Source organism: Ovis canadensis, chromosome 14 (genome assembly GCF_042477335.2).
Source record: "Ovis canadensis isolate MfBH-ARS-UI-01 breed Bighorn chromosome 14, ARS-UI_OviCan_v2, whole genome shotgun sequence".
Lineage (NCBI taxonomy): Eukaryota > Metazoa > Chordata > Mammalia > Artiodactyla > Bovidae > Ovis > Ovis canadensis.
In genome coordinates, this window is record NC_091258.1 from 64,063,844 (window position 1) to 64,201,776 (window position 137,933).

Here is a 137,933-nt window from a genome sequence, read left to right on the forward strand (position 1 = left end):
GAGGCACAAACACCAGGAGGGCGGCGGAGGCGGGGAAGCTGAGGCTTAGGAATCCCTGAAGAAGGAAGGGAGAGAGCGAAGCTCTGGTCAGCGCGAAGGGGAAACTGTAACACCAATTGCATGGAAGGAGAAAAAGGGGAAATCAAGGCTCTAGACTTACTTTGTTAGAGAAGAATAAAGGCAGAAAGAAAGAAGGGAAGAAAAACCTAGGGACCCTTGAGGGAAGGGAGAGGAAGAAATGTCGGAGGAAAAGCACGAATAGGAAGTCTGAGCGAGCAAGGAAGATATGAAGGATAAGGGAGGAAATGGAAGTTGGAAGGAGAAACCGGAAAATCCAGGAGGGGCATTTGTTTTGTTTTCCTATCGTGAATATTTAATCAGCGGCTGCAGTATGCCAAGTCAAAGTTAATCTTTGTAGGGATAGAGAAGGAACAGGAAAAGTGTGTGCCCTCCTGGATTTTAATTTCTGAGAATATAAAAGTTATCAGGTTCAGGGCTTCCCTGGTGGCTCATCCAGGGGTTAAGAATCCGCCTGCCAGTGCAGTAGGCACACGTTGCATTCCTGATCTGAGAATGTCCCACATGCATCGGGGCAGGTAGGCCAGAGGACAATAACAACTGAGCCTGTGCTCTGACTCAAGAGAAGCTACCACAAAGAGACGCCTGTGTACTGCAAATAGAGAGTAGCCCCTGCTCCCTACGACTAGAGAAAGCCCACATATAGCAAGGCCAAGTGCAGCCAAAAATAAATATTTTAAGAAAAGATCTGTAGACAGCCAGTGGCAGTAGTTGTAAAGAAAATGAAGCAGAGCAACAGAGGACATGGACTGATCTTGGATGGCAGGGAGGGTCTCTCTCTGAGGTCGCTGAGGAATGACAGGAAGGAGCCAGGAAGGAAACTGCTGTGGGAGTGGGGAAGGTACCCACATGGATCCTCATTTTTCCCCAAACCCCTTTCAACTCAGGCTCTGGTCCAGGAGACTTTCAAAGTAAACCAAGTCCAGGACAGTGACATTCCTGCCTTCATTATCAATGCTTTCAGAGCCAGGAGAGAGGAGATGGCAATGGGAATCTCCCAGGCCCCTTCTCTCCCTGCCATGATACCCCTTGGCTTCCTCTGGCCCAGGCCAGAGGTCTGAATTCCTACCTTTTGGGAAATCTCGCATACTGAAGAGTCACTAAGGTCTCAGGCCAGGCCAGCTAGCTCTGGCAGTTCCATTTGAAGAAACAAGATGTGTAGATGGGTAGATGACCTGAAAGACAGCCAGGGTGAGAACCTGAAGCTGGTGACCCTATAGTGTCTGTACTGTATTCCACTTTCTTCTAGGGTGCTCTTTTTCCAGGCTGATGGCCCAGAAGCTCAGGAAGGCTGGAATCCCCATATGTTTGAGGAGCTCTGGACTACTCACATCCCCTTATGGATGGCTCTCAGGGCCTTGGAAGCAAGTTGCCGCCCACCCAGCCCTGCAGTTGCCAGAGCTACTCTACTCCCCAAGGACAGGAGGGGACCTGCAAGAGATTCAGTTGTTCTAATTGCTTCCCCTCCCCACATTGCTAAATGTCCACCAACAGATGAATGGATAAAGAAGATGTGGTATATATACACAGTGGAATACTACTCAGCCATAAAAGATGAACTAATGTAAATTTGCAGCAATATGTATGGAATTAGAGTTTATCATAGTAAGTCAACTAAGAGGAAGACAAATGCCATATGATATACATAGAATCTAAAACATGACACAACAGAAGATATCCATGGAGCAAACAGGCTCACAGATACAGAGAACAGACCTGTGGTTGCCAAGCAGGTGGGGTGGGGGAGTGAAAGATTGGGAGCCTGGAATTAGCAGATAAAAACTATTATATATAGGATGGATAAGCAACAAGGACCTACTGTATCGCACAGGGAATTCCATTCAATAGCCTGTGATAAACCATAATGGAAAAGAATATGAGGGGACTTCCCTGGTGGTCCAGTGGTTAAGATCTGCCTTCCAATGCAGGGGATGCAGGTTCAATCTCTGGTCAGGGAGTTAAGATCCCACACACCTTGGGGCATCTAAGCCCATGCACCACAACTATAGAGTCTGTACACTGCAAATGAAAGATCCTGCATGCTGCAACTAAAACCGAACATAGCCAAATATACAATAATAAAATGTTAAGAATATTAAAGCATATATATGTATATCTGAATCACTTTGCTGTACAGAAAAAATTAACATTGTAAATCAACTTCAAAAAAGTTGTCTAAGTTATTTTTATTAGGATCTCAAGTGCTTCCTTTTTAAAACAATTTATTTTGGCTGTGCAGCATGCAGGAACTTAGTTTCCAACGTAGGGATAGAACTAATACCTCATGCATTGGAAGCATTGAGCCTTAACCACTAGACCACTAGGGAAGTCCCTATGCTCCGTGCTTTCCGTGCATTTTCCGACATAATCCTATCAATAACTCTAGAAAGGAGGAACTAATGTTCTCACTCTAGAGAGAAAGTGAGGTTCAGAGAAATTAAATAACATGTCTCATCATTAGGAAGAGACCCAACCAGAATTCTAACCCAGGAGTTCACTCCAAGATCTACACTCTTAGCTCGCACTCAGGTGGGACATCCAAAGCATCATACCAAATGGATGAATGCATTGCACGCATGCTAAGTCACTTCAGTTGTGTCTGACTCTGCCACCCTATGGAGAAGGCTCTCAATGGCCTAGTTTGAGCCCGTCCCATCTCTGAACCAATCCCTGTGGCCAGGATGATGTGGTTCTTTGATCCTGGGTCAGGAATCAATCAGTCCTGGGAACCATATGGTTCTCTGAGGGAAAGTTCAAATTCTGCCTTGGGGATGGGCACTGGGCAGGTGAAAACAAGACTCTGTCCGCCTCCCAGCCTGGAGATACATGCATGTATAAGGAGAAAGAAAAGGGAAGAAAGAGAGCCAGTTAATGCAACAAAGGAACAGTGGTTGAGGTGTAGAGCGTAGAGGGAACCGTGGCTGTGGATTCAGGGTAGAAGGGATGTTGGATGAACCCTAGGTGGTGGTTGTTTAGTCACTAAGTAGTATCAGACTCTTGTGATCCTATGGACTGTAGTCCACCAGGCTCTTCTGTCATTTCCCAGGCAAGATACTGGAGTGGGTTGCCATGCACCTCCTCCAGGGGATCGTCCTGAACCAGGACTCAGACCAACGTCTCTTACATCTCCTGCATCGGCAGGTGAGTTCTTTACCACTAGTGCCATCTGGAAAGTCCAGATGAATGCATTATTGCCTTCAGGGTGAAATCATCAGGGGCAGGAACCAGATAACCTGGAAGGCCTGGAAGCTAGACTCAGCCTTTGGGGTTCCATGCTCTTGGGCAGATTCTCACTCTTGCAGAGGCCTCCTTTCCCCACTTGAAAACGGAAGGGTCCAGCTTGACTTATCTTTCTGCTTATACCTTCAGCTTGGAATTCCCAGTTTATCTGGATTGACTAGGTCCCTTCACTTCAGATGATGCAGGAGTAAGCTAGGGCCTGCGTCAGTTTTTCTGGAGGTGGTGGCACAGGACTAGGGCATCTGAGACAGGATCAGCTTAGAGAGAATACTATTTTATGCTGGGATCCCTGCATAAGCAATGGCCTGGAGGCCACTGTAAATCTGGGCTTTCAGACCTAGCTGGAGCTGAGAGTGGGTGTTGGGGCTTCCTTAAATCCCGTGAGGAGGGGTATGCAAAGTCAGAGGCCCTTCAGGGTCAAATATACGTGTCAGATGTATGTTGGGGCCACCCCATATGCCAGCTGCAGAGGGACTTCTGTGCCAGGCCAGCGTGAGAGTTGCCACGTGCCGACTGTGTGCCTTCTTGCGAGGCATGCAGTCACGTGTGCTGGGGGCTGCACGTGAGTGCTTTAGTGTCTCCTCCCCATCACGAGCATTGGGGGTGGTGGTGAGTCACGGACTCAGCCTTCAGCGCCAACTGTCATGTTCCTTCCCCCCAAATTTCACCCCCCACCCAGCCGTGCACCACCCACCCCCACTCCTGCTTCTCTGCCATCCCCCTGCCCTGCTCAGCTCTCTCCAGGAGGGAGGGAGTCTCCCACTTCTGTGGGCTCTGCCCTCCAGCTCCCTGCCCTTTCCCACTGCCTCTATGCTTGGGTGGGTGACTCTCCTCCCCACCTACTCAGGTCCCCGGGATTGCTCTGCTTCATGGAGAATTCCCCTACTGACCACCCATCCCTGCATCTCCATGGGAGCTATTTCTGTTTCTCGGGGCTACTCCCTCATTCCTACAGGCCCGCCCTGCCTGCCTCAGCGGGTCCTTTGGGTCCTCATTCTGCCTCTCTGGATTTTCTGGCCTCTCTGGGCCCCCCTCCAGGTCCACGGCCAGCTCCCCCTTTCCCTGGCCCTCCTCCCAGTCTCCGTGATGTCCACCCTTGTTCCAGTCTCTGTGGGCCTCTTCTCTGGTCACCCCAGACCGCTCCCCATGTCTTCTGTGCCCGAGGGCCTCAGTCCACCAGCTTCCCTCTGTCCCCCTCTTCATGAGGGGCTCTCTGGGTCCACCAGCTGCCCTCGCCTCCAAGGTCCTTAGCTTGTCTCTGTGGTCTGCTCCCTTGTCTCGACGGCCCTTTCTTTGCGCTGGGCTTCTTCCTGTCCTTGTCCTTGTGGGCTTTGTGGACCCTGGTCCACCTCTGTGGCTCTTGATGGCTGTCTTGCCATTTCTCTGCATTTTTCTTCATCTCCGTAGCCCTCTCCCCCAGCTGCACGGCCTTCTCCCCAGGTCTCCCTGCCTCTCAGTCTCTGTCTCCTGTGGGCGCCTGTGCCCAAGGGCTGCCCGGGCAGGGCGGTGGCATGGTGTGGTGGAGGAGGTGGCCCGAGGGGTGGGCCCTCTGTCCAATGCAGCGCCTTGCCCTCATCAGCATTCTCCTCGCGGGGGCCCCCCAGCCGGACCAACGGGCTCCCCCTCCCCCGGCTCCCCTCCCTCCGATCTCTCCCTCTCTCTGTCTTCCTCTCTCTCTATCTCCGCCTGCCTCCCTCCCTTCCTCCTGCCCGCTCTCCTCCCTGTCTCCCTCCCTCGCTCCTCTCTCCCCCCGCCCCCCTGCGCTCCAGGACCCAGCGCGGGCGGCAGGCGGGCAGGCAGGCGGCGGCCTCAGAGGGGAGAAGAAGTGGCGGCGGCGGCGGCGGCGGCGGGGAGGGAGGCCCAGCTGGGAGCCCGGAGCCGGCGGCTGCTTCTCGCAAGGGACCAGGAGTCCGTGGCCAGGCCCTCCCGCCGAGGCCCTGCGCTGGGCGCCCCGGGACACCCCACCCTCCTCCGCCTTCCCCTTCCACCTGCTCCTCTCCATCCTCCCCTCCCTCCTCCTCTCCCTCTTCATCTCTCCACCTCTCCGGCCCGGCTCATCGGCGGCGGCTCTTCTCGGGGTCTCCCAGCACCCCCTCCTCCCCCAGCTCCGCCACTCGTCCGCCTCTCCCTGCCCCCAGCATGCATTCCCGGCGCGGGCTGAGGGCTTGAGGACTCCAGGCCCCAGCCTCCTCATCAAGGGCCGGCCCGGGATCCAGGGGGGAGGGGGGAAGGGGTGGCCCCCTCCCCCCCCAGCCAGCCCTCCCCTCCCCCACCTCTCCTGATGGCCGGCTTCCTTGTCGCCACCCAGTCCTCGCCCCCCGTGGCCCCCCCAGGCCGGCCCGGCTAGGGGAGGGGGCGGGGGCCCTTGCCTGGGCCGGCTTCCCCCTCCCCCGGCTCTGCCTGTGCCCCCTCCCTTGCGTTTTCACCTTCCTCCCTCCTCCCCCTCTTCTCTCTCCCCTTCCCTCCTCCATTTTCTCCTTTCCCCTTCCTCCCTTCCCCGGCCCGCCCTCTTCTCTTCCACCTGTCCTTCCTCCCTGCCCCCCGGGGAGCCCCCTGTTTGGGATTAGTTGGGGGCCACCGCCGGAGCGGGGGAGGGGGCCCTGTGGACTGCCCTCTCCCCCCGCCCCAGCCACACCGCCCAGCGCCGGAGCATCTCCCCCTTGTCGATCCGATCCTCGGGCCTCGAGGGAGCCCAGCCCTCCGTCCCACCAGGATCCGTGAGTGTCTGCAGGGTGCGGGTTGGGCCTGGGCCTGGAAGGCTGGGCTCACTGCCGGCTGGTGGGGGGCCCACATCCCCCTGATCGCCCGGACCGGCAGACACCCACCCCCACCAAGGGCCTGCCCTGCACCCTACATCTCCCCACCTCCTTTCCCCTCAGCCTTTCCTCACCCCTTCTCATTACCCAGCTCAGCCGTGGCCCCCAGCCCCAGCTGCTGGGCTCCTGAGGGGCTGATTTGGCTCTAACTTGGGGCCTCACTCCGCCTCCAGGACTCCTGGCTGGTCTCCGCCCCTGCTAGCTCCAGCCTGGGTCCGCGGTGGCCGGCTGTGCTCTCTCACTCTGTTCCAGTCTCTCTCCTTTCCCCTGAGCCTCATCCTTGCCACCTACCGTGGGCCCCTTCCCAGCCGGTCTCTGTCTCCTGGAAGTGTCTTTTCTCCGTTTTTGAATCTCCCATTTCATGTGTCTGTTGGACCTCTGTCTGACTCTGTCCAACTTCTTTCTCTTTGCGGTGAGCCCAGCCCTTTCTTGGTGTGTCCCTATGGATCTCCCGGTCTCCCTCCCCTCCCGCCGTCTCTCAAAACTCTCCTGTCTCCTCTCTGTCTGGGAGGATCCTCTGCCTGGTCTCACCCTCTCCCCACTGCCCTCTGTCCACTGTTCACTTTGCCTGGGCCTCTGCTCACCTGTCTGCCTCTCTGTCCCTCTCTGGGCTTGGAGGCCGTCTTCCTTCTCCTACTTCTGCTTTCTTCCCCCAGATCCACTCCTCATCCTGTCTCTTCCATCCCTCACTCCTTAGCCACTGCCCTGCTTTGTCTTTTCCGTGGTGATCTTCTGGGCCCCCTATTCTGTCTTCCCCTTCTGCATCCCCCTGCCTGGCTTCTGGTTCCCATTCCTCCCCTTGCCTTGGGGCTTACAGTCTCTAGGGTTGACCTGCTTCCAAGATGCTGCTCTGTGCAGATGGATGGATGGATGGATGCTTCTGTGTGTGGGTGCTTGTCCCCTGCCTGTGCCCCTCCAGGCCATTCACTCTTCTTTCCCTCCATCAGTTTCCCTCCTTGACTCTCCTTTCTCCTCTCTCCATGTTGGGGAGTCTGTCTCTCAATCTTGTGTCTCTCTCCCGCTTGGTCTTCCCTGCTCTCTAGAGAAACTGTGTGGCTCATAGACCTTTTCTGTCCATCTCTCTCTTTCCGACTAGCCCTCCTTGTCAAAGTTTGGCGATTTCTCTCCTCCCCTCCGTTCCTGTATCTGTTCATCTTTTCTCCCTATCCCTCACCCCATTTTCCCTCTCTCCTTTGCGATATTTCTCACTTGCCCACTTGTCTGTCTTCCTCTCCTGGCAGGGCCCATTCCGCTCACTCAGCTGCTGTGTTTCCATCTTTATCTGGCTCTGCTTAAGTCTCTGGGCCTCATTCCCTGCCCTCCTCTCTGCGCTCTCCCTCTTGTCTTTGTCCCTTTTGGTGTCTCACTTCTAGGTAATGTCTGTGTGTCCTTCTCGCTCATTGAGCCCCACTTACTTCCCTTTGGTTTGTCTGTCTTTCTGTCTGTGCCTTCCTGTGCCTCTGTGTCCATCTGGTGCCCCAGCCCAGTCCCTGGACTGTCTCTTTCACCTCGCACCGGTGTCTGCCACCTGCGGGTCCCCGCCCTTCTGGCCCCTGTCTCTTTCTTGGTCTCTATGTTTCTAGTCTCCTCCCTGATTTGTCCCCAGAAGCCCCTGGAGCTCAGGATGACCCCTCACTCGCACCGCTCTCCTAGCCCCGCCCTGCACACCCCTGTCCCTGTGAGTTCTCCTTCTGGGTTTGCCCTGCCTCCTTTCGTCCTGCACCCTTGATAGGCCTTCACCTTCAATGCAGATTACAGTCCAGAGGCCCCAGGCAGTCCAGCAGGCCCTCCTACCCCCAGCCTGTCTTTCCCAGAGGTCCTGGGAGAGAGGGACCTGTTCAAGGTCACCTGGGAGGTGGCGGCAGAGCAGTGACCCCGGGAGTCTCTGGCGGCCCTGGCCTAGGTTTTTCTGGCTACAAGGGATGATGTGAAGTGTTGCCATGTGCTTCTGCCTCCTCCATCGGTGGGTCTCATTCTGCCATCTCCCCAGCCTAAGCCCTCCTCCCATGGGAATGAGTGGGGTGTGGCGAGTCCCCCAGGTTCACATCACCCCACTCCAGGCCTCTTAGGAACCCTTTCCCATGGAAACTCAAGTGTCCCTTCCCATGGGGCCCGGCCCTTGACCAGGGGGAGCCATGCAATTGGCCACACTCATCCCTGCCCAGTGATCCCCCTGCAGAGGGCAAGGGCACTGGGAGCAATTGTGGGAAGCAGAGGCTCACTGGCTCCCACTAGTCTTCAGCTCCCTAGAGCGGGGAGGGGGGCCATAGTTTGGCACCCAATTCAGCAGATAGTGCCCCCCCCAGCTTTATTCACTGCTTCCATCCAGCTTACTGATGGCGTCTCAGTAAATTTGTGTCTTCTCTCCCTTCTGTCTTCGTGTTCTATGTTGTGTCCCTCCTGTGCCTTTTTGTGTGTGTGTCACACTGCTTGGCATGTGGAATCTTTAGTTCCCCTACCAGGGATTGAACCTGCGCCCCTTACACTGGGAGCCTGGAGTCCTAATCACTGGACCACCAGGGAAGTCCCCTCCTGTGTCTTGATTTCCCTCTCTTCTACCCGCCCACTCTCTTCCTCTCCCTGCCCTGCCCTTTCTCTCTGTCTCCACGTCTCCCTGTCTTCTGGCTTCTCCTTCTTTCTCTTTCCTAGTCCTGTCCTCTTCTCCCTACAACTCTCCTTCTCTGTTTCTCCCCATTGCGAGAGAAATGTTTCTCTCCATTGTTTCTCCCAATTCTCTTGTCTTCGCATCACCTCTCTGTTCCCTCATATTTTGGCCCATTTTCCCTCTTTCCTTTCCTGAGTTTCTTCATATCTCTGCCACCCCCAGCCTCTCTCTTTCTGTGTCCATTTTTGTCTTTCTCTCTCATTACTCTTTTTTTTTTTATCCTTTTTTCTTTTTTAGCCCCTTAGGTGCCTTGGATCTTCCCATCTGTCTCCATCTGTGTGTCTCCATGTGTCTTTCTCTTCCCAAGTTTCTTAACTCCCAGATACTTTCCCCTCCAGACCCCGGATGTCCAGGCCCCTCTCCCCGTGGGATTGTGGGAACCAGGGACGTCAGGAAGGTGGCAAGTGAGGCCTGGGATGGGGTTGCCTAGCAACCACTGCATCCTCTCCAGCCGGTTTCTGTTGCCTAGTAACGGCTGCCTGCCCAGAGACAGGGGCGGAACTGGGTGGGGGGTGGCACTTCCTGGTTTCCTATTGGGGTGGAGATAGTCCCTGGAATCTGCTCTTACCTGAGATCCTCTTCATATCTCCCTCCTGCTTGGGTAGCTGTGAACATCCTCCATCAGTGCTTCTCCCCCTCGATGCCTGGGTGCTGTGAGCCTCGCCCCCCACCACTGCTAGTCTTCCTGAGGCTTGGCGCCCCCAGTGATGGCTTCAGCACTGTCAGCTCTAATGAGGGCAGGGCCCTTCAGAGCTCAGCAACTGCGTCCCAGGCTCTGTGGTCACCCCCCCATCCGGCAGTCCACAGAGGGGCTCAGAAGCCCCCATTTTGGCAATCTCCCCGTGGGCGGGGGGGTCTCCCTGCAGGTGGCGAGTGGGGGCCGCGGCAGCTGCGTCCCCATGAGGAGGGGAGGAAGATGCCGGCTGAGCTGCTGCTGCTGCTGATTGTCGCCTTCGCCAGCCCCAGCCGCCAGGTGCTCTCATCACTGCGCATGGGTGAGGCCCTGAAGCCCCCCTCCACCCTGCCTCCCCACAGACCCTCCCACTGGGCCCTGGGGTCTTCTCCGACCATGCCGGTCCCTCAGGAACCCCGGGATCTGGGCCGCAGTCTGGCAGCCCCTGCCCAGCTCCTTCCTCCCCCTGAGCCTAGGAGTCGGCATCCCAGGTCTCTCCAAGCTCAGATTCAGGAATCTGGACCCCTTCACCCCACCTCCAGCCCTGCCTCAGAGCCAAGGAGTCCAGGAGCCCAGCCCCTCCTCCCTCAGGACCCAGGAGTTTGGTCCCCAACTCCTGTGTTCCCTCAGCTGCCATTCTGGACGACCAAACTGTGTGTGGCCGCGGCGAACGTCTGGCCCTGGCCCTGGCCCGGGAGCAGATCAACGGGATCATCGAGGTCCCAGCCAAGGCCCGCGTGGAAGTGGACATCTTTGAGCTGCAGCGGGACAGCCAGTACGAGACCACGGACACCAGTGAGCAGGGCCGGGGGTGGGGGTGGGGGTGAGGCAGGCCGGGCTGCTGCCTCCATCCCTCCCTCAGCCTGCCCTATTCTGGGTGCTGCCCTGGAGGACCCGAGGGCCTCATTTGAAAGACAAGCTTCATGACTGGCTAGGGATGCTAAGCCCCCAGAGCTAAGTAACGAGGGGCCCAGACAGTGGGGCTGGGGGCCTCCGGGCAAGGACAGCAAAGGTGTTCTGGAGAAGACTAACCTGAAGCTGAGCTCTGAAACATGAGCAGGATCTAGAAGGAGAGGCATTGTTCAAGATCCAGCCTGTGAAACACAACCAGCCCTCTAGTAGGGGTGCATGAGTCTATTGAATACTCACAGACTGAGCGAATGTCCCTTGAACAGACGTGCTGGGGACACAGACTTGTGGGAGATGCAGCCGGCCTTCAAACGAATTTTAGATTTCTTCCTTGCAGACCTTATCAGAACCTTTGTTTTGTTCACGTTTGTTTCAGATCTTTGAGAGGCCAGATGGGGTCCAGTGACTCCTGGACTTTTTTGGCTGGAGTAGCACAGAACACAAATTGAGAGACTGGATTGGAGGGTGTGGAGGCAGATGGTGTTCCAGGCATCCGCCTGTAGTCTGGAGCTGGGGCAGAGGGGACGACTGAGCATTTGGAGCCAAGGAACATGTTGTGGGGTTGCACTCAGCCTGACCACCTGGGCTCAGGACCTGTTTGCAGGGATCGTGAGAGACTAGAGTATAGCTGGATGATGGGAGGTGAGGCTGGGCAGGTTGACAGGTCAGCGTGAGGAGGCTGAAAGATGCCATCTTCACTTGCAGGCAGTGGGGAGTCATTGATGGGTTTGGAGCAGGGAGCTGGTGAAAGTAGAACCTAGAGGCTAGATTTGGGTGGCTGATGAAGCTGGTGAGTGCCTGAGTTGACAGCCCTGAGATAGGACAGGGAAGGAGGAGTTGAAGAGAGGGGGGAAGATGTGAGAAGACCTGAGGACAAAAAAGAGACAGGACTTGGTGACTTGACCATTAGGAGAGAGATCAAAGCTGAGGATCATTTCCAGGGATGTGGTGAATGGTGACCCTGCCCCCCTCACCAACACGGAAGGCATGCTGGGAGTACATTTGGAGGAAAACGAGATGTTTAGTTACAACGCTCTTTGTTGGGTGGCAGAAACCCAACTCAGGCTGACTTAAGAAAAACAATTTATCAGGTCATGTCACTAAAGGCCCTGATGCTGGCAAAGATTAAAGGCAAAAGGAGAAGGGGGCAGCAGAGGATGAGATGGTCAGATAGCATCACTGACTCAATGGACATGAATCTGAGCAAACCTCCGGGAGATAGTGGAGGACAAGGGAGCCTGGCGTGGTGCAGTCCATGGGGTTGCAGAGTCAGATACGACTTGGTGACTGAACAACAGCAAAATAACCTAAAGATTAATTTGGGGCTTGCTTGGATCCAGGTACTTGAATGATATCCCTGGACTGTTTCTGGCATGGCTTAATACAGATACTCAAGTGATGTTCCAGGGAGCTCTGTGTCTTCATCTCTGGGCCCTACTTTCCTCTCAGTTGGTTTTGTTTTCGGGAGTGCCCTCCCTAGCTGGTGTCAGGATGGCCGCAACTGGTCAAAACTTTACATCTCTCCAGTTTAGCAAAGCCAGGGATAATTTTAGCAGGGGACCTGGGGAAGGCTCTCAATGGCCTAGTTTGAGCCCGTCCCCATCTCTGAACCGATCCCTGTGGCCAGGACGACGTGGTTCTTTGATCCTGGGTCAGGAATCAATCAGTTCTGGGAACCATGTGGTTCCCCAAGGGAAAGTTCAAGTTCTGCCATGGGGATGGGCACGGGGCAGGTGAAAACAAGACTCTGCCTGCCTCCCAGCCTAGAGACGCACACGTATATAAGGAGAAAGAAAAGGGAAGAAAGAGAGCCAGTAAACGCAACAGAGGAACGGTGTTTGGGGTGTAGAGCGTAGAGGGAACCGTGGCTGTCGCCCCCATGCGCTGCAGCCCACCAGCGTCCTCTGTCCATGGGATCCTCCAGGCAAGAACACTAGAGCAGGTTACCATTTCCTCCTCCAGGGGATCTTCCCCACCCGGGGATGGAATACAGACGTGGCTCCTGTGTCACCTGCGTTGCAGGTGGATTCTTTTACCACTGAGTCGCCTGGGGAGCCCCGTACCCTAGGTTTTATGTGGTTAAAAAGGTTGAGAAAGCCAAACGCTGAGAAACCAGATACTGGATTTGCAGCCAGAAGGAGGTCCTTGGTGTCTCCTCTTCCCCTCTTTGTTTCTCTCTTGCTCTGGCCTGGCCCTCTGTCGCCATGTCTCCGTGTCTCCCTCTGTCTCGTGGCCCCTCTGTTTTTTTCCCCTGCAATGGGCCAGGTCAGGGATCGGGCCTCTGGGTGCCTGGCACGGGGAGGAGGATCAGGCAGCCCTATGTGGAGTGTGGGGTTCTCTCCTGGGCCAGGAAAGGGTCCCCAGGGGTGGGAACAGAGACGAGGAAGCAAGCACCTGAATCTGCGATCTCCTCCTGCCCCTCACAGTGTGTCAGATCCTGCCCAAGGGGGTTGTGTCTGTCCTGGGACCCTCCTCCAGCCCCGCGTCTGCCTCCACCGTGAGCCATATCTGTGGAGAGAAGGAGGTGAGAGGCGAGCCTGGGGTGGGGGGTGGGTCCCTGAAGGCTGAGGGCCGGGGAGGGGGAGCAGGATGGAAGCACAAGCTCTTCTCTCTTTAGATCCCCCACATCAAGGTGGGTCCCGAGGAGACTCCCCGCCTTCAGTACCTCCGCTTCGCGTCCGTCAGCTTGTACCCCAGTAACGAGGATGTCAGCCTGGCCGTCTCCCGGATCCTCAAGTCCTTCAACTACCCCTCGGCCAGCCTCATCTGTGCCAAGGCCGAGTGTGAGGGAGAATGGTTTCTTTATTTCATTTTCACTTATGTGATTTTGTTGGCCACGCCTTGAGCCTTGAGGGATCTTAGTTCCCCGACCAGGGGTCAAACCTGGGCCCTTGGCGGTGAGAATGCAGAGCCCTAGCCGCTGGACTGCCAGGGAATACCCACGAGGGAGGAGGATGGGAGGCTTTGTTTTCTGTTTCCCCAAACTCCTCTTCCCAAGAGGTCTAGTCTCTCACAGTCATTGGTGCCCCCTGGTTGTAAGGTCTGGGGGAGTCAGACACAGTCTCTCCTTGTCCTTGCATCCCTTTCCCTTTAGGAACCCGGATCTCTGGTTCCATAGAGCTTCTCACTTCCCCACTCCCAAAGAGACCATCTAATGCGCAGATAATCACTTAGGCATGGCTCAGAGCAGGGCCCCTGTAGGTCCCAGCGTTTCCTCGGTGAGCAGTGCTAGGCTCCGTCCCTGACTTCCTGGAGCTCCAGGGCCACTGAGCCGCACGGTGGTCAAGCGGTTGTGATTCAGAGTGATGCGAGCTCTCAGGAGTTGAGCGGGCGGTGATCCTACTCTGGTCTGAGAGCCTCAGAGTCCTCCTCCCAGAGAAAGTGACCTCTGTGCTGGACCTGAAGGGTGGGGATGAGTTGAGGTGGGAAAGGAGGAAAGGCATGGGTTCTGAGTAGAAAGCAAAGCAGAGGCAAGGCCCAGAGAGGCTCAAAGATGCCTCCTGTGCGGAAGTAATGAAGCAGGACCTGGAGGTGGGGCTCTGTCACTCCGGGCCTGTGTTTTATCCTGAAGATGATGTGCTAAATCGCTGTCATGTCTGACTCTTTTGTGACCCCATGGACTGTAGCCCTCCAGGCTCCTCTGTCCATGGGATTTCCCAGGCAAGAATACTGGAGTGGGTTGCCATTTCCTCCTCCGGGGGATCATCCCCACCCAGGGATGGAACACAGACGTGTCTCCTGCATTGCAGGTGGATTCTTCACCCATTGAGACATCAGGGAAGCCCAGTGATGGAGGGTGGGGAAAGGACCCATGCCAGGCAGGGGAGTATGTCGCAGGAAGGGCGCTCTGGGCCCTTTGGCTGCCTAGAGAGCAGACTTGGAGAGGGACAGGAGATGTGGCAGGGAGACCCCCCAGAGGTGGGGAGGGATGGTCTTGGTTAGGCCTCAGGTGGTGGCAGGGGCCGGAGGGGCCAGAATGGATCTGAGGAGCATCGTGAGGGAAGGCCAGAGGGGTCATGGACGGTGACCAGGGCCTGCCCGAGGAGGAAGGGACAGTCAGTTCTGGGGCACACGGTGGGTTTGAGGTGTCCTTGAGACAGTCAAGTGCGGATGTCTAGGGGGCTGGTGGGCCTGTGGGTGTGCAGCTGGAGAGAGGACCGCGCTCAGTCACCTCCAGGAAGTCCTCTTTCGTAAGGTATTTCCTGCATACTTGCCATGGTCCAGACATTCTTCTTGGTCTTATGGATCAGGCTGTGCATGAGCCAGGCCAGGGGTCCCCGCCCTTGTCAGAGCTAATGAGAGGAGCCAGGAGGTGAACATAGAGAAGACGTAGTCCAGTCAGCAGTGTTGAGTCCTGTGGACAGGAACTTCCCTGGCGGTCCAGTGGCTAAGACTCGAGTTTCCAATACAGCGTCTGTGGGTTCAATCCCTGATTGGGGAACTGGGACCCCATGTTGCACAGCAGAGCCAAAAAAAAAGTGTGTGTGTGTGTGTGTGTGTGTGTGTGTATAAAGTCTTGTGGATAAATAGAGGAAGATGACAGGAACTGGGAGAGCTGGGGCAGGGAGTGGTATTTGAAATGGGCTGGTGGGCTTGGGCCTTGTTGAGGAGGTGACATTTGAGTAGAGATCTGAAGGTGGTGAGGGAGGGAGCTGAGTGGGGATCTGGAGAAGAGCATTCCAGGCAGAGGGGACAGCAAGCAAGGAGGCCACCGGGTGTGTGTGTGTGTGTGAACGAGGAGGCCAGCATGGCTGAGAGTGAGTGAGAGGAGCTGAGGTCAGGGAGATGAGGCACGTGGGCAGATGGAGTGGGGCCTTGGAGGCGGTGAGGACTTTGGCCTTCACTCTGAACACATGAGAAGGCGTCGGAGGGTTTGGAACAGATGGGGACACACCTGCTCACAGCAGTTCTGGCTGCTGCCCGGGGAACAGGCTCTCCCGGGGGTGCGGAGCGGGTGCGGCCTTTGTAACAGGCAGGAGATGGCAGCGGCCTGGGCCAGGGCGGTGATGGTGGCTCGGCGCCACGGGGTATGCTTTGAAACTCGAGCCTGGGTGGATTGGGCGCTGATGTGAGACGGAGAGGAAGCCAGGCTGCCATCAAACGTTTTGGCCTGAGCGCCTGGCCGGCTGGAGTTTGTGTGCTGACCCCGAGAGACTGGCGGTTTGGCGAGAAGAGCAGATTGCGGCTCCGCACCTGCGAAGTGTGCATGCCTGCAACGCAGCCCCTTGGGGGCAGAAAGGTGGCAGGAGACGGGCATGTGGAGGTCAGGGGAGGTCCTGGCCCAGCGCCCCAAGAGAGCCAGCTGCGCTCTGGACTGCTGCCCTGCATCCTCTCCCTAGCTATCCCGTGCCAGGGAGGAGGGAGCAGCCGCTCCCATCTGGGCGCATGGAGGGGCTCTAACCCAGGGCCTCTTCCCTCCCTCAGGCCTCCTGCGATTGGAGGAGCTGGTGCGTGGCTTCCTCATCTCCAAGGAGACGCTGTCTGTGAGGATGCTGGATGACAGCCGGGACCCCACGCCGCTGCTCAAGGAGATCCGTGACGACAAAGTGTCCACCATCATCATCGACGCCAACGCATCCATCTCCCACCTCATTCTCCGTAAGGTGGGTCCCTCCCGGCCCCGTCTCTGATTCCCTGCAGGGTCAGGAGCAGAAACGTGGGGTGACAGAGGAAGTCAGCTGAGGTCCTCAGCGGTCGCGCGGTGGTCTGGATCCCCGCTTCCCACGTGCAAACACCAACCAGGAAGTTCTGTCTCTTCCTGCTTGCACCCCTGGTTGGATCCTGGACAGTTGCCTCCCCTTTTTGAGAGTACTTCCTACCTCAATGGATTGCCACTAGGGTTAATGAGGGAATGGTGGGGAGGCACCCGGATGGCCCCTGGCCCAGGGCAGATGTTGGCATACTGGCAGTGCCCTGTGGTGTTTACTGAGTGCTCGTCCTGCTCTGTGTTGGGGTGTTTGCATGTCTTCTTTAATTTGGCTCTTGGGAATTAGCTGGTGGTCCAGTGGTTAAGGTTCCACACTTCCACCGTAGGGAACATGGGTTCGATCTCTGGTTGGAGAATTAGTAATCCACAAGCTGCACAGCTCAGCAAAAAAAAAAAAAAATTATATAGGTTTCCTAGGTGGCACTAGTGGTAAAGAACCCCCCCTGGCAATGCAGGAGGTGTAAGAAAGGCGGGTTTAATCCCTGGGTCAGGAAGATCCCCTGGAGGAGGGCATGGCAACCCAGTCCAGTATTCTTGCCTGGAGAACCCCATGAACAGAGGAGCCTGATGGGCTACAGTTCATGGGGTTACAAGGAGATGAACATGACTGAAGGGACTTAGCATAGCACAACATATGTATATATATCTGGCTCTCATCCCACCCTGCAGGGCAAGTATGATACCATTTTGTGAATGAAGAAGCAGGGGTTCAGGGGCAGAGATGGGCTGGCTCAAGGCCACCCGGGATGGGCCAGCCCCAGGACCTTCCCCGCCCACCCCAGGGCCCTCCAAGTTCCACCCACCAGTGAGCCACATTCCTTAATCATTCATTGTTCCCTGCTCTTAATTTTCCTTATAATCTAATCTGTATTATTTATTTTTCTCCAGCTTTTAAAAAATTAAAACCATATGTCATTGTTGAGTGTAGCTTCTAGGAAAGAAGTGTGACGGAATCCATGGGGCTCTTGAGGCAGGCGTCTGAGAGAAAAGATTTTGGGTTCTCAAGGCAGGCAGGGCAGGCCTGGGCCGGGGTCCCAGCCCCTCCTGTGTGAGCCGGGTGACCAGTAATCACCTTCCTCTCCGGCCCGCACTTTCCTGTCCTGGAAGGGGCTGTAACCACGCGCTAACAGCTCCTGCCATGCAGGAAATGCAGGCTGGTGCCATTTTCTGTTTTAATGATCAGAGCGGGACAGAACTGGGCACTGCTGGCTTGAGATGTCTTCTAACTTTGTTCTGCTTGAAGACTGTGAGAAAGGGGGCTCACAACGTGACTCTTGAGAGTTACTTATTTATTTTTTATTTTCTAAATTTTTTTCTTTTTTGGCCATGCTGTGAGGCAGGTGGGCTCTTAGATTTGCCCCTGCAGTGGAAGCGCAGAGTCCTGACCACTGGACCTCTAGGGAATTCCCCCAAATCTTGAGATTTAAATGGGCATCCTTTCATGGCAAAGTGCTTCTAAAGATGGCAAGGCGTAGTTTTTCTGACCTGTGACCAGGCTGAGCCCTACGCATTAGCAGCCCCAAACTTGGCTTTGGGGCAACCTTGGGGTTAAAGTTAAGGTTACCTACCCCGCCTCTACCCTTTTCCCGTCTCTCTCTGTCCCTGGGTGTCTCTTACTGTTTCCCACGGGGTGTCTCTCAGCTTCTTCCCATTGCTGCCCCCTCTGTTCTCCAGGCCTCAGAGCTGGGAATGACCTCAGCATTTTACAAGTACATCCTCACCACCATGGTGCGTATCCCCTGCAGCCCCCACCCGCCTCTGTCCCAGGCGGGCCCGCCCCAGCCTCACGCCCTCTTCTTGGCCCCAGGACTTCCCCATCCTGCACTTGGATGGGGTCGTGGAGGACTCCTCCAACATCCTGGGCTTCTCCATGTTCAACACCTCGCACCCCTTCTATCCTGAGTTCGTGCGCAGCCTCAACATGTCCTGGAGGGAGAACTGTGAAGCCAGCACCTACCCCGGCCCTGCGGTGAGCTCGCGCCTTCCTCTCTGCACACAGACACTTATGGGGCCCCTTCAGGCTTCGGCCGATCATGCTCAGAACCCCCAGTACCCCTCTTGCTTTCTGAGTTCATCTAGGAGGCCTCACGGTGCAGCCCTGGGGTTCAGTCTGACACATTTCTTCCTCTCCACCTGCTCCAGCCACACCTCCAGGTGCCCCAGCACACGCACACCCCAAGGCCTTTGCACTTGCTCTTCCTGCTGCTCTGCATGCACATCCCCAGGGAGCTAGCGATTCACTCCCTCATCACCAAGTTCCTGCTCAAACCCTCCCCTATTTTAAAAATGGCCAACTACCGGCTATTTGCAATGCGAGAGACCCGGTTCCATCTCTGGGTCGGGAAGATCCCCTGGAGAAGGAAATGGCAACCCACTCCAGTATTCTTGCCTGGAGAATCCCATGGACAGAAGAGCCTGGAGGGCTACAGTCCACGGGGTCACAGAGAGTCAGACACGACTGAGTGACTAACACACACCCACTGTTTAGCCTCCTTCCTTGCTGGGTTTTTCTCCATAGCACCTGTCTTTGCTTATCTAACCACCCCGTGGCTTGCTGTATGTTGTGCTTAGATGTATTTATAGGGATTTAGGTTGTAAGTTCCATGAGGGCAGGGGTTTCTGTCTGTTTTGTTAATTATTGTATCCCCACACCTAAAACCAGGCTCATGGTAGATGTCCGAATGTGCTGAATAAATGCAGACACACAAAGGATGCATACTTAACGTGTATTTGTTCGCAGACATCTAGTCAGACACCAGGGTGCCGAGAAGACACACCTCTGTGCACAGAAACTCACACAGACCCCAAGCCACGCGTTCAGACGTGTGCATGCAGGGCCCTCACACACATACACGGACGGTTGCGCATCTGTTTGCACCCTGCACCTACCGACACCACACGGCTACTCAGACCATCACACCCAGCCCGCTGAGACACGTTCTCCCAGATTCTCCCAGACACATCCCCTAAGCTCACGGACACAGCCCAGTGGCCTCTGCATGTCGAGCCCTCACTGAGTGCCAGGCGCTGTTTTGAGCTCTTTGCATGCGTTCTCTCCCTGGAACCCCACATAAGCACTCGTTACCTTTACTTTTACCAGGGAGGAAGTGGAGATTTGGGGAGGGGTGTGGACTCAGCTCTCTGCAGGAAATGTTAATAGCAGAGCCAGGCCTCTAGCTCGGAGTCGCCTGCCACCCGGCCCCAGGCTCATGACGGTTATGCCCTCCTGTTTTCCTGCACGTGATGCCCCTCCCCCCACCTATACACAGATATGCACGTTTGTCCAGCCCCGCCCACATAAGTGTGTCCCTGGACACACTCAGACAGGGGCTGTGGCTGTCTCCCTTCCCCTCCTCCATGACCCCGTGTCAGCCACACAAACGCATGGATTCCTATGCCCACGAACCTCCCCGCTGTGGGGGTGACAACTGGCCGTCCAGGCAAACCCTCTTGGATGTGCCCTTCCCAAGACACATGCCACACAGGACAAGCCACCCTGACAACGGCTTGGGCAGCCTGCTTGACCTTCCCCCTGCTATCTCTGACCCCTGAGAAATCCCTCCTCGCTCCTGACTTCATGATTTTACATGCCTGGAGAGAGCAATGTCTGAGGGCTTGGGGATAAACACCATGGAGCTTCGCGCCTCCCTTGGCTGAACTCCGTCTTTCCCATCCCTCCGTTCCCCAGCTATCGGCTGCCCTGATGTTTGACGCCGTGCATGTGGTGGTGAGCGCCGTCCGGGAGCTGAACCGCAGCCAGGAGATCGGCGTGAAGCCGCTGGCCTGTACGTCGGCCAACATTTGGCCCCACGGGACCAGCCTTATGAACTACCTGCGCATGGTGAGCCCGGAGCGGGGTGGGCCGCGGGGGCGGCAGCCTGCCTCGGACACGGGGGGCACTCACTGTGTCCCCCCCTCCCCCGCACCCCGCTCCCTGCGCCTCCAACCCATTTCCCCGCCTCCTTGCTCCCTCTGGCCCCGCCTTCCTCCGTCTATGCTGTTCTCCTCCTGGATCTCGCCCTCTCTCTCTGTCCCGCCTCCTCTCCGTTCACCTGTGGTCCTTCCTGGTCCCTCTCCCTCTCTCTCTGTCGTCTCCTCCCTCTGGGCCCCTGCCACCCCTCCCTCTGCCCTCCTCCCGCCCTGCTAGGTAGAGTATGACGGGCTGACCGGGCGGGTCGAGTTCAACAGCAAAGGGCAGAGGACCAACTACACGCTGCGCATCTTAGAGAAGTCTCGGCACGGCCACCGGGAGGTGAGCTTCCCCAGGGCAATGCAGGGGGGCCTTGATGGGGTGGGGGGCGAGGGTAGGGCAGGGCCTGAGGGCTGAGGCATCCTCAGGAGGGGGGTGCCCGTGCTGACAGCGCCCTCTCTGCCTCAGATCGGGGTGTGGTACTCTAACCGGACACTGGCCATGAACGCCACCACCCTGGACATCAACCTGTCGCAGACACTGGCCAACAAGACGCTGGTGGTTACGACCATCCTGGTGAGTGGCCCTCGTCGGGGTGGGCCGTGGATACAGCGGCCTCTGCTGAGCGGTACCCCCACCCGGTCCTAGTGAGGAGGCGGGATGCATTGCCAGGGCTGGCCCAGCACCCAGAACAGGGGAAGTGTCACCCGGGCACCCGACAACCTCTGATTGTGGACAAGATGTCACCCGCCTAATTGCTACTGGAGCCTCAGCAGGCACAGACTCTGACCTTAGAGCCAGGTCCAGCCCCAGGAGCTGCCAGCCTGCCAATGCCTGGCAGAGACGGGAACTGCTGTCAGCACGAGCATTCCACTGGCACCAGAGGCAGGGCCTCGCATGGTGCCCGGCCCAGGGTGGGTCCCCGTGAATCACCATCGCGGGAGAGGTCATTTTGCCACATTTGCCTTCTGAGCATATTGACACACACCGGCTTACTTGATATTCATCCTGAAGAGGCTCAGAGAGGTGAAGCAACTTGGCCAGGTCACACAGCAAGTGTAAGGCATGGCCAAGACGGATGCCACGTCTCTGAATCTCCCCAGCCTGGGTCTTAAGCACTGTGCTCTGAAGGTCCAGTCCTCCCCTTCCTGAGCCCTGGCACGATCATGGTCCTGTAGCCCCTGGGGTGCTAGTCCTACGTTTTGCCAGGTCAGAGACCAGGGAGCCTTTGTGTGTCAGTGAGGGTTTCTGAACCTGCTTTCACATCAGGCACCGTGCTAGGCCCTGGAAGGTGTCACTCTTTAAACCTCTCAGCTGCTCGGTGAGGTCTGTCCTGTCTTTCTCCTTTTGACAGTCAGGAAACAGTTTACAGGCTGGGTCCTGGCTGGAGCTGAGGGACATACTTGGAATCCCTGCCCTGTCCCCTGAACCCTCTGCCTTGTGCCAGGAGGTCAGGGAGGGGAGATGCTCAGGACCTGGGGAGCAAGAGGGTGCCCCGAGCCGCTGGGCTTCGGAGCAGCCGGGTCCCTGGCCGGGTGGTATCTGTTGTCTGGGGAGAGCCCCCCAATCACTGTGAGCTGGGCCGGCCGATAGCTATGGACGCTGAGTTTGGGAGGATTACACGGGTTCCACAGGATGGCAGAGGCCCCTAAAGCAGTGCGTCACATGCTGAGCCATTCCCTTGGTCCCTGGGGAACTCCTGACCTAGTGTGGGCCTTGCGTCCCTCTGGAGAAGGGCCAGCGAGCCTGCTGGGGAGGGACAGATGGCCTGCAGACGGGAAACCAGACGCTTCCTAACAGCCTCACCGAGGGGCCCTGAGGGCCAGGCCAGGCTGACTGGGAGAAGGAGCACCTCCTTGCAAACGTGGAAGCAGAGTGCACTCCAGAGGCTGCCTGGGGTTCTGGGTGGGGAGCAAGGGCAGACGTCAGGGCGGGGATGTCAGGAGAGCACAGCCATGACCTGGGGGGCTTCTGGCCTCTTCCCACACTTGTCTCCCCTTTTCCCCAGGGCCCCTGAGCCCGTGTTGCCCTCTCCCTAACCTTCATTTTTCTTGTGATGGAGTCATTCGTTCGCTCATTCATTCTACAAATATTTACTGAAGCTGCACCAGATGTGATACAAATCCCGGAGGCACTGGGATGAGTCACAGGTGGTCTCATGGTCTCTCTGTCCTCGAGTGGCCCCGGGGAGGGGATCCCAGTCTGATGAAGGAGGCGGACCTGGACACAATCATTCCCAACCAGGGTGCTAAGGGGGCCCCACAGAAAGGAGGGGCTGCCTGAACTTTCAAAAGCCTGAGGAAGGAAGGCTTCACAGAGGAGGTGGCATTAGATGGGGCTTTAGAAGCTGTGTAGGAGTTGGGTGCACAGAGGCTGGGGCCTGGCCTCCCAGGCAGCAGGAACTCCCAGGAGGAGGGGCCTCAGGAAGTGTTTGCCAGGTTGGATGTGGAGGCAGCAGCCTCAGTGTGCCCCTTCATTCACGAACTTTCTCAGACTCATGTTTCTGGGCAGGGCCTGTGCCGGGCACTTGGCAACACAGATGTGAGTCAGCCTGGGTGCCGGCAGGAGGGGCACGAAGTTGTCAGGACATGTCTTATTTCCCGCTCTGGTCCCCAGGGCTTGGGATGGTGCCCGGCACCCAGTGAACATGGAGGAGTGGTGAACGCTGACAGGTGGGGAGGGGCCTCTGAAGAGCTTAGTCATGCTCATTCTGTACCTTGGAGGGGTTGCCGTGGTGGCTCAGCGGTCAAGAATCCGCCTGTAATGCAGGAGATGCAGGTTTGATCCCTGGGTTGGGAAGATCCCCTCGAGGGCACAGTAACCCACTCCAGGATTCTTGCTTGGAGAATCCCATGGACAGAGGAGCCTGGCAGGCTATAGAGTCCAATGTGCCTGAAGTGGCTGGCATGGACCTTGGAGATTGTTAAATCGAAAGGGACAGGGCCAGATCTGGATGTTTGGAAAAGCTGGGCCTGAGGGAGACTGCAGGAGAGAGATGCTCCAGGTCAGATGGGAGGATGAGGCTTGAGCTGGGCTGGGGCTGTGGAGATGGAGGGACCTGATGTGGGGTACTGATGGGCTGGGCTGAGGGAAGGAGCAGGAGGAGGTCCTCGATGGGGGTGGAGGCTGGGGTTATCCCCAGGGTGGTGCCCACATGTCTGAAGCTGAGAGATCAGGCTGGTGCCAAGACTGAAGGAGGTCCCACAGGGAAGCTGGGGGTGTGGGACAGGTCCCAGGGGATGATGCCGTGCTGGGCCATCCCAGAGAGTTTCCTCCTTTCCTGGCATTCCCTTCATTAAGGCATGACATCTTATCTTGCTGTTTGGTTTTCTGGGGTCAGACAGGCCTCACTTGCATTCCTGACTTCACCTGGACCTCAGTGTCCGACTCTCTTGGTTCCATACCTTCATCTGTAAATGGGTCTAATAGTCCCACCTTGAAAGGCTGTGGGAGGATTGCGTGAGATCAGAGGACCCCCTGGCAGAGTGTCCTGCTGGCAAAACGTGCTGAGCATGTGGGAATCCCTTTTCTCTCCTGACCTGGTATCCTCAATAAGAATAGCAACTGAGACTTCCCTGGCGGTTCAGTGGTTATGACTCCAAACTTCATTGCAAGAGGCATGGGTTCAGTCCCTAGTGAGGGAACTAAGATCCCAGCTCAAACAAGCCACCTGGCATGGCTCCCCCCCAAAAAAGAGTAGCAGTCATCATGCCTAGAGTCTTGAGCTGTGTACTGAGTCCTTTGCTGGTGTTACTCTGTGTTCATGGCAGTCCTGAGGCTGGTACCATCGTGACTCCCAGTTTTCAGACAAAAATAAGGCACAGGAGGGTTAGGGGACATGAGTGGCCCAACTGGAAGATGGCAGGGCCCACGTGTCTCCACCTTGAACCGTAACACGTCGATTTCTGCTTCTTTCCAAGCCTTCACTTCTGTTCTAGACCTGGCCCAGCTGTCTCTACACTTGGTGACCAGGGTGGGTCTCTTCTCTCTGTTCTCAGCTTCCTCCTGTAAAATGAGGGAATTAAAATATTCATGACAGAGTGAAGGGTGGTGGACTACATCAAGGTTCTTTAAACTGAGCTCCAGGAAGTCATGGGTATGGAGTTGGGTCCTGGCTTCAGGAAAGGGTCGAGGCAAGCAGCTTGTGAAGAATTTTCCAGAACCCATCCTACTTTAACATTTTTGGTTTTAGTTTCAAGGGATTTTTTTCCCCTAGCAGTGTAACATGCGTACAGAAACTGTCACAAATCATGGGTGTACTGATCGGTGAATTTTCAATAACTGAGCACGTTGTGGGGCCAGCCTTCCACATGCCCCGTCAGGTCTCTAACTGCTGCCACGGCCTCAACTTTTATCATCACAGAGTAGATTTGCCTGCTTCGAACTTCACATAAATGGCATCATATTCTATATTCTCTCTTGTGCATACGTTTGTGAGATCCACCAACTTTGCTGCAGATGGCTTAGTCTTGTTGTGGTTCAGTCGCAAAGTCATGTCCGACTCATTGCGACCCCATGGACTGTAGCCCGCCAGGCTCCTCTGTCCATGGGATTCTCCAGGCCAGAGTACTGGAGTGGGTTGCCATTTTCTTCTCCAGGGGATCTTCCTGGACCGGGGAACAATGTCTCCTGCTTGGCAGGCAGATTCTTTACCGCTGAACCACCAGGGAAGCCTTTAGTGTTGTTACATGTTGTGTTACGTGGACAAACCTCGGTTTAGTTACCCCCCGAATTGATGGGTGTTGGAGCTGTTCCTAGTTCTTTTGCTGCTGTGGATACTCTGCCTCATGCCTTTTGGTGAACGGATGGGGATTCCTGTCGAGTGTATAGGCAGGAGAAGAGTTGTTGGGGTTTGTAGCTTCTGCAGATACTAACAAAGCATTTTCCTAAGCCATGGTACCCATCTCCATTCCCACCCGTGGTGTATGAAGGAGGATTCCAGTCGCTACTCACTTCTGCCGGTGCTGAGTGCAGAAAGCCGCGGACCCTATTGTGATTTTCATGTACATTTCCTTAATGGTCAGGGAAGTTGACCACTTTTCATTTATTGCCTATTTGGAATCTCCTTTTGGGAGGTCCCTGCTCAAAGCTTTCTGTATATTCAGAAATTTGAGATACCTGACCTTTTTATTGATTTGTAATGTATTTGTGTATTCTGGATATAAGTTCTTTGTCGGAAGATGCATTGCAGAGACCTTCTCCCACTTTATGACTTTCCTTTTCACTCTCGGAGGTTTGTTTTTTCTTTTTTTCAGCCGCACTTGTGTGGCTTTTGGAATCTTAGTTCCCTGACCAGAGATCAAACCCGGGCCCTTGGCAGTGAAAGCGTGGAGTCCTAACCACTCAACCACCAGGGAATTCTCCTCAGTGGTATCTTTTGAGGAAAAGATTTTTTAATTTTCCTAAAGTCCATTTTATCCATTTTCCCCCCTTTCTGCTTAATGCTTTTAGAGTTTAAGAATTCTTGGGACTTCCCTGGTGGTCCAGTGATTAAGACCCTGCATTTCCACTGTAGAGGGTGTGGGTTTGATCCCTGGTTGGGGAACTAAGATCCAACATGTGGTAAGGCATGGGCAAAAAAAAAGACTTCTCTGCCTACCCCGAGATCATAAAGCTCTTTTCCTGTATGTTTCTTTGTGATAATTTTGTCTTTTACATTTAGATCTACAGTCCACCTAGAATTGATCTTTATGTATCATGTGAAGAGGAGTGATCAGAATACTTTTTTTCCATATGGATGTTTTATAGAAAGGCATCATTTATCAAAATGTTCATTCTTTCTCTTTTTGCTACAGTCTTACCCTTGTCATAAATCATGCATGCTTGCATGCTAAGTTGCTTCAGTTGCATCTGACTCTGTGTGACCCTATGGACTGTAACCCGCCAGGCTCCTCTGTCCGTGAGATTCTCCAGGCAAGAATAGGGGAGTGGGTTGCCATGCCCTCCTCCAGGGCATCTTCCTGACCCGGGGATTGAACCCACAACTCTTATGTCTCCTGCACTGGCAGGCAGGTTACCACTAGCGCCACCTAAATCAAGTATACATTTACCTGTGGATGTACAAATTCTTCATTCTATTGTCTGTTTGTCTGTCTTTGCTCTACTACCACATTGCCTTAAAACACCACAGCTTTAAGTTGTATTAAAGCTATGGTAAATCCTTCAGTCCTCATATTCTACTTTAGGATTGCTTTGGTTCTTTTGATCTTTTGCATTTCCATATACATTTACATATCATCTATAAGATGTTTTAAATATTTTAAAATTAAAAATGTTAAACGGGGGGTGGGACAGAAGTTAATTAAATAGAATTAAATAGCATTCAATTTAATTCTCCATTAAATTGAATTCAAGGCTTGCAGGGTGGGTAAGGAGTGAAAAAAAATCTGTCTCTTTCCCTCTCCAGTCCCCATTTTCCCCCCATCCTCCCAGAAATATCTGAGCATATACAAGCACATCCCCACTCTTGCCTTCACAGAGAATGGCATATTGTACACGTTGTTCTGTAGCTTGTTTTTTTTCCTCTTAATATATCTTATAGAACTTGTTATTTCAGTAGTTGCCTGGGATTCTTTGATGACATCAATAATCTTTTTAACCTGTTCCAAATTAGGCTGTCTCGGTCTTTGTTCCCGCTGCAAGAAACGCTGCCACGACTCCCCTGGACCTGCATTTTTGTGTGCATGTGCCTAGCCACTCGGATGAATTCTTAGAATCGGACTTAGCAACAGCCCACTGTCTGCAATGCTGGGTTTTCTGCAGGTTCTTTTTTGAAGGAGTCTGAAAGCCTTGGATTAGAGGCTCCTTCAGGCCCCCAGCTCTGATGGTCTGGGACTGCAGCTTGAACGCTGGATCACTGTTTTCTGACCCTGAGTTCTGTTCCCAGTCCTCAGCCCTTATTTTTGGCTCTGTCAGTTCCCACCCTGATCCTGAGGCTTTGAACCCAAATCTACAGCCCAGATGCCCCAGTCTTGAATTGGGAGAGCGACCTGATGGAAGGAATGAGGGCTTTGGCGAGTACAGCAGTGGGTTTCAAATCCAGCCTCTGCCCCATCTCCCCTTGCCACTGCCCTGCTTCAGCTATGTGACCTTGGGCAAGGCACTTGACTTCTCTGAACTTCAGTTTCCTCCTCTGTATGTCAAGAGGTCTGTACCAGAGCCTTCCAGCTCTAACACTTGCTTGTCTAGAGAATTCCTAATTTCTGATTCTCTGGCTTCAATACCTGGCCTTCCCTTCCCTCACCCCTGTCTCTGTATCTGGCTACTCACAGGTCTCCTCTCTGATTCTGTCCACTTGAGTTTAGTCTGGCGCAGAGCTTAAGAGCAGAGCTGTGGACTCAGCCTGACTTGTCCATCTCAACCACTTACTACTTCACTTCTAGGGACCTGTGTCCTCATCTCTCAAATAGAGGTAATAATACCGACCTCCTACGCTGACAGAATAGCTGTCATACAGCAAGCCCACAAGAAATGCTAGCTGCCGCAGCTATTATTAGCATTATCTCATCCCTACTCTCAGTTCTACAAGTTTGGATTTAAAAATGTGGCTTTGGAGAGAGAGAAAAGTACTGACTTCCCTCCACCCCATCTCCCCTCAGCTCAGGGGCTTTGCTGGGGTCCAGGAATCCAGTCTGTAGTATCTTATAGGTACCTTCTAGTACCTAGGCTTCCCTGGTGGTTCAGATGGTAAAGAGTCTGCCTGCGATGCAGAAGACCCAGGTTCGATCCCTGGGTAGGGAAGATCCCCTGGAGAAGGAAATGGCTACCCACTCCAGTATTCTTGCCTGGAGAATCCCACAGACAGAGGAGCCTGGTGGGCTACAGTCCTTGGGGTCAAGAAGAGTCAGACGTGAGTGAGTGACTAACACTATAGTATCTACCACTGTATAACAAACTGCCCCCAAACCTGGAGGCTTCCAACAATAATGATTTTTATTTCTCACAATGCTACGGGTCAACTGAACAGTTTTGTTTTTCTAATGTGGCTGCAGCATGCAGCTTGTGGGATATTAGTTCCCCGACCAGGAATTGAGCCAACACCCTCGATGGTGAAAACACAGAATCCTAAGCACTTGACCCCCAGAGGAGTCCCTAAAAGTGATGTATTGATTTACTTAATTATTTTTGACTGCGTCTCAACGCTTGTGGCATCTTTGTTCCCCAACCAGGGATCGAACCCAGACCCTTGGCAGGGAGAGTGCAGAGCCCTAACCACTGGACCACCAGGGAATTCCCTGAGCAGTTCCGCTGCTCTCACTGCGGTTGCGTGCAGCTGGTATCTAGGCTGGGCTGTTGGCCAGCATACCTCGGTCCATTCATCCCTACTCATCCTTCAGCAGGCTGGCCCAGGCTTCCTCACACTGAGGTCCCAAGAGGTCTGTCTGAGGACCCAGGCGCTGAAAGTCACACAGCACTACTTCCACCACACTCTGTTGGCCAAAGCAAGTCTTGAGGCCCGCTCAGACCCAAGAAGTGGGGAAATCCACTCTACCTCTTGACGGGAGGAGCTGCAGAATACTATGCGTCTACCTCAGAGCTCAGGAATTCTGTGTTGGATGAGAGGCAGTAGGATGACCTCTGCGAACCTCAGTTTCTTTCTTTTTTAGAAAAATTCATTCACTCATTAACTTTTGGCTGCGCTGGGTCTTCACTGCTGCACACACGCGGGCTTTCTCTAGCTGCAGCGAGCCGGGGCTACTCTAGTTGCAGTGCACAGGCTTCTCATTGTGGCGGCTTTTCTTGTTACAGAGCACGGGCTCTAGAGTGCGGGTCAGTAGTTGCAGAGCTCAGGCTTAGTTGCCCCAGGGCATGTGGGATCTTCCTGGCCCAGGGATCGAACCCTAGTCCACTGCATTGGCAGGTGGATTCCTGACCATTAGACCACCAGGGAAGTCCAAGCCCTAGTTTCCACATATGTAAAGTGAGTCTGAGAATACCACCCATGTCAGGTCGCTGTGAGGAAATAAAGTGATAAAATCCAGAGAACACACTCAGTGCAGGAGCTGGTACTCAGCAGGTGTTCAGTCCATATGGTAACCATTGTGGATATTATTGGCCAAGGTTCTTCTGGCTGGTTCCTAAGTCATAACTCCTTTTATTCCTAAGTCCAAGGTGACACTGTACAACCATTTAGACAATAACTGCACAGATAAATTTCCCTTTTGTTACCATCATCTTCCTATACCTCATCTTAGTAACACTTGGAATATTCTCTCTGCTTTTGTCTCATTTGGCACAATAAGAGTCAGTAAAGTCTGCTCAAACCCCTCAGAAATAAGCATCAGCGTAGCAAAACGGCTATAGGCCAGAGATTCCAAACTGTTAGGTGTTTGTTTAGCTTGCAAAGCATTAAAAAAAAAAGATGGTATTAGCATTTGAATTGTTGCTAACCTTTATAATCAGGAGATTTTACAAAACAACCTGGGTTTCCAAATTCTCTTAACATTGGACCATCTGGCATCTCAGGCCTGCTACTCTCATGACAGCGTTGGGCTGGAGCTAAATCCTGGTGGGGCAGATCCTTGTGGCTCGTGAAGTCAGTTTAGTGGGTCGCTAACGATCGTGTAGAAAAATGAAACAGAGCAGGACAGAAAATATCAGGATATTTTGCCATAGTTGTAAGAAGGACTGCTTTGTGGAGCTAAGTGTAGTGACGCACATGCAGCTGCAGTCACACAGGCGTATATGTGTATGACTTGGATTACAAGTGATATATCTCAAGGGGCATCCCACGTGGCACTAGTGGTAAAGAACCTAAGGCTCGCAAGAAATGTGGGTTCCATCCCTGAGTCGGGAAGATCCCTGGAGGAGGGCACGGCAACCCACTCCAGTATTCTTTCCTGGAGAATCCCATGGACAGAGGAGCCTGGTGGGCTACAGTCCATGAGGTCACAACTGAGCACGCGTGCACGCCATGCAGACTGATTCACTCGGGTTACCTGCCTTCCTCATAGCCATTTGCGCTTTTTTTTTTTAATTGGCTGTGCTGCTTGGCTTGTGGAATCTTATTTCCCTGACCAGGGATTGAACCCAGGGCTATAGCAGTGAAGGTGCTGAGTCCTAACCACTGGACTGCCAGGGAAGTTCCCATTTGAACTTGAGATGAGCGAATGTTAACTTGGCTGTTGGAGATCAAACCAGCTCCCTGGGATCTGCTAGGGGCTGGCAGGTTCCCTGTGCTTTTTCCTTGGCTCTGAGTATTTATGTTTTTTAGTAGTTATTTATATTTTTTTGAGGTATAGTTGATCTACAGTGTTGTTAGTTTAGGTCTATAATACGGTGATCACGTTTTATACACACACACATATATATATTATTTTTTCAGCTTCTTCTCCCTTATAGATTATTACAAAATATGAGTATAGTTCCCTGGGCTGCAGAGTAGGTAGGTCCTTGTTGATTATCCATTTGTGGTGCTGGAGAAGACTCTTCAGAGTCCCTTGGACTGCAAGGAAATCAAATCAGCCAATCCTAAAGGAAAACCCTGAATATTTATTGGGCAGACTGATGCTGAAGCTGAAATTCCAGTACTTTGGTCACCTGATGGGAAGAGCTGACTCACTGGAAAAGACCCTGCCCTGATGCTGGGAAAGACTGAAAGCCAAAGGAGAAGGGGGCGACAGAGGATGAGATGGTTGGATGGCATTACCGACTCAGTAACATTGAGTCTGCGCAAATTCCAGGAGACGGTGAAGGACACAGGAGCCTGGAGTACTGCAGTCCATGGGGTGGCAAAGAGTTGGACACCACTTAGCGACTAAACAATGACATGTTAATCCCAACCTCCTAATTTATCCCCCCCATCCCCAACCCTGCCCTGGCTCTGAGCATTAGTAAACAGGGGATGTAGGTAGGCCAGGACTCCATCATCCCTGCTCTGCGAGCAGGTTCTGGAGCTAGCTGCCAGGCGTGGACTCTGGGACCCAGACGTCCCCTCGATACCCAGTCTCTGACCCCACTCCCTCTTCTCTCCTGCTTCCCCAGGAGAACCCGTACGTCATGCGCCGGCCCAACTTCCAGGCTCTGTCCGGAAACGAGCGCTTTGAGGGCTTCTGCGTGGACATGCTGCGGGAGCTGGCCGAGCTGCTGCGCTTCCGGTACCGCCTGCGGTTGGTGGAAGATGGGCTGTACGGGGCGCCCGAGCCCAACGGCTCCTGGACGGGCATGGTGGGCGAGCTCATCAACCGGGTACGGCGGGGCTGGGGCTGCGGAAGGGGCATGGGCTGGGTGAGGAGGGAGGGAGGGCAGCCAGTGGGGCCTCAGGACCAGGCTGGCATGTACACTAGGCACCAGCCCATGGTGTGCTGTGCCCTTGTGGCTGGTGAGCACCACAGGGCCAGCACAGACGGGAAGGGGACAATGCATCATTTCCGGTGTCAAAGGCCATGCACATCACTTCCTGTGTCCGGCTTCCAGATGCTTCCCTCATGCCGCCTCGGCTTTGTCTTTGCTCAAAGCTCGGACGGGAAAGAATCTACCCGCGATGTGGGAGATCCCCTGGAGAAGGGAATGGCTATTCACTCCAGTATTCTTGCCTGGAAAACCCCATGGACGGAGGCTACAGTCCATGGGGTTTCGAAGAGTCGGACATGATTGAGCGACTAACAAAGACTTGAGTGAATGAAGGAGACGAGGAATCGGAACTGGAGGGACTGGACAACTGGAGGAGGTGGAGAAGGCTTCCTGTGGGAGGCGGAGCTAGGAGGGGCAGCCGGGGACTGTACCTCAGGTGCACTGTGCCCCAGCACTTGCCGGGAGGTGGACTTCGAGGCTGCCCATTGCTCTCGCAAGTCCACTCTTCCAGTAGATGTTTATTGAACATCTAGTGTGTGCCTTGCACCTTGCTAGGCCTAGGGTATAGTGAGGAGCCTAGGGGACCTGGACCCTGCTTCCGAGAGCTCAGGGCCCCATTGAGATGTAGAAAAACAAATGACCACAAGACAGAACCTTCCAGACTTCGAGGGGAAAAACTCAGAGGAGGGATCTAGAGGCTTCTGACCCAGCTGGGGATCCAGGGAGGGCTTCCTGGAAGAGGTGACACCCCAGCAGATTCCCAAAGAGTGTGAAATAGTCAGCTGGGTGAAGTGGGATTTGTGAGAAGGAGAATTTATTCGAAGGAGAAATGGCATTTACAAACAGCTGGGTGGGGTGTATGTAAGAGAGAGAGGGATGTTTTCAGAAGAGCAGCTGGGCCCTGAACGTGGGCAGGATGTGAGGGTAGGTGAGGAGGGGAGAGGAAGGGCAGGTGGGAGGTGGTAGGCGAGGGTGCAGTGGAAAGACTATTTTGGAGTCAGGCCAACCCTGGTATGAGTGCTGTGGTGAGTCATTTCTCTCCTCCGCGCCTCAGTTTCCCCTTCCTAGGAGGGGGGCTAATGATAGCTGACAGGTCTGTAATGGGGGTTACAGACACACCACGCATGTTGCTGGTCATGTGTGATTCCTGAGTTCCTCTTTGTTTCTGGTTGCCCTGCGAGGCTTGAACGATCTGGGTTCCTCAACCAGGGATTGAACCCAGGGCCCAGCAGTGAAGGTGTGGAGTTCTAATCGCTGGACCACCAGGGAACTACTGGGTCTACCCTGTAGTTCCTTTTTCTCCCAGACACTAGAAGCTGCATGGGCAAATGCCCAGAAAAGACAAACAGGTCCCTGGCTTAGGGCATGCCCAGGGCAGGTGTGTGGAGCAGGGACCTTTGGCCATAAACAGTCAGGGTGGCCTTGACATTGGACTTGGCAGAGGGCATTGGAGACTGTCACTTTGCTGTCTCTCTCATCCAGAATTCACTGCATGCAAGCCCCTGAATGTCACCAGGGTAAACTCAAAAAGGCCACTTTGCTTGACAAGGACGTTGATCCCTTAGGGCACTGATTTTCAAAAGCTGTTTTGACTGCAGAACCTTTTTTCCAATTGAAAGGGCCCTCAGAACCCTGGACAAAACAGTTGCTCTGGTGGAGAAGGAGGTGGGGGTGTCCCTTGGGGTCCTGGTGACTCAGTCTCCCCACCCCCGACCCCAGCCAATTCCAACTGGCAGGCCCGAGGCACTGTTCTGCAGGCACCAGCTGGTTGAAAGCTTCAGCCCTGGGTGGGTTTAAGAGTCTGAAGCCAGGACCTGAGGAGCCCAGAGGCAGAAGCTGGTGCCTTAATGCCCGCCTCACTGGCAGCCTTACCTGTGACCTCATTGCCACAGCCTGGTCCCCAGTCATGTAAACTCAGAGCTTTGTGTTCATCGGGGCCCCCAGAAATAGATCCAGGAGAGTAACAACCGCAACCCCCCCCCCCCCCGGCCCCGAACCAAAGTCACCGTCAACTGGACGCCTGTCCATTCATCAAGGAAGAAATCCTATTTATAACTGTCTGACCTTGGGCAAGAGTTTAACTCCTTGTGCCTTAGGACTTGGTGTGAAGGTGCCTGGAGTGAGCGGAGCAGGACTGGGAACTTTGCTGATTGGTGGCTGCTAATCAGAAAAGTTTATGCTCCTGGGTCCTCCTGGGTCTTGTTTGAATCTCTGCAGAGCATTTGTTGTGTGACATTGGGCGAGTTATTTAATCTCCCTGTAAAACTGAAGAAATAACAGATGCTGGTGCATAGGGTCGTTGTGAGTGTAAAATGAGTTAATCCGTGTAGGGGCTTGGAACAGGGCCCTGCAAGTAGTGGGTGCTGGGTGCTGAATGCTCTGTCGTTGTTAGTGTCATTCCTGCCAGCATGGACATCCATTCATGCATTCATCTGCCCTCCAGCCAGCTAGCATTTATTGAGTGCCTGCTGTATACCAGTAGGAAAAATCCCCTGATGCTGGCAAAGATTGAAGGCAAAAGGAAAAGAGGGCGGCAGAGGATGAGATGGTTAGATAGCATCATTGACTCTATGGACGTGAACTTGAGTGGGAGATAGTGGGGGACAGGGAAGCCTGGTGGGCTGCAGTCCACGGGGTTGCAAAGAGTCGGACATGACTTAGCAACTGAACAACAACAGCAACTGTATACCAGGTGCTGTGGTACACCCTGGGGATTCAGTGGCCTGGTTTTGCTCTTAGGGTTAAAGACTGGTCCTCAGCTGGCGGCCCATGGGATGCACCCCCTGCACACAAAGGGTTGAGCTGGCTTAAATGAGGAGATGGTCGTGGGGTGGGGAGTGGGGCTGCCAGAGGGTCTGTAGGGATGAAAGGGGAGGCTGGACAGGGCCTGGACTTGGTGACTGCCTGGGGTGAGGGACGGAGGAGAGAGGACATGAGCGCTCCTCCTGTTTCTGATTTGGGCAACTGGGCACCAGCGACGACATTTAGGGGAAGAACACTGGAGGAGCTGACTGTGCAAAGGATGGGCAGAGTTTGGCCTTGCCGAGGCTCATCTGCCTGCTGTGGGAGGCCAAGCACACTGAGCCTTACACAGACACTTCCCACTGTCTTCCTGGCGGCGGCAGCTGACGTTAGTGAACCTCACACCACGTGTCAGGAACTTTGCAAGTGTCACTTACTTCTGACAATCCTTCCTGGCCCAGACAATCACGCCCTCCTGCTGATGCGAGATCAGGGGCTCAACAGTGAAGGGACCGGCCCCCAACACGTAAGGCTGCAGATGGGTGTGTCTGACCCGAGGCCTTTCCAGACACTCGGCAGGTCCTTGGGAAGCCTGGAGTGGTCACGGTGATGCTCACGCCATGCCAGGCCCTTGTCCGAACTTTATGAACTTAACACAACTCCTTGACTCCTCACAGCCAGCCACCCCTTTGAGGAAGGCCTGGTGTTAGCTCAGATTTCTGTAATGGACAGAGTGAGGCACTCAGATACCATGCCCAGGGCACATGGCTGGTGACAGGCAGAGCCAGGGCTGGCACCCCGGCAGGCTGGCCCAGAGCTGATGACTGACTTCCAGAGGGAAAACAGCCCTGGGCACCAGCAGCCCCCCAACCACCCCTAGGCCAGGTGCAGGGCTCAGACGTCAGGCTCCAGTTATGGTCCATTTATTCCACCCAGTGGCCACTGCTGGAATTGGCTTTATCCCTGCTGTCACTGCCACGCTGTGAACTCAGCCCCGCCCCTCACCCGCCTCCTCTGGGCCTCCCATCTCTCTCCATTCCAGTTTGTCCTCTAGAGTTGGACACTACTGAAGCGACTTAGCAGCAGCAGCAGAATCTTTCTAGGGGCTTCCCTGGTGGCTCAAATGGTAAAGAATCTGCCTGCAGTGCAGGAGACATGGGTTTAATCCCTGGGTTGGGAAGATCCCCTGGAGGAGGAAATGGCAACCCACTCCAGTATTCTTGCCTGGAGAATCCCATGGACAGAGGAGCTTGGTGGGCTACAGTCCATGGGGTGGCAGAGTCAGACACGACTGAGCGAGTAACACAATTTAGTTGTCACCTCCCCAGGCCTGCAGGCTAAACTCTGTGCACTTTGGTCTGGCATTTAAGAGATCAGGAAGCGAATTTCCAGGTGGAAATTAGCAGGCAGGAGGTGTGTGGGGGCGCCCTTAGAAACCTACCTAATGAGGTGGCGTGCGGGAAAGAACTCATCTGCCAGTGCAGGAGATGCAGGAGACCCAGGTTCCATCCCTGGGTGGGGAAGATCCCTTGAAGGAAGGCATGGCAACCCACTCCAGTATTCTTGCCTGGAGAGTCGAATGGACAGAGGAGCCTGGTCGGCTACAGTCCATGGGGTCGCAAAGAGTCAGACATGACTGAAGTGACTTAGCACGAGGGAGGGGAGGAGCAGGCTTGGGCAGAGAGGGAGGAGTTGAGCTGTGAGGCAGTCATGACCATCCTGCGGGCAGCTCTGGAGCTGGGGTGGCCATTAAAGATGTCCCCCTGAGGGAAGGGGCCAGGCTTTTATGCCCCCCACGGACAAATCATTGGAGAGGGCCTGTCCTCAGGGGATGTCAAGGGGCCTCTTCCACGTACAGAGCAAACAGCCACCAACACCTAGGGCCATGAGTATCCCATCCTGCAGAAGGGTCCAGGCAGCCACCACTGTGTCCACAGCTGTGAGCTGGTCAGACCCCAGATGGAGCCGGCCTCAGATTGGAAGTGTTCCCACGTGATCTCTGACAAGCCACTTCATTTCTCTGATCTCAGTTTCCCCTCTTGAAATGGGAATGATGTTCCCTTTGTCACAGATTTGCGGGGAGTGGGCAAGGGGGGATTCAAGGTCCCAGGACAGAGCCTGGGTCACTGGGATCTTGCAGGTATGAAATTTGGGTGTGTTTTTGTTTGTTTTTTGTTATTCTTTCTGACCTCAATACGTGGCTTGAGGATCCTAGTTCCCCAAACAGGGATGGAACCCGGGCCCCGTGAGTGAAAGCACTTGATTCCCAACCACTGGACCACCAAGGAATTCCTTTTTTTTTCCCTCTCTCTCTCTTTTTGGATTTTATTTTTATTGTGTTGTGGAGCTACTGGAAGGTTTCAAGCAGGGAAGGTGCCATGATCTGATTTCTTTATTCTTTTTTTATTGAGGTTCATATAAAATCAACCATTTTAAAGTATACAATTCAGTGGCATTTAGTATATTCACAATATTGTATAACCATTGCCTCTCTCTAGTTTCAAGACATTTCCATGACCCCCAAAGAAAACCCAAACCCAACAGCAGTCACTGCCATCTGCCCCTTTCCCCAGCCTCTGGCAGCCACCACTCTGCTCTCTGTCTGCATGATTTACTTACTCTAGACATTTTGTGTAAATGGAACCAGCCAATATGTGGCCTTTTGAGTCTGGCTCCTTTCACACAGCACAGTGTGCTTGAGGTTCATCCACATTATAGCGTGATGAGTACTGCCTTCCTTTTTAAAAAAAGTATTATTATTATTCTGGAGGAGGGCATGGCAACCCACTCGAGTATTCTTGCCTGGAAAATCCCATGGACGGAGGAGCCTGGCCAGCTACAGTCCATGGGGTCACAAAGAGTCTGACACCATTGAGCTACCGAGCGTGCACACACACACACACACACACACGTTATTACTATTATTTTTATTATTAGGCTACCCCGTTCAGCATGCGGGATCTTAGTTCCCTGACCAGGGATGCAACCTGCACCCCCTGCATTGCAAGTGTGGAGTCTTAACTGCTGCACCACCAGGGAAGTCCCCTCCCTTCCTTTTTGTGGCTGAATAATATTCCATTACATGGATATAGGGCCTTGATTTAATTTCAAAAACATTTGAAAATGATTACCCTGGGCAGGGCTTCCCTGGTGTCTCTAGTGGTAAAGAATCCACCTGCTGAAGGGAATGGCAACCCACTCCAGTATTCCTGCCTGGAGAATCCCCTGGACAGAGGAGCCTGACGGGCTACAGTCCACAGGGTGGCGAAGAGTCAGACGTGACTGAATGACTGAGCATGCGTGCAGTGGTGGCTGAGAAGTCACCGTAGTGGTCCAAGAGTAGAGGCAGGCCGGTCCACTTCAGAGGTCATTGGAAGGTGTGGAAGAGAGAAGATGCTCCCTTGTGCTGGGGTGGTAGCTATGTCAGGTGTACCGCCAGGTAGGGTGTGTGCCAGAGGCCATAGAAGAGTCAAGTAACTGCAAGGTTTGGCTAAACAGCTGGACAAAACCGGTAAAGCCAGTTTCCATGGTGGGGAGGACATAGGAGGGGCAGTCTCTGAGTGGGGAGGATGAGAGTTATCTCTGGGCGTGGATCACTGGAGATACCTACTTGAAATTCAAGTGGAGACAAAAGGATTTCCTTGTGCGACTGAGCATGAATTATTTAGCTCATCCCCTATTGATGGATATTTGGATGGTTTCCAGTTTTTGCAGGCATAGACAATGCTACCATCAACTGGGCCTGTGGACTGGTGGGGGTGTTCCTGAGGGATAAATTCCAAGCAGTGGAAGCATTGGGTCAAAGGGTACGAATATTTTTTAAGTACATACTGCCAAATGGCCCTTCAAAAAGGTTCCACCAATTTATATTCTCACCCAAAGTGCACAAGAATGTCAAATTTCCCACACTCTTGCCAACAATGGGTATTATCAATCTTTTAAAAAAATCTTTGCCAACCCGAAAGGCTAAAAATAATCTTAGCATTTTAACCTAAACACAATGTCACACGGCTGCACATTAACCCCCATGTGGATGTACTGTACTTTACTGAAGCATTTTTTAGTTGTTTCCAGGTATTTTTATCTGTTTGTTTGTGCTGTTATAAACAACCATAAGCAAACATCTTCATGCACAAAGCTTAGCCTACATTGTAGCTGATTAGAGTTGACTCTCAATAGAATTACCAGGTGAAAGAGGAAAACCCTTTGTATGGCTTTTGTTATATATTGTGGAACTGCTTTCTGGAAAGACTGTACCAGGTTCTTCTTTCTTTTCTTTTTTTCGGCTGTGCCACATGGCATAAAATATCTTAGTTCCCTGTGTGCACGCTTGGTCAGTCACTAAATTGTGTCTGACTCTTTGCGACTCCGTGGACTGTAGCCCACCAGGCTCCTCTGTCCCTAGGATTTCCCTGGCAAGAATACTGGAGTGGGTTGCCATTTCCTTCTCCAGTGGACCAGGGATGGAACCCGAATCTCCTGCATTGGCAGGCAGGTTCTTTACCACTGAGCCACCTGGAAAGCCCCTTAATACCCTGACCAGGGATCAAACCCATGACTCTTGCGGTGCAAGCTCGAAGTTTGAAACACTGGACCACCAAGGAAATCCCTTCTTTTCTCTTTTTTTAAGCCCAGTTTCTTTTAATACCAGCTTTGTTTCAGCACTGAGGATTTGATGGGTTTTTAGATTTTCAGACAACCTCCTATCATTTTCATAGATGGCAAGGCATTTTGGGTTTTCCTGCTTTTACTGGTGGACCACCATAAGGGTTCTGTGGCCATGTGATCGATGCAGTCTGAGCCCAAGTTCCACTCAGGAGGGTCCCGATGGATCTGTGGACTCCCTCTGTGTTTCCCCAGGTCTGGGTTGTATAATTGGGACAGATGTATGTGGCAGCTGGCAGAATCCCACACTGGTGTTCTGACCCATAGAGTCAGGATCATTGTTATAGAAAGAGCCAGTGGAAGCCCCCAGAATGCCCCACATTTCCCAGGATGGAAATCCAAAAGCAATTCTACCGCCTTTGGAGGAACTGCAGATTAGTGCCGCCACTAATGGCTCAAAAGAAGCTGGGGTGGTGATCTCATCTTTGTTCCACTGACCTGTTTGGGGACTTCCCTAGCAGTCCAGTGGCCAAGACTGTGCTTCCAGTACAGGGGACATGAGTTTGATCCCTGGTCAGGGAACTAAGATCCTGCATGCCACAAGGCACGGCCAAAAAACAAATGGACAAAAAATGACTGACCTGTTTGGCTTGTGTGGAAGGCAGATGGATCTCGGAGAATGACTGTGGATTACTGTAAATGCAATCAGGTGGTGACTGCAATTGCAGTTGCTGGCCCAAATGAGGCGTCTTTGCTGGAGCACGTCAGCACAGCCCTTGGCAGCTGTTGTGAGCTACTGACTGACCTTGCAAATGCTTTTGTCTCCATACCACTTTCCAAGGAGCACCAGAAGCCAGGAGTACAAACCTTCAGTCTTGCTGAAGCCTGACATCAACTCTCTTGCTTTTTGCCATCATCTAGACCACTGAGAAGGCAATGGCACCCCACTCCAGCACTCTTGCCTGGAAAATCCCATGGATGGAGGAGCCTGGTGGGCTGCAGTCCATGGGGTCGCTAAGAGTCGGACATGGCTGAGCGACTTCACTTTTCACTTTTCATGCATTGGAGAAGGAAATGGCAACCCACTCAAGTATTCTTGCCTGGAGAATCCCAGGGACGGGGAAGCCTGGTGGACTGCCATCTATAGGGTCGCACAGAGTCGGACACGACTCAAGCGACTTAGCAGCAGCAGCAGCAGACCACTGAGATACAGTGTTGCACTCGTCCCGTCACATTGGCAACATTCTGCTGATCTGATCTTAGGAGGAGGAAACAGGATTTAGTAAGGAGGTTGGCAGTAAACCCACTGCTGGTATCAGTCAGTTATGGTCCAATCTGGAGACAAAACAACACCAGTTACTTGAACAGAATCATGTCACTCAGTTGTGTCTGACTCTTTGCAACCCTACGGACTGCAGCATGCCAGGCTCCTCTGTCCTCCACTATCTCCCGCAGTTTATTCAAAGTCACATCCATTGAGTCGGTGATGCTATCTAACCATCTCATCCTCTCCCGCCCTCTTCTCCTTTTGCCTTCAGTCTTTCCCAGCATCAGGGTCTTCTCTAATGAGTTGTCTCTTCGCATCAGGTGGCCAAAGTATTGGCATTTCAGCTTCAGCTTCAGTCCTTCCAGTAAATACTCATGGTTGGTTTCCTTTAGGATTGACTGGTTTGATCTCCTTGCAGAATCATATCAGCTATTTTTGTATGTTTGTTTTTATTTTATTTTTGGTCACAGTGTGCATGTAGGATCTTCATTCCCTGACCCGGGTTGGACCTGTGCCCCCTGCAGTGGAAGCTCTGAGTGCTAAAACTGTGCACCTCTGATGAACCCACGTGTGAGGATTCAAAGCCAACCAAAACTCAGATTGGGACTTGAACCCACGGTCCTTTTTATTTTATTTGTTAATATTTATTTATTCGGCTGCGTCAGGTCTTAGCTGTGGCTTGAAGCATCTTCATTGTGTCATACGGGATCTTTTGTTGCAGCATGCGGACTCTCTAGTTGCAGTGTACTGGCTCCAGAGCTCGCAGGCAGGCTCCGTGGTTGGAGCGCATGGGCATCGTTGCTCTGCAGCTTGTGGGATCTCAGTTCCCCCACCAGGGATCGAACCCGAGTTCTCTGCACTGCAAGGTGGATTCATAACCACTGGACCACCAGGAAAGTTCTGAATCGACTGTCTCTTAATTAGAATCACTCACCTGGTGTCTGAATTTGGGTTCTTTGAGTCTCAGCACAGAAGGAATTCAGGGAGAGCAAAGTGATAGGCAGGAAGTAGAATTACTAATATTCTACTTGCTTGTGTGGGATGCAAGTGGGCAGGTGAGGGGGCTGTGTCCCAAAACTACATTTTGGGCTTAACTGGTAGCTCAGAAGGGAAAGAATCTGCCTGCAATGCAGGAGACCTAGGTTCAATCCCTGGGTTGGGAAGATTCCCTGGAAGGGGAAATGGCTACCCGCTCCAGTATTTTTGGCTGGGAAATCCCATGGACAGAGGAGCCTGGTGGGCTACAGTCTATAGGGTTACAAAGAGGACACGACCGAGCAACTTATACCCTTATCAGTTGACTGAACACTAACACTTATAATCAAAGGAAAGTGGAGGAGGGGGGAAAGGACGGCCTTCTTTTTCTTTCTTCCAGTTGATGTCAGGCTTACATCACTAGCTTCTCTTTTCTTTTGGATAGGAGAGTGTTTGACCCTATGAGCTCAAACTAGGACTGCCACAGAGCTTATTGAAATCAGCAGAAGGGTGGTAACATGTCCTAAAATATGTTGAATCATCTCAGTTTCCATGTAACGACAGTCTCCTGCTTTGAAATGTCAACCTTTCCCTTAAATCTGTCCTTAATCCTAAGGATCATTACTTTGCTGATCTCGACCAACACAATGCAAGCTGCATTTTCTTTTTCTTTCACTTAATGACCTGGGGCATATCTCATGCTTTTACTCATGGCTTTGTAGTTAAGCAAACCTGCTTCATCCCAGGATGTCGTAATAACTTTTCCTGAGTGACCCTTACCTTAGAGTAGGACTTCCCTGGTGGCTCTGCAGTGCCGGAGACCTAGGTTTGATCGCTGGGATAGGAAGATCACCTGAAGAAGGCAATGGCAACCCACTCCAGTGTTCTTGCCTGGAAAACACCATGGACAGAGGAGCCTTGTAGCCTACAGTCCATGCGATCAAAGAGTTGGACACAACTAAGCAACTTCACTTTATCTTAGAATGGTCTCTTGAAGTTCCCTAGGTTTTCCTCTATCTACAATCCCCTACTGGGACTTCTACAGCCATCTGTGTAACTATCTATTTTTATCCCTATCAGTTTTTTAAATTTTATTTTTAAATATTTATTTGGCCGCATCAGGTCTTAGTTAGAACATGTGATATCTTCATTGAATCTTGTGGGATCTTTCCTTGTGATGCCTGGACTTTCTCACTGTGAGGCGCTGGCTTAGTTGCCCCAAAGTATGTGGGATCTTAGTTCCTTGACCAGGGATCGAACCCATGTCCCCTGCATTGCAGGGTGTATTCTTAACCCCTGGGGCCATCAGGGAAGTACCATCCATATCAGTCTTAACCACTGGACCGCCAGGGATTTTTCCTCCTATCAGCTATTGGAACAGAGATAATTTAATATAGCTATTTGTTGCGCTTCCTTGGTAGTCCAGTGGTTAAGAATCCGCCTGCCAATTCAGGGGACATGGATTCGATCCCTGTTCTGGGAAGATCCTATGTGCTTGAGGCAACTGAGTCTGTGCCACAACTACTGAGCCCCTGCTCTGGAGCCTGTGAGCCACAACTAGAGAGGAGTCCCCGCTTACCACAACTACAGAAAGTCCTTGTGCAGCAACAAAGACCCAGCATAGCCACAAATAGACAGATCTCTTTAAAAAAGAATTGTTAGCTTGGGAAATCCCTGGCAGTCCAGCGGTTGAGACTCCGTGCTTCCTCTGCTCAGTGTCCGGGCAGATCCTGCAGGCTTCATAGTGTAGCCCCCCCCCCCCCAAAAAAAAAGAATTGTTAACTAGATGTAAAGTTGTTAGAGGGCTTCCCTGTTGTCTCAGTGGCAAAGAATCCACCTGCCAAAGCAGAGACGGGGATTCTATCCCTGGGTCGGGAAGATCCCCTGGAGAAGGGAATGGCAACCCACTCTGGTATTCCTGACGGGAGAATCCCACGAACAAAGGAGCCTGGCGGGCTACAGTCCATGGGGCTGCAGAAAAGTTGGGACACAATTTAACAACTAAATAACAAAATGAAAATTGTGAACCCGCTAGCCAAAAGAGTAAAAAGGAAAGTAAGGGATCCTGAGGGTAGCAGCTGCAGGAAGCACCCACCACCCTGAGGGCTAAGGGGAAAGGAGAAGAAGTTGGAAAGACTGAAACTTAGAAACTCGAGAGGCCCAATAGAGCTGAGACTCAGACCTTTGAGGTGGAGATGCTGTTGGTCTGGTACTGCAGATGTTTGGTGGGATTTTTGGATTTGAGCAGCAACTTGTCCCTGAGTCTCACTGTGTGTGCTGCTTCAGGCTTTTACCAAACAATTCGTAAGACTTTTCATTTTGAGGGAGGCCCAGGGTACAAAGACTCTGGAGCAGGTGCTGGCTTCATGTAATCTGACCTGGCTGACACCCAGACCTGATGACCCGGAGGATCCAGGGATGTGCAGAGCGCTGGCGGCAAATAGGGATGCAGGCAGCAGGGGGTCACGCACTGCAGACCGCCAGGGTTTTGAAGCAAATCAGACTCTTTTCGGCAGATACTGTTTTTTTCAGTTTGAGAAACTGCTCATTACTGGGCCCCCGCAGAGTTTGAACACCTGCCCGTGAGTAGTGACCATGTGACCTGAGCACTCGTGTGATCTGAGTATTGTCATTTGTGCGCCATTCAGGGTCCTACCAGGAAACAGGTCACTCCAAATATCTGAATGAAGAGAAGTATTCACTAGGAATGAAGTTGCTAACTAGGTAACTGGGAGGGTAAAAGTTGAAGTCCGAGGCCAACTTTTTCTTCCAGGGGCCGGATGTAAATAGTCCCGGCTTCCAGGTCATCCTGTCACTACTCAACTCTTCTTTGTCTGGAAAGCAGTTGCAGACGATAGCTAAACGAGTGAGGCTGGCTGGGTTCCAATAAAATTTTATTTACAAAATTGGGCAGATGCACTAGACTTGGCCGTGGTTCACACACCCTTGCTCTCAGGCACGAGGCAGCAAGTCAGGAAGCCACTCTGTCTCCAGTTCCGAAGGAACAGAGAGGGGCTGACGCTATTGGAAACTTTGAGGAAGGGCTCTGTGAGGCTCGTTCTGCAAGTGCTTGTTGTCGTTCTTAGTCTCTAAGTCATTTTAGCCCGCCAGGCTCCTCTGTCCATGGGATTCTCCAGGCAAGAATGCTGGAGTGGGTTGCCATTTCCTTACCCAGGGGATCTTCCCGACCCAGGGATCGAATCCCTGTCTCCTGCATTGGCAGGCGGATTCTTTAGGAGAAGAATCGGGGAAGCCCGCTGCAAGTGCTAGGAAGCTGCAGACTGGATTTGTCTGCTGTCCTGGGAAGAACCGTGGCTGCCTTTGGTGCAGAAAGAAGGCTGGGGACCTGAGAGCCCACTGGGAAGTGCAGGCTACTCGCATTCCTCCAGCCTGCAGCCTTCCTCTGGCGCCCCCTATCGGCAGAGCCTGCCAGGGAGCCGATGGGGCAGCACCGGTGGTTTGCGCAGGGCTGGTGCACAGGGCGGGTTGGGGGCTGCGGGACAGTCACAAGTGGTTGGTTTTTAGGCATTTAGACAACCCCCACCTCCGTCACTTCTACAGGTGGCTTATTAGGCTTCTTTTCGATTTCATCCCAGAGATGAAACTGTCAGGGTCCCCTTGGGGAGGGAAGTCTTCTTGAAGAAATGGGTGTCTCTTTTGGGAAATGAAGAGGTGGGGAGGAGGAGGTGGAAAGGGAGGGGGAGTTTTAAGTCTCTGAGAGGAGTCTAGAAGGAACTTTCAGCCTCTAAGGATCTATCTGTCCTCTGTTCAGAATGAAACCTGAATCTGACCACCACCACTTTGCCCGCCCCCGGCATCTGCATGGACACCTTTAGTCAGCTTTCTCCCTGCCCATTTCACCCCTATGCCCTCTTCCACTCTTGCCCCTGTGGTCTGTTCTCAAGGCAACCAGATCAGTCACCTCCTGCTCACACCCTCTGATGTGATGTCCTCCACTGTCCTTGGAGCAGAATTGGCCACCTTACCCTGGCCTGCAAGGCCCTGCAGGGCTCTGGTCCCCACTCCACTGAATTTCCCACCCCTCGCTTTCTTTTTCTTCTTTTTTTAAATATTTGTTTATTTGGCTGCACCAGCTTTAGTTGCATCTCACAGGATCTTCAATCTCAGTTGTGGCAAGACCAGGGGTCGAACCCGGATCCCTGCTTTGGGAGCACAGTCTTAGCCACTGGACCACCAGGGAAGTCCCCTACCCCTCCCTTTCTGCTCCAGCCACCCCGGACACTGTCTTGGGTGCAGTGGGGAAGCCACCCACCCCTGGGTTTTAAACAGGTGATTATCACTTTGGATTGGGGGTGTTATTAGCGGAGGCGGGGGGTGTGGCAATGAGGAGGCTGATGGGTTATCACAGAGGACCTTTGCCAAGACAGACCTCCTGGGGTGCGCAAAATATAATAAAGATTCCTGTATTTGCTGGCATTGTTCCTGACAATTCACATATTAGTCGTAAGAGGGGCAAGTGCACAACAAAGGAGAAAACCAGAATTCCCTGGTGGTCCAGTGGTTAAGACTTGGTGCTTTCACTGCTGGGGGCACAGGTTCCATCCCTGGTCACAGAACTGAGAATCTGCAAGTTGTGGGCCAAAAAAAAACCAAAAACCAGAGGGAACCACTCCTTACTCTCAGCATGCAGAAATCCCCGAGGGTGGGCTGTGAACCCAGTGTGTTCTGGGCCCTTGCCACACGTCGAAGCCTCTGGCTTCACCATCTCCCAAGTCTCACGGGGCCATGTCGTCTGTCCCCCACCTTGCGGGAATCGTTTCACCTTCGTCATCTCCCTCTGCTCTTGGTTTGTCTTTCGGGTCTGTCCTCTTTCCCTGACGTCGAGTTATCTTTCAGATCGGTCTCTTCTCCCCCGATCATGGGTCTCATTTGGGCCCCACGTGATCTCTCTGTGGCCCTGGATCTGTTTTCAGCCTGTGCCACCGCTCTCTCCTTCGAGGCCTGAGCCCTCTCTCCCTTTCCCCAGTTCTGCCCCAGCCTCTGTCACCTCCCGTGCTGTCAGTCTCAGTGCCCTGGGGAGATGAGCATGTCCCTCCTCCCAGGCCAGTGAGCTAGGACCTTGACTCTTCTGTTTCAGCCCCAGGGTTGAAGGTCTGTGCTTGAATTGGGAGTCAGTGCTGGGCCCAGTTGAGGCCGTTGGGGCAGAGCCGGTATTCATGGAGAGGCACCCTGGGAGCCGGGTCCCAACCCAGGAGACGTCTCGCCCACACATATTGCTCCCATTTTACAGAGGAGCAAACTGAGGCGCCGGAGAAGGCAATGGCAACCCACTCCAGTACTCTTGCCTGGAAAATCCCATGGACAGAGGAGCCTGGTAGGCTGCAGTCCATGGGGTTGCACAGAGTCAGACACGACTGAGCGACTTTACTTTCACTTTTCAGTATCATGCATTGGAGAAGGAAATGGCAACCCACTCCAGTGTTCTTGCCTGGAGAATCCCAGGCATGGCGGAGCCTAGTGGGCTGCCATCTATGGGGTCGCACAGAGTCGGACACGACTGAAGCAACTTAGCAGCAGCAGCAGCAGCAAACTGAGGCTCAGAGACATGGAAGCCCCTGTCCCCGGTCACCCAGTGAGCTGGCCAGAGCCAGGGCTCCCTCCTCCCGCACCCGGCCCTTACCAGCTCCCTGCCTCCTCTGTCATGTATGTGTGTGTGTGAGGCCACGTGTTCACATGTGTGCCCTGTGCCTCTAGGGGATGACCCCCCCACACCACATCACCGCTCCGCCCTGCACTCATGTACTGGGCACGTGTCTGTCTGCCTGAGTCCACGTGGGTAGCCTATGTCTGAGCACTCGTGTGTGGATTTGGCGTGGTGCACACATGTTGCTGGTATAGACTTGGCTGTGTATAGTGCTCACATGTGCAGTGTGTGTGTGTGTGTGTCTCCGGGGTGTGTATGTGTGTGTGTGAAGTGCCAGGTTTTTTCCCAGCCTGGGTCCTGCCCGCAGCTAATGACTGACTGATGTCCACTCGAGCAAGATGGCCTCTTTGGATCAGGCATCCTGGTGTGCCAGCCAGACCCCCCAGCACACCCTGTTCTCCCTCCCCACCCTTCACCACGTCAGGCCTGGACCCCAGCCACCCACCCCTCCCTGACTCAAGACCCCATGCAACTCCTCTCGAGGCCATTCTCTCAACGGAGCTGGGCGTAGTCCTGTGTCTCGGGATGCCTGGGTGCATACACCTGGGTCCCTAGCACCTGCCAGGGGCAAGAGAATGGAGGTCATACATCTGTGTTATGATCCCCAGCTGTTGTGCCTTTATTCCCCAGTGCCTTAATGTCTCTGAGACTCAGTCTCCCAAGCTGTATAATGGGGCTAGTAGTAGCCCCAGGGAGCTGTTGAGAAGATTATACAAGATAAACCCTATAAAGTGGCATCTGGCTCGAAGCCTGGCACGTAGTAAGCTTGATAAATGTTACCTGTTGTTAACTGTTCATACCAAAGAGAAACCAAGGCTCCCGGAGGGTTCTGAGTGGGTCAGCATCCGGGCATCTTGACTCCAATCTCAGGACCCCAGCGTGGTGGGAGTGGTGTGGGGTCAGTGGTAGGTTTTATAAAGCAGGGCCTTAAATGATGAGCTTGATGTCGGGGGAGAGGAGCGGGAGAGATTGGATGAGGCGGGGCACCTGGGAGGAAGGAGGACGTGAGATGACAGGGGTCCAATACGGGGCCCAGGGAAGACTCCTGGAGCCAGTCTGGTCCCCTGGCTCCTGCTGTCCTGCTCCCTGTGTGTCTCTCTCTTGGCTTCTGATACTCCAAATCGCTCCCTCGGCACAGCTCTCTCTAACTGCGCGTCTGTCTCCCTGGCCCACCCCTCTGCCCCCGCCCCGCCTCCCCTCCAGCAGAAGGCAGACCTGGCTGTGGCTGCGTTCACCATCACAGCCGAGCGGGAGAAGGTCATCGACTTCTCCAAGCCCTTCATGACCCTGGGGATCAGCATCCTCTACCGGGTGCATATGGTACGGTTCCCCTGGAGATGTGGCCGGGGCTGGGGCGGGAGTGGCACTGAGGCCCGAGGGAGACAGAGGCTGTGGGCTGGACCTTGCCTGCCACGGTGGGGCCTGTGGGCCCCAGGGCTTTGGGAGGGGCTGGGGGGGACTCTGCTCTCACTCCCTCCCCCACCAGGGCCGCAAGCCCGGCTACTTTTCCTTCCTGGACCCTTTCTCTCCGGCCGTGTGGCTCTTCATGCTTCTTGCCTATCTGGCCGTCAGTTGCGTCCTGTTCCTGGCCGCCAGGTGAGCCCACTACCTGCTGCCTGGGAGGGAGGACGCGGGGCGGAGGCAGGAGCCGGGCTCTCCATGGCTGTCTGTCCTGGCTGTCCCGGCTCCGCTTGGAGCCTTGGGTTCCCTGCAGCCGCCCTCCCTTCTCCCTTTCCGGCCCCGTCTCTGTGTTTCCTCCCTGTGTCTCTGGCTTCTGCTCCGTGGTCCTCTCCAGGCCTCTCCCCTTCTCGTTCTTCTGTCCCCTTCCTCTTTTGCGCCCACTGTCTCTGTGTGTGTGTGTGTGTCTCCCTGTTCATCTGTGTCTCTCTTCCTCTCCAGTTGTGTCTCCCCTTCCCTTCTGATCACAGTGGCTCTCTCTCCTGTTTTCTTTCTTCCCACCCGCTGTGTCTCTCCACAGGCTGAGCCCCTACGAGTGGTACAACCCGCACCCGTGCCTGCGGGCGCGCCCCCACATCCTGGAGAACCAGTACACGCTGGGCAACAGCCTCTGGTTCCCCGTGGGGGGCTTCATGCAGCAGGGCTCGGAGATCATGCCCCGGGCGCTGTCCACGCGCTGCGTCAGCGGAGTCTGGTGAGAGGCTGTCTGCCCGCCCCAACCGGGGTGGGTGGGACTTTTTGGGGGGACCCTCCTGAGACCTGGGCCCATTCCTATTCCCCACGCCAGCCATGTGATGGGACACAGGGTAGGGCGAGCTGAACCCCCGCTCTGCAGCTCACTGGCTGTACAACCCTCTCCATGCCTCAGTCTCCTCATCTGAGAAATGAGTAAAAATGCCCATGTCTCATATAATCAGAACAGCATGGGTGTGGTAGTCACTGTCTGAGACATTGCCCCAGGCAATCACAGAGACTAGAATCCTTGAGCCACGACAGCCTTCACTGTCCAGAGGCCAAGGCTGAGGCCCAGTCAGAGACCTGCTCCCTCAGAGCCCCACGGGGACCCAGTACCTTGAACAGAGCTTATTTTGCCCCTGAGACAAGCTCTGAGAAGCTTCATGCCAGAGAGCAGACACTGAGCCAGCCGGCAGTGTCTGGCTCATAGCTTTACATTTTTTGGATTAGTTGGCATTTAAAAATTGGGCAAATTTACTTACAAATTCAGATTTCTTTCTTCTTAAAAGAAAAATATTTGATTAAATTAGTTTATTTGTTGGCCACGTGGCGTGTAGAAGCTTAGTTCCCCAGATTCTATAGGGATCGAAGCCATGCCCCCTGCATCGGGAGCTCGGATGTTCTTAACCACTGGACTACCAGGGAAGTCCCAGGCTTCTATCTTTTTCTGTTTTGTTTTGGCTACGCCACACGGCTTGCAGGAATCTGTTTCCCAGCCAGGGATTGAACCCCGGGCCTCGGCAGTGAGAGCCCGCTGTCCTAACCACGAGGCAACCAGGGAACTCCCCACATTCAGAGTTCTCACTTTGCTCAAAGCTTTGGGAGCTCTGGCACTGCACAGCTGGCACTCCCACCTGCTGTCGACACCGCTCCGTTGGCCCCAGGCCCTCTGCCTCCTCCGGCCCCTTTAGGGCCTCGCTTCCATAAGCACCCATGTCTGCCACCCTGTCTTTGATTCATTTAGCCCCGTGGCATGTGGGACCTTAGTTCTCCAACCAGGGATGGAGCCTGTGCCCCCTGATTAGAAGTGCAGAGTCTTAACCACTGGACCGCCAGGGAAGTCCCCATCCTGTCTTTTAAATAGCAGATGGGCTCGGTTGCAGCTCATGTAGCTCTTCTCAGCTCCTTTTCCTGCTTAGAACCACAGAAAGCTGAGGAGCACGCCTAGAACAAGGAACATTCTCCCAGTTTTATGGATTAGGAGGCCGAGACCCAGAGAGAGGAAGTGGTTTCCTAGAGAAGAGTGCATTTGGCTAGAGGCAGGGTGGGGCTGAGCCAGCTTCCCGCCCCAGTGCCACCCACCCCCCAGTCCCTGGGTGCTGCCTGAGCCTGGCTCTGCTCCCCAGGCCCTTGGTGACCTCTCCAGGGCAGCCTAAGACGTTTTGGGCATCATCCCTGTCTGTTACAGTCAATGCATCAATCAGCATTCAGCACAAAGTGCTTCTGAGTCCTTTCCATGTGCCACGTAGTCAGGTGAAAAATTAAGAGGCAAAGGGCTGAGAATAAATAAGTGAACAGACAGATAAACACAAGGAGGTCATATTTTATGCCAGGAATGTATCCCAGTGATATTGTCTGATTAAAAACTTGTTCATTCAAGACCAACCATAATGGTGGCAGGTTTTTCTCTCTCTCAACTAAGTGGGACTAACTACCATCTGGCAGTTGTTTGCAATTTGCTTGGCCCACTGGCTTTGAAACTTTTGAATCTCAATGATTTCTTTTAAACGTTTTGGAATTGGCATCACTTCAGGAGTTACACCCTGCCTTCGTTTTCTGTTGCTGTTGCAACAAATTACCATAAACTTAGTGGTTTAAAAACAATGTAAATTTATTCTCCTACAGCTCTGGAAGGCAGAAGTGCAGGATAGATATCACTGAGCTAAAGTCAAGGTGTTGGCAGGGCCAATTCTGAAGGCTCCAGGGGAAAATCCATTTCTTTGACTTTTCCAGCTTTTAGAAGCTTCCTGCATTCCTGGGCTCGTGGCCCCTGCCTCCAGCTTCAGAGCCAGCAGCACAGCATCTTCAAATCTCTCTCTGACTCTGACCTCCTTCTTCCCCTTATAAGGACCCCTGTGATGCCATGGGCCCACCTGGATACTCCAGGTCAATCTCCCAATCTCAGGATGCTTAACTTAATTCTATCTTCAAAGACCTTTTTTAAGAAAAAAAAAATTATTTATTTGGCTGCCCTGGGTCTTAGTTCTGGCACTCAGAATCTTTGATCTTCATTGTGACATGCTGGGTCTTCAGTTGCAGCATGCTAACTCCTAGTTACGGCATATGAAATCTAGCTTCCTGATCAAGGATCGAATCTGGGCCCCCTGCACTGGGAGGGCAGAGTCTTAGCCACTGGACCACTAGGGAAGTCCCCTGTAAAGAGCCTCTTACTCTATGAAGGAACATACAAGTTCCAGGGATGTGTATATAGGTGTCTTAGGGGCAAGGCTTTCTTCTGCCCACCGCACGTCCGAAGTGAATTTTATTAGCATTTTAAATGTAATGATGTATCAGATGTACATAAGCTGAGCTATTGAAGAACCCAACAGGGTGCAGTGAAAAAGAACAGTGGAGAATGAAGATGCTTAGAAAAGGCACCTCTGAGGGAGGTGACATCTAGGCTGAGTCCAAAAGGTGCAAACAGAGGCAGGCCTGCCAAGGAGAGGGAGGCGCATTCAGCCAGGCAGGAGAGGGCGGCCTGTGTGAGGAGGTGGCTGTAAGGGCAGGGAGGGACCCGCCGTGACAAATCTGGCTGAGTCCCCAGGTCAGGTGGGGGACCAGTGACCACCTCTCTGTAGTCCATCCCTTCTGCTACTCAGTCAGGGACCCTCTTCCCCAGCTGGGTGTTCCATGCCCCAGAGACGTGGTTGCCACAGGAACAGCAGCAGCCCCCCCGACCCAGAGCCCACCTCCTGGGCCCCTCATCTCGTGTCCACCCGGGCCACAGCCTCCTGCAGCCACACCCAAGGGCACATCATCATTTGGGACAGTTCTGCCTTGATTCTTTATTATTTTTGGCCATGCCCCGTGTCCTGTGGGATCTTAGTTCCTCAAACAGGGATTGAACTCGCACCCCCTGCACTGAAGCCCCGAGTCTTAACCACTGGACCGCCAGGGAGGCCCCAGTTCTGCCTTGAAAATGAGTATTTCCGAGTTCACGTTCTGACCCCAGCCCTGTCCCTCCTGGGCTCCCCCATCACTCCCTTGAAGTTGGTCCTTACCCCTCCTTTGCCGTTGTCAACGTCTCAGGCCAGGTCACCCTCTTGTCATGCCCTCCTGGTACAGAAAGCCCCCAAACCTCGGGTCTCACTCTGCTCCCTTCCCCACGCTTCACCAGGGTCACATGGCCCCCTTTATTGATATGGCCAGCACACCCTGTCAGCCATCCTCTTTCTAGAAACCCTTTGCTCCTAGGCTGCTGTGTCTTCCTAGTTCCCTACGACCTCTGGATCCTCTGTCCCATTTCATCATGGGCTCCTTTGGCCCTTCCTCTCTCACTCCGCGCCAGTGACTCTTCAGTGCTCACAGACTCAATGCGCTCTTTAAAGAACACAAAACACTGTATACTTGTTTATTTTGACCACTCCACACAGTGTGTGGGATCTCAGTCCCTGACCAGGGCTTGAATGCAGGCCACAGCAGTGAAAATGCAGACTCCTAACCACTAGCCTGTGCACATGCTAAGTCACTTCCATCATGTCTGACCCTTTGCAACCCCCTGGACTATAGCCCAGCAGGCTCCTCTGTCCATGGGATTCTCCAGGCAAGAATACTGGAGTGGGTTGCCATGGGGGATCTCCCCAACCCCGGGATCGAACCCATGTCTCTTAAGTCTCCTGCATTGGCAGGTGGGTTCTTTACCACTAGTGCCACCTGGGAAGCCCCCCTTAACCATGAGACCACTAGGGAACTCCTTCAATGCCTTCTTTTTTTAAAAAACATATTTATATATTTGTGGCTGCATGGCCTTCCCTCTAGCTGTGGGGAGTGGAGGCTGCTCTCTAGCTGAAGTGCACAGGCTTCGCATTGCAGTGGCCTCTCTAGTGGTGGAGCATGGGCCCTAGGGCGCTTGGGCTCCAGTAGCTGCAGTTCATAGGCTCTGGAGCACAAGATGGATAGTTGTGGTACATGGGCTCGGTTGCTCTGTAGCATGTGGGATCTTCCCGGGTCAGGGATCAAACGTGTGTCTTCTGCATTGGCAGGCAGATTCTTTACCACTTAGCCACCAAGGAACCCAATGCCCTGTTTTTATAACAAATATTTGGTAACACCTCTTTTCCGCCCTAATGAAATTCAAAGGTAATACGTCAACCTACACTCATGATTCAGAACAAATCAATATAATGCCCTGATTTCAATACAAAGGAGAAAAGGAGAAGTGATTGACGATACAACAGTAGGAAAGCAATACCTAAATGCTTGGGCGGGACTGTGCTCCAAGACAGATTGCAGCAGTCAGGTGGCCGCACCTACAGGTAGTGGATACCATTGCAATTATGAGAAGACAGATTGTTTAATAGAATGACGTCAATACCTGAGGCATGACGCTTTGAAATCATGGGCAGATAAGTGTATCTGTACAAATACAAATCACCACGATTGTGAGACTCATCAACTCAGCCGGTCCCAAGTTTCTTCACACAGTGACTCAAATACCACAAGCAGGGCTGCTGTCAGAGACGCGATTTCCCAAAATCGTGAGCAGTTCTTGGCACGGTTTCAAACAAAACAGCATCCAGCTTTGTTCCTCAATCTAAACAATAGGTACCTTTCTAGAAATGTTGGTTTCTATTCTAGCCATGCCAAAAATATTTCTATTTTTATGTCCGTGCATGCTCAGTCATGTCCGACTCTTTGCAACCCCATGGACTGTCGCCCACCAGGCTCCTCGGTCCATGGGATTCTCCAGGCAGGAACACTGGGGTGGGTTGCCGTTTCCACCTCCAGGGGATCTTCCTGACCCAAGGATTGAACCTGAGTCTCCTATGTTGGCAAGCAGATTCTTTACCACTAGCACCACCTGGGAAGCCCTGGTTTTTATGTATCAGGGAGTTGAGTCAGATAATCAAGTACAGGATTTTCTATGTTTAGACTGGGCTGTCTGGTTGACACCTGTCCCTACCCACTGACATCAGGACCCCACACGATCACTTTGGTCACCAGAGTGCCTCACACCTCACCAAGCACTTTCCTCAAACAACCCTGGGGCCACGCCCTGCCCAGGAACCACCACTCTGTATACCCCCAGCTTCCCTTCCCAAGTCCTCAACTGCAGATCCCTCCATGAGGCACCCTCAAACTCAGCTTGCCCAAAGTGGAGCTCACATCCTTACTCCCAAATTGGTCCCCAGGTTCTGTCTTGGTGAATGGCCCCATCACCCCCGCCATCACCACCGCCCGTCTGCCATGGTGTCCCTGGGGTTTCGGGGTGCCTGGGGTGTATCAGGCACTGGATAGTTTTGTCTTGAGTGAATGACAGCATTGATCCGTGGGGTAGGTTTGAAGAGACTTGGCTTCCAGAGAGATTATGGCGGACCCTGGATCTTTCTATGAGTTGAGTTTGGGTTGCTTTTGGAAAAGGCATATTATTCATCCATTTATCCTACACTCCACCCGCATCCCAGCACCCAGCACAGGAGTGTGCATGCGTGCTCAGCAGAGAACAGCTGCTCTTTCCTTCATTATCCACTGGAGGAGGGGGTGCTCTGGAAGGACCTCTCAGCATCTTTCCTGTCTTCAGGCCCCGCGGATCTGTATCTGTACTTCGGCAGGGAGCCTAGCCCCTCTCATCTGCCTGGTGCGAGGAGAGAGGGCCAGGCCAAGGCGGGTGACTGCCTTTGGGTCTAGAGCCAGGCCAGTGGGTACTTCTTTTCCCAAGTCTGTCCTGAGTCGCAGGACCACAAAAGCACGCACGTGCATGGCACTTGGTCTGTGTTGTGACTCATTCTTAGAACAGCCCTGTGAGGAGCGACCTACAGTTATTATCATCATTATTACTATTATTATAAATACTGTTATTTTGGCCACACTCTGAGGCGTATGGGATCTTAGTTCCTCCACCAGGGATTGAACCCACCCACTTGACATTGGAAGCATGGAGTCCTAACCACTGGCCTGTGAGGGAATTCCTATGGGGGCCTACGATTATACTTAACCTCACGGGTGAATCCATGGTCTCACAGCTCATCAGTGATGGAGCCAGGATTTGGGGATTTTCCAGGGACCTCGATTTCTACTTTATTTCCACTGTGGTCAGTGAATATTCTCTGTAGGCTTTTAATCCTTTGTCATTTATTGAGACTTGTTTTATGACTCAGCGTAGAGTCTATCCTGGTAAATGTTCTACACGCACATGCATAGAATGTGTGTTTTGCTGCTGGTGGGTGCGATGTTTTGTAAATGGCAGCTAGGACCAGTAGGCTACTCTTGTCTTCATATGGTTACTGACTTTCTGTCTACTGATTCTGTCAATTACTGAGAAAAGAGTGTTGAGATCACCACTTGTAATTGTGGAGAAATTTCATGTTTCTCTTTTCAGTTCTATCAGGTTTTGCTTTATGAATTTTGAAGCCGTGTAATTAGGTGTATCAAGTTTGGGACTGTTGTGTCTTTTTGATGAATTGACCCCTTTGCTATTATGTAGCTCAGTTGGTAAAGAATCCGCCTGCAATTCAGGAGACCCTGGTTCGGTTCCTGGGTTGGGAAGATCCGCTGGAGAAGGGATAGGCTACCCACTCCAGTATTCTTGGGCTTCCTTTGTGGCTCAGCTGGTAAAGAACCCACCTGCAATGCAGGAGACCTGGGTTCAGTCTCTGGGTTGGAAAGATCCCCTGGAGAATGGAAAGGCTACCTACTATAGTATTCTGGCCTAGAGAATTCCATGGACTATATAGTCCATGGGGTCTCAGAGTCGGACATGACTAAGTGACTTTCACTTTCACTTCCTCTTTATTCCTGATAAATTCCTTGTTTTGGGGTTACCTTTTTTGATGTTCATATAGCCATCCCAGCTTTTTAAAAAAAGTATTTATTTATTTGGCTGCACTGCATCTTAGTTGCAATGTGTGGGATCTATTTCCCTGACCAGGGATTGAACCAGGGCCCCCTGTTCAATCACTGTATCACAGAGTCTTAGCCACTGGACCAACCAGGGCCATCCCCAACTTTTTAGTGCAGTGTTTCATAGTATATCATTTCCCTATCCTTTCATTGTCAGCTTACCTACACTGTTATATTTAAAGTGGTTTTCTTATAGACAGCATGTACTTAGACCTTGGATTGGCAAACTTCTTTTTTGAGTATTGGGCCAAATTATAAATATTTCAGGCTTTGCTGGTCATATGGTATCTGTTGCATCTACTTAACCCTGATTATGGTACAGAAGCAGCCTTGATTGAATGAGTGTGGTTGTGTTCCAATTAAACTTTTTTTTTGGCTGCACAGTGGGGCACGTGGGATCTTAGTTCCCCAACCAGGGATCCATCCCATGCCCCATCCCTCCACATTGGAAGCTCAGAGTCCTAACCGCTGGATCGCCAGGGAATTCCCCCAGTAAAACTTTATGGACACTGACAGTGAAATTTGAATTTTATGTGTCGCGTGTCATGAGCTGTTACTCTTCCTTCAGTTTCTTCTTCAGCATTTTAAAATGTGAAAGCCATTCTTAGCCTGTGGGCTGCACAAAAACAGTAAGTCAGATCTGGCCTGTGGGCCATAGTTTGCCAACCCCAGGCTGAGACCATTTACCTGCAGTATAATTATTGGTATTTGTTTGATGTTGTTTAATTGCTAACTCTTGTATTTTTTCGTCCCCATGGACTGTAGCCCACCAGACTTCCCTGTCTGTGGGATTTCCCAGGCAGGAATACTAGAGTGGGTTGCCATTTCCTGCTCTAGGGGATCTTCCTGACCCAGGGATCAAACCTGAGTCTCCATGTCTCCTGCATTGCAGGTGGATTCTTCACCACTGAGCCACCTGGAAAGCTCAGAAAACCCAGCATTTACTTATAAAAATTAGTTGCATTCATTCAGAAAAAATTCAGACTTTATAAACTTGGTGTAAAATGTTACTAGCTATTTCTAAAACAAGAAATAACTAATAACATGTGTGTATGTATGTTGTCTTACTTAGGGTTTATTGAGATTCCTGGATCTGCAAGTTTACAGTTTTCACTAAATTTGAAAAGTTTTGAACATTGCTTTTTCCACTATTTTTTTCTGCTGCCCCCTTACTGTCTTCTGTCTCTGGGATTCCAGTCGTGGATGTAAGACCACTTGGTCTTATTCCTCAGGCCACTACGGCTCTGTGCTCATTGTCGGTCAATTTTTCCCTCCTTGTGTTTCATTTTTTGTGTATGTGTGTTTCTTTTGAATAGATTTTGCTGTCTTCAAAATCTGTTTTCTTTTCTGTGCAGTGTCTAATCTGTGTAGATCCTTCCAGTAAAAATTTCCTTTTAGATCTTGTATATTTCATAGAGAGCTTTCTAGTCCTTTCTTCCATTTCTGTCTGCAACGTGTTCATGTTTTTCTTTACATCCTTGATCATCCGAATGTCTTCGCTGCTTAATGTCCTTGCGGCTAATTCCATCATCTCTGCCAATTCTCGTTCCACTTCCGTTGAGCAACTTTTTTTCCTAGTTGTAAGTCCGTTTCTTGCACGTTGTTAATCTGGTATTTTTTTTTATTGGATGACAAGACATTGTGGATTTTATGTTGTTTATATTGTTGCATGTATTAAAGAATCTTTGGGTTTGTTGTTGTTGTTTTTTTCCCTGCAAGACAGTTACTTGTGGATTCTCTTGAGTCTTTCCAGGCCTGTTTTTAAGTTCTTTTAGAGTAGGTCTCAGAGAAGGCAATGGCACCCCACTCCAGTACTCTTGCCTGCAAAATCCCATGGATGGAGGAGCCTGGTGGGCTGCAGTCCATGGGGTCGCTAAGAGTCGAACACGACTGAGTGACTTCACTTTCACTTTTCACTTTCATGCATTGGAGAAGGAAATGGCAACCCACTCCAGTGTTCTTGCCTGGAGAATCCCAGGGACGGGGAGCTTGGTGGGCTGCCATCTATGGGGTCGGATAGAGTCGGACATGACTGAAGTGACTTAGCAGCAGCAGGGTAGGTCTAGCATAACATATTCTTGGGCCAACTTAACTCTGATTCTAATGTGTTATCCTTTATCTCTTTGAATGTCTTATGCATTCAAAGAAATCTCTCTTCTCTGGTTAGGAGCTCAAAAGATTCCCATCCCTGTATGAGCCCTGGAAATTGTTCTTCCTTTGAACGTTCTTATCTGACCCCTTGGAGTTTTATCCAGTGCATACACAGACTGACATTCAGCCAAAGATTCAAAAGAGAAGCTATGCAGATTACTAGAACTGAGCATTCTGCTTCTTCCTCTTGGGCATTCTGTCTCATGAATGCCAGCCATCTCTTGGCCTTCTTGATCTCTGATCTCCATCTCTACAGCTCAGTGAGTTTGCCAGACTCTGGGTTTTCCTTCCTGGCACAGCCGTCTATACATTAAGTCCAGCTGGGTAATGGCAAGCAAGTCTTACTTCATTATTTCTCTTTCCTCAGGGATCCTGGGCCTGTAATGCCTGTTGTCCTTTGTCTAAGGTCATTTCCTATACCCTGTCCAGTTTTCTATTAATAGTTCACAGTGAGAGGGTATTTCCAGACCATCTTATTCTCTTGTGTTTCTGACAGTGGAAGTCTCTGGAAAGAAAGTGTTAAGTTGCTCAGTTGTGTCCAACTCTTTGTGACACCATGGACTGTAGGGCACCAGGCTACTCTGTCCATGGGATTCTTCAGCAAAGAATACTGGAGTGGGTTGCCATGCCCTCCTCCAGGGGATCTTCCCAACCCTGGGATCAAATCTGGGTCTTCTGCATTGCAGATGGAGTCTTTACTGTCTGAGCTACCAGGAAGTCTCTGGAAGTAATACTTAAACCCAGGGAAGGGACTTCCCTGGTGGTCCAATGGCTTCAACTCTGTGCTCCCAATGGAGGGGACCCTTGTTCAGTCCCTGCTCAGGGAACTAGATCCCATATGCTCAACTAAGACCTGGCGCGGCCAAATAAATAAAAAAAAAAAAATCTTTTAAAAAATGTAAACCCAGGGATCTGGACTCTAGATCCTATGATCCCAGCCCCTCCCAACTCTTTGTGATGCCATGGACTGTGGCCCACCAGGCTCTTCTGTCCATGGGATTCTGTGATCCCAGATTCTGTGATCCCATCAGCAGTCAGCCTTCTAGCCTTCTAGATGCTGGGGTCACTGGGGTGAGGGGGGCACCACCAAGGAGGTTCATGGCCACACGGGCAAAGTGGCAGGGGTGGCTCCAGCCCGTAGCTCACCCCTCCCACCCCTCAGGTGGGCCTTCACCTTGATCATCATCTCCTCCTACACGGCCAACCTGGCCGCCTTCCTCACCGTGCAGCGCATGGAGGTGCCCGTGGAGTCGGCCGACGACCTGGCAGACCAGACCAACATCGAGTACGGCACCATCCACGCTGGCTCCACCATGACCTTCTTTCAGGTGGGGCCCCCGGCGCCACCCTGGCTTGGGGTCGTGGTCACCGCCATGCACAGCAGCTTAGGGTAGGGCAGGGCATTCCTCAGAAGGTCCCCACGGGGCCTGGAGGAAGAAAGCTGTCCTGTTTGGCCTGGATGGAGGTCTCCCTGGAACAGGCTGGGCCCTGGAGAGATAATGGGGGTGGAGCCTCTGCTTCTCTGGATATACCCTGGGAACACTGGGAAGGCAGCTGGGCATTAAGCTGTGCCAAGACCCAAGGGTGGGAGAGAGAAAAAGGGTTGGAAAACAGGTCACACCCCCTCCTTCCCAAGCCTTCAGTCCTCGGATTCCTCGCTGGGCTGGTGGGTGTGGGGATGGTTTGGACCTGGCCTTGAGCAGTCTGTCTGTCTGTCTTGTCTCTCTCTGTCCTTGGCTCTGCCTTCCTCTGGTCTCCTCACTCTCTCGGCTTGAGGGAGACCTCCTGGAGGGCAGAGGGCACGGGGAAAGGCAGGAGTGGAAAGACCCTCACCCGTGCTCCCCTCCCCACGCTCCCCTTGCCCAGAATTCACGGTACCAGACGTATCAGCGGATGTGGAACTACATGCAGTCGAAGCAGCCCAGTGTGTTTGTCAAGAGCACAGAGGAGGGCATCGCCCGCGTCCTCAACTCCCGCTACGCCTTCCTGCTTGAGTCCACCATGAACGAGTACCACCGGCGCCTCAACTGCAACCTCACCCAGATCGGGGGCCTCCTCGACACCAAGGGCTACGGCATCGGCATGCCGCTGGGTATGGCAGCCCTGGGGCCCTGGGCAGCCGGAACCAAGCCGTGTGAGCAGGCCACGCGGTGGGCCAGACCCTCCCTGAGCAGGCTGGGTGTGCTGTGTGTAGCCTCCTGCCTGTGTGGCCTTGGGCAGGTGTCGCCACCTTCCTGAGCCTCTGCACCCTCCACCCGGATAAACAGGCCTAGGAGCCATCCACTCCAGCCCTGCAGGGCGGCTGGGAGAACCCTGTGAGGCTCGCAGCCTTCTCCCATTGGCCCCAGGGCCCCTCCAGGGGGAGGGCATGGTTTTGCTGACTTCACATTCTCTGCACCAAACCCACAGCCTGGCTCAGTGCAGGTGCTCAGGAAATGACAGTGGATGTTGTTGGATGGGTGGAAGGGAGGGAGGAAGAATGATGGATGGATCTGCCAGGGAGACCTGGGCGTGTTTTTCCAGGGCTGGTGCTGGAAACTCACCACCAATTTTGTCACCCAATTTTGGCTTTTAAACCTACCTCTGTTCTGATGATTGCTGCACCACTTACCTGTGACTGCACAACAAACGAGCCCAAATTTTAGCAGCTTTGCAGCAGGGTCAGTGCTGTCATCGGGGAAACTGTGGCCCCTGGTGCTCTGAGAGACAGGATCCAGAGTCATGCCAACCCGGATTACAATCCCAGCTTCCTCCCTGACTCGGGCGACAATGTCATCTGCCTCCTTCAGATAACGAGGGTGGTAATACCTACCTCGGGCTTCCCTGGTGGCTCAGCGGTAAAGAATCCGCCTGCCAACGCAGGTGATGCGGGTTCAGCCCCTGAGCGGGGAAGATGCCCTGGAGAAGGAATGGCAACCCACTCCAGTATTCTTGCCGGGAAAACCCCTTGGACGGGGGAGCCTGGCGGTTACAGTCCCTGGGGTCGCAAAGGGTCGGACACAACTTAGCAACTGAACAGCCACAGTATGTGCCTCACGGGATCACTGTGAGACCTGAATACATTTCTGTAGACCAAGGGTCTAGCACACAGTAGGTGTCTGCTAAATACCCATCACCACACTGGCCCTAGTTTCTGGCACCTGGAAGATGCTCAAGAATCATCACAGTGGGACTTCACCTTCCAATGCAGGGGGCGCAGGTTAGGTCCCTTGTCGGGAAGCTAAGATGCCTTACAGTCAAAAAATCAAAACATAAAACAGAAGCAATGTTGTAACAGATTCGATAAAGACCTTAAAAGTGGTCCACGAAAAAATATTTTTTAAAAAAGAATTACCATAATTAGTACAGGGTGGGATGTGGGTGGGACCCAAGGATAGTTTAAGGGAAGGATCTGAGGGCAGATAGGAGAGAGGTGGTCCAGGTCTGGCAGAGGAGCGGTGTGGCTGGGGACTCCTTCATGTGGCAGGTCTGATGCCCTACTGTGTGCCAGGACTGTGCTGGGTACTCAGAGGCCACAGCAGGGAGCTAGCTGCTCAGCCCCCACCTCAGCTGTCTACTGGGGCGAAGACGGCAGACAGACAGATAACATATAGCCTTGTAAGGTGACATCATGTGGCCACAACTGCTCTGAAGTAAATGAGCAGAAGAGATGGACAGGGAGTGGGGTGCTTGTTATCTTTTTTTAATCTGGCTGCACCACATAGCTTGCCGTATCTTAGTTCACCAACCAGGGATTGAACCCAGGCCCCCCATAGTGAAAGCAGAGCCCTAACCACGGGGACTGCTGGGGAGGTCGCTGGCGTTTTAAATAGAGTTAGCAAAGACCTTTCTGAGGCACCATGTGAGCCGCACCGTGAGTGAAGTAAGGGGACGAACACTCGAGGCAGAAGCCGAGGTCCTAAGGGAGCCCCGGGTGGCAGGCCCAGTGACTGCAGGATCTTGCTGAACCTGTGAACAGTTTTTTTCTAGCTGCAAACAGAAGTCATTGGAGAGCTTTAAGCACCAGAGAGGTGTGATCTGTGACTGTGTTTCTGAAATTGTCTCTCTGGCTGCTGTGTTGAGAAGAGCTTCAGTGAGGAGTGAGGGAGGGGCCCACAAGGAAGGGAGTGGTGGTATTCAGTCGCTCAGTTGTGTCTGACTCTTTGCAATCCCATGGACTGCAGCACGCCAGGCTTCACTGTCCTTCACCATCTCCCGGAGTCTGCTCAAACTCATGTCCATCGAGATGGTGATGCCATCCAACCATCTCATCCTCCGAAGCCCCCTTCTCCTCCTGCCTTCAGTCTTTCCCAGCATCAGGGGTCTTTTCCAATGAGTCAGCTCTTTGCATCAGGTGGCCAAAGTATTAGAGCTTCAGCTTCAGCATCAGTTTTTCCAATGACTATTCAGGGTTGATTTCCTTTAGGATTGACTGGTTTGATCTCCTTGCTGTCCAAGGAGGGGGAAATGGTGACAAATGTGACCCGTTGGGGGCTTGGCCCAGGGGTGGTTAAGGGGAGCTGGCGAGCAGTAGTCGGATAGAGGGTGGACAGGAAAGATGCTGGGCACACGGCAGAACCGGGAGGAGAGGAGCTGGGCCTTGGGGGCCAGGGCTCCAGGGTCCCGATGACCTGCCCCTGCCGTGTGCCTGGTCCAGGCTCCCCGTTCCGGGATGAGATCACGCTGGCCATCCTTCAGCTTCAGGAGAACAATCGGCTGGAGATCCTGAAGCGCAAGTGGTGGGAGGGGGGCCGCTGCCCCAAGGAGGAGGACCACCGAGCCAAAGGTCAGCTGCCCCCGCGTGCCCTGCCCTTCCTGGAGGCCCCTCACTGGCCCGCTTCCCCCCCCACCAGCCCCCAAGGCCCGACCCCTGGCTCTCCCCCTCCACCCCAGGCTTGGGCATGGAGAACATCGGCGGCATTTTTGTCGTGCTCATCTGCGGCCTCATCATCGCTGTCTTCGTGGCAGTCATGGAGTTCATATGGTCCACGCGGAGGTCAGCAGAGTCGGAAGAGGTAAGGAGGCTGCTGAAGGGCGTGAGTGGAGAAGTGGGACCCCGGCAGTGGCCGGGGCTCCTGACGACTGTGGTATTGGGGGCCATTCCTGGAGGAATGCGGGGGAAGGGGTGGGAGCCAGGGAGGGGAGAGACGATCCTCCAGGGGTCCCAGAGCTCCAGAAAGAGGTGAGAGCAGGGACTTCGCTGGTGGTCCAGTGGTTAGGACTTGGCGGTCTCAAGGCAGAGGGTCCTGGTTCAATCCCTGGTCGGGGGACTAAGATCCCACAAGCTGCAGGGCAGCCAAATTTTAAAGAAGGTGAGGGCAGAGGAAGGAGAGAGAGGGTCCACGGATGTGAGGAAGGATAGAGCAGGAAGAGGGCGCAGGCAGCCGTGAGGATGCGGGGAAGGAGTGAGGAGGGGCACCGAGGGAAGGCTTGGGGAGAGGACGAGGTGGTGGATAAGGAAGAAATAGCAGGAGAGACAATGGGGCAAGGAGAATGCAGCTGTATGCGGCAGCAAGGGAGCAGGCGTGCTGGCGGCTCTCACGCCCTGTGCCGCCCGGCTGCCCACCCACACTCCACCCTAACCCTGCGGCCTGCCCCCTCGCTCCTCCTCCACAATTCCACCTTCCCTCTGCCAGCCTCCAGCCCCTCCTCCCCCTCCTGCTGTGAGCCCTTGACCTTGCTTCTGCTCGCCTGAGAAAAGCAGAGGAGTCCCAGAGCCTGCCAGCCCTCACCTCCACATCCCACCACCCGCCTGCCTTCTCCACTTGCCCCGTTAGTTATTCCAAATGAGCATCCACGCTCCTCCTCGCTGACACTCCACCTGTGCCCGGTACCCTCTCGCCTTCCCAAGGACATTCCTCAGCCTTCCTTCCCTCCGGCACCATCAGTTTTCCTCTCTATTGGATCAAGCCGGTGGCAGACAGATTCACTATCGTTTCTCCCATCTTCAAGGAATCCTCTCTCTCGACCCAGATTCCCCTCCCAGTCACCAGCCCATTCCTCCCCTTCTGTGGCAGCCTTGACAGGGTGTTTCCAGTTTCTGTCCTTCCGTCCATTCTTGGACACACTCCCATCCGCCTTCTGTCCCCGCCCCTCTGCTGAAGCCAGTCTCGCCATCCACGACCTTCACATCTGAAATCCAGTGCCTGAGTCTCCGGCCTCATCACGGTGAGGTAGCCCAGGGCTCCCACGCGGCCGGTCACCATCTCCTCAGCCCTCTCTGGTCCCTGCTCCTGTCTCATCTTCCTCCTAGCTCTCTGACATTCTCGTTGGGAGGCCCTAGGGCTCGGGCCTAGGACTTCTCTTCTCTTCCTCCCCTCCCTCGGGGATCTCTTCTAGCCAAATAGTTTGCAAGACTGTATGCTGATGACTCCTGCATTATTCATCTTTTGCCACGTAACAAGCTATCCCCCATTTTAGCAACTTCCAACAACAAACTGATACCAGTTCGTAGTTTCCATACGTCAGGAATCTGGGAGCAGCTTAGCTGGGTGGTCCTGGCAGCTCAGCGTCTCTGCTAAGGTCACGTGCATGATGTCATGGGGAGTTGCTGTTGTCCGGGGGCTTCCCAGGTGGCGCTAGTGGTAAAGAACCTGCCTGCCAATCCAGGATACGTAAGAGATGTGGGTTCGATTCCTGGGTCAGGAAGATCCCCTGGAGGAGGGGGCATGGCAACCCACTCCAGTATTCTTGCCTGGAGAATCCCATGAACAGAGGAGCCTGGCGGCTACAGTCCATAGGGTCGCACAGAGTCGGACACGACTGAAGCAACTTAGCACACACGCACAGAGGCCCCACTATGGCTAGAGGATCTACTTCTAGGATGGCTCCCTGTCTCAGAGTGTACTTGGGGTTTTAATTTATGAGTGACTGGGTGATGACACGGAGACGCCAGTGCCAGGGAAAGAATTTAGTACTTATATCACCTAACAGAAGCCCATGCTCCCCCCATCACCAACACCACTAGGGCCACAAGGAAAGCACCAGCTTTGGTCAGGAAGCAGAAGGGAGAGAGAAACCTAGGGCAGAGGCTTTATTGGGAAAGGCAAGGCAAGTGGGGAAATGGCTTAGTACTCGGCCATGTGAACCCCATCACTTCATGGGAAATAGATGGGGAAACAGTAGAAACAGTGTCAGACTTTCTTTTTTTGGGCTCCAAAATCACTGCAGGTGGTGACTGCAACCATGACATTAAAAGACGCTTATTCCTTGGAAGAAAAGCTATGACCAACCTAGATAGCATATTCAAAGGCAGAAACTACTTTGCTGACTAAGGTCCATCTAGTCAAGGCTATGGTTTTTCCAGTAGTCACGTATGGATGTGAGAGTTGGACTGTGAAGAAAGCTGAGTGCCGAAGAATTGATGCTTTTGACCTGTGGTGTTGGAGAAGACTCTTGAGAGTCCCTTGGACTGCAAGGGGATCCAACCAGTCCATTCTAAAGGAGATCAGCCCTGGGATTTCTTTGGAGGGAATGATGCTAAAGCTGAAACTCCAGTACTTTGGCCACTTCATGGGAAGAGTTAATTCATTGGAAAAGACTTTGATGCTGGGAGGGATTGGGGGCAGGAGGAGAAGGGGACGACAGAGGATGAGAAGGCTGGATGGCATCACTGACTTGATGGGTGTGAGTCTGAGTGAACTCCGGGAGATGGTGATGGACAGGGAGGCCTGGTGTGCTGCGATTCATGGGGTCGCAAAGAGTCAGACACGACTGAGCAACTGAATTGAACTGATGTGAACGCTGTTAGCAGGCTATGGGCTAGAGGGGTCGTCTCTACTTGGCTGGTACCTGCCCTGGGTTGTTTTAGGGTTTGGTGTGTGAGTCAGATAAAGGGGGAGTATAGATTCAGAACTGGTTGGGTTTTCATATGAAAGGCAGGTTCCCAACCCTTCACTGTCCCTAAGAATCGGCTAGCTCTGGGAGGGTGGTCTCTCCCTGGCTAGCAAGATGTTTAAGATGTCAAAACGTCCTGAGATAGAATAAAAATACACTCATTCACATGGCAGTGGGCAGGAGGCCTCAGTTCCTCACTCAGAGACTTGTCCATAGGGCTGCTTGAGTGTCCTCAGGCCGTGGCAGCCGACTTGTCCCAGAGCAAGGGATCCAAGAGAGAGCCAAAATGTCAGTAGACCTAGCCTTATTCTGTGTATCACACAGTGACTCTCCTACACTGGCAAAGGGGATTACACAAGGGCGTGAACCCCCTGGGGGCAGGACCTTGGAGGCTGACTACCATAACCCCCAGGTGTGTATCCCTTCCAGGGACCTCTCCCTGAACCCACGGTTTGTAAACTCAGCTCCCTGTACTCTGCACCTCCACGTGGATGTCCACCAGGTGGTGCGTGACGTCTTGTGGCCAACACGGAGCTCTGCCCACCCATCAGGCAACACTGTCATTCCAGCTGCTAGGGCCAAAATATGTGGAGTCACCCTTCACCCCTCCCTCTTCCTCACACCCTCTACCTGATCTCAGCAAAAACTGTGGGCTCCACCTTTGAAACACACCCAGAACTCAAACTCCTCTCACCTCCTTGGCCGCCACCAGCACGCCACCAGGCACTGCCATCTCTTGCCTGGTGATCAGAGTGGTTTCCTACGGGGCTCCCTGCTCCAGGCGCTCAGTCCTGTCCGACTCTTTGGGACTCCATGGACTGCACCACGCCAGGCTTGCCTGTCCTTCACCATCTCCTGGAGCTTGCTCAATGTCCGTTGAGTCAGTGATGCCATCCAACCATCTGGTCCTCTGTCGTCCCCTTCTCCTGCCTTCAGTCTTTCCCAGCATCAGGGTCTTTTCCAGTGAGTCGGCTCATCTGACTCAGAGTAAAAGCCAAATGCTTACCGTGGACTCTGGGCCTTAAACAAGCCAGCCCGCATTGCTCCTCTGACCTCATCTCCTCCCATACCCCCTTGCCCACCCACCCCAACCACCCTGACCTGCTCTGGGTTCTTGAGCAGCTCCGCACCTGTATCCAGCTGAACTGTCTGCCCTCCCTCCTACTGGGTCCCCTGCCGCGCATCCTGCCCTGCCTTTGTCTACTTGCAGGTCCTCTTCTCAACGAGTCTCCCCTAAGGTCTCATCTCAACATTCAGCCTTGCTCCCCCCACACGCCCCTATCTCTTTTCCGAATTTAATTTTTCTCCAAAGCACTCATCACCATCGAACATACTATGTCTTTAGGTTTTGTCTCTGCATGCTGGAATATAACCTCCAGGAGGGCAGGGGCTTCCACCTGTTCTCGATGTGGCCCTAATGCTCCCAGACAGTGCCTGGGACACTGTCGGTGGTCTGCCAGTATGTTGCGAAAGTGTTAGTCACTCAGTTGTGTCCGACTCTTTGCGACCCCATGGGCTGTAGCTCTCCAGGTTCCTCTGTCCGTGGGATTTTCAAGGCAAGAGTACTGGAGTAAGTAGCCATTGCCTTCTCCAGGGGATCTTCCCCACGCAGGGATCAAACCTGTGTCTCCTGCTATGCAGGCCGATTCTTTACCATCTGAGCCACCAGTAGGCGGTCAGTACTGAGCACAGGAATCAGTGGCAGAGGACGGAGAACAAGCAGGACGGGAGGACTAGAAGCAGTTAGAAACTTTGGAGTGAAAAGACAAGAGGCGGGATAGTAGGGAGAGAGGAGCATGGCTCGGAGGTGAAGGGCCGATTTAAGAACAAATCCAGAGAATGAGGAAGACGGGAGAGAGAAGTGGAGGACAGACAGGAGTTGAGAGGCGAGAAGGAAGAGCACGCGGAGAGAAGGGACCTGCGAGGGAAGAGACCACGAAGTGAGGAGAGGATGGAAGGAAGGGAGAGGACGAGAGCGCAGGTGGGAAAGAGGAAGAGAGGTGAACACAGCGGTAGGGTGGAGAGAGCAGGAGGATGTGAAGAGCGTGGCCTGGAGGACCAGGGGGCAGAGAGGGAGGAGGCGCGCGGCAGGGAGGGCGCAGACCGTGACCGCCGCCCCGCGCCGCCCCCAGGTGTCGGTGTGCCAGGAGATGCTGCAGGAGCTGCGCCACGCCGTGTCCTGCCGCAAGACGTCGCGTTCCCGCCGGCGCCGGCGGCCCGGCGGCCCCAGCCGGGCCCTGCTGTCGCTGCGCGCCGTCCGCGAGATGCGCCTTAGCAACGGCAAGCTCTACTCCGCTGGCGCGGATGCGGGCAGCGCGCACGGGGGCCCCCAGCGCCTCCTGGACGATCCGGGGCCGCCAGGCGGGGCCCGGCCCCCCGCCCCCACGCCCTGCACCCACGTGCGCGTCTGCCAGGAGTGCCGGCGCATCCAGGCGCTGCGGGCGTCCGGGGCCGGCGCGCCCCCGCGGGGCCTGGGCGCCCCCGCCGAAGCCACCAGCCCGCCCCGGCCCCGCCCCGCCGGCCCCCGCGAGCTGGCCGAGCACGAGTGACCACGGGCGGGCGCCCGGACTGACGCAGGGGCCAGGCCCGCCCCAGGCCCCGGTCGCCCTCGCTTCCCCAGTGGGCGAGGGACGGGAATTGCGCCCGCCACGCGCCGGACGCCGCGATTTTGCCTTCGGTTCCCGGTGAAGTCCGAGGCTCGGCTCCAGAGCCCGCCTGCGCCCCCTAGTGGACTCGGCGGAGGGAGCCGCGGACGCCCGCACTCCGCCCCCGACTGCGGACAAAGAGGAGCGCAGGGACCGAGGACTGCGGGGGCCGGGACTGCAGGGGTCGTTCCCGGAAGCGGAAAGCAGTCCGCGGGGAGAACCCTTTCCTGGGACTGCTCAGGCTCCCCAAGACTTGACGCAGCCCTCCCCACTTCTAGAGAAGTGGGAAGCCTCTGGGCAGATGGGTGTCCCCTGGCGCCCCTCGACTCTTCTCTTTCTCTCTTTTTTTTGGGGAGAAACCTCCGAATTTCTATGAGACCCCCACAGGGAGAGGGTCAGTTGGGCCTCCATCCCTCCCCCTGCCACAGCCCAGTCCCTGTTGGAATAAAAAAAAGAACAAAACCCCAAAGCTGGGGATACGCGGGTCTCATTTCCTGGGGTTGTGAGGGCACCAAAGGCTTGGGCTTCCCCTCCCCACCCCCCAGGAAGTCTGCTTAACCACAGACGGAATGGTCACCCCTTCAGTCTCTCGAGTCTCCTCCCTGCCCGCAGACAGCAGGTCAGCGCAGGTCCGGGCAGCTGGCCCTTCTCCACTGACCTTCTCCCAGGACAGAAGGAGGCAGCTCTCCCTGAGACAGATGGAGAGATGCAGGGATCTGGAGAGGAGGAGACACCAGGAAAAGGAGACATAGAATGACAGCAGATGGGGCTGGGGGAGGGGAGGGCGAGTGAACAGTGCAGCGTGGTGGTGCCCCGGCTGGCCCGACGGGGACAGGTGTGTGCCTGGGCCAGGGTGATTTGTTGGCTTTGTAATCGTGTGCATGTGTGTACTTCTCTGAGACCACCTTCAGTTGTCTGGGCCCCTGATCCTGTGTTTCTGTTGAAAACGTAACTCCCCAGCCCCCAAGAGAGGAAGTGAGAAATCCCGGCGGAGGGGGAGGTTGGGGGGGCGCGGTGGGAGGCCGAAGGGCCGGTGGAGCAGGGAAAAGGATGGATCTGCTTTCTGTCCCCGCCCTCCCCCGCCCCGCTGGAGGTTTCTGTGGAAACTGCCGCTGAGAAAGGACGAGTGAAGGTCACACAGCCAGAGCCAAAACGAGGCCGAGTTGGAAGGGGGAGATATGGAGAGGTGGAGAGAAAGAGATGGGACAGGAATGGGGAAGAGACAGAAATGGAGTAGCGAAGGGGAGAGACCACGGAGGGGAGCAGAGAGGGATGGGGAAATAGGCCAAAGAGGAAGACACAGGGAGACAAGCCATAATAAGGTGGGAGAAGGGTGAGACAGAATGGGAGAGAGGAGGGGTAGACAGAGAAAACAGGTTAAGAGACTTGGGGTTGTTGGGGCTGAGAGAAGCAGAGAGTGAAGTGGAGCAGAGATAGGTGAGAAACAAGAAGCCTTGGAAAACTAGATGTAGACGTTACGGGGCCCGAGCCGTGGAAATGCTAGAGATCAAGCGAGGGAAAGGAGCGAGGCTGGGCCCCGCCCCTCGGGCAGGCGGCCCAGAGCTCGGGAGCTGTCCGTTCAGCACCGGCCTGGCTCGCAGCATCGCCCTGTCTCCCCGACAGGACCTGCCAGCCTTCGCAGTGCTTGGGCACGCCACATCCGGGGGACCCCGCCTGTCACGCAGCACCCCGTCTCAACCTGGCCTCTTCCGTGTCTCAGACACTTGCCACATGTGTGCCCTTAAGAGGCGGGTGTGGGGGCGAGCTTGTGTCTCGGGATGTTTCTTGTTTCCACATCTCTTAGAGACTAATCAATGTCTCTGCCCTTGAGCGGGAATGTCAGTCCGTCAAGGTGATAGAATCTGGCTGCAGACATCTGTGGTCTCTCCCGTTCTCTGTCCCAATGCCAAGCATCAGGTCTCCCACTTCTGAGTCTCCCCACCCTCATTTCTGCTCTGTCTTGTCAGTCTTATCTCTGTCTCCCCAGTTTGCCAAACACGTCTGCCTGGCTCTCTGTGTCCCCGTGACTCTGTCATCTTCACTAAGTAATGCAGTTGATCTGTCTCCTCCATCTGTTTCCTCATTTCTGTCTTTGCCAGTCTGTCTGTCTTTGTCGGTCTTTCTGTTTTTCCTTTCCTATTTGCATCTCTCTGGTTTTGAACTCTATGTGTCCATTCCTCCGCTTAGTCTCTCCTTCCATCTCTCTTGCCGAGTTCCCTTGTCCCCATCCATCCCTGTGACCTTCGTAAATCTTCCTCCTCCCCCACCCAACTTCCGCAAAGCCTCACGCTGGGAACACTATGCACAGTCATCAGTCTCCCCAAACTGAGGAGGGCGTGCATGAGGGGGGACAGGAGCCTGTCTGGGGTGCAGTCTCCCCCAGCCCAGCTGGTGAGCAGGAGAGAAGGCCAGGAATCTCCTGGGATCCTGAAACCCCCCAGGCTTCTCCATCCCCCCAATCTCTCTGCCACGGTCCAGGCTCATCCCTGGATAAGGTGGAGAGGAAAAAGATAGTATGTTGACAGAGCCTGCCTCCTTCTCTCCCATCCTCCTCTTGGAAGGGGACAGAGTTCCGCAGAGGGGCCAACTACCAGGGTTAGAAGATGTGGCTCCCCCCTCCCCACCAGTCTCCATGGAGACAGGCCAGATCTGTAAGCCCAGCCTCCTTTGCTGCATTCGCTGCCTCCCTGTTACTATGGCAACAAAGGACAGCAGGGAAGGATGGGGACGGGTCAGAGTACAGGATTGGGCTGAGGCTCTGGGTGCTGGAGGAAGGAAGGAGCCCACCTGCCTGCCCTCTTTTACTCTCTGGCCCAGTCTCCCTGTCCTTGTGGTTCTGTGGTTTTGAATCTCCCATTTTTGTGTGTCTCACTCCAGCCTTCAGCCTTTCATACATATCAGTGACCTGGTCCTTAACTTTCATGCCCCTTGCCTGTCTCCCACATCTCAACTTCCATAGGTGGGAGGATACCCACATTCCGAAAAAGCTACAGAGACAGGCTCTTGCCTGCTCTCTGCCTTTTCTGCCATCCCCACAGAGTCTGGGAGTGTTCCTCATGGAGCAGAGAGGTGTGGGTGGGAGGCTGTAACTCTTCAGGCTCCAGTGGGTGGCCGATGGGGTGTCGTGTGTATTGTGGCAGGCCTGGGGTGTGAGTGTCAGCTGTGCATCTGTGTGTGTATGTGTCAATATACACCAAGCTGGGATGTGCACGGCGTGGGGGTGTGGGCCTTGGGGGTGTTTGCAGCTACAATACAAGTGTATAACACAGCACTGCATTACATGATAAATGTAGTGTGTGAGGTGTGTGGGATGGTGTTGCGTGATCTGTGTCTGTGAGTTATTGTGCCATGCATGAGTCCGAGTGCACCCTTTGTCTGTCATTCACAATTAGCAATACTTTGGCAGTTTAGCATGGAGGGTCTTTGCGTGTGCCCAGATACATTGGGGAGGAGTGTGTGTGATGTTGTGTGACTACACAGCAGAGCCCACAAAGGTTCAAGTGGGGTCTGGGGCAGTGTGAGGCCTGTGTCTGTGTGATGGTGCTGAGTGTGAATGTGTACTGGTTCATGGGCCCATGGGTGAAATGTTTACTGGTCCTGTGAGAGATGGTTTAAGGCCAGTTATGACGGAGCATGTGACATGTGTGTCTGTGAGGTGGTGTTTTAAGGGTGTGTGTTCCTCTGCATGGCATTTTATGCCTGTGTGATTCTGTTGTGGTGTGATGGGGTGTGCGGTGTGTGTGTTCCGTGTGTTTTCCTTGCTGTGTGTTTGTGAGTCTCTGGGCCTGTTTTGATGGGGTCCTGTGGGGTGTGTGGGAGGTGATAAGCTGGTGTGTGACGGAATGTGGTTGTGAATTTGCGGTGTGTACTGTGGTGTTGGTGGGCGTCCCCAGCATCTCTGCTCTCTGGGTGGTGGGGTGTGCGTCCGATGCTTGGTGGGATTCTCTGGCTGTGATGTGTCTCCTGTGTACCTGTGCAGTTGTGTCTCGTTGGATAACTGCCATGCCGTAGTGGGTGGGGGGAGGTCACACAGTGAGAGGCCTCAGGGCCCTGCCCCCTCTGCAGCGTCCCTGCTCATTGGGGGGGTGTCTTTCTCGCCTCTTGGGTTCCCTCCCTCTCCCCTCCTGAACAGCACCCCACAGTCTCCAGGGCTCCCCCCGCCTCATTGCAGAGAAGGGTGCTCTGGCCCTCGCGCCTTACTGCAGTGGCTTAAGGGGCTTCCCCCCCGCCCCTCGCGCCCCGTGTTCACCTTCCACAGCGCACCCCTCCCTCTGGTGGCACACAATGAGGGGGGATTCCGGGGCTCTCCCACCCTCAGCGCCCCCTCCTTGGAGGCGACACCCCACACTGCGGGGGTTTCCAGGTCCCTCATTGCGGGGGTCGTCTCCGGGTTCTCCGCTTCCCGCAGCGCTCCCCCTTCGCCGCCGAGCCGCCACTTTGCGGAGGCTGAGGGGCGGGGAGAACAGCTGCAGTACCGGGGGCGGGGCCGCGGGCCATCCATCAGGGCGGCGGCGCCCCTGATTGGCCGGCGCAGGCCCCCCCGCGGGCGCGGGCATATGAGGAGGCGGAGGAGGCGGCGGGCGCCGCAGACTCTGTGCGGTAGGGCTGACCGCCGGACCCACGCGCGGACCGAGGCGCGGGCGCTGCAGAGGCCCCCAGCCCGAGCCCGCGCCTGAGCCCACCCTGAGGCCCCCTGCCTCGGCCCCTGCCCCGCCCGCGTGCCCCTGTCCCCCGGAGCCGCCAAGATGGGGGTAGGTGCTCGGGCCAGCCAGGCGATGCCTGTGTGCGTGTGTGTGCCTGTGTGTGACCTTGTGGGTCCAGTGACATTGGGTGTCTGCGGAGAGCGGAGGACGAGGACTCTGGGACCTCTGCTTTCCGAGACCCGGGTGCAGGACCCTGGGAGCCAGCTGACCCTGCCCGTCTGTGTGGTTGTGTCACTGGTTGAGTGTGTGCCCCGGGGCCGCCTGGGTCGGCGGGAGTCTGTGGCGCATGTTGGCATGCCCTTTGTGTGCCGGGTCCGCGGGGCACGGACCGGCCTTCGGCCTCTCTGTCTGACCTGGTGTGGTTCCCTGCTCAGCCGAAGATGTGTGTGTGCGTGTGTGCGGTCCTGGTTCTGTCAGGCCTGGCAGCACCGTTCGCCTGCGATTGTGTGGCCCGGGTCGTGTCTGAATGCCTGCACCCGTGTCTGGGTGTGTCTGAACGCCGGTGTTTGTGTCTGGGGGTGTTGAAGCCCGTCTGCTTCCGTGGCCAGGCAGGCATAGGTCCAGACCATGAGATGCACACCCGGTGACCTCCCTTTCTCCTTCCAGGCCCTCATGGGGTTGCTCCGCAGTGCGGAGCAGCCTGGGTCTGCAGCGTGTGTGTCTACCTCCTAATCTGGGGGAGCAGACGTGGGGGCTGGGGGGAGCAGGAGAGCCACAGCAGGGAGACTGAGTGCCTTGCTGAGGGCTATGTGTGCAAATGCGTGTTGTGGGGGTATTGTGCATGCCCGGCTATGCCCTTTCCTCCGTGTCCGTGTGTCCTTGTCTGTGAGTTTCTCCAGCAGATGCCGCCTCTTTCCCTGGCTGACCACCTGACCCCCCAGCTGCAGCCCTGGATCCCTCCCTGAGTGTCTGGGGCGGGGCCACAGGGAGGGGGTGGGGGGAAGGAGGCTGGTGGGCTGGGCTGGGTGGGTGAAGAGAGAGGGGGTTGGGATGGGAGAGCAAATATGAGGGGGATGGGGAGAAAGATGGCGGAGGAAGGCTGTTGGGTCCAGGGACAGAGGTGGGGGATGGGGCTGCAGATGGGTGGATGGGGGGTGGGCCAGGGGGGAGGGGAAGAAGAATTGGATGGGGAGAGGACTGGGAGAGAGAAGGGGCAGGTGGGAGTCAGTGATGGCTTCCAGGTAAGTGGAAATGGAAGGGAAGCCATGGGCAGATTGGAAGAGAGGACTGAGGCTAAATGCCTTAGATAAGAAATTGGGGGCGGGTCTTAGGAAAAGACCTGGGACAGGAGAAGTGAGCGCTTTAGACATGGGAGACAGAGACATGGAAAGACAGAGAGAAATGGGCGGACACAGAGAGAGATGCTCTGAAAGAGACAAAGAGATAGAGAGACATAGAGAGAAAAAGAGACATAGAGACAAAGAAAGAGACAGACACGGGCAGGAGGATATGGAAAGATAGAGAGATACAGACAAGACACAGATAGAGAGACATGGAGAGACAAAGAGAGAAACTGAGGCTGAGACGAGGAGACCCAAGGACAGACATATCCCATCCAGAGACAGTCAGAGGCAGCCTGGATGAAAGGAAAAGGGGACAGAGGCACAAGGAGAGGTCGACTGAGAGACGGGGAGATGAGGCCTCAGACACCTTGAAAGGGAGAGGGAGGGGTGGGCCGAGGGGGCAGAGCCTACCTGAGCTCGGCTGGCGGCTGGTGTGGATAAAGGCGAGGAGCTGCAGAGGCGGCTGCAGCGGCCAGACACGTGTGTCCCCCACCCTCCGAGGTGCTCCCGCCCCGCAGTGCGCCCATCTGGGCCTCCTGCCTTGACTGGGAAAGCCTCAGCTCCCTCTCCAACAGATGGAAGCCCGCCCCCAAGGGAGTCTGGTCATGGCAAGGGCAACCAGGAGCCAAGGCTCGCCTGCCAGGGACCGGGGTACCCCAGCCCCTCCTCCCTCAGACCCAGGAGTCCAGGCCCCCGGCCCTTCCTCCCCCAGACCCAGGATCCAGACCCCCAGCCCCTCCTCCCCCAGACCCAGGAGTCCAGACCCCCAGCCTCTCCTCTCTCAGATGGAGGAGTCTGGGACTCTACCCCTGGGTCTCACAGGGACCCAAGCATCAGCTCCCTGGCATTCCCTAAGGCTTCAGGGGTGGACAGCTAGTTTTCCCTCCACCTCCCTCCAGGCCCCTCTCTCTCCTCTCTTGCCTGCCCCTCATTTCTCTGACTTGTGCCCATGACCTTGTATCTCCACTCTCTCCGTCCCTGGGTCTGCCCCTTGTGGAGGCTGAGACCCCTCCTGAAGCGGGAGCAGAGGAGGGTCCTCTCTGCCCGCCTGAATCTCCATGCTCCGTGTCAGACGCAGCGCTGCTGCAGGGCTGGCCCAGGGCCAAGCCACCCTCCTGCCCCCTGAAACCCAGGCTCCCAGGCCTCTAGGATATACAGTAGCCCCCCCAGGCTCAGCCTCCGGGTCTGGGGGCAGACAGCAGGCAGCTCAACCCTCTACAAGGTCACGAGGGGATTAACGCTGAGCTGCGCTGAGCCTGGGATCCCAGCTTGGCTCTGGGCCCGTAAGATCTGTCAGCGGTCCTGTATCAGCACCCAGCCTCACCCCACCCCTCCTGCCAGCCTCCAAGGACGCTGGCTTCCCCATGAGCCCAAGCCCCCAAACTAGAACTTCCGTCACTCCCCCCACACTATATCCAGTTCACACCAGGCCTGGGGGACTTCTGCCTCTTGCTCTTCTGCACCCTGAATCCCAGCCAGCAGCTAGTCTGTCCTTCAGAGACCTAAACATGCCCACCCCTGTCCAAACATATTCATGGCTCCCGCCAGCCCCCAGGAGAGAGGCTAGGCCTCAGCTTGTCAGTCAAGCCCCTCAGGACTGACTGCACGTCCAGCCAGGCCACCATCCTTGGGCCCAACAGGCGACCTCCTGGGCATTTGTCCCAACTGGGTCCTCTGAAAGAGACATCCACGGAGTTGGGGGAAGAGACCCAAGAAAAGAGCCAAGAATAAAAGACAAGGAGAGACCTGGGGGAGTTCTATGGGGGAGGCCTGGAGCTGGAAGCACAGAGATGCCAAGATGGACGAGAGAGAGAGAGTGAAAGATACGGGGGTAGAGAGGGAGATGGCAGAGCGAGACAGTGAGACACAGACAAGACAAGATGGTTGGAACAGTCGAGACAGAGAGAGACGCACCGAGCGTTGCAGAAAAGCAGGTGCCTTGAGAGATGAAGACAGGAAGAAGGAGAGATGAGGATGGACAGAAAATACTGACACTCAGGGATATTCTAAGATCCCCACACACCAACTTAGAACGAGATAGAAACCCAGGGAGAACACAGAAAGACTGACTCAGCCAGACTCAGGGAGAGAGTTCAAGAGATGGTGACAGATATTGTATGAGACGGAAAACATAAAGAGCCGGAGATCAGAGAGAGACATAAGTCTCAGAGAGACACGCGTAAAGATGCAGAGACAGAGAGAGTGAGATCAGAGAAAGCACTGCAGAGAGATGGAGACAGCCGCAGATGGGGAGGTGGAGAGGCAAAGAGGCAGCAGGAGTCAGAGACAAAAGGGAATAAGACGGCACAAACAGAGACCCGGGGAGGCGGGTCAAGACAAACAGAGACCCAGGGAGGCGGGTCAAGCGGATCAGACCAATAGACACAGCAGGCGACAGACACCTGGGGGGTGGGGGCTTGGGCAAGCCCAGGGAGAGGGAGTAAGAGGCAGAAAGAGACACCCAGAGGGAAAAAGAACACATGGAGACTGAAGGGGAGAGACCTAGAGACAGAGAGAGGGACAGAGGCATAGACAGACCCAGATGAGACTCGCTGGCACAGAGATCCAAGGAGCCAGAGGTGGGGGTGGGGGGTGGGGTGCTTGGAAGCAATAGGAGGAGACAAGCCTCGGGAGTTCTGAGAGACACCCAGGCCGCAGGGCAGGGACAGACGGAGCCCCCAGAGCAGGCCCTGTCCAGAGACGCAGCTGCACAGCCGCTTGGCCGGTGCCCCCCTGTAACCCCTTCTCGCCCGCAGTCTGGTGGTTCTGACAGCTATCGTGTCGCCACCTCGCAGGACAAGAAAGATGACAAGGGCTCGCCCAAGAAGGCCAAGGGCACCAAAGACCGCCGGGACCTGGACGACCTCAAGAAGGAGGTGGCTATGGTGAGTCCCACCCTCTGCGCCCGCCCGGAGCAGGCCCCTCCCCCAATGACCCCCCCACCGCCGGGCCTCCACGCTCACCTGATGTTCCCCAAACTCCTGTTCCTTAGACAGAGCACAAGATGTCCGTGGAAGAGGTCTGCCGGAAATATAACACCGACTGTGTGCAGGTGCGGCTGGGCTGGAGGGACGGGTCCCCGGGGTGGGGATGGGGGAGGCGTGACCCCTCAATGCCTGAGGGTACTGTGTAGTGTTGGGGTGCCAGGGTTTCTCCGGGAGGGTCCTACGTGAGTCCTGTGTCCCCCAGGGTCTGACCCACAGCAAAGCCCAGGAGATCCTGGCCCGAGATGGGCCCAACGCGCTCACACCACCGCCAACCACACCAGAGTGGGTCAAGTTCTGCCGCCAGCTCTTCGGGGGCTTCTCGATCCTGCTGTGGATCGGGGCCATCCTCTGCTTCCTGGCCTACGGCATTCAGGCGGGCACAGAGGACGACCCTTCTGGCGACAACGTGAGTGCCCTCCACCCGGCCCACCCAGGAGCTCCTCCGCATAGAGACATGCGTGTCTCACTTCTCCCCTTGGACTTTTCAAAGCCCCGCCATCGACTTCTTCCCATCTAACTTTCACAATCACTCAGTGAGAGAACCAGAGGTGCAAGGAGGAAAACAGGCTCAGAAAGGACAAGGATGGGACTTCCTGGCGATCCAGTGGTTAGGGCTTGGTGCTTCCACTGCAGGGGGCCTGGGTTCGATTCCCGGTTGGGAACTAAGATCCTGCAAGGCACATGGTACAGTCAAAAAAACAGACCAAGGTGCTTGTTCAAGGTCACACAGTAGGAAGTATGAGCCGGGGCTCCATCCCAAAGCTGTGTTGTGCCATCACTGGCCTTGAGGGTAGACACAAGCAGGTGGTCTTGGCCTAAAAGAAGCTCAGTGAATGGGCTCACGTAGAGATCCAGGCACACCCATGCGCTGATTTATCAGGTCCTGTTCACTCAGCACAGGGGGCACACACACTCACAGTCTCAACAGACACGATGCTCACAAACATAGACCTGTATTCTCACTACACGGAGATCCTTGCACGCACGCACCCACACATTCGCACGCACACACCAGTGCAGAGAGTCAGTGCAGGCAGTCACACTAACACGTAGATTCAAGCGTGGCCACCTAGTTCAGACACGCAGGCACAGGCACAGACATGGACTGATAGATAGACAGACGCAAGCACCCAAACACAGAGTGGCAGGCATAACCTGGTGGCGGACAGAGTGGTGTGAGAGTCGAGCGCAGGCAGGATGCTCAGAAATTAAAACCCGCACAGGTGAACAGACCCAGAGTCTCAGACCTACGCAGACCAGCAGAGGGAGACGAGACAGAGATCCACCTAGAGAGAGTCAAACACGGTCTCCTACATGTGAAGTCAGGCATTCAGTCAGACAGACAGGCACATGGACAACGGCATACACACCGATTCTCTGACATAGGCTGAAAGACCCACAAAATAGAGAGAGGGACAGAGCAGGGGCTCAGACACACTTTTGGTCAGGAAGAGAGATTCAAGCGAATTCCCTGGTGGTCCAATGGTTAGGACTCCGTGCTTTCACTGCTCAGGGTCTGGATTTGATCCCTGGTCAGGGAACTAAGATCCCATAAGCTGTATGGCGGGGCCAATAAATAAATAGAACAAACATTTTTTTAAAAAGAGAAAGAAAGAGAGACTCAAACATGGACAGCCAGAGAGACATAGACCCTCAAATAAATACAACCTGATGTCAGACGTACAATTGCAGAAGCCCACTTACTCAAAGCTCTCTCCCCAGACGCACACATCTCAGGGTAGGGCCGGTGGGAGTCGCTGTGGGCGGGCTGTGACCTCGAGTCTCCCCACAGCTGTACCTGGGCATCGTGCTGGCGGCTGTGGTCATCATCACCGGCTGCTTCTCCTACTACCAGGAAGCCAAGAGCTCCAAGATCATGGAATCCTTCAAGAACATGGTTCCCCAGGTGAGGGGTGCCCAGGAAGGGGCCAGGTGGGGTGTGGACAGCTACCGAGGCTGTGCCCAGTGATCTCAGGCAGAGAGCATCAGGGAGGTGACGCCTCTCCATCCCACCCGCAGCAAGCCCTGGTCATCCGGGAAGGTGAGAAGATGCAGGTGAACGCTGAGGAAGTGGTGGTTGGGGACCTGGTGGAGATCAAGGGTGGAGACCGAGTCCCAGCCGACCTGCGCATCATCTCAGCCCACGGCTGCAAGGTGCGCGTGGGGCCCAGCTGTGCCCTTCCTGGAGCAGCCCAGGAGTCCAGACCCCCAGCCCCTCCTCCCTCAGACCCAGGAGTCCAGGCCCCCTCCTCCTCCATCAGACCTGCAAGTACCTTTGACCTTGCCTAGAAGTTGTACCCTCTCCACCTTCAAGAGCCCAACCTCTGTCCTCCAGACAGACACCCAGACTTCTAGGCCTCTAGCTGTGACCTCCACAGACACAGGTTTCCTTAATTAATGAGATTTCTGCCTCATTAACAAAACAAATGAACAAACAAAAATCTTGAAATCTCCTCTGAGCAAATGCCAGTTGACCCCAGGCCTGGGGTTGAGCTCTGTCCCCTGTGCCCCACCCCAGGTGGACAACTCTTCCCTGACCGGCGAATCAGAGCCCCAGACCCGCTCCCCCGACTGCACGCACGACAACCCCCTGGAGACCCGGAACATCACCTTCTTTTCCACCAACTGCGTGGAAGGTGAGACGGTCAGGGTGGGGCGGGCACCCGGGTGGGACCAGGCTGGTCCAGACAGACAGACGCACCTGTAGGGGCTCGGGGTCCCTCTGCACCTCGCTGAGCCTCAGCGCCGTCCACTCTGGCCACACAGGCACGGCTCGGGGCGTGGTGGTGGCCACGGGTGACCGCACCGTCATGGGCCGCATCGCCACTCTGGCTTCGGGGCTGGAGGTGGGCAAGACGCCCATCGCCATCGAGATCGAGCACTTCATCCAGCTCATCACCGGCGTGGCCGTGTTCCTGGGCGTCTCCTTCTTCATCCTGTCCCTCATTCTTGGGTACACCTGGCTCGAGGCTGTCATCTTCCTCATCGGCATCATCGTGGCCAATGTCCCAGAGGGCCTGCTGGCCACTGTCACCGTAAGACCCAGACCCCGGGTCTGAGGGAGGAGGGGCTGGCGGCCTGATGCAAACATCTTTCCCTTTAAAAAGTTTTTTTGTTTGGCTGCACTGGGTCTTAGTGGCCACACGCAGAACCCTTAGGCAATGCTCGTATTTTATTTACTTGTTTATTTTTTGGCTGCACCGCACAGCATGTGGGATCTTAGTGCCCGGACCAGGAGTCAAACTTGTGCCCCCTGCATTAGAAGGCGAATTCTTAACCACTGAAGTCCAATGGCAATGATCTTGATTGCAACTTGGGGGACCGAATTGCAATCAAGACATCAAGGGCCAAATCCTCCCAGACATTGAAGAAGGAGGGTCCTGGGACTCAGTGAGCCTCATGAACAAAACAGATCAACAGGGATTTCCCTGGCTGTCCAGTGGTTAGGACTTCGTTTTTTCACTGCCAAGGGCCTGGGTTTGATCCCTGATTGGGGAACTAAGATCCCGCAAGCTAACCACCCCATCATTTTTGAAGTTAACTTACAAAATTAAGAAGCACACCCTCATGGTAAAAAATCAAAAGAATACATTAAAATAGTTAAAGAGTAAAATAACAGTCTGCACCCACTGCCTAGCCTAGCCGTCAATCTCCCTTCAGAAGCAGGCTCACTGCACTGTTCCCAGCAGAGGGGGGCATATTCACACACATGTAGTAACTGTTTTCAGCGTACACAGAAGGGACCATCCTAGGAATACTGTTCTGCTCCTTGATTCTTTTAGAATCAATAGATCCTGCAAACTTTTCCATATTAGCATACTCAAAGCTACTCTAGGTCAAGGTCAAGGTCAAGGCCTTTTATTGACCTACACTGTACACACGTGTGAACATACAACCTGATGAGCTGGAGTCAGTTGAACACACCCTAGGTCAGCTGCACCCAGACGGAGCTCCCTAGAGGCCCTCTCAAGACCTTGTTCAGCCCTTCCCCCGCAACACCAGGATTAGCCCTAGGATAGCCTGGTTTCAGACAGTAGTTTTTCACTTCACATCAGTGGAATCATTCAGCAGCAACTCTTGTTTCTGGCTCTTCTTTGCTGAACATTGTTTTTGAGCTTCACCCACGACATTGTAGGCACTGATCTCTTTTCCTTTTTCATCTCTGTATAGTATTCCCATCTTTTGTTTCTCCAATTTTCTCTCCTGCTGTTAGAGAACATTTTGGTTGTTTCAGTTTGGGACTATTATGTTGCTGCTGTGAACATTCTAGTATATTTTGGGGGGTGCATCTGAGCCCATTTCTATGAGTCTGTGCCTTGGGTGGAGTCTCTGGGTGATTCTTTTTGCTCAGGATTCTCTTTGGGCTAAGCAGTCAGGTTGTTGGACAGTCGTGTTGCCGGCCTAGCTCCGCCACTGACTCTACCTGTAACTCCCCTGTCCTTGCACATGACCCAGGTGTGTCTGACACTGACTGCCAAGCGCATGGCTCGGAAGAACTGCCTTGTGAAAAATCTAGAGGCTGTGGAGACCCTGGGCTCCACGTCCACCATCTGCTCAGACAAGACAGGGACTCTCACCCAGAACCGCATGACAGTCGCCCACATGTGGTTCGACAACCAGATCCACGAGGCCGACACCACTGAGGACCAGTCAGGTGAGGGTGGAGCCCAGACAGAAGGGTGGGCCCCGCCCCGCCCCGCCCCGCCCCCGCCCCACCCCCCAGGTGACCCTTGCCCTGACTGGTGGCTTTTTCAGGGACTTCATTCGATAAGAGCTCGCACACCTGGGTAGCCCTGTCCCACATCGCTGGACTCTGCAACCGTGCTGTTTTCAAGGGGGGTCAGGACAATGTCCCCGTGCTCAAGGTGGGTCCCACCTCCCACTGGCCTCAGCCTGACTCCTGCCCACCCCGTGCTTCTCTGCTCTGACAGCCCTCTCTCCGCCCTACAGAGGGATGTGGCTGGGGATGCTTCCGAATCTGCTCTGCTCAAGTGCATCGAATTGTCCTCTGGCTCCGTGAAGCTGATGCGTGAACGTAATAAGAAAGTGGCCGAGATCCCCTTCAACTCCACTAACAAATACCAGGTACCCTAGGGGTCTCCACTTTCTCTGTGATGCCCAAAAAGCAGTCAGCTCTGCCCCACTGCCCTCCTGCTTTGGACAAACTATTAACTTTCCCAGAGCCTCAGTTTCCCCATCTGTAAAATGGGACTGATAGTGGAGAGAGGAACAGAGATGGGAGTGACAGCGAGGTCTCTGTGGGAGTGGGAGGCAGAGGAGTAAAGATTTCCTGCAGCAGAGTGGGAACCAGCCAGCGATCTCATTCATTCATTCAGCAGATATATTTTTAAGCAGCCACCATATGTCTGGGAGGCGCATGTTAGGTGCTGGGAAGACGTAACAGCAGTGAGTGAAACAGTGAAGTTCCTCCGCTTGGGGAACTTATGCTCCTGTGCCAGGAGACAGACAATGACAGAGGCATGAGGACTGGAGGAAATCTGGAATGTCAGGAAGTCACCGTGCTGAGGGGGGAAGCCCTGCAGGTATCTGGGGGGCAGTGGGCATAGTATGTGCAAAGGTCCTGAGGCAGGAATGTGTTGAGGTGTCTGAACAATAGTCAGGGGTTGTGGAGCCAGGAAGCATGGTGGGAGATGAGGGCTGTGTGTGCTGGGCCAGGTCTCATCAGGCCTCATGGGGTGTGGACACAACTTGGGTGTGACCCTGGCAGGGGGCGGCATGAGCCAAGGAGCAGGGTAGAGACGGGACCTGACTCACATTTTTAAAAACTGCTTTATTGAGATCTAGTTCATACACCATCATAGATCACCCACGTAGTACGTAATTCAAGAGTTCTAGTATAGTCACACATAGTATATAGTATAGTTTATACAACATAGTATAGCTAGCATCTACTCAGTCAGTTTTAGAGAATTTCCAGCATCTCAAAACACACCCTCACACTCTGGCTTTATTCCCCTACCTCCCCCGTCTCCCCAAGCCCTAAGCAACTACTAATCTACGTCCTGTCTCTATGCCCTTGCTTATTCTCGACCCTTCATGTAAAGAGAATCCTACAATACGTGTTTTTGAGTGTCTGAGTTCTCTCACTCAGCATCATGTTTTCCAGGCTCCTCAGGGCTCCCCTGGCAGCTCAGATGGTAAAGAATCCACCTGCAATGCAGGAGACCTGGTTTTGATGCCTGGGTTGGGAAGATCCCCTGGAGAAGGGAACGGCTACCCACTCCAGTATTCTGGCCTGGAGAATCCCATGGCCTGTAGAGTCCATGGGGTCACAGAGCTGGACACGGCTGAGTGACTCTCACTTCCCTTCCCTTCCATGTTGTAGCACATATCAGTACTCCATTCCTTTTTACGGCTGAATGACTTTGCGTTGTATAGCGAGATCACATTTTGTTGATCCATTCATCTGTCAACGGACATTTGGGTTATTTGCACCCTTTGGCTACTATGAATAATGCTGCTGTGAACATCCGCCTACAAGTTTCTGTGTGGACATCGTCTGCACGCCTCTTGGGTGTATACCCGGGGATTGCCGGCTTACGTCGTAACCCTATGTTTAAGCTTTGTGGGGAAGGCCAGGCTGTTTTCCAAAGCGGCTGCACCATTTTTCACTGACTCTCATATTTTAAAGTCTCCTTCTGCCTACCATGGGGAGAAAATAAAATACAGTGGGGAGGGGAGGACAGACACAGGGACTCGATGTGGGGGTGCTGCTGTGACATTTCATATGGGAGATGCTGGTGGCTGAATGGGAAGGCAGCGGGGGTGAGAAGAGGTCAGAATCTGGGTACTTCAGAGGTGAGCTGGACAGATTCAGTGATGGGGTCTAATGTGAGATGAGAGATCGTCGGGCGAGGCAGAGAGAAATGCACGTATCCTCAGGACCCTTGAGATTTCTGTGAGAGAGACACAGAGGAGAAAAATATTCATCAGACAAAGAGACAGAAACGGGCAGGGATGAGCAGAGATCTCTGTGAGAGAGTCTGAGAAACAGATGACAACAGGTAGAGAGATTCAGGCAGTGCCCTCTGGCGAGCCCGGCTGAGGTCCGTCCTGGCCCCCGTGGCATCCTGGCACCCGAGGGGGTGGCGGGGAGTCCTCTTCCCCCCGGCTGGGTGCAGGTAGCCTCCAGGTCCCTGGGAGGCTCAGGCACGGCCACCCTCCGCTCTATTCGCAGCTCTCCATCCACGAGACCGAGGACCCCAATGACAACCGGTACCTGCTGGTGATGAAGGGCGCCCCCGAGCGCATCCTGGACCGCTGCTCCACCATCCTGCTGCACGGCAAGGAGCAGCCGCTGGATGAAGAGATGAAGGAGGCCTTCCAGAACGCCTACCTCGAGCTCGGCGGCCTGGGCGAGCGCGTGCTTGGTGGGCACCAGGGGTGGGGCCAAGCCCGGGCGGGGGCGGAGGGTAAGGAGGGATGAGGTGCTGCCGGAGCCCGGCTCAGGATAGGATCTCCCAGAATGCACCGCGACTGACTGAATGGACGACAGGGGAAGCCATCTTTCAGATGAGTGTGGACTGACTCTGGCCAGCTGGGGAGTGCGACTGCTGCCACGGGAGCCGTGGGCAGGAGGCAGGGGAGCTGAGGCTGGAGCCCCTCTTCCTTTCTCCTCCGCATCAGGTTTCTGCCACTACTACCTGCCCGAGGAGCAGTTCCCCAAGGGCTTTGCCTTCGACTGTGACGATGTGAACTTCACCACCGACAACCTCTGCTTTGTGGGCCTCATGTCCATGATCGACCCTCCCCGAGCAGCTGTCCCCGACGCGGTGGGCAAGTGCCGCAGTGCAGGCATCAAGGTGTGGCCCGGGGGGCAGCGGGGGAGGCAGGGCCAGGGCTCCAGGGGCCAGTGGTGAGGCTGGACCATTTGCGCACAATGCCCGCAGGTCATCATGGTCACCGGCGATCACCCCATCACGGCCAAGGCCATTGCCAAGGGCGTGGGCATCATCTCCGAGGGCAATGAGACTGTGGAGGACATCGCTGCCCGGCTCAACATTCCTGTCAGCCAGGTCAACCCCCGGTGAGCCCCGCCCAGCCCGACTCAGGTCCCTCTGGGACAGTGGGTCCCCTTCCTCCAGGGTCTCCTCTGTTGACTCAGCATCTGGGCCCCGTTCCTCTTCTGTCTTAGTGATGGGCAGCCTGGTGTTCCAGCTGTGTGATGCTGGCAAGGGGAGGCTCACATCCCAGCTTGGCTACACGTGAGCTGTGTGACCTTGGGCGAGTCATTTAGCCTCTCTGAGCCCCAGTTTCCTCCACTCTAAAATGGGCTGCTAGTAATTCCCATCTGAGAGGATACTATGATGTCCCTCATTCCTGTGTCCATCAGTCTCTCTTCCTGCCTGTCCTTTACGTCATTGTCTCTCTCATCTCTGTTCTGACTCCCTCAGCTTTCCCATCCTCATGTCTTTCTCTGTGTCTGTTTCCATTTCCTGCTTGTCTGCATATCTCTGTTCCTCTGAGTCCAGGGTCCCAAAGTTCTTCCTGAGGTCTGCCCTCCATCCGTCCTGCAGCCCCTGCCCTCCATTTCCCCTCATCTCTGATCCCCCCACCCCCACCCCCGCAAAGCCCTTTGTCCCTCTCTCAGAGCCTGGTCCACCCCCCTCTGTCTGTGGGTCTCTGCGCATGTCCTGACCACTCTCTGCTCTCCACAGGGATGCCAAGGCCTGCGTGATCCACGGCACTGACCTTAAGGACTTCACCTCTGAGCAAATCGATGAGATCCTGCAGAACCACACCGAGATCGTCTTCGCCCGCACCTCCCCCCAGCAGAAGCTCATCATTGTGGAGGGTTGTCAGAGACAGGTGGGCTGGGGCTGGGGTCCCTCAGGGGAAGGGAGATGGGGGCCAGGACTCCGGGGTCCATGATGAGAAGAGGGTAGGTGCCAGGCCTCCGGGTGCTGTGCTCACCCTCTCCCCCTCCAGGGAGCCATCGTGGCCGTGACCGGGGACGGTGTGAACGACTCCCCCGCCCTGAAGAAGGCCGACATCGGGGTGGCCATGGGCATCGCCGGCTCTGACGTCTCCAAACAAGCAGCTGACATGATTCTTCTGGACGACAACTTTGCCTCCATTGTCACGGGTGTGGAGGAGGGTGAGTGAGTCGGCCCAAGTGGCCCTGGAGACTGGGGTCCCTGTGTGAAGCCTGAGAAGGGCAAGGGGAGTAAGCCAGGGCTGCAGCAGGTACACGATGGGGATATCATGGAATCCCACCAGGCCCCCAGTACAGCCTGAGCTTGTCCTCTTCAATTTTCTTCCCCCCGCAATGTTGGGGGCTCCCTGGGGGCAGGACTGAGCTGATACACTTGAGGGTCCCCGTGTTGCCCAGCGAGAACCCAGTCTGTTGGGTAAGGCAGAGGTGGGAATATTTAAAAGATACTCAGAAGTACAACCTCAGGGAGGCAGAGGGGCCCTGAGGAGGCCCAGCCTGCATTCGGGGGCCAAGGAAGCTTCCCCGAGTGGGCAGAAGTCACTGAGCCAAGTCCCCAGGGCCACTGGAAATTTTCTCACAGAGAAATGCCAGTGAAGGGAGTTGCAGGCAGAGGCACGGCTGTGTGGGGGCGCTGGCTGGTGAAGCTGGGCACCCAAGAGCCCAGACCTCAGGGTTCCCTGGGCACCACTTCCTGAAGGGGCTGGATGTGGCCACAGATGGGGCTTGTTCATGTTCAGTTTTATTCTGATTATCCAAGTAATTCATGATAATTATAGAAAATGCAGAAAAGCATTGAGAAGCACATTGGCATCGCCCACAACCTCACCATCCAGAAATATTCACAGTTCACCCTATGGTTGCATTTTCTTTCAGTCTCTCTCTCACATTTCAAATGCGCCCAGTGTAAAAAATAACTCGTGATAAGGCAGAATTCAAACAGTAGAGCTGAGCCTACAGCCTCAGGTTAAATGCCCTGAGCCCTTGTCTCCTATGGCCCAGAGGACACATGGTTAACCCTTTCTCACTGCCCCCCCCAAAACATCTTCCACGCATGTGCAGGGCACACACTCATGGATGCTCTAGTTCACGCCTCCCAGATATTTCTTGGGCTCCTACCTTGTGCATCACGCCGGGGGCTGGAGAATCAGCAATGAGCAAAGCAGACTCCTGAAGGGTCCCCGTCATGTACCTGCTGCAGCCCTGGAGGGTCCCTGCCCTCCAGGAACTGGGGGGCCTTCCCCAAGTTAACAAATTCTAACATAACAAACGTAATTACAGGGACTTGCCTGGAAGTCCAGTAGTTAAGACCCCATGCTTCCAATGCAGGAGGCCCGGGTTCTATTCCTGGTCGGAGAACTAAGATCCCACATTTCATGCAGCACAGCCAAGACAAAAATAAACAAAATAAAAAACCCAAACGTAATTACTTACGGTGACAAGTGCTAAGAAGAAAACCGGCAGGGTGCTATGATAGATGACAACAGGGGGCCCGGCTCAGTACACACACTGGGCTATGCTGAAGTAGACTTAAATCATCACCCATAAGTACTTAGGGTGAGACCCTGGTAGTTTGTAGAGAGCCACACCTTGCAGGGACAGGCAACAGCAGGTGTGAGCAGCCAGGTGCCTTATTTTTTACACAAAGGGGATCATACCATCTATGCCGCCTCCCGCAGAACAGCCTGCCTGTCTGTGCCTTTTTAAAAAATAAGTATGGCAATTCCCTTATTTATTTATTTATTTATTTTTTGCTGTGCCCTTTGGCTTGTGGAATCTTAGTTCTGTGACTAGGGATCAAACTTACACCCCTGCAGTGAAAGCAGGGAGTCTTAACCAATAGGCAACCAGGGAAGTCCCTCTTTTTTGGCTATTATAATGCTATGGTGGGGCTTCCCTGATAAAGATAAAGTTGGTAAAGAATCCATCTGCAACGCAGGAGACCCCGGTTTGATTCCTGGGTTGAGAAGATCCGCTGGAGAAGGGGTAGGCTACCCTCTCCAGTATTCTTGTGCTTCCCTTGTGGCTCAGCTGGTAAAGAGCCCTCCTGCAATGCACGAGACTTGGGTTCGATCCCTGGGTTGGGAAGATCTCCTGGAGAAGGGAGAGGCTATCCAGTCCAGTATTCTGCCTGGAAAATTCCATGAAATATATAGTCCATGAGGTGGCAAAGAGTCGGACACAACTGAGTGACTTTGACTTTCGATGCAATGGTCAACATTCTCGTGCTTGCATTTTGGTGGACATAAACACTCATCCTATAAACCTATGATAAGGATTGCTGGGTCAATAAGGCAGGGATGCTTAACTTTAACAAAAAAGACTGGGAACTCCCTGGTGGTCTACTGGTTAAGACTGCACTTTCGCTGCTGGAGGCACGGGTTCAATCGCTGGTCAGGGCAACTAAGATCCCGCAAGCCATGCAGCATGGCCAAAAAAGGGGAAAAAAAAGAAAAGAAACTGCTACGCAGTCTTCCTAAGTTGTTGTATTTTGAGAATGTTTGAACAGAGGCAACCTGGTTGGATGTCTGAATGGAAAGACAGGTGGTGAGGGGATGGATTAGGAAGGACGCCTAGACTGGGTAGGAAGGAGCAGCGGGACTAGGGTGCCCTGGCGTGGGTGCTGAGGTCTGAGCCCACCCTGCCAACAGGCCGCCTGATCTTCGACAACCTGAAGAAGTCCATTGCATACACCCTGACCAGCAACATCCCAGAGATCACACCCTTCCTGCTGTTCATCATGGCCAACATCCCACTGCCTCTGGGCACCATCACCATCCTCTGCATCGACCTGGGCACCGACATGGTGAGCCCCGGCCACCCCCAGGCTCCAGAAGGGCAGGGTACCCCCCCACTACCCCGATTCACCGGCTTCTCCTGCCCAGGTCCCTGCCATCTCATTGGCGTACGAGGCTGCCGAGAGTGACATCATGAAGAGACAGCCCAGGAACCCACGCACTGACAAGCTGGTCAATGAGAGACTCATCAGCATGGCCTATGGACAGATCGGTGAGGACCTGGGGCCCCCGCCTGGCTTACGGCTGAATGCCCAGCGCCTGGCCCACCCTGGGCACTCGGGAACCTCGAGTTGAATGAGTGGAGTGAAAAGCAGGACATGCTGCCATAGGTCTAGTCATGGCAGTCCAAACGTGGGCTGGAGAAGAATCTCCAGACACAGAGCATTTCAGAAAGGAGTGAGTGTATTGAGAGCAAGGAGCAGAGATAATGAAGATACAGCAAACGTGGTGGGTGGGGGAGAGTCAATGCTTTTTATGGGTTAGTAGCCAGTTTTTTAGCCTCAAGATGAAGACAACTGCTAGAAGGGTGGCATTAGGTGACTGGTTAGGGCGCTAGAAGGTGAGTACCGGGGTGGGCATTTTTACCTAATATGGGGTCAGGAAGCTGGCCAGGAAGGATCGCAGTGTGGGTGGGGCTGGCAACAGTTACAGTGGAGTTCAGTCAGTTCCAGAGGTCACCTTGACCTTGGTTCTGGGCTCCCCTTCTGTGGCCTGGGTGCCAGGTCTCACACCTGTGACCTTGGTGTGAGACTCCACACGTTTGGAAGGAGTGACTTAGAGATGGAGGGTGGAGGAAAGGCCTCCCCCGGGTGCCTGTCCGATACTGAGTGGCCCCAAGAGGACCACGCCACTGCTCCACCCCCAGGGGCGAGCCCCACCCCTTCCTGCCTCCTCCTCTGCTGCTGGAGGGGAGGGTGCAGAGCTTTACAGGTGTCCCAGCAGAGGCCTGGTGGTGGTGGTCAGAGGCCTGGGAAAGTCATTCCTGCATGGGGGTCCTCAGGGACTTCCTGATGTCCACGTGGCCCGGGTCAAGTGGGAGGGACTCCAGGTTCTCCATCTCTGGAGAGCCCCCTCCCCAAGTCTGCTGCTCCAGGGAGCCCATTTCAGGTGCTCGCCACCAGGTGGCGCCCTCAGGTCGTCCTCTGGGAGCCCAGCCAGGAGGATGCTCAGGCAGAGGACCGAGTCTCAAGGGGCCCCAGAGGTGCCCTGGGCTGGCTGCCCGCCCCACCTGAGCCTTTCCTTATCTCCCTACTCTCCTCCCCCAGGAATGATCCAGGCTCTCGGTGGCTTCTTCTCCTACTTCGTGATCCTGGCAGAAAATGGCTTCTTGCCTGGCAACCTGGTGGGCATCCGGCTGAACTGGGATGACCGCACGGTTAACGACCTGGAGGACAGTTACGGACAGCAGTGGGTGCGTAGGGCCGGGTCTCACAGCGTGGCCGTGGGCCTCCCAGGCGGGGTCTCTGCCCACAGCATCCTGGGCCACGGTGAGCTGTCCTATCCATGCATGGGTGGCTTCCTGTGATGGCCCCACTGCCCTGGGGGGTCATCAAGACCCTCCCTCAAACACAAGGGGTCTCCTGGAGCTCCTGCCCCAACCCATCGTGGTCCTGTCCACTGGCCAGGCTCTCTGCCCTGCCAGGCAGGAAGCCTTTGTGACCCCCTTCCCAGTCTCTGTCCTCCCTTCATAGCCCAGCCAGTGTCCCCCGAGGAGGCCCCCAGCTCCTCTGGTCCACAACTAAGGTCACCAGTGTGCTCTCTCCTTCCTTGTCCATTTCCTGACTCTTCCCGAGGGGCTCTGAGCTACAGAGGGCAGACATGTCCCCCCAGGGGACCCCATCTAGACAGAGTCCCCGCTTTGCCCTGGGGATCTACCTGCACGCAAGGAGCACGTGGGCAAGGAGTGGGGGCCAGGGCTGCGGCCACACTGACCACTGACTGACACGTGCATCATCACCCTCGCAGACCTACGAGCAGAGGAAGGTGGTGGAGTTCACGTGCCACACGGCTTTCTTCGTGAGCATAGTGGTCGTGCAGTGGGCTGACCTGATCATCTGCAAGACCCGGAGGAACTCTGTCTTCCAGCAGGGCATGAAGTGAGCACCGCGGCCGCTGTGGCTGCTTCCCGTCCCACCCCACGTCTGTCTGTTCTGGCTTTGCCTCTGAGTCGATGTTCTCTCCAGTGGTCACATCTGTCTTGAATTCCGTCTGCCTGTGTGTGTGTGTGCGCTGCTGGGACGTTCCTGCGTCCCTCTCCAGATCTGTTTTACCTTTTTATACCCCAGCCTGTCTGTGTGTCTCTGTCTTCATATTTCACCGTCGCCATCTCCTTGGACCCGTCTGTGCCTTGCTGCCTCTTTCTGTTTCCATCCCTGTGTGTCTCCTTGTCTGTCTCTCTCCGTCTGCCCGGGGGGGGGGGGGGGTGTGCCTCTGTGTCTATGGGGTGGGGATGCTGGGTGGGCTTCTCTGGGTCCAGCCCTGACTATGCCTGCAGGAACAAGATCCTGATCTTTGGCTTGTTTGAGGAGACGGCCCTGGCGGCCTTCCTGTCCTACTGCCCAGGCATGGACGTGGCCCTTCGCATGTACCCTCTCAAGTGAGTGCCTTTCCCTCTCCAGGTACCACCTGCTCCAGAGCCCTCCCAGGAGCCTTTGCAGTGGAACACCGTCATGGGTGGGGGGCTGAGGTGGGGCTCTGTAGACCCCGGCCCAGAGCCATGGCCAGGGCCCCCCGTCACCTTGGGCACAAAGGATCAGGGGCCAGTGCGCTGGGCGTGGCCCTTCCTTTCCTCCCTGTTGCCCGGCGCTGACTCGCTCCTCCTCTCGCTTCTCCGCAGGCCCAGCTGGTGGTTCTGTGCCTTCCCCTACAGTTTCCTCATCTTCGTCTACGACGAAATCCGCAAACTCATCCTGCGCAGGAACCCCGGGGGTGAGGGGCTAACGAGGGTAGAGGTGGGAGGCTGGGGGGAATGGGGCCGGGCAGCTGGAGAGGGAGGCGGGAGAGCGCCGCCTGGTGACGATGCTAACCTTACTGTCTGCCCCCTCCTCCCTTCCGCGCTCTCTCTCCATCCCCCCTCCTCCCGCCCCTCCCATCCCCCCTCCTCCCGCCCCTCCCATCCCCCTCCTCCCGCCCCTCCCATCCCCCCTCCTCCCGCCCCTCCCATCCCCCCTCCTCCCTTCCGTGCTGTCTCTCCATCCCCTTGGCACCTCTTCCCTCTGCCCTTCTCTCCGGGCCTCCTCCTTTCTGTGTCTGTCCCTGTGTCTCTGCCCCTTTGGGCTTCTTTGTGTGTCGTCGTCTCTCTGTCTCTGCTTGTGCGTCTCTCTGTGCCCGTCTCTCCCGTCTCTCTTTCCTCCTTTGTCTCTTCAGGTTGGGTGGAGAAGGAAACCTACTACTGACCTCAGCCCCACCACGTCTCGCGTCTTTCTTGCCCCTGCGAGCCCAGGACCGCCCACTCCAGTGCCCCTCATTTTGTATTCTGGGGGGAGGGGCCCTCTCTCCCCGTGGCCCCGCCCCCTCAAGTGATCTCCCGCCTCCCTCCCCCACGCCCCGCCCCCTGGCTGGCTTCTCTCCCCGCCCCCGCCCCCGCCCCCGCCCCCTGCCTCTCTCCCCTCCCTCTCTTTTGTGTGTGTCTGTTCCTCTCCTCCTCATCCCTGCCTCCCAGACCCCTCCCTGGACTCTTTTTTACTCCCCGTCGCCCCCTGGCTGATGCCGGCCCTGGTTCTGGACGATTATCAAATATATCAGTGGGGAGAGAGAAGCCGTGTGTGTCGTGCTTTGCTTTGTTGAGGGGCAGGGGGAGTAAGGGTGTGTGGCGGGGGAGTAAGGGTGTGTGGCGGGACAGCGTTCCCTGTGCTGGCACCCATGACTGGGTGATTCACAGAAGCCCAGAAGTTTAGCCTGGCATGAACGTGGGAGTCATGGAATCTCAAAGTCATCAAATCAGGGAGTTTTAGACCCAACAAGGATTAGTGTGAGAACACTGTGAATTCGCTAGGTGATGGGATCCTGGGATCAGAACACGGGAGAGGGGGTCAGACTCTGGATCCTCTCATATTGGAGAGGACCCTGGGGGGCCATGATGATATAATTCACTGAGCTCCCACTCTGTGTTCTGCCCTCTTCTAAACATTCTACCTCTATTAGTTCAGTTAATCCAAGGCACAGAGAGGGAAAGGAACCTGCTCAAGGTCACACAGCTGCGAGGGGACAAATCTGGATGACAAACCTAGGATGTCCAAGCTCTAAGTCACCATGTTCTTCTCCTGTTGAGATAAGCTTCCATACGGTGACTTGCACAGATCTCAAAGGCATAGCTCAATGAGTTAAATAATTATATCCATGTAGCCACCATCCATATTGAGCTGTAGAACATTTACGTCTACTCAGAAAGTTCCTTCGTTGCCCCTTCCCAGTCAGCAGCCCCTCCACAGGCAACCACTGATCTGCTTTCTCTTACCGTCTTTTGGTTGTGCCTGTTCTTGGACTCTGTGGAATGAAATCCTACGGTGTGCTGCTGCAGGTCCTCATCCTCAACATCAGGTCCATGAGGGTCATCCATGGTGTCTCAGGTATAGGTAGCCAACACTTTTTCATTGCAGGGTTTTCCACTGTGTGACTATTATGCTATTTGTCAATCCATTCTCCTGTTGATGGATCTGTTGTTTCCCTCTAGGAACATTCTAGTAACATCCTCTGATGACACATGTGGGCATCTCTGCTGGGTACATGCCTAGAAATGGAATTGCTGATTGGGGATAGACTGTGTTTACCTTTCACAGAAATAGCCAGGCCCTTTCCAAAGCTCTTGTGTCATTGGCATTGCCACAATGTATCAAAGTTCCGTTGTTCCACATCCTTGCAAACACTTGCTATTGTCAGTCTTTTGAATTTTAGCCCTTCTGGTTGGGCAGCCCTACCACTTCCCTTGAGGCAGCCTTTCTAACAGAGATGGCAGTGAGAGGAAGGCCTGGGGCTGGTCCTTGGCCTACCTGCCTCCCAGCTCAAATGTCTGGGATGCTGAGAGTCCACATGAGCGTGAGTGTGTGTGCACGCCCACTGCACAAGACAGTGCTGAGGAAGAGTGCCTTAATCTGAAGGGGATGACAGTCAGAGGGCAGGGGTCATGATGCCAGACACCGCCTGTGGTGCCCAGGGCAAAGCCTGGTCCTGGCAAGTGTTGTGAGCCTGGCCCTCCCCTAGGGAGGCCAGAGAGCCTACTTTATTCATCGGGTATAGGCTGAGGAATACTCCCATAGACAGGTGGGCAATCTGAGGCCCAGAGAGGGCAAGGACTTCCTTGAGGTCACACAGCAGATACATAACCCAGGTTTCTGATTGTCTGTCTTCCTACCCAGCAGCTCCATTTCTTCCAGGGATCCAAGAGGGGAGGAAGGTGGCCTCAGGCTGGAGGGACCCCTTATCTCCGGCCATCCCCCTAATTCATGGCTCGCTTGCCATAGGCCGGTTTTCCCTGGTCTCCCCTCATCCCCCTGTCTCGGGGATCTTCCCATCTCTCACAATATCTCCGCCTTAGGGCTTCCTCCCACAGTCCCGTTTCAGGGGGCTCCTCCTTCCCATTGTCCTTATGTCAAGTCCCCACCTGCCGCACTGAGGTCCCTCCCCACAATGTCCTTGCCTCTCAACCCCACCGTCCACAGCCCATGCTTTTTGACACCTCCAGGGCTTTGCTTGTTATGTCCTCTGCTCAGAGCAAGTACTCACAGGAACACAAACATGAGTTATGAGTGAATGGCTTTTATTTGTGTTGTATGAGGAAGCCCCAGAGCTCTCATAACAAAAGTCAAATCCCATTTCCCCAAGGTTGGCCCTGGAAGAAGGCGGCTGGGTCTCTGCCTCCAGCCCTCGGCTCCTCAAGACTCATCTTTCGCTTGGGGGCTCTTCCAGTTACCTCCACTGCTCCCATTACGTTGAAATCAGGTGGCTGCTCCCCTGTTAATGCTCTGGACTAACTGTGGACTCACAGGAAACCCCCTACCCCAATTTCCTGAAGCCCAGCTTGGGAAGCCTGAACAAGCTTCTACTAAAAGCCTGGGGCTGACAAAGAGGAAAAGTGAAAATGTCAGTTGCTTACTCGACCCCATGGACTGTAGCCTGTAAGGATCCTCTGTCCATGGAATTCTCCAGGCAAGAAAACTAGAGTGGGTAGCCATTCCCATCTCCAGGAGATCTTCCCGACCCAGGGATCGAACCCAATTCTCCCGCATTGCAGGCAGATTCTTTACCATCTGAGCCACCAAATATCTCACTGGGTATTCTCCTTTAGCCCCACCCAGCCTCGGAAAATGAGGTTCTCAGTCTGTGTAAGGGAGCCCAGGCTTCCCGAAACTTCTACACATTTCTTGAGGCCATTCTGGTGCACCCCCTTAGAACTCCAGCTGGTTTTCTACAACTCACCCTGCAGCAGGGGCAAAGATTGATAGAGCTAAGATTCTTGGAAGCAGGGGAAAGAAAGGCCCATGTCTCAGACACCAGCCACTCTTTGGGACATCCAAGGGGCCAGTGAGAAGGCTGGGACTTCCCTGGTGATATAGTGCTTAAAAATCCACCTTGCAATGCAGGGGACCTGGGTTCAATCCCTGGTCTGGGAACCAAGATCCCACATGCCACAAAGTAACTAAGCACCATGTGTTGTAACTAAGACTTGATATAGCCAAAAATAAACAAATAACATTTTAAAAATTTTTTAGAAGGCTGAACTCTAGAAATAATTATAACAGCCATGATAATGTAGTGGCAATAGCATGGACTATTGTTTATCAAACAATTATGAAATATCAAGACTCTTTCAAGCACTTTACATGGATCATTCAACCCAATCTCAATCCCATGAGTGTGGTACTCCCAGGATCTTCACTGTCCAGATGAAGACACTGAGGTTCAGGGAGGTGATGAGCTCAACACAGCTTGAAGTTTGACCTCTGACCCCAGAATCCCAGCTCTTTTCGTTATGACATCTACATCTTTAAAAAATTCTCACCCCTTCAATAAAACTGGACAAAAAAATGATATATGAAAAAATAAAATCTCAACCTTTCCTCCCACTTCCCTTCACCCTAACCAAGGCAGGGGCATGCCTAGGTCCCTAATCCTAACCCATTCATCCTTGGGAGCCCAAAGGTGGGGGTGGAGCTTTGCTCCCCACCTTAGACACCCCTCCAGCAACCATGGCCCCATCACTAGCCTGTTAAAGAAGGAAGGAATAGACTCCCACTAATTCTTTACAGTCTCGCTATTCAAAATGTGGGCCATGGAGCATCACCAGAAGCATCAACATCACCTAGAAACTTGTTATAAACACGGATGAAGGGTCTCGCCCTAGATCTGCTGAATCAGAACATCTGAGTGTTTTATTAAGTGTTTTTTTATACCTCCTAGAGACAGAATGACAGCTCTACACGGTCCCGGTTGTAGCCTGCACGGGGGAGTACACAGCGTCTTCTTGCCTTTAGAGCTTGCCTAACGCCCTGACTCCTGATAACCCACCTTCCCGGACTCCACAAATCCTAATTCGGAAACTACAACTCCCACAATGCCCAGAGGGGCGCTTGGTTCTTTTTACACGACTACAACTCCCAAAGTGCTTCGCGAGTCATGCCACCATCATGGTGCCCAGTCTCCCCGGCACCATCAGGACTACAACTCCCACAATGCTCGGCAGCAGAACTACCGTTCCCCAGCGGCTCCAGAACGACTACACGTCCGCTCCAGCTCTGCTGGGTGAGGCCGTTCTCGGGCGGGGCCCGCGGGGTCTGCAGAGCCCTGGGCTCCTTAGTTCTTCCCCAGACAACACAGACATGGCGGCCGAGAAGGACCAGCAGAAGGATGCCGAGGCGGAAGGACTGAGCGCCGCGTGAGCAACCGAGACCCGGGAGTCCTGGTCCCCCGACCCCTCCCCCCTGGGGGGTCCTAGGAATCCCGGCCTCTAGACATAAGAGTTTGGGCCTCTGTTGTCCTCTTCGAGGACTCTGGAGCCTGGACCCTCAGCCCCTTTCTCCCCTGAGATCCAGGAGCCTGGGACCATTATCCACCCCAGAACCCCGGAGTCCGGCCCCCCTCGGTCCTCTTCTTGCTGGAGGGTCCGGACTCCATCCCGGTCGGTCGATCGCTGACGTGACCCCTCACCCATCAGGACCCTGCTGCCGAAACTGATTCCATCTGGCGCGGGCCGCGAGTGGCTGGAGCGGCGCCGTGCGACCATCCGGTCCTGGGGCTCCTTCGTGGACCAGCGGCGCTTCTCGCGGCCCCGCAACCTGGGCGAGCTGTGCCAGCGCCTCGTACGCAACGTGGAGTACTACCAGAGCAACTATGTGTTCGTGTTTCTGGGCCTCATCCTGTACTGTGTGTGAGTGCCTCTTCGGCCCGTCGGCGCCCCGGTCCCCACCCCCTCCAGGCTGCGTGGCCCGCTCTGGCCGACCGCGCCCTCAGCATCCGGCCCCACCTCTCACTGCCCGGGCCCCATTCCCATGGGATGTTCTGCCGGAAGTTTTCACCGAAGGGCCAGGTCCCTAGTTCCCCCATCAACCTGGCCAGGATACAGTGTGACCAAATGTGACCTAGACTTCCCCGGCCCCAAGCGGATCGCCTGCCATCCGCCGATGGGAAGGTCAGGGCCTCCTTGTCGGGCCTAGCCCCGGCTCCCTGACACACGGCTCCCTGCCCCCTTCCAGGGCGACGTCTCCCATGCTGCTGGTGGCCCTGGCTGTCTTCTTTGGCGCCTGTTACATCCTCTATCTGCGCACGTTGCAGTCCAAGTTTGTGCTGTTCGGTGAGAAATCCCTTGCCCAGACTGTTCACATCCTGGTCTCTTGGAACGCAAACCTTTTGACACCAAACCCAAGTCCTTTCGAATCCATGTCTGCCCAAGCCTCTATCTACACTAGATTCCCCCAAACTCGGTCCCTTAAAGTCTCAGACACACCTGATGCTCCCACCCACTCTCAGCGCCCCCAAGTTGCTATCCCCCAAGTCTAGAAGATACTCCAGAACCCACCTCCGTCTGACTCCTTAAACCTCCTTCACTCTCCCTTCTGCCTAACCTCCTGCTAACGTCAGCTGCACGTACCCCCATCGGCCACCAGGTGGCGACTTCCCACTGGCCTATATCCGTGCTCCCCCTTTCCTGCTTACTGGGGAGGAAGTGGAAATCTTGGGATTTCTGAGAGGGAGGCTGAGCCCTGTGGCTCAGGTGGTCCCAGATTGACACCGGAAACACCACTGAGAAGAAAGACAAGCCTGAGGACTTCCCTGGTGGTTCAGTGGTTAAGACCATGCTTCCAACGCAGGGGGCATGGGTTCCATCCCCCATCAGGGAACTAAGTCACACATTATGTGTGGTGCTGGCAGAAGATTTAAAAATAAAACAGAGGGCTCTGAGTTCCCAACTAGGGGATGCTCAAGGACTTTGGAGTGGGGCTAAGGGGGAATTGGGCTCAGATGAACAGGTAGACCTAAGACAGAATGCTTCAGAAGCCTGCCGGTCACGTAGGTAGGCTGGGTGGAGGGGCGCGCCGGGCTAGCCCAGGGCATGGAGGGAGCGCTTGGAGTATAGACACGACTTGGCTTCAGCCACAGCTGCCACCAGTACCTGCAGATCCAACCTTCCAATCCACCACGAGAAGCCAGACATCTGTACAGCTGCCCCTTGGTGTCCATAGGGGGTTGTTCCAGGAGCCCCATGGATGGCAACGTCCACCAATGCTCAAGTCCCTTATGAAAAATGATGTAGTACAGCGATCCACGGGTTTCCATCTGTGGATGCAGAGGGCCGGCCTATTGTTATGTGAAATTATCCAGTTTTTCTGGCAGCCACAAACCAAATTCTGATGGAATAATGTGCAGACTCAAAAGACACATCCCCAGGTCAGATTTGGCTCTTGGGCTGCCAGTCGGAGGTTCCAGATCTGCACTAGTGCAGGTTGGAGCAGGAGAACTAGTCAGGAGAAGGAGGCTGGGAGCTTCCTAGCAGAAGTGGGGTTGAAGGGCAGAGGGCAGGGGGCTGAGGAAGGCACTCTGTTCCCACGGTCAGTGGGTAGGGCCAAGGGCTGGAGGGCCTTAGCACAAATTTAGATTAGACCCTGAGGCTCCCAGAGCTTGCGAGGTTTGGGGGAGCATCAGGGGTTACTCTGGGAGGAGGCACGAGTCAGAACAGCTGCCCCAATGCCCTCTGCCCTGCAGGCCGGGAGGTAAGCCCCGCCCATCAGTATGCTCTGGCCGGGGGCGTCTCCTTTCCCTTCTTCTGGCTGGCTGGCGCGGGCTCCGCCGTCTTCTGGGTCCTGGGTGAGTACAGGGTCTGGGCAGCAGTGTGGGCGGTGGGGGCCTGGTGAGGCCACCAGGCCCTGAACTGCCCATTTTCCTGCAGGAGCCACTCTCGTAGTCATCGGCTCCCATGCCGCCTTCCACCAGATGGAGGCTGTGGACGGGGAGGAGCTGCAGATGGAACCCGTGTGAGGTGGCTTCGCGAGAGCCCCCAGCCTCTTGAGCTAGCCGCCTCTGTTCACCCCGGTCCCACTCGGCTCTGGCCAAAGGCCCCCTTCCCACGTCAAGACCAGGGAGGGACTCCAGCTTTGGAAATAAAACTGTTACAGTTGTTGAGCAAATATTCTGCCTCTGCTGTGGGTCTGTGTCGGTGATGCTGGGCTCCTGCAGAGACTGAGCAGGTGAGGGTGGGCCGTGGATGGAGGAGGGGGTGGGGAGTGGACAATAAGCAAGATAAATAAATGCGATAAGATGGTCAGTGGCAACAAGTTCTAAGGAGAAAAGAGTATGTCGGGGCCCCTGAGATCACTCCCATGTTTCAGGATTTGCTAGGAGGACTCAGGACTCAGGCGCCAGCCGTATTCCCAGCTGCGATTTATTATCAAGGTTATGAAGCAAAATGTCGCTCAGTCATGTCTGACTCTTTGTGACCCCATGGACTAGACCACCAGGCTCCTCTGTCCATGGAATTCTCCAGGCAAGAACACTGCAGTGGGTTGCCATGCCCTTCTCCAGGGAATTTTCCTGATAAAGGGATTGAACCCAGTTCTCCCGCATTGCAGGCACTGTTACCTATGAAGCAAAATCAGCAAAGAAAAAAGGTATGTGGGGCGAAGTCCAGACGAAAGCTTCCCAGAGCCCTCTCCCCAGTGGGGCCCCCAAGCTGGGTGCAGTCACGCAACAGTGAAATGCTGTCTGCAGAGAAGTTCACCACAGACTCAGTATCCGGAAAGAAAGCAGGTCTTCAGCATAAACAATATGGTTTGCACAGTGTAGACACAACAGCCATTATTTCAGGGAGCAGCAAGAACCCTGCTGAAATCCAGGTTCCCAGAGGCCAGACAAGGGCCACTGCACAAGCACGCCTCTCAAAGGCTGGCCAGCGCCATGTCAACTCCTCACAGAGAAAGTTCTGGAAATGAGTGATAGGTGTAAGAAGCTTCCCTGAGGTGATGTTCAGTGATGACTTAAATTGAGTGAGGCAAACTTCCCTGGTGGTTCCAGTGATTAAGAATCTGCCTGCCAATCCAGGGAGCATGGGTTTGATCCCTACACCAGGAAGATTCCACATGTTGCGGGCCAGCTAAGCCCATGTGCTACAACTACTGAGCCCGAGTACCTAGAGCCCCCACTCTGAAACAAGAGAAGCCCCCCGACCCCGCCCCACCCCGTGCACAGCAAGGAAGACCAGCACAGCCAAACAATTTTAAAAAATTGAGTGAGGGAGGGAATTCCCTGGTGGTCCAGTGGTTAGGACTGCATGCTGTCACTGCCAGGGATCCAGGTTCAATTCCTGGATTTAAGGAATTAAGCTTAATTCCTTAAATTAAGAAATTTCTTAATTCCTTAAATTCCTTAATTCCTGGAATTAAGCTCTCATAAGCCATGTGGTGTGGAAAAGAAAAAAAAAAGACCTACTAGCTTTCACACTTAGATATTAATTGGTGGCTAATCACCTTTAGTTTATGAAGCGAGTGAAAGTCGCTCAGTCGTGTCCGACTCTTTGCAACCCCATGGACTATATAGCCCGTGGAATTCTCCAGGCCAGAATACTGGAGTGGGTAGCCTTTCCCTTCTCCAGGAGGTCTTCCCAACCCAGGGATCGAACCCAGGTCTCCTGCATTGCAGGCGGGTTCTTTACCAACTGAGCTATCAGAGAAGCTCCTAAATAATCGTACTGTGAGAACAGGAGCAGCCCCAGATCCCTCCCTCCCAGAGGGAGAACGTTCTGGTGAGAGGAAAGAGTAGGTGAAATGCGGGAGACAGCAGCAGGCCGGAGGAGGCAGGACAGCTGCAGGCGGGCGGGTGGAGACCCCCCTTTGGCAGGGAAGGGACGTTGGTTTTCCTGAGTGAGGTGAGACAGGCACCCCTGGCTCTTCGCTGTAGTGCAAAGGCCACTGTGTGGTACGACCACCGACTAAACAGAAAGGCAGGTGGTAGGGAAAGCAGTTGGCAGGTGTGACAACCAGCGAGGTGAGACATAGGGCCTGCAGAGCTCCTGCAGAGGGGGCTCGCTGAGGAGGCGACGCTTCTGCGATTTCGGAGGGACACAGAGCCGGCCCCAGGCAGAGCCGCGGGCGAAGCGGCTCAGTGGAGGCCCAGCGGCCCACTCAGCCAGTGGAGGCTGGCCTCCCCACCCGCCAGTCTCCCCAAAACACGCTCGCTCACTGTTCTTTTCAGTAAGTGTTTATTGAGGGCCCGCTGAGTGCCCAGTACTGCTCTGTCACATATGGTGGCCATCAGCCACGTATGGCGGCGGGTTTCCCCGGTGGCTCAGACGGTAAGGAGTCTGCCCTCAATGCGGGAGACCTGGCTTCCATTCCTGGGTCGGGAAGATCTCCTGGAGAAGGCGATGGCAACCCACTCCAGTATCCTTGCCTGGGAAATCCCATGGACGGAGGAACCTGGTGAGCTACAGTCCATGGGGCTGCAAGAGAGCCGGACGCGACTGAGCGACTTCATAGCTGTATATGGCTACTAGCTACTTGAAACATGGCTGATTCGGACTGAGATGCGCTGTATGTATAAAACACACACCAGATTTCAAAGACAGTAGGAAAAGAGTGTAAAATATCTCATTAATGATTTTTTTATTGGTTATGTATTGGAAGGATAATCTATTGGATGCTGTTGTTTAGTCACTAAATCATGTCCAACTCTTGCAATCCCTATGGACTGTAGCCCACCAGGCTCTTCTATCTATGGGATTCTCCAGGTAAGAATACTAGAGTGGGTTGCCATTTCCTTCTCCAGGGGATCTTCCCAACCCAGGGTTTGAACTGGAGTCTCCTGCATTGCAGGTGGATTCTTTACCACTAAGCCACCTGGGAAGCTGGTGGATATGTTGGGTATCTGTTGAATATGCTAGGGTTGGATATGTTAAGGTAAATTAGTATTTTCACTTTTTTCTTTACTTTTTAAAATGTGAGGGAATTCCCTTGTGATCCAGTGGTTAGGACTTGGCACTCTCACTGCAAGGGGCGGAGTTCGATCCCTGGCCAAGGAACTAAGACCCCCCCATACCACACAGACAGCACAGCCAAAAAATATATATATATATATATATATATATATATATCAGTTCAGTTCAGTCGCTCAGTTGTGTCCAACTCTTTGCAACCCCATGAATCGCAGCACGCCAGGCCTCCCTGTCCATCACCATCTCCCGGAGTTCACTTAGACTCACGTCCATTGAGTCCGTGATGCCATCCAGTCGTCTGATCCTCTGTCGTCCCCTTCTCCTCCTGCCCCCAATCCCTCCCAGCATCAGAGTCTCTTCCAATGAGTCAACTCTTCGCATGAGGTGGCCAAAGTACTGGAGCTTCAGCTTTAGCATCATTCCCTCCAAAGAAATCCCAGGGTTGATCTCCTTCAGAATGGACTGGTTAGATCTCCTTGCAGTCCAAGGGACCCTCAAGAGTCTTCTCCAACACCACAGTTCAAACGCTTCAATTCTTCGGCACTCAGCCTTCTTCACAGTCCAACTCTCACATCCATACATGACCACAGGAAAAGCCATAGCCTTGACTAGATGGACCTTAGTCGGCAAAGTAATGTCTCTGTTTTGAATATACTATCTAGGTTGGTCATAACTTTTCTTCCAAGGAGTAAGCGTCTGTTAATTTCATGGCTGCAGTCACCATCTGCAGTGATTTTGGAGCCCCCCAAAAATAAAGTCTGACACTGTTTCTACTGTTTCCCCATCTATTTCCCATGAAGTGATGGGACCGGATGCCATGATCTTCATTTTCTGAATGTTGAGCTTTAAGCCAACTTTTTCACTCTCCTCTTTCACTTTCATCAAGAGGCTTTTTAGCTCCTCTTCACTTTCTGCCATAAGAGTGGTGTCATCTGCATATCTGAGGTTATTGATTTCTCCCGGCGATCTTGATTCCAGCTTGTGTTTCTTCCAGTCCAGCGTTTCTCGTGATGTACTCTGCATATAAGTTAAATAAACAGGGTGACAATATACAGCCTTGACGTACCCCTTTTCCTATTGGGAACCAGTCTGTTGTTCCATGTCCAGTTCTAACTATTGCTTCCTGACCTGCATACAGATTTCTCAAGAGGCAGGTCAGGTGGTCTGGTATTCCCATCTCTTTCAGAATTTTCCACAGTTTATTTTGATCCACACAGTCAAAGGCTTTGGCATAGTCAATAAAGCAGAAATAGATGTTTTTCTGGAACTCTCTTGCTTTTTCCATGATCCAGCGGATGTTGGCAGTTTGATCTCTGGTTCCTCTGCCTTTTCTAAAACCAGCTTGAACATCAGGGAGTTCAAGGTTCACGTATTGCTGAAGTCTGGCTTGGAGAATTTTGAGCATTACTTTACTAGCATGTGAGATGAGTGCAATTGTGCAGTAGTTTGAGCATTCTTTGGCATTGCCTTTCTTTGGAATTGGAATGAAAACTGACCTTTTCCAGTCCTGTGGCCACTGCTGAGTTTCCCAAACTTGCTGGCATATTGAGTGCAGCATTTTCACAGCATCATCTTTCAGGATTTGAAATAGCTCCACTAGAATTCCATCACCTCCACTAGCTTTGTTCGTAGTGATGCTTTCTAAGGCCCACTTGACTTCACATTCCAAGATGTCTGGCTCTAGATTAGTGATCACATCATCATGATTATCTGGGTCATGAAGATTTTTGTACAGTTCTTCCGTATATTCTTGCCACCTCTTCTTAATATCTTCTGCTTCTGTTAGGTCCAGACCATTTCTGTCCTTTATCGAGCCCATCTTTGCATGAAATGTTCCCTTGGTATCTCTAATTTTCTTGAAGAGATCTCTAGTCTTTCCCATTTTGTTGTTTTCCTCTATTTCTTTGCATTGATTGCTGAAGAAGGTTTTCTTATCTCTTCTTGGTATTCTTTGGAACTCTGCATTCAGATGCTTATATGTTTCCTTTTCTCCTTTGCTTTTCGCCTCTCTTCTTTTCACAGCTATTTGTAAGGCCTCCACAGACAGCCATTTTGCTTTTTTGCATTTCTTTTCCATGGGAATGGTCTTGATCCCTGTCTCCTGTACAATGTCACGAACCTCATTCCATAGTTCATCAGGCACTCTATCTATCAGATTTAGGCCCTTAAATCTATTTCTCACTTCCACTGTATAATCATAAGGGATTTGATTTAGGTCATACCTGAATGGTCTAGCGGTTTTCCTCACTTTCTTCAATTTAAGTCTGAATTTGGCAATAAGGAGTTCATGATCTGAGCCATAGTCAGCTCCCGGTCTTGTTTTTGTTGACTGTATAGAGCTTCTCCATCTTTGGCTGCAAAGAATATAATCAATCTGATTTCGGTGTTGACCATCTGGTGATGTCCACGTGTAGAGTCTTGTGTTGTTGGAAGAGGGTGTTTGCTATGACCAGTGCATTCTCTTGGCAAAACTCTGTTAGTCTTTGCCTTGCTTCATTCCGCATTCCAAGGCCAAATTTGCCTGTTACTCCAGGTGTTTCTTGACTTCCTACTTTTGCATTCCAGTCCCCTATAATGAAAAGGACATCTTTTTTGGGTGTTAGCTCTAAAAGATCTTGTAGGTCTTCATAAAACTGTTCAACTTCAGTTTCTTCAGCATTACTGGTTGGGGCATAGACTTGGATAACTGTGATATTGAATGGTTTGCCTGGGAGACGAACAGAGATCATTCTGCCATTTTTGAGATTGCATCCAAGTACTGCATTTCGGACTCTTTTTTTGACCATGATGGCTACTCCATTTCTTCTGAGGGATTCCTGCCCACAGTAGTAGATATGATGGTCATCTGAGTTAAATTCACCCATTCCAGTCCATTTTAGTTCGCTGATTCCTAGAATGTCGATGTTCACCCTTGCCATCTCTTGTTTGACCACTTCCAATTTGCCTTGATTCATGGACCTGACATTCCAGGTTCCTATGCAATATTGCTCTTTACAGCATCGGACCTTGCTTCCATCACCAGTCACATCCACAACTGGGTGTTGTTTTTGCTTTGGCTCCACCCCTTCATTCTTTCTGGAGTTATTTCTCCACTGATCTCCAGTAGCATATTGGGCACCTAATGAGCTGGGGAGTTCCTCTTTTGGTATCCTAACATTTTGCCTTTTCATACTGTTCATGGGGTTCTCAAGGCAAGACTACTGAAGTGGCTTGCCATTCCCTTCTCCAGTGGACCACATTCTATCAGGCCTCTCCACCATGACCCGCCCATCTTGGGTTGCCCCGCAGGCATGGCTTGGTTTCATTGAGTTAGACAAGGCTGTGGTCCTAGTGTGATTAGATTGACTAGTTTTCTGTGAGTATGGCTTCAGTGTGTCTACCCTCTGATGCCCTCTTGCAACACTTACCATCTTACTTGGGTTTCTCTTACCTTGACGTAGGGTATCTCTTCATGGCTGCTCCAGCAAAGCACAGCCGCTGTTCCTTACCTTGGACGAGGGGTATCTCCTTAACACCACTGTTCCTGACCTTCAACGTGGGTTAGCTCCTCTAGGCTCTCCTGTGCCTGCGCAGCCACCACTCCTCGGGTAATACAACATTACATCTGTAGCTCCTATCCTGTTTCTACTAGACATGCTGGCTTAAATGCTGAAGGAAGAATAGCACCGCAGTTGAGGCCCTGCCTTCTTGGAACTCATATTCATGAACCAACCAACCAACCAATAGGAAGCTCTCAGACAGCCAAGACTATGAAACAGGAGGCTGGATGTGTCTAGAGGGTGATTGTGGAAGGCAGGGCTCGATTAGAGTGGAAGGTCAGGGATTTGCTGAGCATTGAGGAGGAGCTTGCCCCTCAGAGGTCTCGGGGAAGAGTGTTCCAGTTGGAGGGAATTGCGAGCGCAAAGGCTGTGAGGTAGGCCTTGCTCAATGACAAGGCACTGCCGTGGCTGGGGTGAAGGGAGTGACAAAGGAGACGACAGTGGGGAGGATGGCAGGGCCCGGATCAGGCAGGACCGGGGAGCCACACAGCGGTTTTGAACTATAGCTTAAGGCAATGTGAAACTATGGAAGGCTTTTGAGCAAGGAAGGGAGAAGGTCAGGTATGAATGTCAGGAATATCCCCAAGCGACTTCCCTTGGAGGTCTAGTGGTTAAGACTCTGCGCTTCCTCTGCAGGGGGCACAGGTTCGAGCCCTAGTGGGGAACTAAGATCCCACAAGCCGCGCAGTGTGGCAAAAAAACCAACAGCTATCATTTGGGGTCCTGTGGGAGATGGGCTGGAGGCAGTAAGACCATGGAGGATGAGCCAAGCTGGGGAAGATGAGGCAGGGACTGTGAAATGGAAAGGACGGACAGGAAAAGCAGATTCAGGAAGATGAAGGTGGGGGCTTGGTGACTGGCCTGTGTGGGAGGGAGCAGGCAAGGGGGACCCCCAGGCTTTTGGCAAAATGGGGAGACCAGCGGGCTTGTGTGTCCGGGTTCACAGTGTTCCCCGTCACCGGGGGCGCAGTTCCAGTGGTTGCCACTAGAGGGCGGAAAAGAGCTTCCTCCAGCCCTTCTCCCCGGAGGGCGCCAGGGATGGGCTTGTTCTGGCAGAGGAGACCTGGAGTGTCGGCGGCTGCGGGTCAGGCTCTGGGTCTAATCAGAGGCCAAGTTCCCAGCGTGAGGATGGCTGCAGGTGTTCCGTTTGTTAGTCCAGATGCCAGTATTCCCAGGGGAGACTGCCATCAGCGTGGGTGGTCACTCTGCCCAGTTTCCGTTGCTGGGCCTGGAGTGAATGTGGTCAGACTGCCTCTCTTGAAGGTGACCGAGGCCCGAGGCCCGAGGACCGGGGACTGAGATCACTGGGGCAAAGGATCAAAGCCCGGGTCTGGGTGCAGGAGGATGGGACTCAGGCCAGAGGCCTAATCTGGCGGTGACTGACTCCAGGTCCCTAACTCTGATATTGAGACCAGCAGCTTCCACGGGGTTGTTCATGAGTAGGGGTCACTTCCCCATCTACCCCTTCCTGAATTGGAGTTGAAAGGTTTGTTTTGGGGTAACAGAAACTGGGGGACTTGGTGTCTCACCAAGAACCAAAAGTCTGGTTGTCTATTTTGGTGATGGAGGTTGGGGGTCCAGCTGGCTGGTCGGGGTGACAGACTGAGGCTCTGGCTGTCAATTTCATGATTGAAGAGCTCATGGGCTCAGGTTTGGGGTGACAGGGTCAGTGGACCTACTTGTCCAGTGTAGAGTGACAGGACCAGGGAGTGCTTGCCCTTCACCTGGGGTATCAGACTGGGCATCTGATTGTCTTATTTGGGGTGACAGCTTGGAGTCCAGTCCCTGATTTGGGGTAATAGAAATTGGGGTGCTCAGTTCCTCAGTTGTGTCTGACTCTTTGTGACCCCATGGACTGTAACCCACCAGGCTCCTCTGTCCATTCTCCAGGCAAGAACACGGGAGTGGGTAGTGGGTTGCCACCTCCTTCTCCAGGGAATCTTCCTGATCCAGGGATCGAACCCAGGTCTCTTGCATTATCAGGTGGATTCTTTACCACTAGCACTACCTGAAAAGCCCCGGAAACTGAGGATCTGTTGTCAACTTTTAGGTCACTTATCTGGCTTGGGGTGACAGATGACACTGGGAGTCCAGGGCCCTAGTTTGGGATGACAAGGTAGGGGGGCCCCTGCACTGGGGGCAACCTGATGGGGGGCTGGTTGTTTCCTTGAGGTGGCAGAGACAGGCAATACTGTCTGGTTGGTGGTGACAGAGCCTGGGGGTGCCCTTGTGTCATTTAGGACACCAGGGATTGGGGGCTTTCTGCCCAGTGTGAAGTGGACAGCAAATGAGAGATTTTTTTTTTAAACAACATTTGCCGTTTTTTTTTTTTTTTTGGCTCTGCCACATGGCTTGCAGAATATCAGCTCCCCAGTCAGGGATTGAACCCCCAGGCCACGGCAGTGAAAGCGCTGAATCCTAACCGCTAGATTACCAGGGAGCTCCCCAGGAGACCTTTTTTTTTTTTTTAGTTTGAAGAATGTCTGCTTGTCTAGTTTGAGATTAAAACACTGGATCTTGTTCTCAAATTTTTCTCTTTTTTGACATGCTGCAAGCTGCATGCAGGATCTTAGTTCCCCAACCAGGGATCGAACCTGCGCGCCTTGCAGTGGAGGCATGGAGTCTTAACCACTGGACTTCCAGGGAAGTCTCTAGTTCTCAAAGCTTAAGTGACAGATTAGGGACTCTTTTATCTGGTTGGGAGTGATCGAGACCAGAGTTGTGGGAGGTGTTAGGCACTGGGGTTCTTGTCAAAGTTGGGGTGATGGGGACTAGTCTAATCTGAGGTGACAGACTGAGGGTCTTATTGTCTAGGTTTTGGTGACCAAGACTGGGCTCTGGAGTTTCTTTGGGGGTGTCAGAGGTGGGGTCTATCTTTTTGAGGGTGACAGAATGGTAGTCTAGTTGTTAGGTTGAGACGCCAAAATTCTAAGGTTTGGGATGCCAGACTGAAGATTCAGTTTCTAGTTTGGAGCTCTAGAAACTGGGGGTCTGGTGGACCCCATTGGGGTGTCTGAGACTCGTAGTCTGATTATTCCTTTTGGGGTTCAGAGACACAAGGCTGGTTGCCTGACTCACGATTATAGAGGCCAAAGGTCTTGTTATTTAGTTTAGGGTGATGGCACTGGGCATAAGGGTGTTAGTTTGGGTGAAAGACGTTGGGGTGACCCCCTGGATAGTATGAAGAGGCAGACACTACAGGTCTCATTGCCTCGTTGGGATGACAGATCAACTAGACTCCTCCTGTCTTGAGAGGCAGAGACCAGGATGACTGTCATCATGAGATTTCAGAGGGCTGTGGGGTTTCTTTGTCTAGTGTGAAGTGCCAGAGCCTGGGGATCCAGATGTCTGGCTTGGGACATCAGAAGTGGGGGTTCAGGGACTTCCCTGGTGGTCCAGTGGCTGAGATGCCATGCTTCCATTGCAGGGGGCCTGGGTCCAGTTCCTGGTCAGGGAACTACATCCTTCGCAACTGAAAAAAAAAAAAAAAAAAAAAGATCCTGCATGCTGGAGCTAAGACCTGACACAGCCAGATAAATTAAAAATATATTTTTAAAAAAGAGAATAAGTGGCAATTCAGGACTTCCCTGGTGGCCCAGTGGCTGAGAATCTGCCTGCCAGTGCAGGGGACATGGGTATGATCCCTGGTCTTGGAAGATCCCACAGGCTGCAGGGCAACTAAGCCAGTGCACCACAGTTATTGAGCCCGTGCACTCAGGAGCCTGTGCACTCAGGAGCCTGTGCTCCACAAGAGAAACCACTGCAGTGGGAAGCCTGTGCATTGCAACTAGAGAAAAATCCCTGCTCACCAAAACTAGAGAAAGCCCACGCAGCGCGAGCAGTGAAGACCCAGGGCAGCCAGAAAAAGAAAAGAAAAGAAATAGGGATTCAGGTGTCTAGACTGAGGTGTCAGAGACGAGAGGTTCTGGGATTCAGAACCTGATTTAGGGCAACAGAGACTAGGAGGTTATTTGCCTAGTTGGGAGATTAGGGATCAATTGTTCATTTGGGGATGAAATGATTGTGACTTAAGGGTTGCATTTAGGATGACGTAGAATGGAAGTTTGCTTGTCTAGTTTGGCAGAAGTGAGACCAGGGTTCTGGTTGTCCAGTTTAGGATGACAGACTGGAGTTTGACTGATATGATGAAGGCGGCAGGGGCTGGGGGCCAGGTCTCTAGTTGGAGGTGACATTTATGTATCCAGGTGCTCTGTGTGGAGTGACAGAGCCTAGAGGTACCATTGTCTTGTTTAGAGGGGACAGAGGCTGAGTCCTGGGGCATATTTGGGGTGTCAGAGACTGAGGGTTAGACTGGATTCCAGGGACATTCAGTTGACAGAATCTGGAGGTCTGTTTGCCTACTTTTGTGGGACAGAGCTCAGGGTCCTGGTTGTATATGGAGTGACAGATGAAATCTGGCTGTTGAGGGTCAAACTGGGGGTACCAAGGAATATTTGGGGGTTTGGCTGTGGGTCTGTTGTCTAGCTTTGGGGATCATAATATTGGGTTCCAAGGTGTATTTGGGGTGAGAGACCAGGGGTATGGCTGTGTGGCTTTGGGGAGACAGAGTCCATGGTCCCAGGGTATATTGGGGGTGATAGAAAGGTTGTCTCATTTGGGGGATCAGAGACTGGGGTCCCAGGGTATATTTGAGGAGACAGAGAATGGGGTCTGGTTGTCTCATTTGTTAGGACAGTGACTGGGATCTCAGAGTGTATTTGGGGTGGCAGAGGCTGAAGTATGTCTAGTTTTGTGGAATAAACACTCAGGCCCCAGAGCATATTTGGGGTGACAGAAGTTGGGGTGAGAGTCTAATTTCACATGACAGAGACTGAGGTCCCAGGGAGCATCTGGGGTGAGAAAGCCTGGGATGTGGTTGTCTGTGTTGTGGGGCTGAGAGACTGGCATCCAGGGTGTTTTGGGGGTAACTGTCTTGTTTTCTAATCTGGGATGATGACTGGCATCTTTTATCTAGTTTGGGTTGACAGTGATCAGGGTTCAGTTGTCCATTTGGGGGAGACTGGTACTGGGATCAACTGTCTAGTTTGAGGTGATGAGACCAGGTGTCTAAGGCAGCATAGGTGAGGGACAGCGTCTCTCCCTTCCAGGTGACTACTTGTCCCTGGATCGGGAGCCAATTCATGTGAACAACGGTGCTAGCTGTAAATAACCCACCCACCAACTCAGCAGACGTAAGAGACGCAAGGTCGATCCCTGGGTCGGGAAGATCCCCTGGAGGAGGGGACGGCAACCCACTCCAGTATCCTTGCCTGGAGAATCCTATGGACAGAGGAGCCTGGTGGGCTACAGTCCATGGGGTCGCAAAGAGTCAGACATGACTGAAGCGACTCAGCATGCACGTACGTTGTGAACAGTGGTTCAGTTGAGGGTGAAATTGTGAGACCAATCATTTACTTTGGAATGATAGAACTGGGGTTCTCAAAATATATTTGGGGTGATGGATGGGGTGACTGAGAGTGGGGTGCCGGTGGAGAGTTGGGGGGAACTGAGATGGGGGGCTAGCTTGCTTCCTGTGGGTGACAGAGACCAAGTACCCTGTTGGGATGTCAGAGACTGGGGTTCTGCTAGTCGACTTAGGAGTGACAGATGAGCACTCAATTGCCTGGCTTGGGGAGATGCACCCTGGGGGTCCAGTGACCCGATTCAAGATGACACATGGCATTGTGGAGACGGGTTATGTTTCCATACCAAGGGTCTGGTGCTCCATTTAGGGTGGCGTGACAGTTGGTGGGGGGACCTAGTTTCTTATGACAGAGATTAAGGTTCAGGGTATAGTTTGGGGCAGAGAAGGCAATGGCACCCCACTCCAGTACTCTTGCCTGGAAAATCCCATGGATGGAGGAGCCTGGTGGGCTACAGTCCATGGGGTCGCTGAGTCAGACACGACTGAGCGACTTCACTTTCACTTTTCACTCTCATGCATTGGAGAAGGAAATGGCAACCCACTCCTTGTGGGTTCTTGCCTTGAGAGTCCCAGGGACAGGGGAGCCTGGTGGGCTGCCGTCTATGGGGTCACACAGAGTCGGACACGACTGAAGCGACTTAGCAGCAGCAGCAGCAGCTGTCTAGCTTGGGACGCAGAGACGGGGTGTGGTTGTGCAGTTGGTCAGACTGAGGACCATCAGTTTTAGTCCAAGGAGGCAGAAACTGTCACTTGAGTTCTCCAGTTTGGGGTGCAGAGCCTGGGGACCCGGTGCCTTCCAAATGCTGAATCTGAGAATGCTGGTGCCTGAATATCCCTGGGGTGGACTGAGTCAGGGGTCTCCCACACCCAGGGGTGGGGTCCCTGAGTAAGCGTGGCCTAGGTGTGGAGCCCTGTTTGAGGGTTACTGAAGCTGAAGAGTCTGGGCTGTTGAAATCAGAAGAAATTCCCTGGCAGACCAGTGGTTTTGCTTCCACTGCCGAGGGCTCAGGTACAATCCCCAGTTGAGGAACTAAGATCCTGCATGTCGTGTGATGAGGCCAAAAAAAAAAAAAAGTGGAACAGGAGAGGTTGGGACCTCAGGGGCCAGGATCCACTTGAAGGGTTCTTGACTGGGTCTGGGGATGTCTGCAATACGGAAGGCCGGGGGTTTTCAAGGTAGGGACACGTCCGCACGTGAATGGGGAGGTGGTGGGCACAGCAGAGATACCCAGCGTGGGGAAGATCGAGGAGGAGACCCAAACACAGGCCTTGGGGGAGGAGCGGGCCTCTGAGGCGGGGGCACAGTGGGCTATGGAGCTTTCTGGCTCGGGGATCAGGCTGGTTCAACTACCTTCATCAAACACAACTGCGTCCTGAAGGTCAAAGTTGAGTCTGGGGGCACATGGCTGTGGTGGTTGAGGTGCATTGTTGCAAGTGATGAAAACCGGGGACTCAGATCCCTACTTTGGGAAGATCCTGAATTTGGGTGACTGGAGTCCCTCCTGCCAAGTTTTGCTGCTCATGAGCCCACGTTCCTGGTTTGGGTGCCTAGGTTCGAAATCCGTGACAGTGGACTTACATGAGGACCGGAGGGGGCCACTGAGCCTGGCGTTAGCGCTGGAGACAGTCTGGGTGGTAAGACTGCAGGAGCCTCCTGGGCCACTTCCCCCGTCAAGACTGGGTGAGCCTGGGGACTCAGCTGTCCAGTCGAGACTGACTGGCTTGGGGTTTACTGATGACCACATTTGGCCGCCCCTTTGCTCATTAGGGGGCTTCCCAGATGGCTCAGTGGTAAAGAACCTGCTTGCCAATGTAGGAGACACGAGTTCAATCCCTGGGTCAGGAAGATCCCTGGGAAAAGAAAATGGCAACCCACTCCAGTATTCTTGCCTGGGAAATCCCATGGACAGAGGAGCCTGGAGGGCTCCAGTCCACAGGTCACAGAAGAGTCAGAGACGACCTAGTGACCAAACAACATGTTCATTTAGGGGTCCTATTGATTACTTTGGGACTGACTGAAGTTTGGGGCTCGCTAAGCCCAGGTGTCCCACACCCTGGTTTAGGGGGTATCTGACCCTGGGCGCCCAGATGCCAAGCTTGTGGGTGACCTGCTATATGGGTTTCAGTTGCGTATCCTGAGAGGGGCTTGCTGTGGCTTTACTTGACTGTGGGGCTCTGAAGTCTAGTAAATTTAGGGGTGAGTGAGACTGTGGTCTGCATTCTAATTTTATTTTTAATTGGAAGATAAGTACAATATTGTGATGGTGTCTGCCATACACCAACATGAATCAGCCATAAGTATACATATGCCCCCTCCCTCTTGAACCTCCTTCCCACTTCCCTCCCCATCCCACCCCTCTAGGTTGTCACAGAGCACCAGTTTGGGGTTCCCACTGGCGATCTATCTTACAACCTCCCTGGTGGCTCAGGTGGTAAAGCATCTCTGCCTGCAACGTGAGACCCGGGTTCGACGATCCCTGGGTTGGGAAGATCCCCTGGAGAAGGAAATGGCAAGCCACTCCAGTACTCTTGCCTGGAAAATCCCATGGACAGAGGGACCTGGTAGGCTACAGTCCAACCATATGTTACCTATCTTACATGGGTGATGCGTGTGTTGCCTGTCTTACATGGGTGATGCATGTCTGTCTTACATGGTGATGCGTGTGTCACCCATCTTACATGGGTGGTGCATATGTTGCCTGTCTTACATGGGTGACATGTATTTGCCTATCTTAGATGGGTGATGCGTATATTACCCATCTTACATGGGTGATGCGTGTGTTGTCCATCTTACATGGTGATGTATATATTGCCGGTCTTACATGGTGATGCGTAGTTGCCTGTCTTACATGGTGATGCGTAGTTGCCTGTCTTACATGGTGATGTGTAGTTGCCTATCTTATAGTTGCCTGTCTTATATGGTGATGTGTATATTACCTGTCTTACATGGTGATGTGTAGTTGCCTGTCTTACACGGTGATGTGTAGTTGCCTGTCTTACACGGTGATGCGTATATTACCCGTCTTACATGGTGATGTGTAGTTGCCCGTCTCACATGGTGATGTGTAGTTGCCTGTCTTACATGGTGATGCGTATATTACCCGTCTCACATGGTGATGTGTAGTTGCCTGTCTTACATGGTGATGCGTAGTTGCCTATCTTACATGGGTGATGTATATGTTTCGATGCTGCTCCCAGATCACCCTACCTTGTCTCTGCCCCACTGTGTCTGCAAGTCTGTTCTCTGTGGCTGCGTCTCCATAGCTGCCCTGCAACCAGATTCATCAGTCCCGTCTTTGCATTCTAATTTGAGGACTAATGCTGGGGCCCTAAATGCTGAAGTAGAGGTGACTTACCCTGGCGTCCAGATGGGAGGTTCTGGGACCCCAGAGCCCTAGTCTGGGGATAGCTGAGGCAAGCTGCTCAGTCTAGTTTTGCTGTGCTTAGTTGCTCAGTCTTGTCCAACACTTTGCAACCCCATGGACTGTGGCCCACCAGGCTCCTCTGTCCATGGAATTGTCCAGGCAAAAATACTTGAGTGGCTTGCTGTGCCCTCCTCCAGGGGATCTTCCCGACCCAGGGGTCGAACCAGGGTCTCTTGCATTGCAGGCGGATTCTTTACCAGCCGAGCTACCAGGGAAGCCCCAATGTCTAGTTTTGGGGGCCGAACATGGGCTTTCCAGATGCTGAGGTTGAGATGACCAACAGAGAGTCCATGTGCCAGGCCAGGATGACAGCTGGGGCCCAGATGTCAAGTTTGGTGGTGACCCTCCTTGTTACCTGCAGTTGACTCTGTCTTCAAATGCCTCCTTGTGGGGGGGTCATTCTTGTGTATCACAAGACTAGTTTTGGGGGGCATTTGAGAGGAGGAATGCTTGACTAGCTGGGGATTACCAATCAATACAGTTTGGGGTTCACTGAGCCTTGAGGCCTAGAAGCCAAAGTTGAAGTGACTGTCACTGGGCTTCCTTATATCCAGTTTAGGGGTGATGGAGTTTAGATTTGCCTGTTGTGGTGGTTGGAGGAGATGGCAACCCACTCTAGTACTCTTGCCTGGAGAATCCCCATGGACAGAGGAGCCTGGTGGGCCACAGTGCATGGGGTTGCACAGAGTTGGACAGGCATGAGCGACTGAGCACAGCCCAGGGTGGCGTCTGAAGTTAATCACCCAGGTACCTAGTTAAGGGGTGATTCACACGGAGGCTCAGACCTTGGAGGGCCTAGACGCCTGGTTTAGGAGTGGCTTAATGTGGGGGTCTTAATACCTAGTTTGGGGTGAGCCAACCTTGGGGCCCAGCTGCTGAGTCTAAGTTTGCCAACTAGTGGGTTCCTAATGCTTGTTTTGCTTTGGGGGTGCTGAGACCAAGGGTCCAGCAGTCTCTTTTTGAGGTGTCTCAGCGTCAAGTGTTGTTCAGACTGTGGTGATGAAGAGGTTGGAGATTACTGCCTGTGGGGGTCCCACTGCTTATTTTATTTTTTAAATTCTTTTAAAATTCTTTTATTTTTATTTTTTGGCCACAACACTTGGCACATGGGATCCCAGTTCCCTGACCAGGGATTGAACCCACAACCCCCGCAATGGAAACATGGAGCCCCAACCGATGGACCACCAGGGAAGTCCCCATCGTTTATTTCAGTGGTGACAGTGGCTCTGAATCCAGGTACACACTTGGGGGCTGGGTGAGCCTCGGGACTTAGTTAAGAAATCTGGGGGTGACTGTGGATTTCCAGTGTCATGATGGTGGGTAATTGGGCTGAGATCAAGAAGTTTGAGCCGGGGAGTTGAGGCTAGTTTGAGGCACCTGACTATGGCGGTTCACGTTTCTAGTCTGGGGGAAATCACTGAGCTTAGGGATACAGAGGCTTCGCTTTGGGGAGGGCTTGAATTAGTCTCCTGTGGCCAGTAACAAACCAAGTGGCTTAAGACAGGAGAAATTTATTCTCTCCCAGTTCTGGAGGCCAGAAGCCCCAAATGAAGATGTCAGCAGGGCTGCCATCCCTGCAAAGTCTCCAGGGGAGGATACTTCCCGGTCTCTTCCTGCCTCGGTCCTCACATGGCCTTCTCTGCATCTGCGGTTTGCTTATCTTCCGTCCCTTATAAGGACATCATCATCGTCATTGGATTTAGGACGTCTCCCTAGCTAACGCAGGATGGTCTCATCTGGAGATCCATCACTTAATGATATCCTTTTTTTTTTTAACTTAAATATGTTTTAAAACTTATTTATTAATTTTTTTCGCTGTGCTGGGTCTTCGTCGCTCCATGGGCTTTTCTCTAGTTTGCAGTGAGCAGGGGCTACTCTGTAATTGCGGCACACAGGCTTCTCATTGCAGTGGCTTCTCTTGTCGCAGTTCACGGGTTCTAGGGCATAAGGGTTTCAGTAGCTGCTGATCCCCAACTCTGGAGTGCAGGCTCAATAGTTGTGGTGCATGGCCTCAGTGGCCCCACGCATATGGAATCTTCCTGGACCAGGGATCAAACCCATGTCTCCTGGGTTGGCAGGTGGGTTCTTTACCATGGAGCCACCAGGGAAGCCTCAACTCAATGACATCTTCAAAGACTCTTTATCCAATAATGTCACATTAGCAGGTTAGGATATGGGCATCTTTGGGGGACCACTGCAACCCACCACAGGGGGGTTTGAGGAAGGCACCTTACATTCTGAGTTTGAGTTTCTCTGATTATGACGTTCCCAGAATTTATTTTAGGATGACTGACCTTGAGGGTCAGCTGCACATGCCTGATTTGGAGGTTCCTGGCTTGATGTGCCTACTTTTAGGATAACAGCCTGTGAGATATTAACAGTTAGTGTAGGAGTAACTGAAGGTTGGGGGCCAGAGGTATAGTTTGGGGACTGTAGTTTGTAGTCGCTCAGTTGTGTCCAACTCTTTGCAACCCACGGACTATAACAGTCCATGGAATTCTCCAAGCCAGAATACTGGAGTGGGTAGCCATTCCCTTCTCCAAGGGATCGTCCCAACCCAGGGATCAAACCTAGGTCTTCTGCATTGCGGGTAGATTCTTTACCAGCTGAGCCACCAGGGAAGCCCAAGAATATTGGAGTGGGTAGCCTATCCCCTTCTCCAGGGGGATCTTCCCAGCCCAGGAATCGAACCAGGGTCTTCTGAACTGCAGGCAGATTCTTTACCAGCTGAGCTACCAGGGGAGCCAATTTGGGGATCACTAAGCTTCAGTGTCAGAGTCCTGTCTTTGGGGATGCCTGAGGTTGGGAGGCTAGCTGGCTAGTTTGTGGGTTAACTTATTAAGTTCCCAAGTCTTAGGGGAGGTAATGGGGGAGGGAGCTCAGATGTGCATTTTAAGGACAACTGATGATGGAGTTCCAGATGACAAGTTGGGGAGTTAGTCAAGCTGGTTGTTCAAATGCCTTGGTTGGAGTTACCAGTGATTGGGTCCAGATGCAAGGCTGGGCTGTGGGGAGAGTGGGTGTCTGAGTCTGCTGGGGCAACTACATGACTAATGTCAAGTTGCTACGGGGTTCCTGACCTTGTCTCAGTGGAAACTGAGTCTGAGGAGCCAGCCAACTGTCTAGTTTGGGGGAATCTTAAGCAGGGTGGAGCCCTGAACCCAAATTTGGAGTGAGTCTGGGGCCCCAGTTGTCAAGACTGGAGTTGCTCAGTTCTGGGGTGACTGAGTCTCAGCCCCACTTCCTAGTTTGTGTTGACAACAGCAGTCACACCCTGCGTGGGGTGAGAGCAGCTGGGGACCCGTTTGTCTAGCTCCTGGTGACTTAGCTCAAGGTCCTGATGTTTGCCTAGGGCTCAGTGAGGAAAGTCTAGTTTAGGTGTGCCAACTTTAGGGCCTCTGATGCCTAATTCTGGGGTGACTGAGTCTGAGGGAATAAGTGTCCACTTTAGGGGTGACATGTGGAGTTACTTGGGGGTGAATGATCTGAGGTTCAGCTTCCTTATCTTCTCAGTGTCTTGGGATGGAGGTTTGGTGTGAATGGAGCTGAGGTCCAGAACCCTCGTCTAGGGGTGTCTGGGGCTGGGCTGTGGGTGGAGTGGGTGTCTGAGTTTGAGTAACTTTACATGGCCTGGGGTGACTCAGCTCAAGGTATGGGTCTGACTATAGGGGTCTCTAGTCTGCGTGGGGGTTTCTGAGAGATGGTGGGGACTCGCGCCTGGTTTGTGGGTTTGCAGCCGCCTCCTTTGCGGGAATTGGAGACTGGGGCCCAGAAGTGCTAAAGATCCCAGCCATCCCCAGGTCTGAGGAACCCCAGCTTCAGTGCTGCCCCCAAGACTGGGCCCCTCCTGTGGATCTTGCGGGCTGATCCATTTCTGGGGTGACTGATTTGGGGGTCCCACGCCTGGCATACGTGGGTCTGGAGGGGACAGAGGCGGCCCGGGCGGGCGGGCGTGGGGGCGCTGAGGCGCAGAGCCGGGCTGCGGCCCCGGGGGCTGGCTGCGGCGGGGGTTCCCGCGGGAAGCAGAGCGCGGCGGGGCAGCCGGCGGCGGGAGGGCGAGCGCCGGAGTGACAGGAGAGGAAGAAAAATGGGCCGAGAAATCAGAGTGGACGCGCGGGGGGCGCGAGTCCGGGAGCCGGCGGCGGCGGCGGCGGGCGGGGGCCGCGCCTCTGCCTCGAGGGACGCCGCCCGCGCGCCTTCCCGGGGACCCCCGCCCTGGAGGCTGGAGCCGGTGATCCGACCCCTCCCCTAATTCCAACCCCGCGCCCCTCCGGGTTCCCGGGATCCAGGTCCCCTCTCGAGTCCCCTGTGCCCCTCCCGAGCTCTCCCTCCCTCCAGGGAGTTGTGTTTACTTTCTCCACCTCCTGACTCCTGGGCGCGGCACCTTCTCCCTGCGTCCTCCGCCTGCTTTCTATCCGTGTCGCCCACTTTCTAAACTCTGCCTCTGCGGCCTAACCTCCCTCCCCTTCGCCTCCGACGCCCCCTCCTCCTTTCCTAACTCTTCCCCTGCAGTACAACTCCCTCCTTCTTCAACCCCACCCTCCCCCCATATTTTCTGCACCCCCTCTCCCCACCCAACCCTTCCAAAGGTTGGAAGCGGAAATACGGCGCGCGGCGGGGGAGGGGCGGCGGCGGCGGCGGCGGCGGCGGCGGCGGCGGCGGCGGCGGCGGCGGCGGCGGGGGAGGGGCGGGGCGGGGGCGGCGGCCAATGGAGCGGGAAGCAGGACAAATGAGGCCCGGCCCGCGCGGCCGACAGGCCCCTCCATCTTCCCATTAGCGCCTAATGGCCCCCCCGCCGCCGCCTGATGAAGATTTATCGGCCCCGGAACCCCCGCCCCCTCCGCCCCGGGCCTCCCCCTCGCCCGCCCCGGCCTCCCCCTCCCCCGGCCCCCGCCGCCCGGACACCTGATGAAGCCGTCAGCGGGGCGGCCTCGCAGAGACCCGACGAGACAGCCAGACAGAGATGCCGAGACGACGAAGAGAAAGTTCCGGGGACGCGGAGTCAGGGACCGTGGGAGGGAGTTGAGGGAAGGGTCTGATCGGCAGCACGTGCAGCCCCCCCACCCCTCGCCGCCCCCGCGACCGGGAATCGGTCCTTGATTCGCGGCCCAAGAGGGAAGGAGTCGGGGCGGGGGTCCTGCCAAGGCTGAGGGTCTGGAAACCTGGACCCAGGAGAGAGGTGGACTCAGGGACCCGGGAGTCCCAGGGGCCTGGGATAGGCCCGGAGCTTGGCCTGGGGTGGGGGGTGGGGGCTGGGTTGGGAGGCCCCTGATTGATTTCTGTTTACCGGCTGTCCCCGGCGGGCGGAAGAGCGAATCGCGCCCCATCCATCAACAGGCTCGCAGCCTCCCTAATAAAAACATTTTACTCCTAAATGATCTCGAACTAATTAACTCAAAGTGTTAATTAAAGTTTGCGCAGACAGCATTGTCATCAGGGAGGGCGGTGGATCCATCTTCCTGAGAGAGAGACAGCGTTTGGGGGGGCATCTGGAGAACAAGGGAGAGTCCCCCCCCCCTCCCGCCACTGATTCCTGTCCGCTGCTCCCCCACCTCTCCCCACAGCCTCCCCTGGTTTTCTCTGCATCTCTTGAGTGTTTTTCTGATGCTCCTTGTACCTGCCTGTGTCTCTTCCATGTTGCCATGTCAGTCTCTTGTCTCTGAGTTTCTGGGTCTCTCTCTCTGTCTCTTTATGATCTCTTGCCAGAAGGCTGTCCCCCCATGTTGCTCTCACCTCCCATTAATGGGGAGCCTTTACCCATGTGTCCGTGTGTGAATTGGGGTTATGTGTGCAGACACACGTGTGTGCTGGGACATGTATGTGGGCATGTGTGTATGTCAGAGGTTACATGTGTCAGAGCTGGTGTGTGCGAGTGTGTACTTGAGTCCAGGAGCCAGTGTGGGGACACCTGATTGTTGGGGGTTATGTATGGCCACGTGTCAGGGCTCATGTGCACAGAGGTACGCATGAGCCCAGCAGCACGTGTGTGTCTAGACGTGTGTGACCCGTGCTGACAGGAGGGCTGTGGGACTCTGGCACGTGTCCCTGAGACAGTGTTTGAGGACTTCTGGGGGTCCCTAGGGACAGAGCCAGGGTCCCCTTCCTGTTTCCATCCGGCACAGGCAGGCAGGAGCAGGCCTGCAGGTCCGCTGGATAAGTGAGTGACCAGGCGTGAACTCAGCTGTAAACTTAGGTGAACTCGTGCACAGGTGCGTGTGTAGCCCCTTCCCTCTGCCCCTGGACAGGGCCTCCTCCTTCCCAGCCCCACTCTCCCCTTCCCCCTCGTCCACAGCCAGAAGCCAGCCCAGGCAAGGGAGCTGGGGCCAGGACAGGCCACCAGGCCATGGGCATCTGTGGGGTGGCTGGCTGGGCGGCCCCGGTGTGAGCTCATACATCAGGGCTGACAGGCTCCGAAAGCCCCGGAATTAAAACCTAAATCGAATATTGATCACCCGCTCCGGCCGTGGCGCCCACTGCGGCCCCCCCAGCTCCCTCACGCTTGCTCCCTGCTCCCCTGCTCTCAGGCGTCGCCGTCACCGCTGTCCTGTCTTTCTCTTTCTTGCCTCCTCTCTCCTCCACTTCTCCCCACCCTGGCCCCACTTGTTCTGGTGAGTGGCTGAGCCCCAGGTGCCCTCTCAGCCAGAGACAGAGAAAGGCACACCCAGAGACTGAGAGATTGACACACAGTCACAGAGATAGAGGGGTGCACAAAACAGACCCCGACCTGAAATAGTTAAATGCAGACCCTCACACAGACCCAGAGCAAGCAACATGGAGACACCAACCCAGGCAGACAGACAGACAAACAGGCGCACACGCACCCACCGATGAACATGCAGGAAGTCCCAGATAGTCACACCCTGAGTCACATAGACACAGACCCACAAAAATACTGCACACAGGGTGTAGCAGTTATACTCAGACACCCACAGGCAGACAGACAGACATGAGCAGGCCCACGGAGTTACAGCTACACACACGGATCCCATGGGCATGGGGCTAGGGACACCCAGAGACAGGCACAGTCACCCAGCAAGTCACCACAACAGAGGCAGAGTGAGACAGAGGGACAGAAAGTAGGAGGTTATCCCTGCGAGGCAGACAGGCTGACACTCAACTCCAATGTGACAAAATACCCGCATTCCCTGTCCCCCGTCTCCACTCCTTCTGACAGAACACCACTCTCCTCGTACTCAGCCCCGCCAGGTGCCTACCCCACGAATGCATACAGAAGCCAGAAAGGCCCTTCACAGGGACAAGGCTCTCAGACCTCACCCCCTGCTCCAAACCAGCTGAGCGGCGCCCTCTGCGCCCCAGGGTCCTAGGCGGGGTCAAGAAGGGAGCTAGAGAGGTAGACTCCCATCAGGGCCAGACAGATGGGCGTCTCCTCCAGAGGGGCGGGGCCGAGATCACGTTGTCCAAGCTGATCCGGGGATGGGGGGCTCAGTCTCTGTGACCACCTGTGGGATGGAGGCCAGACAGTGGGAAGAACTTCCCTGGGCCAGGAAGGCAGGGAGGGCCCCACACGGCGCGCAGGGGCGCTGCCCCGGCCCCCGCCCCCCACCCCATGGTTTCCCGACTGGGGCGGGCGGCGGTGGAGGCGGGCGGGCTGTCGGGCGGTGGCGGCTGCCGGGGAGAAGATGAATCTTTCATGAGTGATTTGCGGCCGCCTCTTCTCGTCCCGTGTTGTTTAATGTTTCAATTTGGGCGAAAGCAAAACATTCAATCAGGCGGATTAAGTGCGTAATGCGTCTCATCGCTCAATCTGTCGCCTCCGCCGGGCAGCCCGCCGGGTGGGGGTGATTAGGAGGGGGTGGCGGGCAGAGACCCCGAGCAGGGGAGCCCCGGCTCCACTCCAAAGCTGTGCCTCGGGCAGCCCCTTAGCATGGACCCCCTGCCAGGGCACAGTGTCACCCAGTCCTGGGTCCACTCTCGCCTCCATGGGCCACTGTCTGCTCCATCCAGGGGTGTCCACTTGGTTTCGGGGGCCCTGGCTTCTCCATACCCCCTCTTGTCCACCTGTCTTTCTCTGTCCACCTCCTTCTTGTCTTCCTGGGTTGTCTACTGGTTTCTGTCTGTCCATCTCTCTCTGAGTGTCTGCCCTTCTCTTTCCTTTTCTCTCTGCCTGCCTGGATTCCCTTTATTTCTCTCCGTCCATCTGCTATCTCTCTGCCTGCTCCCTGGCTTTTTTCTTCTTCTTTACATCTCTCGCCTCCTCCCTTCTTTAGATCTGCTTCCCACCCGGCTGTCACACTGTCTTTCTGTCCACATGGCTCTTGGCTGTCTCTCGGTGCTGTCTGTACCTGACTCTTTCCACCAGCCCAGCCTCCCTGAGCAACAGCAGTCTTCCTTTCTCTCTCTCTCTCTGTTCCCACTGTCTATGGGCACATCCCCCTCTGTCCCCCATCTTCCCCTGTCCTCTCTAATTCGGCCCCTGTAATTTCCTCTCTCTCTCTCTCAACCAGGATCTCAGTCTTCAATCCTGTCTGCCTGACCCTTGCTCCTTTATCTCCCTACCTCTCTTCATCTCTCTTCCTGTCTGTGTCCACCTGTTTCTCTGTCTAGATCTCTCCATCTCTGCCTGTCTCTGAGCCCATCTGGGGCAGTCCCTCTGCGTTCCCTTACTGGGCTTCCTTGCTTGACCTCTCCGCTCTATATCCCTCCGCTGGACCAATCTCCGTGTCCACTAGGGGGCAGCAGGTACAGGCTTTTCTGGTGGGGAGACTGACAGGATGGCTGAGCTTCCCAGCCCCACTGGGCTGCGTGTCCGCAGACCATCCCCTTCAGGAGTGTCCAGGCGAACCAGCCCCCTCCACCGGTAGACCCAGGAGCCCACTCCCGCAGCCTCCTCCTCCCTCAGACCCAGGCGTTGGGGTCCCTGTCACCTTCTCTCTCAGAACCCAGGGCTCCGGATCTTCAACCCCCTCTCTCCTCCCCTCCAGGCAGCCTGTGACCTGCTCCAGGATAAATGGAGATTTCAGCTGGGGGACTGACAGGCACTAACCAGAAATGCTGTCACCACTGCCCGGTGCTGAGGCCCATGGGGCTGCAAGGCCAGGGCCCCACGGCGTGTGTGGGCACAGAAGGAGGCACACACGCAGATGGATTCCAGGAAGGTCACGAGTAACAGGATTCCGTCACGACACACAAGGGCACACACACACCCCTACCCCAGTCACACCCTGGGAACACTGGATCAGAGCCCCGGCCCCCCAGAGCAGTTCACAGACACACAGCACACACACTCATACTTTGCCTCAACCAGCCCTGCAGTTCAGACTGCGACACACACACACATTCACACTCACACTCTCCTCCCCTCCATTCAGAGTGACTTTGGGGGACAACACAGGGCAGGAGACTCTTCCCAGACCCCCCATCTCGGTGTGCACCTCAGCTCCAGGGACCCCTCAGCCTCTGCCCTCCTTGGGTGCCCTGGCCCGCCCCCTCCTTTCCTTGGGGGCAGCCTCGCCCCCCTCCGCTCCCCTCTGCCCCCACGCCGTCTCTCTCCTTTCCTGTTCCCCTCAGTCTCTCTCTCCCCAGACCCTCAAGTTTCTCCTTCTCATCTCTCACTTTCAGGGCCTCTTCCGCCTGTCAGTTTCTCCTGCCTCCTTCTCCATCTTTCTTTCTCTGAATTTGTCTTTGTCCTATTCTCCGCACCTCTGTGGCGAGCCTCTCACGCCCAGGGCTTCTCTCTTAGACGCGCTCACTTTGTCTGCGCTTTGATTTCGTGGTTCCCCCCGCCCCTTCCTGTCTCTCTATCTCTGAGTCTCTCTCGGAATGTCTCTCTCGGTCTCTGTCTCTCTCTGTCACTCCAGGCTTTGCTGTCTGTATTTCTCTGTGTCTCCACGTCTCTGCGTGTCTCTGTCTCCCCGCGCCCATCCCTCTGGGCTTCTCTCTCCCTCACTGTCTGTCCCTCGCTCTGTCTCTCCGCCTCTGTCTCTCTGTCCATCCATCTCTCTCTCTTCCCGGCCCCTCCTTCCCTCCCCCTCTCTCCCTCTCTGTCTCACTCTTCGCCTCTCTCTTTTCTCTCTCAAGTGTTTTCAATTTTATTCTGAGTGGAATTAACTACCCCTGATGTCAAATTGCCGCCGAAATCGATAATAATATCTTTACAAAAGAGGATATTCTTCTCTCGGAGAACGGCCTCTGAAAAATGGAAAATTTAGTCGAAATTGATTCATTACTTGACACTTTATAGAACGGCTGCGTATTGATCGCACCTGTCATGTCCCATCTCCCCTAATCGAAGCTGAAGGCCGGCTCCGATGCCTGCTATTTTTCATAATTCCACCGCAGCCGACAGCTCCACAAACACCGCCGCTCGCCCGGCCTCCGCCTCCCCGCTCCGGCCGCCGCCGCGCGCGCCCTCGGCCTGGCCCCGGCCTCGCGGGCCGCGCCTGCCCCGCCGTCCCTCCGGCGTCCACCTGTCCCCGATTCCCTGCGTGTCCTCTGTCTGTCCTCCCCTCGCACGGGGCCACTCTCCCCTGCTGCCTGTCTGTCCTTCCCGCCCCAAGCCCTAAAGTCTGTCCGTCCTTTTCCTGGGACCCCTCCCCCATCTGTCCACCGGTCTTCTCGCCCCCCCCCACCCCCGCTTTGTCCGTCTGTCTGACTCCCACCCCTCCCCCACCCCCGCACTTTCCCTGGCTGGCGGTCTCTCCGTGTGTCTGTCTGTCTGCCCTCCCAGTCATCCCCTGCCCGCACCCTTCCGCCACCTTCCAGGAGGTGGGGGTGGGGAAGGGTGGGGGCGGGGTGTGGATGCCGTCTGCTCCCCCTCCCCCCGCAGGCGTGACTCCCCGGCTCCGGATTCCCCGGCGCCCCCCAGCACCCTGGGCCTGGCCTGGCCTGGCCTAGTTGAAGCCCGGCTGCCCGTGCTCTTCTCAGCCACCTCCCCAGGAACCCAGGGCCGCCTGCCCTCCTCCCGGGACCCCTCTGCGCCGCTCCTTCTCCCGGCCCTGCGCTCTTTAACGTCCTCCCCTCCCCCCTCTCCCAGGCTCTGCCTTCAGTGGGGACCCGGAGATGAATCAGACACAAGCCCTGCCCTGGGGAGCCTGGAGCCAGGCGTGGACCCCGGGGGTGAGGGTGGGGGTATCACTGTGCCAGAGGACGTGCAGAGAGCCTCGGGGGAGGAGGGTGGACCCTGTTTGGGGGGGTGTCAGTCAGAGCTGAAGACCAGAATCTAATATGTGGGGGTGTACGCAGCAGGGTAGTATAGCCTAATGGTTAGGAACACAGACTGCCACCCCTCCATCCCACCCCCGCCAGGCTCAGGTTCCACTTCCAACACTAGCTATGTGAAGTGAAGTTACTCAGTAGTGTCCGACTCTTTGCAACCCCATGGACTATAGCCTACCAGCCTCCTCTGTCCATGGAATTTCCAGGCAAGAGTATTGCAGTGGGTTGCCATTTCCTTCGTCAGGGGAATCTTCCCAACCCAGGGTTCGAACCTGGGTCTTCCGGATTGCAGGCAGACGCTTTACCATCTGAGCCACCAGGGAAGCCCAACTAGCTGTGTAACAGAGTGCAAGGCACTTCCGAGCCCCAGTTTCCTCATCTGTAAAATGGGGATGATGCTAATAGCGGTGCCTATCTCATAGGGTTGTTGAATTAGTTGAATTAATCTATAAGTAGAGTTTGGGTCAGTGCCTGCTCAGAGCAAACACATTAAAGTGACACTTGTCCTGTAATTGGGCACAGACTGTTCAGCCCAACCCCACCCTCTGCCCCCACCCCCCATCCTTGCTTCCTGTGCTCCTGTGGTTCAGGGAGGTGGTCAGCTTATGCCCTTCCTGGTTTCACCCTCAGTTACCTTTAGTGGTATTCAGGCACCTGAAGACCTCTTTCAGGGGTGTGACCCTCGATCTAAATGGATACGTTAGTCCTCACACTCCTTGGGGCATTGAGAAGAGTCTAATGGATGTTACAGACCCAGAGATGTTCTCTCTCCTTCAAGGGTAATAAATTCAGTCCACTGGGTGCTTTAGGCTGGCGAGGGTGTCCTATCTCTCTTTTCTCTCTCCCTCTTTCATTTCCAGGGGGCATTAAACACCCTGAGGGTGTTCTCTCTCAGCAGGGGTGTTAACTACAGCCATCTGCTATTGCAGCCTCCCTGGGGATGTTAACTGCAGCTTAATGGTCCCCCTCCTGTGAGATGCTTCCTTCAAGTCAGGTAGGTGCTGGTGATGCTGTGAGTGAATACACACCCTGCTGAGTGTCACACCCCTCCTTGGAGATGTGGAAATGTCATACAAGAGCCCTGGTTTTTATTGAGCAGCTACTGTGTGCTCACAGGACAGGACACACACTGATATCCATCTTCTCCAGAATCCTCCCAGCCACCTGGGCCTCACGTAGATTGCCTAGAGATGCACAGGCCAGTAATTTGGAAGACATCGTCTCTGGAGGGGGGTCCTAAGCAATCAGGTGATGTCTGTCTATCTGGTCCTGGTCACTAAGGGTATCACAGCTCTCCCAGGGGTCCCTCCTATGCTCTGATTGGGCACTGTAAGCCCCTCACGAGTATTACTTACACTCTAAGTTTCTGACGCCCTGAGATGCCTTCATCTCTCCTGGAGGCAGGACTTAGAGATAGAAGGTGTGAAAACTATCTTGGCTGATCATCTTTGCTGTCTTATGGATACCACTCACATTTCAAGGATGGGGGCTATGTAAGCTGTAATACATGCCATCTTCTCAGAAGGTGTGCTGTCCTACTGAAGGGTGTAACATACCATCATCTGAGTTCTTTCCTCCCAGAAGGTGTTCTTTCTTTTTTCCCAGGTGTTCCTGTGCTCACTTCATAGTCATCAAATGCATTCCAGTTGGTGTTCTTGATGCTTTGACAGTGTTCTAGCTTTCTCAAAGGGTGTCATATGCACCTGAAGGGTGTTGTCTCTCTCTCAAAGGGCTTCCCATACAGATGAGAAATCCTACCCCCAGAGGGTGTTTCAGAACCTCCTCTGTAGCACTCAGAGCCACCTGCTGTGAAGTTGCCCCAGAAGACGCTCTCTACAGTCTGGTGGGGGTCACAGACACCCCAAAGATACAAGTCCAGCTGGTGAGTGATCTTCAAGGATGCTGTGTACAGTCTGGGTTGTTCTAGACACCCAAGGAGGTTGGTTTTCTGGAAGGAGGGGGCTCTCAAGTTTAGTTAATGATGAGGTAGAGACACTGGAGGCAGGGGCTTCCTGCTGTCTTCTTGAGAGTGTTGTGCTATGTACAGACAAGGGAAGGATTTCTCATTTTCTGGCCAAATGTTTAGTATTTTCAGGATGATTACAGAGCCAGGGTGTTTATTCGGAGATTGGCATGGTGCCCATGTCCCAGTTTAGCACATAGTTGACATCACTGCCCCATTTTGCAGATGAGAAAACTGAGACCATGGGATGTTTACTGATTTGTTCAAGTGAGGAGTAGTGAAGAGGGGGTGGGATGGAGCTGGAGCCTGTCTGGAGCCTTCTTCGTCCCTTCAGCACACTGGCATTGGCACCTGGGGGTCAGTGGGGCAGGGGAGAGCCTCACAGAGTTGTCCTGGCCTCTTCTGTCTTGTCTCACCCACCTTCCCCTCTGCAGGCAGGTGACTCCAGGGGTGATCCCCTGAAGGGGTAGAGCATGGCCTTGGGGTGGGAGAGAAAAGTGGGGGAGAGAAGCGGCAAGGGGAGAGAGGAAGGAGAGGGGGTGAGAAGTGGGCAAGGGAGGGAAAAGGAGAGGGAAGGTGGAGAGTAGCGTCAGGCTGGGCCAGGGCACCTGAGTGGGGGCTGAATTCTGGGGCGGGGCGGGGTGGGGGGGGGCTCCTCTCAGGACCCAGAGGTCAGTGACTATTTCCTTGTTATTTCAATGAGAGCAGACCCCTTGCCTGTCACTGCGGGGGGCGTGTGTGTGTGTGTGTGTGTGTGTGTACATGGCCTTCAGTGACCCTGTGACCACGTGTCCATGTGAAGGGGAGTGTCAGTGTGCCTGACCTGGGTTCTGTCTGTCCACACGCCCTGGGCTCGTGTGTCAGAGGGTGTGTGTCAGGACTGGAGTGTAGCTGCATGTCACCATGGATCTGTGTGTGTCCATGTGTCCAGTCTGCAGGTCAGTGGCTGAGGGAGTGGCTGTGGGACAGGGTAGGTCTGTGTGGGCAGCTCTGTGTGTGTGTGTGTGTGTCTGCTATGGCTGTGTCCATGTGCCCACAGGCCGGGTCCCCTGTGTGTGTTCACACTGTTGGTGTATCGGTGTGTCCCTATGTCTGTACGTCTGCTACCCAGACTGTGTGTGTTCCAGCCGCGCTCGAGTCCAGTTCTGCGTGTCCAGCAGGGGTCCTGGCCACCGTAGTTGCCACCTCCATCTCACGCCCGTCCGTTTGTCCACCTGTCCTCCTCGGGAGGGGAGGGGCAGGGAGGGAAGGGAAAAGGAGAGGAGAAAGGGTCTCCACCTCTCCACCCACTCCCGCCCCCAGCCCCCACTCCCTCGGTCCCAGGATCGAACCTTATTTAGAGTCGCGATTCGACATCTGTTTTCAAATTTGATCAGCTCTGAACTTTATTTTCCGAGTTTGAGGAAAATTATATTCCATCGATCGCGCTCCCGCCCCCTCCCCCGCACCGCCCGCCGCCGCCGCCGCCTCCATATATCTGCGCGCGGAGCCGGGCCGGGCGGCCGCGAGGGCGGGAGGCGCGCGGCGCGCGCGGAGGAGCAGCGGGAGGAGGAGCGGGAGGAGGCGCCGGAGGCCGGCCGCCCCGGCGCCCCCCGCCCCGGCCCTGCTGCCCCGCGCCTCGCTCGCGGAGCCGCTGTCCGCCCGGAGCTCCGTCCCCAGCTTCCCGGGTCTCCATCTCTCTTAGCGCGTCTCCTTGTCGGGGTCGCTCTCTGCATCTCCCGGTCTCTGCTTCGCTCCCGTCTCTCAGTCTCCGGACATCTCTCGGTGTCCCGGTCTCTCAGTGACTCTCGCTCCCTGCTCCCTACCTCTCCGGCTCCGTCCCCTCCCCGGGGGCTCCGGGCATCTCCCCGCAACCCCGTCCCCCCGCCCCGGTGCCCCCTCCCCAGAAAGCCGCGGTGGTCATGGCTGCGGGATCCGAACTTTAAACACTTCTCCCCGGACCTGCGGACGCGCAAACCCGGAAAGTGAGTGAGCGCTGCGGCGGGCACAGGGGCGGGGAGGGGGGCGGGGACTCCTGCCCGGGGCGGGGGCCTGGCCGCGGGAGGCGCTCCCGAGAGACCTTCGGAGCTGGGCTCCCCACGCCGGGGGCTAGGAGGCGGGTGGGGTCTCCCCCCGGGCGGTGGGGGCGGGTGGGGCTGCGTCGGACTCCCGGGAGGAGGGAGGGGCCGAGGGCTGGAGGTGTGCCCTCGGGGCAAGGGTCCAAGGACAGGGGCGCGAGGAGTGCAGGCAGCGCGGTAGACCGCGCAGTGAGAGCGCACGCCGGCGGAGAGACCTGAGGGCGGGTCTGGATTTTGGGGGCGAGAGTCTTGGGTGTAGAAAGCAAGGCTGAGGTCTTGAAATTTGGGACCTAGCGGCTCAGAGCCAAGAGACTGGATATTGGGGATGAAGAGCTGTTTGGGGTTGGGGATCAGGACTCGGGGTGTGGATATTTGGAGCTGGGGTCGGCATGGGGGGTTGGGTTTGGGGGGCTGGGAGGTCTGGATTTGGAGCTAGAGTTCAGAGCTGAGGATCTGCAAATTTGGCCCTGGATATTTGGGGTCTGGATTTTTGGTGTGAGAGGTCCCAGGGGCTGTGGGGAGGATATTTGAGCCAATTTTGGGGTCTGCACACTTCCCGGCTGGGAGTGCAGGCCTGGCCTTGACCTTTGGGGCGGGGGCATGTCCTGGGGACCGGTGGCCTAGTGCCACGTGGCTTTTCTGTCCCAGTCATTCCACATCTGTCCCAGGACAATGCTGGGCCGCCTCTGACATCTTTTTTCTGGCAGGGTCTCTCCTCACTGACTCTCTGTCCCTGTCTCTTCCAGGGTCTCTGTGTCCATCTCTAATTCTCCCAGAATTTGTCTCTTTTTGTCTCTCTGTCTCTGTCTCTCGAAGCATCTGTCTCTACCTCTTTAGGTCCAACTCTTAGACCATCTCTCAGAATCTCCGTGCCTATCTCTGCCCTTCCCCTTTCTCAGCATGTCTCTGCCTTGGTCTCTCACTATCTCTCTGTCTCTGTCTCTCCCAGTGTCTCTGTCTCTGTCTCCCCCTCGCTGGTTTCCGCTCAGATTAAGCCGGGGACCTAATTCCAGGCCCAGGATCGAATTTTCTGGCAACAAAGGGAAATAGCGAATCGATCGGTCGCTCCGGAGATTAAGAGACAAGCGGCGCGCGGATCTATCACGGCTAAACGGCCCCCCCTCCCGCTCCCCCCGCCCGGCCGGCCCGCCGAGGCCCAGACGCGCTCCGCATCGCCAAGCAGCCTCTGGAGCCCCGGCTGCCGGCAGGCCGAGCCCAGAGCTAAGTGCGTGCCCTGCCGCGGGCCAGAGCCTGGGGAAGGGTCCGAGAGCTCAGCCGGCCCCTGGGGAGGGGGAGAGGGGGTAGTGAGTGAAACGGAAGCCACAAACCACCCCAAAGTGTCATGCTGCACACACCTGTGGCCCCAGGTAACATCTTTCACCCACACCTGCCTATCAACACACCTGTCACATCGGTGTCCCACATCTGGACCTCCAGGTAACATGCCCCTCTTTACACCTGTGCCCTGTAGGTAATCCCTGTCCTCCGCACCTGTTCCCTTCATCCACACCCCCCTCCAGCTGTCACCTGTTTCCTCTCACCTGTCCCACCCCCCAAGTAACACTTGTCCCTTGAAGAAACCTGTCCCAAAGATGCCATGATCAAGCTTACCTGCACCTCCAGGTAACATGTTCTCCGAACTTTGCCCCTTCCACCTGAATCCCGGCATGTCTCATTTCATACCACGTTCATTATTCCCTCTCTACCTGCAGCTGCACCACCCCCAGCTCCCTCGGAAAGCCCTAGACGCGCTTGTTTCTCACACAGCTGTATTTCTTCATCTCTGTCTCCTTCAGGCAGTACTTTCCACCACGTCTTACCTCGCTCTCTCTCACACAGTCCCTTCCTTTACACATAAACACTCACGCTCAACACAGGAGCATCCTTCTTCTCTGACCTCAGGTTGCGCCTGCCCCCTCTCACCCCCACCCCTGGTTCTCACCCATACCTCTCTCTCATAATGGTGACCTTGTCCACCCTCACGCTGGTCCTTTCAGAAGAACCTCCCACGCCCTTGTCACTTGAGAAATGCATCTTCTTCGTGGCACTCTCTCTGCCTGCACCTAACTCCACACGCTCCCTCACGTCTCCTGTCTCCCATCTAAGTAAGTACACCTACTTCCAAGGCTTCCTCCATACCTGTCATTTCAGGTAACTCACCAGTCAAGAGCGCATGTGCCAACTTCACGTCTCTCCTAACCATCCCCCCCCCCCACCGTGGCTCACACATGCAGTGGCCCCCAGGTGTCGGGTGTAGCCATCTTTCTCAGGTCCCTCCCCTGCCATGCCTCCTTCAAGCCCACGTCCACATGCACCACGCTTGCTGCTGGCCTCCGTCCTCGCTGTCTCTCTGGGTCTCCCAAGGTGCAGCTCCACGCTGGCACGCCTTTGGGCCAGGAATCTGTCCTGGTCCACAGGTACCTGCCTCACCTGCATACCTGTCCCTGCAGGTACTACTTATCTGCCTCTCTTCTTTCCCCACATACCTAACATTCCATGTCCCTCACTTCTTTTTCCTTGCCTCACAAGATCATACCAATATCTCCGCACACCTGCCGGTTGCTCACCTGTCCATCTCAGGCATCACCTGCTCCGGTACCACGCCCACTCATTTCTTCAAGCAAACAGGTACTGAGCCCTCCACACACCCTCTCCTTAGTCTCTCTCTGCTTTACATCTCTTCATCCAGGTCTCTGCCAGACCGCTGGACTCCCTAGCCTGTCCCCAAGGGGATTCCTGCTCCAGCCCCATAGGCGCGCACCTGACTCCCAACACTCTAGCCTTCTCCCCAGCTCACCACATCCACTGTGGCCCTGGTTCCCTCATAGCTTCTTCAAACATGTGTACCCACCCCGTCCCTCTCAGCCACCTGCTCATACAATCTGTCGCCCCTGCCCCTCTAGAGCCTAACCTTCAGATCCCTCTCACCTGTCTCCAGCCCACTTCCCTCTGGAACGACCTGTCCCTTTTCGCAGAACTTGTCACCAGCCATCTATCTCCTCAGGGAATACCCTTCTCCGTGAGCATAAGTAACACCTGTAGCATTTGTTAAACACGTATAACACCTGTTCTCGGCCGTCCACACACCTGCCTGCTGCGATGTGCAGGAGCTCTTAAGTCAGGGGTTCTGAGACTACAGCGGGCAGAAGAAACATCTGGAGGGCTTGTGGGACCCCAGAGACCTGGGTCTCACCACAGAGACTCTGGGGCAGCAGGTCTGGGGAGGAGACTGACACTCTGCATCTCTAACAAGCGCCAGGTCAGCTGCTGCTGGTCCACGGAGCGCTGAGTAGCACCTGCTCATAACATGTCCCTGGCCACTGCTTATTAAACACCCATCTCTGTGACAGTCAGTGTCTTCTCTTCTTTATGTCCATTGTCTCATTTCATCTTCATGAGACCCTTATGAAGGAGGCACTTATTTTAATCCCTTATTCCCATTTTGCAGAGAAGGATACCGAGTCCAGAGAAATGGAGTCATTCTTGGGCTCGGAAGCTGGTAGATACTGGAGATTTGCATCAATCTGAGGCCATCTGACTGCAGGCATGCAAGTGTCCCTGTCCCCCACACCTGCCCATCAGGTGACCACCTTCCTCCACAGACACGGCTGTCCACCTCATCATGTTGGCATCATTTGCTTGCCTATCACCTGCCAGCTCGCCTACACCCACATTCTACCTCCACTCCTGTCCTGGGATACCCTACCTACCTGCTGGCACACCTCTCTCTCTCTCTCTTTCTGACAGTGACTCTTCCCCACCAAGCTTGTCATCCGCCTCCTGGTTCCCACCTGCCCCCCCCCCCCCCCCCCCGCCCAGTGAGCACAGTCTGCTGACACACGCCTATCTCCCCACATACACCTTGGTCTCTGGAACTACCGTCTCTACACCACGTGCCTCTTCCCTGGCTCCTGTTCCCTATCCTCCCCACCTGTCTTGCCCCCTCTCCCCATCTCCATCTCTGTTCCATCTGCCCAGCCCCCTTTGCTTATCCCTGGGTCTGTCTCTTTTCCTCCCTCCCTTTGCTCTCTGTTTTTCCCCGTTTCTGTCTCTCAATGTCTCTGTGTCTCTCCCCATCTCTTTATAGCGCTCTGACTCTCTGTCTGTCTGCGTCGTGCACTCTCTGCTTGTCTGCGTCCTGCAGTCTCTGTTTGTCTGCATCCTGCACTCTCTCATTCTCTGCCACCTCTCTCCTCTCCTGTCTCTGTTCCTTACCCTTTCCGCTGATAGTGGAAATCTTAGGGAGACTTCAAGTCATACTGATCTGCATTTGAGTCCAGACATCACCACTCACCCCTGTGGGACTTTGGCCAAGTTACTTTCCCGATCGGAGCCTCAGTTTCTGCATCTGTGAAATGGGTATCATGGCAGCTGCTACCTCCCAGGTCACAGTGTGGATGAGAGACTGAAGGAAGCCAGAGGATGTGAGCTGTTGGTGGGGGGGAGGGCAGATAGGGGCTGACCTTTCCTCCATGGGTCCCTCTCTGCTCTTGTCTCTTTCCCAGGGCTGCAACCCTGCCTGGCTGTCAGTGGAAGCATGTGTGTGGTGGGGGGAATGGAGAGAGAGATGGGCAGAAGTGTCCCGGCTGGCCGAGGCCTGGGCATGGGACCCGGTGTGGGGCTGGGGACAGGGATCGATCTGCCTCGGCGGCAGTGCGCGGGCCAGGATTGCATCTTGTCACAATAATTTATTGCTCTCATCCCGTCTGATCGATGGCGCTGAATTAGCACCGTGCGATGCCCCTGGAGCCCCGAGCCTCCCCCAGTCCAGCCGGACCCTGGCCCTTCTCTGGCCCTTGTGGGCTCCCTGAAGCCCAGGCACCTGGTTCCAGCCGGCCCAGCCCCATGCCTGGCTCTGGACACAAGGGTCCTTCCCTTGGTGCCCCACCTCTCTGCCCCCTCGCCCTGGGCCTCGCCTCCCCACCTCCACTGCTCTCCGTGGATCTCCGCCTTTCTGTTCCTTGGCTCACACCATCCCTCTGTTTCCCTGCCTTGCTCCCTGTAGCCTGAGTTCCCATCCAACAGTATTTGCTGAGCACATACTTGGTGCCAAGCCCCGTGAGCAAGACACACAACCTCCCTGCCTTTCGGCCAGTGCAGGCCGGAGGGGCTCCCGTGGTCTCGCGGCTCGTGGGACTAGCTGGTCCCCCTTACCTTCAGCGTCCTGTCCCTCCTCCCGCTCCCCAGCACCTCACCACACCACAGTCATTGCCACTGTCTCTGACACAGAGCCTGGGCCAGAGGATCCGGCAGTGGGGGAGGCGGGGGGGCCAGGTGGTGCAGGGCCTGGGGCTGTAAGGATGAGACTGGGATTCAGCCGGAGGAGTTGAGGACCAGCTTGGGAAGAGAACCCCAACTCCACTGCGGTTCAGGTGGATGCAGGGGCTGGAGTTGGGGTTGGGGTTGGGGCAGAGTGGTGGTGAGGAGGAGGAGGGGGCAGGCTTTGGAGCTGGGGTGGCAGCCAGGAACTAGATCAGGCCCCCCGCCTGACACTGACACTGGGCCCCTCCCCTAAGACTGCAGAAGAGCCCAGGTGGGCGTCGAGGTGGCCGTGAGCCCACACTTGGGGTCTGTCTGCCTGTTCCAGCAGGACTCTGACCTTCCCCCCCATTGCTCCGGCCTCGGGCCCTGCCCCCCCCTCATCCGCTCCTGTACCTCTGCCCTAATCCCTCAATTTTCCGCATCTCTGCCCCCTCCTCTCCTTCCTCCCTGACCCGGGGACTCTCCTCCCAGCAGCTCTCTCCCCGTGACCTCCAGCTCTAATTCACTTTGTGAAGCCTCTCTCAGACCCACTCCTCTTTCCCGGGTTTCCCTAACTCGGTCTCCCGCCCCCGGCTCTGGCCTCTGTCAGTCTCTCTCTGTGTCTCGCTCCTGTCTGTCTTGGTGAGACTGTCTCTGGCCTCCCATCTTCTCTCTGCGTCTCCCCTGTCTCTGTTCCAGGCTGTTTCCCTTCTCTGGGCTGCTCCCCACCCCCCACCCCCGCTTCTCTCCTGTATCTCCCTTTCTCCATCACTCTGTCTCTCTATCTCTCTCCCTCTGCGGGTGTCTCTCAGTCTCCCCCATCCCTGCGCCCGCTCCATCTCTCTGGGTCTTGGAGGGGAGGGCAGGGGATGGGGGAGCAGAGCCCAGGCTCTGGGTCCATCTGCGGTTGCGCCTCCCTCCCTCTCCCTTCCCCCAGCGCTGTTTGGTAGGCGGGGTGCGTGGCACTGCGGCTCCCACCTCCCGGGGGACGCTCCCTCGCCACCCCCCTTCCTGACACCATTCCGAACGCTGGCCGCAGCCCCAGAGACATCCGTGCAGAGACTGGAACTCAGGGGGAGAGACTGAGACCTAGAGAGACACACACCACCCCAGAGATGCCAGCTAGCCGGACAGGCAGTGTGAGCGTGGGTCTGAGGTCTCTGTTCCTGCCCTGGCTCCGTGCCTCCCAAGCACCCCACACCCACCTTCTCCAGGCTGGAAGCTGGTGCCCCATCTGCCTGCCAAACTGTCCCTCCGTCTTGCACAGTCAGCCTGGGCAGAGGTTCCTGGGGGTGTATGCACGCCTGTGTGTGCGTGTGTGCATGTGTGCAAGCTGTCTGGACCGTGTGTGTCTGTGGTGTGTGTGATGCTTTGGGGGGGCTTGGCTGCCTTTTCGTGGGACCGTGGGACCTGTGTAAACGTGGCGTGTGGAGAGGTGTGTGTTCCTGGGCACAGTGACTAAGTGTGGGTGCGTGAGGCCTTGGGGTTGTACTGAACCACGCGTGTCGTGTTTATGCCCACGTGTGTGACTACGGTGTGATGCTCAGCTGTCTGCCCCCGAAGCCCTGGAGCTGTGCCTTGTTCGGAGTTTCCGGGTCAGGTGGCCACACGGCGTGTCTGAGTGGCCAAGAGAGGACCTGTCTGAGAGCCAGGAGCCCAGCAGGCTTAGCCCCAGGGAGGCGGGGTGGAAGGAGCGAGAGCGCCGCCCTGGTGGGACCCCAGGAGCCAGGCTGGTGAGCGTGGGTATGAGGGACACGGCACAGGGACAGCTCTGGACGGTCGCAAAAGTCTCCCCCGGACTGCTGCATCAGCGGCTGGCTGTGCGTGGCGGCGCCTTTGTGTGCGGGAGGTGCTGTTGTGTGTGGGCTCGTGTCTGAGTCTGGGGTCAGGCGTGGGCCGGGTATGTGTGCACGTGTACGGCCATTCGGGGAGCTGGATAAGGAGTATCAGTTCATGACGGTTACATGGACGAGACTGTGTGTGGCCAGCCCTGAAGGGTGTGGAAGGCTGTGTGTGTCTGGTTGTGTATTCGTGTGAGACTGTTTGGTGGTGGACGTGTGCACCCCTTGTGTAAACTGATGCTCAGCGATGTGTGGGGCTGCGTCTCTGATGCCGTGTGAGTGTCAGCCTGGGTATGGTATCACTGTGTGTGTTGTGGGTCTGTGTGTCACAAGTGCCTGTGTGTTTCCGTCCCTGTGTTTCCTGTGGGGATGAGCCAAGTCTCAGACGAGCTGAGCGGTCGTGGGGATGACAGTGTGTGGCCTTGACAGAACTAGAGACAAGGGTGTGTGCGTGTGTGTGTGTGTGTGTGTGTGTACACACAAGGACACCCCTGCCTGTGGTCAGGCCAGACCATTTGGTGGATGTGGGCGGGGGTAGAGTGGGTGACCTTGGGAGTGGGGGCAAGGCCAGGCAGGAGAGCCCCTATCACCTTCCTGACCCCTTCCTGCCCGGGACAGCCATGGGGGTCTCCTTGGTACCTGTGATGGGAGGTCCTGGGGCCTAGGTTTGTGTACCTTTGGATGTGGAATAGTCTGTACAGACAGGTATGCAGGGAGTGTGT

General features: G+C 54.6%; 3 protein-coding genes and 1 non-coding gene across 6 annotated transcripts; all 4 read left to right on the top strand.

Moving 5' to 3' along the window:
* Nucleotides 1–5,883: 5,883 nt before the first annotated feature.
* On the top strand, nucleotides 5,884–68,876 carry GRIK5 (glutamate ionotropic receptor kainate type subunit 5). 3 transcript variants are annotated; one of them, XM_069550860.1, is made up of 20 exons: nucleotides 5,884–6,035; nucleotides 9,666–9,794; nucleotides 10,103–10,267; nucleotides 12,808–12,905; nucleotides 12,999–13,164; nucleotides 15,806–15,984; nucleotides 17,763–17,816; nucleotides 17,896–18,057; nucleotides 19,777–19,929; nucleotides 20,236–20,340; nucleotides 20,467–20,574; nucleotides 30,982–31,185; nucleotides 47,751–47,864; nucleotides 48,031–48,140; nucleotides 48,523–48,696; nucleotides 59,110–59,275; nucleotides 59,814–60,039; nucleotides 62,584–62,712; nucleotides 62,820–62,941; nucleotides 67,895–68,876. In XM_069550860.1, exons 2-20 carry the CDS (start codon nucleotides 9,716–9,718, stop codon nucleotides 68,309–68,311), a joined length of 2,931 nt encoding a protein of 976 aa, XP_069406961.1. In that variant the 5' UTR covers nucleotides 5,884–6,035; nucleotides 9,666–9,715; the 3' UTR covers nucleotides 68,312–68,876. The 3 variants fall into 3 exon arrangements, with proteins under 3 accessions (XP_069406961.1, XP_069406960.1, XP_069406962.1); XM_069550859.1 differs by having other exon boundaries at nucleotides 5,953–6,035; nucleotides 47,748–47,864; XM_069550861.1 differs by lacking the exon at nucleotides 48,031–48,140 and having other exon boundaries at nucleotides 5,953–6,035; nucleotides 47,748–47,864; nucleotides 59,177–59,275.
* TRNAR-GCG (transfer RNA arginine (anticodon GCG)) lies at nucleotides 27,667–27,738 on the top strand. Its single transcript has one exon. It is a non-coding gene; the product is annotated as a tRNA-Arg (tRNA).
* Nucleotides 68,877–69,904: 1,028 nt separating the features above from the next.
* ATP1A3 (ATPase Na+/K+ transporting subunit alpha 3) lies at nucleotides 69,905–92,598 on the top strand. Its single transcript, XM_069552418.1, has 25 exons — nucleotides 69,905–70,155; nucleotides 72,771–73,006; nucleotides 73,145–73,158; nucleotides 77,189–77,278; nucleotides 77,386–77,445; nucleotides 77,583–77,786; nucleotides 79,173–79,286; nucleotides 79,400–79,534; nucleotides 79,899–80,016; nucleotides 80,147–80,415; nucleotides 81,836–82,034; nucleotides 82,136–82,245; nucleotides 82,331–82,465; nucleotides 84,579–84,771; nucleotides 85,028–85,203; nucleotides 85,291–85,427; nucleotides 86,059–86,209; nucleotides 86,330–86,498; nucleotides 88,985–89,139; nucleotides 89,219–89,342; nucleotides 90,397–90,542; nucleotides 91,097–91,227; nucleotides 91,626–91,727; nucleotides 91,968–92,059; nucleotides 92,498–92,598. The coding sequence occupies exons 1-25, from the start codon at nucleotides 69,905–69,907 to the stop codon at nucleotides 92,524–92,526; spliced, it is 3,540 nt and encodes a 1,179-aa protein (XP_069408519.1). The 3' UTR covers nucleotides 92,527–92,598.
* Nucleotides 92,599–96,724: 4,126 nt separating this feature from the next.
* Nucleotides 96,725–99,747, top strand: RABAC1 (Rab acceptor 1). Its single transcript, XM_069550934.1, has 5 exons — nucleotides 96,725–97,001; nucleotides 97,281–97,493; nucleotides 97,819–97,916; nucleotides 99,326–99,427; nucleotides 99,510–99,747. Exons 1-5 carry the CDS (start codon nucleotides 96,754–96,756, stop codon nucleotides 99,596–99,598), a joined length of 750 nt encoding a protein of 249 aa, XP_069407035.1. The 5' UTR covers nucleotides 96,725–96,753; the 3' UTR covers nucleotides 99,599–99,747.
* The last annotated feature ends 38,186 nt before the right edge of the window (nucleotides 99,748–137,933 follow it).

What these genes read in the sequence shown, in the direction of transcription:
- GRIK5 (XM_069550859.1), top strand. Translation starts at nt 9,716, where the DNA reads ATGCCGGCTGAGCTGCTGCTGCTGCTGATTGTCGCCTTCGCCAGCCCC. An exon ending in CCACCATGACCTTCTTTCAG is followed by an intron (nt 59,276 to 59,813) that starts GTGGGGCCCCCG and finishes CCCCTTGCCCAG; the next exon opens with AATTCACGGTACCAGACGTA. An exon ending in CGGCATCGGCATGCCGCTGG is followed by an intron (nt 60,040 to 62,583) that starts GTATGGCAGCCC and finishes TGCCTGGTCCAG; the next exon opens with GCTCCCCGTTCCGGGATGAG.
- ATP1A3 (XM_069552418.1), top strand. Translation starts at nt 69,905, where the DNA reads ATGCTAGAGATCAAGCGAGGGAAAGGAGCGAGGCTGGGCCCCGCCCCT. An exon ending in ACGACCCTTCTGGCGACAAC is followed by an intron (nt 77,787 to 79,172) that starts GTGAGTGCCCTC and finishes GTCTCCCCACAG; the next exon opens with CTGTACCTGGGCATCGTGCT. An exon ending in CCTGGGCGAGCGCGTGCTTG is followed by an intron (nt 84,772 to 85,027) that starts GTGGGCACCAGG and finishes CCTCCGCATCAG; the next exon opens with GTTTCTGCCACTACTACCTG.
- RABAC1 (XM_069550934.1), top strand. Translation starts at nt 96,754, where the DNA reads ATGGTGCCCAGTCTCCCCGGCACCATCAGGACTACAACTCCCACAATG. An exon ending in GCGGAAGGACTGAGCGCCGC is followed by an intron (nt 97,002 to 97,280) that starts GTGAGCAACCGA and finishes CTCACCCATCAG; the next exon opens with GACCCTGCTGCCGAAACTGA. An exon ending in GGCCTCATCCTGTACTGTGT is followed by an intron (nt 97,494 to 97,818) that starts GTGAGTGCCTCT and finishes GCCCCCTTCCAG; the next exon opens with GGCGACGTCTCCCATGCTGC.